Source organism: Panthera pardus, unplaced genomic scaffold (assembly GCF_024362965.1).
Source record: "Panthera pardus isolate Hobbes unplaced genomic scaffold, ASM2436296v1 HiC_scaffold_10, whole genome shotgun sequence".
In the NCBI taxonomy this organism is placed as follows: domain Eukaryota; kingdom Metazoa; phylum Chordata; class Mammalia; order Carnivora; family Felidae; genus Panthera; species Panthera pardus.
This window is the reverse complement of record NW_026526655.1, coordinates 29,942,952-30,087,130: the sequence shown is the minus strand read 5'-3', so window position 1 is coordinate 30,087,130 and position 144,179 is coordinate 29,942,952. Positions and strand designations below refer to the sequence as shown.

Here is a 144,179-nt window from a genome sequence, read left to right as displayed (position 1 = left end):
GGGTTAATACAATAACAAAATTCAGTCTTAGCATGAAAAAGGGAGAAACAGAGATTAACACAGTCCACACTATGGAAACTGACAAATTCAGATGCCAAACGTTTTCCTTTTGATTCATAGAACAAATCCTTATTAGCCAAACAGCTCCTAAGAGCAAAGGTGATGTTCTCGCCGTTTAAAAATACAGCCTGAAATTCAGCATTTTATTCATGAACATTAATTTGTTCGCTCACCAGGACTGGAGGAAAGAGAGGGTTTCAGCCATCTCTTGGAGAACACGAGATCATTCAGTGCGTTCTTGAGTGCATCTGCTCAGCACGGCAATAAAGGCGGCTTCCATTTAGCCAAGAGTGGAAGATGTCAGTGGTAACCCTGCCACAATATTCCTTCACCGACTGACTCTCAGGAAAGAAGAGAAAGGAAAAGAGGGATGGAAAAGCAACAGGAGCCAGAAGAAGAAAAGACCCAAAGTCTCCAGGAAGCTGTTGACATAAACACATGGCTTTTGTCAGAGACTTCTTCTCATCCTAAGTTTTTGCACATTCCTACAAAGAACACACCCTTTTGGGGCGCCTGGGTGGCTCAGTCGGTTAAGCATCCGACTTCAGCTCAGGTCATGATCTCGCTTTTGTGAGTTCAAGCCCCGTGTTGGGCTCTGTGCTACAGCTCAGAGCCTGGAGCCTGCTTTGGAATCTGTGTCTCCCTCTGTCTCTGTCCCTCCCCTGCCCACGCTCTGTCTCTCTCTCTGTCTCTCTCTCTCTCTCAAAAGTAAATAAACATTAAAACATTTTTTTCCAAAAAGAGAGAACACACTCTTCTGGTCTGGGACATAGACCTGGTCTTCTAGAAACCACTTAATGATATCGAGGGAATGCAGAAAAGGAAGGTCTGCCCCTCAAAGAAAACAAAACAGAGCAAGAAACCCTCCCCCATGATGTACCGATTCACCAGTGTGTGTGGAGAATGGCCTTCTCCCACACACTCCTCCGAGGAAAGGTCATGGGGCACATCCCTCGCTCATTAGCATGCGTGAGACTTGCAAATTCGTCAGCAAAGGAGAAATCAAGAAGATCTCAGGCCACAGGGTAGACTAAGGGCAACAGAAATGGAGGTCAGGAGCAGGACCCCCGCTGGCCTGTATGAAGAGTCTACCCCAATTTGGACAGGTGCTCAGGATGCAAGGCAGTGAGCTACATCGGGAGACTGGAAGGTCCTCTGGTGGAAGCGGGAGAGGCACTCCTTCCTCCGGGTGGACGCGGTGCCGAAGCAAGGCATGCAGCTCGGCAATCAGCTCGCATTCCTCCCGGCAGCCCTTGCGGGTACCCGGGCTGCACAGCCACGTGTAGGGGCTCTGGCAAGACGACACCTCAGCCTCACAACTTCATGTAGGGACTGACTCTGAGGAAGCACTTCCATCAAGAAACAAAAGGGGAAAAGACTCTTGGGCCGTTGTTACTATTAGCTGAATTCACGCTCCCAGATATTACTCTAAATGCCCCACATGTCTTCTATCCTCTAATGGCTGAGACATTGGCACATACCATCACCATAACTGTCCCAGAATGTTCTCTACACATTTTCTGTCTCTGTACCCAGAATCTACCAGTTTCCTCTTCCCTATCTCCCCCATTGTTTCCCTATTCTCCTGACATGAATAAGAAACGTGACGGTGGATGGGTTTGTGCCATTTGGGTTGCTGAATTACGGTTCAAGAAATAACTCATAAGGGGCACCTGGGTGGCTCAGTGAGTTAAGCATCCGACTTCGGCTCAGGTCATGATCTCACGGCTCGTGAGTTCGAGCCCCATGTCGGGCTCTGTGCTGAGAGCTCAGAGCCTGGAGCCTGCTTCAGATTCTGTGTCTCCCTCTCTCTCTCTGCCCTGACCCCACTCACACTCTGTCTCTCTCTCTCAAAAATAAATAAATATTAAAATAAATTTTTTTAATAAAAAAATAAATAAATAAAAAGACAGTACTTTTGGGGCACCTGGGTGGTTGAGCATCCAGCTTCAGCTCAGGTCATGATCTCACGGTCATGAGTTCGAGCCCCGTGTTGGGCTCTGTGCTGACAGCTCAGAGCCAGGAGCCTGCATCGGATTCTGAGTCTCCCTCTCTCTCTGCTCCTCCCCCACTCACGCTCTGTCTGTCTCTCTCTCTCAAAAATAAATAAACCTTAAAAAAAAAAAACAAAACTCATGATCCTAGACCATTCTAGAACTACAGAAGTCTTTCTGCCTACATCTTCAAAATGCTGGAAATTCCAGGAAGTCTAGCCTCATGTATAAATCTTTACACTTACTTCCATTCAAGGAAGGCAGAATCAAATACAGGTACCTCTCTTGTCCAGGGATACATAGGTAGAAAATAGGAGCTGGAGCTCGGATTGGAACATGGGAACCCCAGGATTCATGACCGCCATGCCTGCACAGGCTCCCAGCGAGGTTCAGCGAAGCTGGCAGGGCGGGGAGGGAGGAGGAGGCTGGGATGCTCCTCTAGGTTTAGATTCTGCCTTTTAGATTCGATATCTGATTTCTTGCTCTGCCCCTTAGTAACCTGCCTACCAAATGGAGAATGCCCATGAGCAACCAAGCAGGGTCGGGGTAACAAGCCCCTAGGCACACTGCCATTCAACCAGGACCAAATATTACTGAACAAACAGGCTTAACTATAGGTTGGCCAGAGGCTCCCTCAGACCTGGCTTCACATTTCATGGCCAAAAGGATAAGCCCTCAGGCTAAGGACAAACATAAGCAGCTTACTGGGTTGCCTTGCTAAGCACGAGAACTACACACTGGGAGGAGGAAGGAGCATCTCATACTGCCTCCATCAGCAGTAGGGGCTACGTGGTATTTTCTGACAGAATTTAAACCTCAAGTCATTGTTGCTGTGCTTGGAAATGTTGTTCACATGTAAGAAATATTTACAAAATTGTCATAGACTTAAAGAAGTTTCTCTCAACTCTTAGCTAAATTACTACATGAAGAGGCGGATCGTTGGAATGAGCAATATATTTCCCCTCCGAGCCATGGTCTATATTTGATTTCTCCTCTTACATGTCATTAAATTAATACCTCGCATTTTTATTATAGCAAGTAAATAGTTGTAAAGGATATATTTTCCACTACGCTAGATGCATATTTAAATGTATTTTTATCATAATCTTGGAGCTGAGAATTTGATGTCTCTCACATAACCTGCTTAGAAAAACTAAATCTTATTGGTTTTTTGGGGTTTTTTTTGTTTTTTTTTTTCTAAATCTTATTGTCAAACCAATTATTAAGTCAAACTTACTTTAGGTCAGAAAAAGTCTAATTTTACTTTGTTAACTCAAAAAAAAAAAAAAAAAAAGGGTTCATACAAGCTCCCATGACAGTTTCCTTGTTCTGGATTCTAATTCCAAAATGGATGGATGGATGGATGGATGAATCAATCAGAGCCTTGCCATGAGTTTATCACCTGGATGAAATAAGGTGTCCTCTCCTTATTTTTTTTTTTTAATTGTGGCAAAAAGAATATGACATAAAATTTACCAACTTAACCATTTTTAAGTGTACAGTTGGATTGTGTTAATCAAATTCACATAGTTATACAACAGATCTCTAGAAATTTTTCATCTTGCTAAACAAAAACGCTTTACTCATTAAATAGTAATAACTCCCTATTGTCCCTCCCCCTGGCCTCTGGCAACCATAATTCTATTCTGTTTCTATAAGTTTGACTACTTTAGGTACCTCATATAAGTGGAATCATACAGTATTTGTCATTTTGTGGCTGACTTATTTCACTTAGTATAATGTTCTCAGGTTTCATCCATGTTGCAGCATGTGACGGGATTTCCTTCTTTTTTAAGATTGAATAATATTCCATTGTACGTATATACCACATTTTCTTTATCCATGCATCCACTGACGAATATTCAAGTTTCTTCTACCTCTTGGCAATTGTAAATAATGCTGCAATGAACATGGGTGTGCAAATATTCCTTCAACATTTAACAAAGCTTTTTTTGCATTGGTCTCATGAGACCCTACCCTCAACAGCAATACATGATTAGAATTTCCCTTTTAACGGTTTTTCTGGGGGTATTCTATTTCCTGAGAAAATATACCAGAATAAAATCCAAGGTTGGTAAGAGGGATTTTTTTCTTTCTTAATGTGGGAAAAGGGTGATTAGAAAGAGAAAGTCAAGAGCCTGGCAGAGCACAGACAGACATGGCAGAGTTGGGTTAGCATATGGAGGACGTATAGAACTTGTATTCCAGGAAATCTATGGCCTTAGAGCTATCCATGTGCCTATAAAGTTTCCAAAGACTCCCAGAGGCATACATATCCCAACTGGAAGACAGCTAATGACTTCACACAGTCCCTGGCACCTAATGCAAACCCCACAAATGTTAGATTTCAGCACTGTCTAGCCCAAGAGAATGCATTGCTACATACACACCCATACCTTCTTTCTACACAGCGTCTCCCCCCCCCCAAAAAAAAACTAGAACATGATCAGGTAACAGGTGCAATGAAAAATTAAACTATACTGAGCCGAAGGAAAGAAATGTATCTTAACCCCCCAGCAGGAAAGGTGCTTATTCCCTGCTCCTTGCATGCCTTATTAATGATGATGACTGTTTAATCACATCCCCCGGTGGTGGGGGAAACATCTTGTTCCCATTCATTAGGTCACAATAACTTTTTTGTGCATCCAAAGTGCTTAGGATAAGGTTCAGTGCCTAATGTCACTGACAACACTTCTAATTGAAATCCCATCTGAAACACTGCACCTACATAATGGAGACCAGCCCAATAATTCCATGCCTTTCATAACGTCTTCTTCCTGCTCCTGTTCTAAGCTCTTGTACTTTATTCAACAGCAAGCCCCTTTTCTGAAGTGTTTAGACTGCTCAGCAATTGAGTGCCACCGTGACCCAAGATTTGCAGTGCGAAAGTAAATGTTTGTTGAATGAATGCATAGAGGCATGCATGAATGAATGGATGAGGGACCAAATGAATCCAGAGTGTAAGGCCACAAAGGATTTGGTTCCCTGGCACCAAAGGAAATCAGACTGAGAACACTCCCCAAGTGTTTTAATCCTTCTTGCTAAGCATAGCCTTGACTTGGTTGACACTAATTAAGTCCTCAGCAATAGCTAATGAACTGTTCAATAAAACTAAGCAACCTTACATCCTGACCCAAGAAAAGGTCAAATGAGTCAATGACCCAACTCCACAGCCAGGTAGCAAAGTCCTGAGAACCCCCTTTCAGATGTCCCTCCACAGGATGGCTCTGCCACACAGCGCCCCCTATGCTTCAGGCTCGCCGATCATCCGGATCCACTGCTTTCCCACCCTGGGGATGGACGCACACATCCATTTCCCAAACCACAAGCTTCATGCGATCATCCCTAGTGAGTCTGATCTACTGAGCCTTCACTGAGGGTCCTTCCACTCTTCCAGGTCCTTTTCTTTGCTCAAAGGAACACTCCCGAACCCCACACTTTGACCTCCCAGCAACACTGTGATTCATTGATTTTGACAATTAATCCCATCCTTAAAAATAAAGACACGGTAGGCAGACGCCCATGAGAAATACACATGGCAAAACTCTCTGTAAGCTGAGGGAACCATAGTTCTCTCAGAGAGGTTTTGTCCCTGCCACCTCTGCCCCTGGGTGTGAGAGTGCATCATTTACTACCCTCACCTTAAGACACAAGCCAGGCAAGCTAGTCGCCCTGCCATCCGCCAACTTCCAGCAGACTCGGAAATGTGGACTGTGTCTGAAGATGGGACTAGTTTGGTTATTTTTTAGCACTTTGGCTTTTCATAAAAACATTCTCTCAAATCCCAGTATTTTTCCTACACTCACATAATAACTTCGAATTGTACTATTGCTGAGAAACCACATTCTCTCTGCCAACAAGTCCCCGGAGGGAAGCTCGAGCGGAAGAAAAGAAGTTTTTACAATCACTTCGTGAGACAAAGTCACTTGGCCACTGGACCTAATCAAGTTTTCCAAGACATGGGCCACGGCTGACACCCAGAGCTACACTCTTCATATTTGTGCTTCTTCTTTTCCTTTCCTTTAAAAAAGAAATGGCAAAAACCTATGCTTTTTCTCCCACCGCAAAACCTAATGGGCGAAACAAGCAACTGCCATTGTGGGAATGCTAATAGACGTTCTAGCCTGTGAGTAAAAAGACTTACCAGGACCAGAGGACTAATTAACAGGTCAGCCAGTAATGCACTAACGCAGGAGGAAATGTGTATTTAAAAAACAGGGCTGAACGTGTACTGCAGGCTGCTGCTGACTTTACAGCTGCTCCTACGACCCCTTGGAAGAACATTAGCATGGGGTGTGGAAGGGGGGCGACCTCAGTCCCAGCCCCGATTAATGCGTCCCTGTCTCCTCCATAAATCAGGGGATGTGTATTAAAGCGAAGCCCTTTCCGAGGCCTGAGTTTGGAAATGGTGATCTCCTTCTTTAGTCTGAGGAATAGAATACTTCAATAAGCATATCTGCCACTCGGTGGCTCAGTCTCAGACTCACGGGAGATGATGGTCTTGCCTTCTCAGAACGTGGGCTCAGAGGAAAGGGACCCAGTGCCTACTTTCTCTCTGTGCTTACACCTCTTGCATGGAAGGTGAATCTGTGGCTTACATGTCAGTTCGTCTGGCATCCCTTCAAACAAAAACTTCTGTGAGCTGCAGGCTTGCCTACTGGCGATCAGTGTTCTTAATGGGGATCCAGGGACATCTAGGACCCACCAATGCCTTCTAAATTAGCGAAGAAACATTACCAGTGGGCTTGTTTTAGTGTTATGTGTTCCATTCAAGTTTAAAACATCTGAGTAGCCACCCCTTTCTTCGATGAAAGCAATGAAGACTTTACAGTCAGCGCACATGTAAATAACTGATGTCAACATTATCCGTGATGGTCCTCAGCAAAATGGTGAGCTCACGAACGCGTGTGTGTTAGTTTCCTTTTACCGCTGTAACAAATCACCACCAGTGTGGTGCTTCAAAATGTGTGGATTTATTATCTTACAGTTGTGGAGGTCAGAAGACTGACATAGGTATCCCCGGGTTCAAAGGTGTTAGCAGGGTTTCATTACTTTCTGGAGGCTCTAGAGGACAATCCATTTCCCCGCCTTCTAGCTTCTAGAGGCTGCCTGCATTCCTTGGCTCGTGGCCTCTTCCCCATCTTCAAAGCCAACAGCATGGCATCTTCCAATCTCTCTCTTATACTGACCTTCAGCCTCTCTTTTCCACACTTAAAGGACCTTTGTGATTACTTTGGGCCCATCTGGAAAATCGAGGATAAACTCCCTATTGTAAGGTCAGCTGATGAGCATCCTTAATTCCTCTTTGCACAGATTGTGGGGATGAAGACATGGACATCTTTGAGGGGCCATTATTTTGCCAACTACGGTATGTCTGCAACGGCCCCTTTCTTCACTATGTTCCCTCCTCAACAGCATTTCCTCCCGCCATCAAGGATGCTGGTTATGAGAATTTGGAGAGCGCAATAGTGCATCCTACTTGATGGTTATGTCACAGCGCTCCTGACTTCTCCTCTTTCGTTTCCTCTTTGTATTTAAGGGAAAATTAATGTACTGTATCTGTTTGGTTTTTATTCTACCATCCATTTCCATCCATTTTATCAGCTGAACCATTTCTTAGTTCCTTCTCTACCCCTCCCTAACTCTATGACTTCTTTCATGGAACCCACGGAGTACTAAACTCAACTGTACTTAGAAAAGACCCTCAAAAAAGAGGTCCTCCAGCTGCCCTCAGGGGCAGTCACAGGTGGGACCAACGTAGGACTAGGCACGACCCATCTGAAAGCAACCTTGGATCTGACAGTTCAGAGGGAAAAAAGAAAAAAAGAGGTCCCCTCGCCCCCAGAGGAGCCGTGTTCCTCAGCCCAGCAGAGAAGGGCACACTTGTCTGATATGGTGGCTTGGGACGGCCACTGATTTTTCTCCACCTGCAGAGCGAATCTCTCTTTGATTGATTATCTCCCCAAAGCCTGTCCTGGGTTCACAAAGTACCAAAATTCATTGTTGCCAAGCATCTTGTTGAAGCTTTAATGATAAAATGCATTTATGTCTACATGGCCAGCCTTTAGAATTGCTGGTGTGATTTTAGAGTTTTGTTGGCTAAAAATAATACTTCCTTCACTGGACAGGGCCTAAAATTCACTTGTAAGATTCACTTAGTAGGGAGACATTCCTGTAACTTGAGGCTTCCTTCGGATGTTAAAATAAAAGATCCTGCAGAAGGGTTTATGCATTAAATACCACAGATTGTTTGCATCTCTGTATGAATGAGTGTTGGTCTGGCCTCAGCCAGGGTTTGACAGGAAGCAGAGGTAAAGAATATGAACAGAGACATAGATTCCCTTACCTCACTTCTAACCGAGTCCATTTCCTCAGTGAGTTAAAGTCACATGGCTCACGTTTCACCAGGACTCTGGTCTGCTACAGGAACCACTTAGTCAAACACCTCCCATGGAAAAGGGTGGTACCTTCTAAAGCATCTTCTTTTTTTTTTTTTTATTTTTTTTTTAATGTTTATTTATTTTTGAGACAGAGAGAGACAGAGCATGAACGGGGGAGGGTCAGAGAGAGAGGGAGACCCAGAATCCAAAACAGGCTCCAGGCTCTGAGCCATCAGCACAGAGCCCGACGCGGGGCTCGAACTCACAGACCGCAAGATCGTGACCTGAGCCGAAGTCGGACGCTCAACCGACTGAGCCACCCAGGCGCCCCTAAAGCATCTTCTTAAGACCTTCTTCCCCCACATGCCTTCAGACCGCTTAAAACTCTCAAGGCTCTTCTGCCAAAATCTACTAATCGGGGCATCTCAGGAGCATGATACATGGTGGAGATGTCCTGTGGGACATTATTATTTTTTTCGTGGTACTTTTTTAAGCTTATTTAATTATTTTGAGAGAGAGAGAAAGATCAAGTACACGAGCAAGCGTGGGGGAGGGGCAAAGAGAGAGGAAGAGAGAGAGAGAGAATCCCAAGCACTGACAGTACAGAGCCAGATGACGGCCTTGAACCCACAAACCGTGAGACAATGACCTGAGCCCAAGTCACGGGTCAGTCGCTTAACTGACTGAGCCACCCAGGCGCCCCAGGCCTGTGAGACATTATTGCATTCAGGACAAGGGTGTTGTCCTTATCAGTAAACCGGAAATAGCAACCACCTCTAAGGCTGGTGGTGAGGACTAAGTGAAATCAGCGTATAAAAGGGTGCTGCTATTGGACCTTGCCTGCAGGAAAAGGGGGACGTGAATGGAGGTGACAGAAGAAACAAGCAGTAAGTAAGTTTCACAGCTTCCCCTCAGTCTTTGAAATGGAGTGCCACTAAGTGCCACTAAGTGCCGAGCTCAGAAACACCTGCTACCACGACATCGCCTCATTTAGTCCTTACAGCTGCCATTTTGCAGGTAAGAGAGGAGGCTAAGGGAGGTGATGGAACTTGCCAAGCTGGCCGGGAAGTGAGCGGCAGAGCTGGGACTCCTGACTCTTACTTCTGAGTCTCTCTCTCTCCTTGGATAACATGGGCCCAATCCTGGAATAATAAGTAAACACCTCCTTGGGTCTGCCTATGATTACCAATATTAAGAATTGTCCTTGCAATGTGCCAAGCCCTCCGTTAAGCACATATCACATGGAATACGCACAGCCACCCCCATGAAATAGTATCAATCCCACATGGCAGATGAAGAACCTGATTCTCAGGGAAGTTAAGCGACTGTCTCAAGGTCACACAGCCAGTAAAAAGGAAGAGTTCTCAGATTTCACCCAAGTCAGTGCAATTTCAATAACCATACATTTAGATTGACAGGGATAAAGATAAAGGGAACAACCCCCCTCGGTTTGTTTCTGCTAAATTCACCATAATGCAGCATGCAAAAAATTAAGGAAAGCACTTTTAGAAAGGGACTTAAAATTGCAAAAACACCCCAAGGTTACAGGAAAATCCAGACATGAGACTTGAAAGGGCCGTGATTTTTAGAAAAGATATTTAGGAGTGAGGCAGCACTTTTTTTAGGGCAACTCAATTGATTTAATTTTTAAAAAGAAAGAAAAAAAATTAAAAGAGAGAGAAAGGAAGTTAAGGTTTTTTGGTGGGGTGTTTTGTTGTTGTTGTTTTGTTTTTTGTTTTGTTTTGTTTTGTTTTTTGTTTTGTTTTGGTTTGGTTTTTTTTCAACGTTTTTTATTTATTTTTGGGACAGAGAGAGACAGAGCATGAACGGGGGAGGGGCAGAGAGAGAGGGAGACACAGAATCGGAAACAGGCTCCAGGCTCCGAGACATCAGCCCAGAGCCTGACGCGGGGCTCGAACTCACAGACCGGGAGATCGTGACCTGGCTGAAGTCGGACGCTTAACCGACTGCGCCACCCAGGCGCCCCTTGTTTTGTTTTTTTGAAAAGCCAAGTGCCCAACCAGGGAATGCTCTCTGCCCTACACAGCATCCATCATAGAATGCTGCAGATTTTCTGAAACCAACTGTGTATGTGTGTGGAATTATTCCCTCAAGGAAAGTGGCCGAAACTCTGTTACACAGACTCATATAATAACTGCACTGGACAGAAATGAAGAAAGACACTCTGGAGAATACTCTGCCTGGTGGGAGGGGAGACCAGATGACCCAAGAGTGCCACGCCTTTCAAGTCACATGTCCCACATTCAAATTCACAAGTAAGCACACAGGACAAGGTGCACAGCCAGCAGGTACACACAGAAGGAGTCCCAGCTCCCACGAGCCCCAGGGACTGGACATCACTCTGAGGCATCCCTGGCTCATCACCTGCCTGGCGGACCCTGCTGACTGAGCCTGGTGAGGCCACACAGGCTTCTGTCTGGCACAGCCAGGCAAACCACCACCCCCCCCACCGACCTGGCCACCATCACGCTCAGAGCCCTCCCCTCGGCAGGCTGCCCAAGCTGATGGATTGCATCCTGTCAGGATATTGATCCTGGTGAACAAGGGGACCCTTGTCTGTGATTAAAAGAATCTGAGCATAAAGAAAAGTCTTGAACTATAGATGATACCATGCCACTTGGGAGACACTGCCAGAAAAGCAACTCCAATGGAATGCGATTGAGACCATACGCATCTAGGGAACAGGACAAGAGGAGGTCCTACGCAACCAGAAGGTCCCGGTCAGTGGTTCTACAAACACTGCAGCCGTGTGCCTCTGTGTGGAGACCAGACCACCCACCAACTTTCTTGCGTGATGACCTTGCATCACATCCCTTTAGCAAGAACAAATCAGCCCCCACAGAGCCAAGGATCCAAGAGTAGAAGGGGCCTGTGGCCACCATGTAGCTCCTATCCCGCAGACCCCTCAGCACCTCTTCCCTCCTGAGTCCACTGCTGAATAGAAAGGGCACTTGCGGGTCTGAGTCTTTCCACATCGCCCACCTGTCTCCAGTTCAAAGTCTCCAAGAAGTTGACAATCTTCCTTCCCACTCTTTGTGCAGTCTTCTGCTGAATTCCTCCGCTAACCACATTGGGTGCCCCTGAGCAAGGCAATCCGAGCCATTTAAAGTCAATGAAGGGGCTCAGGCCCCTTGAGAGCCAAGGTTGACCCATGAGAAACAGAAGGGACCCTTAGTGACTCCCTGGCATGGAATAGACTTGAGCAGAGGCAAACACGGAAGCAGGTCCCACGATAGCAGCTCTTCAGCAGGATCTGAAAATCCGAATATGAGCCACGTCAACCGTTCATTGCACTGTGTGTTGCTTTTCGAGATGTGTTTTCCACGGAGGGCAGTTCTGTATCTAATTCATCTTTCTGTCTCTCACTTCAAGTACCCCACCCGACAACAATAGGCTTTCGTTTGCACTGTGTTTCACGGCTGGCAGCGTCCTTCCCCGTCAGTCGTCCTTTGTATCTTCAGCCAGCAGCCTCTGAACACCTAGTGTGTGCCCGGCACTGTGCTGGGCCACAGGGATGAAAGGTGGCACACCCCCTACCCCACCTATGTTGGGAGAAGGAAAGACTGGAATACAGAGTGACAGACACAGTGACAGAAGAGAACCCTCTCCACGCCCAGATGGGGAGACAGGTTAGCTGAGGAAGCTTCCTGGTGGTGGTGACCCTAAGCCCTGTCAAGAGGGCCAGGTGTGACTGGCCAGTGGGGAGCGCTGAGCCCACAGGAGTCAGGGAGCTGGAACATCACTGCACCACCGGCTAGGATGGAATGGCGGGACAAGGTCAGCTGAGGTTTGAGTTCACAGGACTTGTGCTCCAGGCAAGGAGCTCAGCTTGTATCACAAAGACCAGCAGGATGGCATCCACCCTGGAGACGGGTCTTCCTCACTGCAGCTGGGAAGGGGTGGAAGGGCGGCAGGGAGCGAAGAGGCTGGAAACAGGGAACCCAGGCAGAGAGAGGGGAAACCACACCCTGGGTGGCCACAGGGAGCGGGTGAAGGGATACGGGTGGGAAACGGGTTAGGAAAATCAACAGCTCTTGCTGATGTGTGGCCATGGGGGGGCAGAGGGGGGCGAAGGAGGAGTCAAGGATGATTCCCAGGGTCTGACTTAGAAGCCAGGGAGAAATGATGTTATCTGTGAAGGTGGCAATTCAGGAGCAGGGCAGGGGGTCTGAGAAGGAAGTGATCATCAAGTCAGGTTGGGACATGCGGAAGAACCTCGGGAGGTCAGTGTGGACACACGCAGTGGTTCTGACCTCTGGTTCTAGAGCCTGGACATGGGTTGGAAGTGGAGCTAGGGATCCGGGAACCCCCAGGGCCAGCTCCATCCCGGTGAACCATGTTACCCAGGGAAAGCACACAGGATTGTTTAAAACAACCACAACAGAAGAAAACACGGGTATGGACAGAACCCAGGGGCCACCGATATTTAAGAAACTATAGAAGGGGCAGGGGAGGCAGGGAATCCACAAAGAAGACTAATTTTAAAAGCTCGAGAGAAGAAAAATCAAGAGAGTTATATGTCAGTGATATGTCAATTTTTAAAAGAAATTAAAAGAAAGGTAAAAAGAAAGAAAAATCAGGAAAGGGTGGTGTCATGAAAACAAAGGAAGGAGAGAAGAAGGCCTGGAGGACACAGAGTCCGATTTGTCCTTCACAGCATCATGACTGTTCCCATTTTACAGAGAAGAAAACTGAGGCTCAGAGACTTGGGGAGATTAAGCAACCTGTTCAAGGCTTTTGGTTTAGACCCCAGGCTCAAATCCAAGTCTTCAGGAACAGCACGGCTCATGGCTTACTCCCACCCCCCCCACCCCCCCAGCTGCTGCCCACAGAGCAGGCTCTTGGATTCATTCACTCATTCATTCATTCACAAAACTGTAACTACTTCTTACTGTCAAACTCAGTCATTGGAAGTGCAGGAAGTGTTCCACACCAATACGTTCATACGCTAACTGAACAGGTGCATGCGTAACTAGCTCTTCAGGTGCAGAGCAAGACCAACGTTTGCTAAAATGCTTCGTGCCAGCTCCAGCCCACCGCTCCTCGATCCTGCAGGGTTCCTGGCATGTCCGCATGGGTGGCAGTATGAGAAAAGGGGGTGGGAAGAAGCTAGCGCCTGAGATACCCAGACACAGCGTGCGGCGCCTTCTGCCATGGTGGATGATGGGTCACGGCTGGGCACGGCAGCTGCTTTGCAAAGCTGCCCGCGGGCTGGGCGTCCTCCCGCCGGTGCGCGAGCCTGGAGCGCCCCCTAGTGCACATGACGGACATAAACATTCCAGGGAGTGTGGTTGGAGACCAGAGCTGGGGGCTAGTGCTCGGTCGGTGGTGTTCTGCGGGAGAGACGGGGGAACATTCTCCAACCCTAGTCTCTCTCAAATCTTTGGTCCAATATGGCCAGTTCAGATGGTCTGAAGAGGCTTTCCAAAGACGTCTTCGGTGGCCTGAGCACGTTCACCAGGACTGCCACTGACGACCAGCAAAAGAACTACCTCAAGAGTTATCAAAGCCCATGGAAGTCTGAAACAGTTGGACAGCCCCCAAGGAGAAACCGATGTTTCAGGAAGAGGTAGGCAAAGTAGATACAGAGAGAGAAATGTAAACCTTGAAACCCACCTTCCCTGAGCACACCATTAATTCCAGCCACACTAAAGGATACGTCCGATGAACAAAATTATTTTCCCATGGAAAGAAAGAAGGGAGAGGAGACAAAAGAAAAAAAGATACATATGTGCCCATGAGGGATTTTTTTTTAAGGGCATAAACAATATGGGAAAGAGAAAAATGCAGGTTCCTTTGTAGAAAGCGGGAGGAGGCCACTTGATTTGGGATTCACTTGATGTGGGAATGATGGAATTTCCCTCTGCACCCAGCTTAAGAGTAAATCAGTCTTGAAATGTACCAGAGAAACCAACAAACAAAACATTCCCTTCTCACGCATCTCTCATGCAAAGTGTCCCAAAGAGGCTCCACAGAATGGAATTGAGCCGAGGTCTGCAATGAGAAAGCATATACGCTATAAAGGAACATTCTATATAGAAGCAATCAATCCAAGGTGATTCATGCAATCAGTCAGTCAGAGGTGTAAATCCCTCGGGGCGCATGAGGTATGCCGCTGGCCTGGATGCCTATTTTCTGGGGGCAGTGAATGAATGGATTTCTCCCTCCTTCCCAGGCTCCAATGCTTTTAGCAATTGGCACTGTGGCGGGATTTATACCACGGTTCTTGTAAATTGTACCTTCTCTCTCTCCTTTTCAAAGGTTTCTTTCAATAAAATGCAGATGGAATTGTTGGAGAGCTGCTTTTCATGTGTTTATAGGTTACTTCTGCTCGGCTGCTTATGCAGGTGCGTGTCTCTAGGCCTCTTTGTTTTTTATTTTCTCTGCCTATTAGGGAAATGGAAACATATGGATTCCTTGTTTGGGCCCAGCGGACTTTATAGAATGGTATCCCTGTTGCTTTCCTCACACATCTTCCTGTAATCACATGGCTCTGAATTAGCCTCCTAATCCCCAGTGGAAAAGCCATAATACGGGGGAAATTCAATAAAATGTATATGTGGTGTGAATGCCAAAGCATTTACAAAAATAGATGGGAACGTGGTCATTTATACACCCGTGTTAGGAGACTCTTAGCTGGCGTTGGTGATGAGTCACAATGTGCGTAAAGAAGCAGACATCCAAAATGGCAGCCGTGAGCCTCGTGTTCAAGCAAGCTGAGATTTTAAAATCTAGTTAGTTCTCAAGTGCAAAGAAATTGGAGGCCTGATTTTGGATCTGAACCTCCAACATAAATATTTCCAGGTCACATGAGCAGTTTAGTGCAGAGATTCTTGACCGGGAAGACGGAGTCTAGAAACATGCAGAGTGTTCCCCGAAATGAATGGCGAAGCCCCACTATAGGTAATATTCCCATATTATAATTTTCATCGTAAATAAATAACTCATTTATTGAAGTCTGCGTGTGTTTTATTAAAGGGCCCCACTACAGTCCTTTAGGAAGAAGAAATACGTAAATGTTCACCATCCCCAGCAGAGTGCTTATTAAGACCAATGGGAATACGGTGTCTACACTGCTCAAAATTTCAGAAAAGCATCCCTCAGGTGAAGATTATCACCTGGCAGTCATTCTTGCATGCCAGTCAAAGGGCAGCCTGGGAAGGAGGTGAAGCACACAGACATCGTCCCCACCCACATCTGGACCAAAAGACAAATGCAGCCTCTGAGGTCTCAAGTTTGCCACATTTTGCAATCGGGGGGCCCCAAAATGATTTGCAGAGGTCCAGACCAAATGTGGCTGGATTTCATGTACTTTCCTGAGCCTTTCAGGAACACTGCCAAAGTTGCCATCCTGAGGGAATCACACGGTAGAGTCCTGACAACCACAGCCCCTGACCACCTTCCCGTCACAACGGGTGGGGAGCATGCTCTTCTGGATGGGTAGATCCCACCTGAGTGGGGCAGAGACATAAAAGCCTTCACCAGCCCTTTCCCGGACCCACCCCAAGTTTGGATATATGGCTGCCTGAGGAAGGACTTGGAGACACTCTCTGCCTGGTGGAGAATCACTGCATGTAACGAACGGTATCCGCGATGGAGCTTTTGGTTTGGTGAACAGAGCGAAAGCAGAAAAAGGAGTCACCGAAAAGGAACTGCTTGGAAAATTCTTACAATGGGCCTCATGACTTGAATTTGATTTTTCTCCTTGAGATTCCTGGATCTAATTCTACAGCAGCTTTTTCTTTAAAGAAAATAGAACAAGGCCTAGCAGTGGGGTCCCTGACCTGGGCTTGAGCCCCCACACCCCCTCACCCCTGCCCTCCCCTGTCCCAGCTCTCCCTAAACATACAACCTCAGGCAGATTGGGGGACGTCTTGAGACTTACTTTCTAAATCTGCAAAATGAGGGGCGCCTGGGTGGCTCAGTGGGTTAAGTGTCCGACTTCAGCTCAGATCAGGATCTCGTGATTCATGGGTTCAAGCCCCACATTGGGCCCTGCACTGACAGCTCAGAACCTGGAGCCTGCTTTGGATTCTGTGTCTCCCTCTCTCTCTGTTCCTCCCCTACTCTCACTCTGTCTGCCTCTCTCTCTTTCTTTCTCTCAAAAATAAAGATTTAAAAAAAAATTTTTTTTAATCTTCAAAATGAAAAGTTTGGACACGATGATTTCTAAACTCATTTCCAACCTGAACATCCTAGGACTCCACATATTAAGTGTTAAAAATTAAACGTTTAAATGTGCTACGCATACCAAGCAAATACAATGATGCTTGTGACTTAGGCAGGCCCAGAAGGGATTTCTCAACCGGGCAAAATTGGTCCCTCCACCCTTGTGTGGACTCCCCTTCTGACCATCAGCCCTCGTTCAAGAGATGGCTGGTCGGGGGCGGGGTGGGCGTGGGGGTCCAGCGGGTGTGGGAAGGATTGCACAGGTTTTGTCACGGAAGCATTTTCTCACTTGGTTTATTGCCAGGAGGAAGACGCAATAAATACTAATTAAAATAACCCGATGCGGCATCTTTCACCCTGACAAGTACCTCAGCCCCCATCTTTACATCAACAAAGCAAAGATGTCACGTATGGATCTAGGGAGAGTAAAAGCACAGGAGTTACACCTCACACTCCCGCCCTCCAGAGCAGCCACAAGTTCTGTGAGTCTGTGATTGCAGCTATCTCAAATGTAATTACCTCAGTCACCCCCCACTGGGCAGGGACTCTTAAGGTCTGCTCAGCTTCTAGTGCATGGCTGGTGCTCAATAAATGACAAATGCAATTATAATAATTAATAATTCATATATTAATAATGCAATCCTTTCCCCCTGCTCCGTAGTTGCCCGCCAACAGGCCATGCATACACACAGGAACGGGGGCTGCCGGGCGCCCCGGAATTTCTCCACACTTCCATAAAGCTGTGTCCAAAGGTCACCTTGAAGAGGCGATCCCGGCTGCCTATTAGTCTAACAAAGGTGGCTGGCCTAAGTCTTTGCTTCATTTTCTTTCTATCTCCTTCCCATTACAACTATTTGGAACTGTCTTCGGAGGCCCAGCCCCGAGCAATAAATGCCACGTTAACACAGTCGATAGCTGCGTGGGACCCTCCTTGTGCTTCCCAGAGGCCCGGCAGTCATGATACCTCACTCCTCCGCAGCGCCTCCGTCCTTATCCAAAAACTACAAAGAACTCAGGCCACTGGGTGTCCATCCAGACCCTCCCCCACCAGGGCCTAGCCTGGCAGCAAAGAGCCTTGAGGAGTGTGGAGCCGCTTATCTGGGGTGAATTGGTGAACTCAGTTTGGCAAATCCTTATCCCACAGCGAACAGATTGTTCATTTCAGAGGCAGTCACAAAAATCAAAAGCTCGAGCAGGTTATTAATATCCTAGCAAGTCTTCCCAGAAGAGGGCTAATGTTGATCTCTTTATCTCATCTGTGTTTTCTTTTTTCCTGGAATTCTTTGATTTCTCACAATGCAGGTAATTCTACTCTGTTTGATCAGAACTCACTCAAGTTGTCTAATGAATTTCAATTGCCAGTTTATTTAGTTTTCCAACTGGCCTCTCCTCCCCCGGACATTCCAAGCGATTTCCAAACTAGGATTAAAACCCGGTGCTTCTTACCCCCACCCCACCCCAAGCACCCTCCCCCCACTCCCCCTGCACTCCCCCTTCCTCACCCCCCCCCCCCCAACGGCTTGCTCTTCCCCCAGACCTTGCCACTTTCTGTGATATTAAGGCCTCGGTCAGCAGGAAGCAGCGAGGCTGACGTCATCAGACAACTCTGTAATCCTTCTGGAGCTCAGAAATGACTGACCTTTTGTTATGCATAAAATCCACTCCTACACCCTAACTCTGAAGGACCGGAAGGCAAAGGAGTCCTTTAAACTGATCACTTCGCTTCTTACAAATTGCTCTCTCACATTGTTTTTTTTAGCTTTACTTTTTTCCAGGCTCCAAGTAAAACCAACTCGAATACAGCTTCTGATTTCACCTTCAGAGGATAAAGTATCTATGAAACGAACTTGCAGATTTAATTTTCTGGGTGTTGATTAGATCACATTCATCAAGATAATGTTTAATTGGAGAGCTCTGTTAAGCATACCACTGGCACCGGCCCACCCCAAATAGCTGCTGCTAATAAGCCGGTGTTCCCAGTTTCCACATCTGCACGACTCTGTCTCACTTCTGTCTCCGGTCCTCCTGGAGAAAGCGCTGTGTGTATGTTTTTGGTGCACTTTATGCCTCATAGGGGACTGACAATGGAACCCTTTGATATCAGGTTTTCTCTCTCCCATACTTCTAGCTCAGTACCAGAGCCAAAAGTATCTGCCTCTGTGTTAACACTCTCCTTCCAGACCATTAAAAATACCTCTGCTTTCAGTTCAGTTCTTTGTTTTACTGAATTTGAGATTTCTCATTAAACAAATACATTGTTCACTTACCGGTAAGCCCATCGGTACGAGAAACCCAACACAGCAAACCCACCACCTTTTCTCTATAAATCTGTTCTTCGTCTCCTGTCATTTATACGAATTCGAGCACAACACCACTCCCCTAATCCAAAGGTTGGCAACCTCTTTCTGTAATGGTCCAGATAATAAATACTTCGGGCCTTAGGCCGTATGGTCTCTGTCATAACTACTCAATTCTGTTGTAGCGTGAAAGCAGCCATCGACAGCACATTAAGGAATAGCGTGGCAGTGTTCCAATTAAGTTTTATTTACAAAAACAGGTGGGGGGGCGCCTGGGTGGCTCAGTCGGTTAAGCGTCCGACTTTGGCTCAGGTCATGATCTCACGGTCCGTGAGTTTGAGCCCCGCATTGGGCTCTGTGCTGACAGCTCGGAGCCTGGAGCCTGCTTCGGATTCTGTGTCTCCCTCTCTCTCTGACCCTCCCCCATTCATGCTCTGTCTCTCTCTGTCTCAAAAATAAACATTAAAAAAAAAATTATGTTAAAAAAAAACAGGTGGTTCCCCAGATTTGGCCCTTGGGTCATAATTTGTCAACCCCTTTGACCAGAAACCGGGGAACCATCATGTCTCCTTCTCTCCTTAACCCCATACATCCAATCAATGATGAGTGCCAATCTTACCTCCTAAGTATTTCTGAATTCTTCTCTTCTTAACCAGCTTTAAGTTCTTACTCCACAATAAAGAAGTTGCAATGGTCAATTACAGAAGATGCAAGAAAGATGGGATGCCTAGCTGGCTCAGTCTGTGGAGCGTGAGACTCTTGATCTCAGGGTTGTAGGTTCAAGCCACACGTTGGGTATAGAGAGGACTTAAAAAAAAAAAAAAACCTTAAAAGATACAAGAAAGACAATGGGGCACACCAAGCTGTGTTCAAAGAAAATTACTCATGCAAGAAAAGATCGGAGAATAAATTTATGCTTATCGTAATTCATCAAATCTAAGATATAATTGATTCTAAGATATGCATTAGTTTATATATACCACTAAGAGAGGAAAAAATCTAGCCAACACTATAATCAAAGCTTTCGTATCACTTAGAATTTTTATTTCATACTTCTTGAAAAAATTATTTTAGACAGAGAAGACATTGATTTTTGTTGTTAATCAGTATTGTGCATATAAAATATACACATATGGGGCGCCTTGGTGGCTCAGTCAGTTAGGCATCCTACTCTTGACTTCAGCTCAAGTCTTGATCTCACCATTCGTGTGATGGAGCCCCACATCGGCCTCTGCACTGATTACTCGGGGCCTGCTTGGGATTCTTTCTCTCTCCTTCTCTCTCTGCCCCTCCCCAACACATTCTCTCTCTCTCTCTCCCTCCCCCCCCAAAATAAATAAATAAACTTTTAGAAAATAATAAAAAATAAAATATACATACATATGAAAATTAACTGGTTAAACTTCTTGACATGCTGAGTCTGATTCATACACACATCATTCTCTTTCTAGAGTCATAGAAGTCTGTATCTTTCAACTCAATGACTCCCCCAAGGCCATCAAGGTGATGACAATGCAGCATCTCTTGAAAGAGTGCTCTGCGATTGTGTCCAGCCCCTGACACATAATCTGCAAGTTTTAATGCTGTCCCTTTCTGGATCTTGCTAGATGGTGTCAAAGGAATGTTTGCCAACAGCAGGCAGGACTCCTATTCCTTTCTCAAAGAGCTCCTAAATGGTTTGTGGCTTAGAACGTTGAGGCCCTGCAGTTGTCCAGTGGTGCCACCAGGCAGAGCAGACTAATATGCTTATGACGGCAATGACAAGTGCATCCTGAGTCTGCCTGGCAGACAGCAATTACAACACAATCCTGATTGCAGAGATGTTAGTGTAAAAAAAATGTGCATCTTAGCATCCATGAAATATGATATATATATTTTATATTTTTTTTAAGTTTACTTATTTATTTTGAGAGAGAGAGTGCATGTCAGGGGAGGAGCAGAGAGAGAGAGAGAGAGAGAGAGAGAGAGGGAGAGAGAATCATAAGCAGGCTCCACGCTGCCAGCATAGAGCCTGAGGTGGGGTGCGATCTCACGAACTGAGCCAACCTAAGCCAAAATCAGGAGATCATAACTGAGATCACATCCTGAGCCAAAATCAGGAGTCGGACACCCAAACAACTGAGCCACCCAGGTGCCCCAATATATTCTATATTTTACGTTATAACAAATGTTTTCTGGCAGGATGTAACATTCTTTTTTTAAACCCCTCCCCTTCAACCAGTTTTTAGATTAACTAACTACCATTGTTACCTATAAAATAGTAAAAGCACTTCTGCTGTGTGTCCCAAACAGTAATTTGGCAAGATCAGTCTCTATCGGAGGTGAGATCTGGAGCTTGAGTAGCTCTCTTTGTATGAGTATGTCACTCGTGGCTAGACTGTGTCACTGGCTCTACCTTTAGCAATGGGGGAGGGGGAGGGTGGAATTCGTTTTTTTCCCCCAAACTCCTCCCAATAGGCTTGAACAATTCTTATTTCCCTACTTATGTGGCTTGAACAAGCTCAGCCATGGTGACAGAATAAGTAATAAGATTCTTAGGCTGCAATCTTCTAGTCCAAAGATTGTGCCATGACCTCAAATTTGTGAAGTCTTGTGGGACTCACAGGATACAAAAGGAAAGAGCTAAGTTTCACAGGGAAATCCCTCTGACCCTGAGAGTTTGTATCGTTCTCCCAGATTCACCCTTGGAAGGCAGGTGCACCCACGGAGGAAAAGCATCTGGGGCATTCGGGTTTATACAGGACAGCTCCCCGTCAGAAACTGGGTATGCCTCCAACATCCCCCTAGAATGAGTAGCTAGTTCAACTTTTGATTACAAAAACAGTGCCACTTCCCTTTTGGGATGAGCACTGGGTGTTGTATGGAAACCAATTTGACAATAAACTTCATATATAGAGAAAAAAAAAACAAAACAGTTTCACTTCTATCGTTGTAGGGCTAGAAGGGATCTCGAAAAGCCAGACGCCTCAGGCTCCATCTGGAAAGACTGGAGAAAAGTGGAAGAGAGTGGATTTGCCTGTGGGACCACCCACGGTCAAGGACAGAGAGCCCAAATCTTACCCCCACACCTTGGGACCCTTGCTAGCAAATTCCTTAAGTTCTCCAGACAGTGGCTACGGATAAGACGATTTTTTTGATTATTAAAATAAAAGCCACCCACCCCAAACCCCACAATCAGAAATCATCTTTTTCGAGGCGTCTGGGTGGCTCTGTCGATTAAGCATCTTGACTCTTGATTTGGGCTCAGGTCATGATCTCATAGTCCTCGGGTGGAGCCCTGTGCTGGGCTCCTCCCTCACTGGGTGTGGAGCCTGCTTGAGATTCTCTCTCTCTCCCTCTGCCCGCCCCCCCCCCCCCCCGCCACATCTCAAAATAAATAAAATAAACATTTCAAGATAATTAATTAATTAATTAAACCAAATAAGAAAGAAACTTTTTCTCCCTTTGCAACGTGAGTGAGGGTAGTCCTGCCCAAAATCCTGTAAGACCTCTTCTTCTAAGGTTTAAATGGAATTCACTAAAGCACTTGGGGAAAAATACCATGGTTTGATTCTCTTGTGCTGTTTGCGAAAGAAAAGGCCGCAGAGTGAGGAGCAGAGCCCAGACGATGGCTGGTGGAGCCACAGGGCTCCCGCTTCTGACATTCAGCATCTGAACGGATCCAGATAAAACAAAACAAGCTGAGTTAGACATGAGCCCACAGCACCCTTCTTCCCGCGTGCCCGGAAAATCCTGAGCGGAACCGCCCGTGCGCCTGGGAGACTTTCCGGCAGCCGTGAAGGGATGGGGGGTGGGTGGGCAGAGGGGAAAAAGGAAGGGGGGCGTCACTTTTCTCTGTCTTATTTCAGCTGTAAATTTTCTGGGCAATACGACCGTGACAATTGATTTATTTTTCATTTAATACAGATTTATTCTGTGAAGCTTTGAACACTCACTGACTCAGAATGGAGAATTTTCAGTTTAGCAAAAGCAAACGCTCAATAAATATTATTGGATATGAAATTTGTTAATCTGCACTTCCCCTGTTTGGAGATAACCATATTTTCTGCTGCCCCGTTTGACAGATCTCCAACCTCTAGCATTTCAATGTTAATCTGAAATGATAACTGATCAAGGCTCATAACCGATTTTCTTTTCAGACAAGACTGACATTTAAAAAAAAAAAAAAATCACCTTCTTAAAATCACCCAAAGAACAAGTCAGGAAATCCCTAGGGAATCTAATCAGATCTATTATGCTAACGATGAAGACACCCCTGCCCCCAAGCCCTCAAGAAAGGATCTTAAGGAAGTAGAAATTAAATTGCCAGGTCTAATGGATTCCCTGCGTGACCAAATCGTTGTATTATTTCTCATGTTTGAGGAGATACACAAATTTCACACAGAGGCCCACTCCCAGCTTGGATATTCCTGCTTTAACAGCTGTTGCCTTGCCCTGTGTCTAAGGTCAGGTTCATCGATGGAGGAGCCCAGGGTTTCCTACTCAAGTGGGCTGAAAGCATGAAAGAGTTTTCTGTTGACATTACTCGGATGCCTCCAGGAGACCCCTCCCTGGTCTGTCCCAGGGAAGATTCCGCCTCTCCTCCTCATGATGGGAGGTGGTGGTGATGAAAGGAATCGGGGTAGCTGAAAGCACTTTCATCTAAGTCTGAATAGTGCAGGATGGTTCGGGTCACCCAGCTGTCCCAAAGAGGCCCTGCCCCTCCTGGCCTCCAACCTTCACCTCTAGCTTCAACAATCTGCTTCTTCTTGGGCCCCATTTCTTCCGCAAACTCCAGAGAGAAAACTAAATCAACCGTCTTAAGTCTCTGGGGGGAAAGGGTGGCATAAATACCTTCAACAAAGAATAACAAACTTTTTTTTCTAATGTTTATTTTTGAGAGAAAGAAAGAGGGAGAGCACATGAGAGGGGAGGAGGAGGGGCAGAGAGAGGGGGACAGAAGACCCCGAAGCAGGCTCAAAGCTGACAGCACAGAGCCCAAGGCGAGGCTCAAACTCACGAACTGTGAGATCACGACCTGAGCCCGAGTCAGAAACTTAACCTACTGAGCCACCCAGGTGCCCCAATTACAAACTTTTGACCTTCTCCTTTTGATCAGCCTATTGTCCAGTAGCAAAATCTGAACTAGCCCTCCAGGCTGTGGGCATAACATACAGTTTTTTACCCTCAATTCCACTTAGTGCATTTACATTTTAATGGGGTTTAGATTTTATATATATTGGAAATCATCATTTAGGATGTATTGAATAATGGAATGAATATAATCGTATAGTCTATAATAGCACATGTGTTTAAATGCATCATCTGTGTAGTATAGTACGGAATTTCTTTTTTTTCAAATAGCTATTAATAAGGCTAAATTTTTTTTTAATTTTTTTTTTAACGTTTATTTATTTTTGAGACAGAGAGAGACAGAGCATGAACGGGGGAGGGTCAGAGAGAGAGGGAGACACAGAATCGGAAGCAGGCTCCAGGTTCCTAGCCATCAGCCCAGAGCCCGACGCGGGGCTCGAACTCACGGACCGCGAGATCGTGACCTGAGTCGAAGTCGGATGCTCAACCGACTGAGCCACCCAGGCGCCCCAATAAGGCTAAATTTTTAACCTGATAAGCAGACCACTTTATCCAAATTCAGACAGGAACCATACCCTTTCTACAAATCCTAAGCTTAGTGAACACTAAAAATAACGTGATGCCTTAAGTTTAAAGTTAGTTCCTCAGGGAGTTCTTTGCTCTGATCATTTCTAGCAGCTTCTACCAAATTATTTCCATTCTCCAACATCAGTTTTAGTTATGCTTTAATAGGACCTTCCCCAGAAAAGTGTATCTACCTATTAGGGAAAGAAATCAGAAAACACTATAACTACATCTCAGACTTCCTCTTTCTGTCGTCATGTGAAACGGGCATAGGGAAGAAAGCAGACGATTCTGAGCCGAAAGCAGGGTGTGCGGCAGGGTAGGGGGTTCATCACACCTGGCAACCAGAGAGCTCATCAGAAGGCAGGAGGCCCGGGCTCCTGAGAGCAGGCCCCCACACATCCACAGGCCAGTGCCAACAAGCCCCGACCTCAGCCCATGAGCAAGGAGAGGGCACCAAATGAAGCACCTGGAAGGTGAAGGGAAGAGAGAACTTCCTAACTTTCATGCATGCGTTCACAAAAAGGGCGAGAGGGTCTGCACACAACATAGAAGGGCTCTGGACTCAAGTAAGATGCCTAGGACCTAGATAGTCTTCCCTACTGCTCCCCGTCTTAGTTTGCTCAGGCACCGTACCACAGGCTGGTGGCTGAAACAACAGACATGTCTTTTCTCACAGTTACTGGTGGAGGCTGGAAGTCCGGAATCAAGGTGCCACTATATTTAATTACTGGTGAGCCCCCTCTTCTTGGCTTGCCTTCTCCCTGTGTCCTCACATGGCCCTTCCTCAGTGTGTGCAAGGGGAGGGAGAGGGACAGAGTGAGAAAGAGAAGGGTTCTCTGGTGTCTCTTCTTAGAAGGTTACCAATCCCATCAGACCCAGGCCCCACCCTGAGCCTCTCATCTAATCCTAATTACCTCCCAAATGTTTCCTCTCCAAATACCATCACCTCGGGGGTTAGGGCTTCAACATATGGGAAGGGGGTCACACAAACATTTAGTCCATTGTAGGACCACAAGCCCTAAAACAACCAGCCACAGAGGCTCAGAGCCACGCAGTACAGCCATTTATTTCTCACACATGTATGAGGTTCATTGATTTCATCCAGAGGCCCAACTTATGTATTTGGGGTCCAACTAGGGGTTGGCTGATCTACACTGGATCACCTCGGGCCATGTTCCTGGAGGCCCATGTCTCTTTCCTCTAGCAGGCTGGCCTGGCCCTGTGCTCCTGGTGGTGGCACAGGAGCCACAGAAGAGAGCAAGCCTTTTCCGCCGTCTGGTTGTGTCACATTTGTTAACCACTCCGTTGGCCAAAGCCAGGGCGAGTATCTGAGCCCAGAGGCGGCATGGAGGGTGCGATATAAATAGTGTTTTAACACTGGTTAAACAGTATTTTAAGCAACGTTTTGACAAAGGAGGGGGGACGGGGTTAAGTCTATAATGTTCAATGAAACCAAGACTTTAAGAAAGAGTTCATCTTTCTTGGGTTTTGTCTCTCTCCTCTGCCTCCCCTTAGAGGGTGTTTTTCTCTGAAGAGAACGGTGGGGGGGTGGCTCAGCAAGTGAAGTATCCAATGGGGCCTATTTGCAGCCAATTCCAGCTTGTGTGAGAAAGATAACACCACATCCTGAAAGTTACTAGGTGTGGGGAGAGGAGGAAAAAGACAAAAGAGCTATTGTACAGACATCCTGATGAATTAAAAAAAAAAAAAAAAAAAAACCTAGGCGATTTAAACAGAAAATCTAGGACTCTGAGCTTCTGAGTTGTCAGGATAATTGAGAACAGGTAATTTCCTAAGTGATAACGAACTAATGTAGAAGCGCTGGAAACAGGTTGTACCAAAATATCAAATTTAGGGAGCTCCCCAAGAGACAGCATGACGCACGCGTTCTGGTAGTGAGAACGGCATCGCGACCCTGCACAGCCGAGCGCGTGAATGGTCCTGTTGCCTGTGGTCCCCTCCCGAAGGAGGCAAAAGCCTGCTGCAGCAGATTCCAGTTGTCATAACCAGCCTTCCCTTTTCTGCAGGGGGCCCTGGGAGTCAGCCCAGAAAGGGACCCAGGTGGCAGAAAGCAGACCAATCCTTGTCCCAGAGCAGCCAAGGGTGCGGGGCTTGGTGGTTGGGGAAGAGGTACCTCATTGCTCCTTCCTGAGTCCCCTGAGGCGTGACTCCACTAAGGCAAGCCACCGGCAGACCCTTTGACCTCAAGGAAAACCCTGCCTCTGTTTCTCCATCTGTGGAACAGAGCCATTCAAAGCCAGACCAGCTGAGAGCAGGCCGTTGGGGCCAGAAATCACTGCCCTGTGTCTCCCACTATGCCAGGTACCATGGTGGCCCCTTCATGCCCATCAACCCACTCACTTTCTCTGAGAAGGATAACACCCCATTCTGTGAGAGCCAGCACCCCAAATGCAGACAACCTAGCCCGGGAGCACTCACAGGGCGGGAACCCAGCCAAAAATAAAGGGAGGTAAAGAGGCCATCGGTGGGCAGGGTGCGGGGGTGCTGTGAAGGCGGGTCTGGTGTGCTGCTGAGTCCTGGCCCACCACCCGCCCCCGCCCTCCTCCGGCAGCTCGATTCACACGGCCCGGGCCTTGGCCTGCGTGGAGGCGGAGCTCCGCAAACGGCCTCCATAGTGACGTAGAGACGTCCATGGGCACAAGCTGTCACACTTGTCACTAACACCAAGTGATCTGGGGAGACACCTCCTGGCGCTTGTGGTATCCGTGGCTGTGCCAGCGGCGGACGAAGGGCTCAGACCAAGGACAACCAGAGACTCAGAAAGCCTGGGGCCTGGAGACCAATCAACTGCTGTAAAATCTCTTTCCATTGAAATAGGACACGAAGTTCAACTTTAAAAAAGTCATCATCTGACACGCGTTCACAATTGGATTCCACACCTGGGTTTCTGAGCAAACGAGGAAATGAAGGTTTTGTCCAAAAGAAACCAAACAGAGCTGCTTTGATGCTCTGCTCATTCTGAGCCATCTTTTTGTCATTTACTTGATTAATAAACAGAGGTGGTTCAAAAAAAACAAAACAAAACAAAACAAAAAAAACAAAGATGAAACAGAAGACACCCTTCAGCCCTGTCAGAAAATCACCACAACCTCCAGAAAACCACAGACACACAAAGGGAACATAATAGGACATGAGAGGTGCAGGCGTGGCCCCAACTCAGAATCTAATCATCTCTCCCCTCCACCAGCCCTGCCTCTTCTCTCCCTTATCTGCCTCTGCCTCTCAGCTCCCACTCAGCGTATTCTCTCTGTAGATGGACACTGTGCCCAGCGCTACAAAATAGGCTACTTTTATACTAAAAGGAATTCAATAAAAGTGAAATACATAAAAGCCAGTGCTTATAGATTTTTGTTATGATTCTTTTCAGCCAGGCTTTAAAAAAGTCTCTGATGTGGGGAGAAGTATAACCAATGCATCTTGCAGGAGGAGACAAGATGTCCAGAAACAAAGCTGGTGTGCCTGCCCGAAGACAATCCCGGCCCCAGAACAACCCCCCCTCCCCCACCGCCTTCCACAAGAACCGTTTTCCAGCTTAACCCCCCTCGTGTCCACATGCTTTGGGACAACTTGCGTTTCGTCTGTCCTCTTGATGGTTTTGGGCACCGAGGAGGTGGTCCCCCCTAAACTGCATCTTTTTATGAATCTTTCATGAAAGCACTCTTTTTTTCATAAGCAGTGGTAATCTGATGGTCATAGAGATTGATGAGGGGCCCGGGTGTCAGCAGACAATCAGACAGATGGCAATTTTGACAAGAAATAATCGTAATGCTTTTCACTCTCTTGACCTCAACAATTCAAGGCTCTCAAAACACAGCAGCAACTCAGAATTACAGGGAAGGAGAGACCTTGGGAAGGGCATCCTGATTCTCCTTCCAGCTTCTCACCCAGAGCTCAGACTAAAGGAGATATTGTCATCGGCACGTGGCCTCAGGCCACTGTGGGGACTGCTGTGCTCCTGGTGAGGACACAGGTGCAGCCCATGAGCTACGGGACGTGCCTCCTCATTGTCAGAGTCAAGGGCAGAGGACACAGTGAGCTCAAGAGCCCTCCCTGTGAGATGGAGAAGCTAAAGAGGAGCTGGAGGCCGAGGGCCATGGGAGCGGTGCAGGAGGCAGCAGTGGGCCCTCAGAGCACTGTCCTGGCAGGAGATGGTCACTGTGGCCACCAGGAAAGATCAGATGCTGCGGAACCTGCAGGGACACGACCATCATCACACTGTGGAGGGCCCGGCGGCCCTGTTTTTTCTTAGCATACACGTTCTTCGTGACATGGCTCCTTCCTGGGCTGTTAATCAGATGCTAAGAGGGGACGTGCCCTGAGACAGTGACTAGCGACTCACTTCGCCTTCCACTTGCCGCCTGCCATGACAGAGCACTTAATGAACCGCAGTGCACTAGCGTTTCCAGATGTGGGTACAGAGACGGCGGACTGCGGCTACCAAATCTTGGTGCTGCCCAGAAACGACGGGGGAGAAGTGAGGAGAGGACGTTTTGCCTTCAGTCACCCACATCCACACACACCAATACCAGGGCCATGCGCACAAGGACCAGTCTAAGGTGAACATCTGGCAAATTGCTTGTCAATACAGTGATAGTTAATTTTCCTCATTTCATGAAGTTCAAGGCCTCCTTAGAACTCCCTCCCTCTTCATCATCCCCATAATCATAAGCATTCCAGCCAAGCGGCTCAGGGTTGTCTGTGCGGGCATCTCTCCCTTCCCTCGAGGGCCCTATCTCTCCTGAATCTTATGCGAATCTTAATCCTCATCTCCTTTGAAAAAGTTAATCTTGTCTTTGACTAGAAAAGCAGGAACTATCCTGCGCCCATAAAAATCTATAATAATATCTTTGTTCTTGAAAGCCAAATACAAAAAGTAGGAGGTGATTCCATATCCTTCTCGCCTTCTTTATCATGTCCAAACTCTGAACTGGAGGAGTTTTAAAATGTGACAAATTTATTAATTTACTTTTCCAATTTAAAAAATGCACTTGTTGTAGCCTTCTGAAAACTGGCCTTGAAACAACAAATACCCGCAAGTAAATAGTGGGAGCTGAACAGTCACTAAGAAATAATGAAGTACTTTTTATAAAAGTCCTGTTTATGGCTCAATTTTTCTGCTTTAAGTACTGGCTTAGGCAGGAATAGATCCAGGCATGATTAAAACAAGATAGAACTTGGGGAGCCTGGGTGGCTCAGTCGTCGGTTAGGCATCCGACTTTGGCTCAGGTCGCGATCTCACAGTTTGTGAGTTCGAGCCCCACATTGGGCTCTGAGCCGACAGCTCGGAGCCTGTTTCAGATTCTGTGTCTCCCTCTCTCTCTGCCCCTCCCCCATTCACACTCTTTCTATTTCTCTCAAAATTAAATAAATAAATAAATAAATAAAAACATAAAATGGGGCTCCTGGGTGGCTCAGTTGGTTAAGCTTCCAGCTTCAGCTCAGGTCATGATCTTGTGGGTCGTGAGTTCAAGCCCCGCATCGGGCTCTGTGCTGACAACTCAGAGCCTGGACCCCGCTTTGGATTCTGTGTCTCCCTCTCTCTCTCTCTGTTCCTTCCCGCTGGAACTCTGTCACGCTGTCTCTTAAAAATAAATAAAGAATGAAGAAACTTTTTAAAAAAATAAATAAAAACAAAAACAAACAAACAAAAAGAAAAATAAATAAATAAAAACAAAAACATAAAAAAAAAAAAAAAACAAGCTAGAACTTAATGTCCAAAGTGTTCCCAAAATACAACTGTTCCTCAAAGGCACACCTCCACAACTACTCTGCACAGACCTTCGGCAGAGAAAAGTCCAAGCATCATAGCACGACAGTGCTCTGCCATCTGGTGGCCATAAGTGAAATGACCCTGAACTTTCAGTCAAAAGAACAGCTGAATCGCACAAACCACAGCAATCATTAACACCGTGGTTTTCTGAAGCCCACTACCAATGAGCAGCGAAAGCTGGGATCCTGAAAAAACAAAACACAAAAACAAATTAGATGTGGAAGAATCTCCCTGAAGCGTCACAGCTATGCATGAAACGCTCTTAAACTGCTTGATTGGCTGAGCCTGTCTCGTTACCCAGCACAGGTACAGAAAAGCAGCGATTATTAAGTCTGCAAACCCCTTCGATCATATGTATACGCTGACCATCTATCTGTGCCATGCACATCTCTGGTGATGGTTAAATGGAAAAACACGTAGCTCATTTGGGTAATGCAGTTACAAGATGGGAAAGGAGATCTGGGACGTTCTGAGAGCCACCTGTGAATGTATTTAAATAAGTATGGTCTGCATGAGCTAGTCTATGATACACCAGTCCCAGAGACAACTTAACAAAACTGGTCACAGAAATTTGGAAAATCGGCCCCCTTGCTCCCTTTCTCCAGCACATCTGTCATTTCTCCCTCCTTGGTGATTCCTAATATACTTTAAAATATGAATCCCTCAGAGAAGTCTGACAGGAAAGTTGTTTTACTTGTTTAACTCAGACTCGCTTAAATTTCTTGGACCTCTAAATATGTTTTATTTGTTGTTCTTTGGGGTTTTCATGTTTTTTATTTTCGAGAGAGAGACAGAGTGTGAGCAGGGGAGGGGCAGAGAGGGAGACATAGAACTCGAAGCAGGCTCCAGGATCTGTGCTGTTAGCACAGAGATGTGGGGCTGGAACCCACAAGCCACGAGATCATGACCTGAGCTGAGGTCAGATGCTTAACCGACTGAGCCACCCAGGTGCCCCTACTTGGGTTTTTTTTTAAAAGCAATTTTATCCATGAGGTTTTTTTATGTTTATTTATTTTGAAAGAGAGAAAAAGAAAGAGTGTGGGGGAGGGGCAGAGAGAGAGAGAGAGAGAGGGAGAGAGAGAATCCCAAGCAGGCTCTACACTGTCAGCACAGAGCCTGATGTGGGGCTTGATCCTATGAACTGCCAGATCATGACCTGAGCCAAAATCAAGAGTCTGACAATCAACTGAGCCATGCAGGTGCCCCTGTTATTTGTTTTTTTAGTTAGATCTTTGTTTTCAGATCCTTTTTAAAAATTGTTGTTGTCTTTAATATGAGCCAGAGAATTTGAGAAACTCAGATCTAAATGTAGTCTCAGCTCTGCTGTTAGCTGAGCAACGTTTTGGAAAGTCCCCTAACCTCCATGTGCCTTATTTTCTTCAGATGGAAACCAAGAGCAGAGAAGGAAAAGAAAACCTTTTACCTCAGCCATCTCTAAGTTCTACCATTGTTTCCCCATCTGCAATCAACTCTCAACAATCCACACTGTGGATTATCTGAAGCCTTTCGTCTGTGAAATAGCCAACTGACAACACACACTTGCTCCCTTCCTCTCCCCATATCCAACTAGGCTGTGAAGGAATAATAAAGAAGAAATTATAAGGGGAAAAGAACAGGAGAGGGAAGAACCAAAGGTACACGATTTCAAAAAACGCTAGGTGAAAAATAGTAACTAGCTCAAGTCATAACACGCAGCAGATTGTGTTTCCAAAGATGGCCATACTTCCTATCTCATGTGCTCTCCGGTGTGACCTTGCCACTCACCCATCAAGAGGGATAGTCTAATTTCCCTCACTCTTGAATCTGGGCTTGCCTTAATGACTTTCTTGTAACCAACAGAAGTCTTGCCTCTCTGCCTTGTCTCCAGGAAAGCTTTCTCTGAAAACATTCCCTCTTGGACCCCAGTAGCCATGCTGTAAGGAAGCCCAAGCCACGTTAAGTAACACCAAGTAGGCACCCTGGTCCACAAGCCCAGCTGAGCCGAGGTTTTGAGACATCCCAACCCAAGTGGCAGACAGGAGAGTAAAGAAGCCCCAGACAGAAAAGCTTTCCCGGGCTACTCTATTTGCTTTATTTTTATTCACAGCCTTAATGTAATTCATTTGTTTATTATTCTCCCTTGCTAGAATATAATCTTCATAAGGTCAGGGGACTTTATCCTATTAACCACTATATCCCCAACACGGAGTACATAAAAGGCACTCAATAAATATTTGATGAGTAAGTAAATGAATAAAACAATCAGAAAAAAAAAAAACACAGGAAAATGCAATCCATGCAAAGAATAGAATGAAACTTCAACAGGTATTAATTAATATCCTCGGAGAGATGTATAGCATCCACATAACAAGAATTGGAAGCTGTCAGGGTAGCAGGGCAAAGAAGAATAAACAGAATAAGGAAGAGCTTATACAAAGTAAAAATGGAGTCGCTGAAATAAAAAATTCAATAGAAGGCTTATTAGATAAAGCTGACTAAATCTTTCAGAAAGCTGAATCAAAAGAAAATGAGGGGGAGGGAGAGAAAATTAGGGGATCAATCGAGGAGGGCTCACATCTAATATAAAATCCAGAAAATAGGAGCAGAGAAAATGGAACATAGCTGAGTAGTACAGGGAACTCACAGGAAGCTGTGCGTGCACCAAGCCAGAGAATACCCCACCAAGCGGAGCAGACCACAGAGGGCGGGGGGAGCCCAAGGGAAACACAGGACTGATGGATTGTGTGATTTGTCTGAGCATTTGGAGAAGCCATTATAAAGTATTTTGTTGGAAAGTTCTGTTAAGTATTGAGAAAAAAAAACCAAACTGTGTGTGTGTGTGTGTGTGGTGACAGAGCCATAGCAAACTCCAAAACTAAAAACTTAAGGTGATTATTAACTCCAGGAAAAGCAAAACATTATACAATTTAACCTAGCACTAAAAAGACAAGATTATTACTCTAACCCTCAATTGTGAGGTCAGCATGTTGGGGGGATGGGGGAGGGAAAGGCACTGAAGGAGGAGAAGTGTAAGTGAGCTAAGTCCTCCACCACCAGAAGCCAGGAGATCATGTCCAAAATGCATAACTAATATATCTTAAGATAAGCATAGTATTTAGGTGTATGCAGTAAATACAGGAGAAGAACCATAGAGTCCTAAGTGGGGACCTATGGCGAGTACAGACAGATGAGCAGGAAATTAATATTTTTCTTTATAAGCTCTTTGATACTCACTGGTTTTTCAGCTATGTGCCTGTGTGTCTTTGATATATGTACACACACACACACACACACACACACACACACAAATATAAAAGACAAGGAAATCGACTCGAATATAGAAAAGGCCTGAGGAGGGTTTCTGGCAGTCCTGGATGGCAAGCTCCTGGGCATTGTTTTGTCTTCCTTCTTCTTGTTCGCATTTTCCAGATTTTCAATAATGAGAGTGTAATATGTTTGCAATGGAAACGTTCCAATGAACATTGTAAAGAACATACTGCAAATATTTATGCCAAAGTGATACTCCCCAAATCATGATACGCGCAGAAATTCCTTAAAATGTAGAAGCCCAGGCCTCACCCCCTGCGAGTCTGGACTTTCACAGATACCCTAAATATGCCAGAAGTGCCACAGTGCTCCAGACCAGAACATTTTGCTTTAATTTCCTAAATTACGCAATACGTGAGGCACCTACAATGGACAGGAAGCTTAGTGTCTCTCCAGGTTGAACCATTCTCTCATGTGCCCGCGTGTGTTTCCGCACACGCCTCTGAGTTGCTAGCGCCCCCAGCAGGTGCAGGCTGGGAGCAGAGATGGGCATTTGCGGCACACTCCCCAGGAAAGGTGCCCAGGAGATGCGGGAACCACCGGTTCGGGACCCCACTCTGCAAAGGGTGCTCCCCCACCCAGTCCCTGTAGCTCTCAGTTTCAGTGCCAGCAGTTGCTCGCTCCACAACATCTGGGGCCACTGTGTGACCACAGCCACAACAGAGACACTTGGAATTTTCCTGGAAAGTACGATTTGGTTGAGAGCAGTAACAGCTAGTAAATTCAACTGAAGAAGAGTTAACACAGTGAAGCAACTCCCCTCAGACGGTGGGAGTCCCAGCTCCACTGGAAGGGGTCAAGCATCGGTCGCCCCCCACCCCCAGGGGATGACACCACAGGCTTCCCACGGCCAGGAGGCTGGATTTCAAAGCCCCTCAGAACCCTAGTGCGGGGGGTTGCCTAAAGCAATTTTGCCCACCCACCTCCCCCCATGAGACATTTAACAACATTTAGAGACATTTTTCTTTGCTACAGCTGGGCACTGGCAGTGGGATGCCCCTGGCATCTAGTAGATAGAAGCCAGGAACGTGGCTAAACAGCCTACGACACACAGGACAGCTCTGCCCACCAGCTCCTGTAAAGCATCATCCGGCCCAAAACGTTAATAGTGCCCAGACTGACGAGCCATGTGCTAGAAACTGTGATAGAATTATTCAAATGAACTAAAAACATTAGCTGTTTTCTTCTTTTGCCTCTATTATCTATAAATACTCCGCTTGATAGAATGTGTTCCAGGCCAAGTGCAGAAGTTGGGGTCATTTATCGACAGGTGCAAGCCCACCAGTCGATCCTTCCCAAATAAGATCAAGACACACACTGTTACCGCCTCTCCTTAGCAGGCACAGACATAATCTCATAAAAGATAACTTTCCATGGTATGCTGCTTTTTTTTTTAAGTCTTACTTCCCAGTGGAAGCTGGAGATGGTAAAAAATAAAATCTGTGTACAAAACTAGTGAGAAAAACAATTTGACAAGCGATGTCCAATGCTAAAAATAAAGTAAGAGGTGTTAGTTTCCTAGTGTTGAGGAGAATGGCAGATGCCGTGAGGCAAGTTCAAGACACCAGCATGACGTATGTTGGAATGGATGGATGTTAGATATAATCGTGACATCACCCCAGAAATAAAAGATCGGTCAATACGCTAGAGTAAGGTGTTTCGTTAGATACAGATATAATAAGGCTAACAGATCAGAAGATAACTATCATTAAGAAGATTGTTGGGGCACCTGGGTGGTGTCCAACGGTCGACTCAGGTCATGATCTCACGGTCTGTGAGTTCGAACCCGGCATGAGGCTCTGTGCTGACAGCTCAGAGCCTGGAGCCTACTTTGGATTCCGGGTCTCCCTCTCTACCTCTCCCCCACTCACACTCCGTCTCTCTCTCTCTCTCTCTCAAAAATAAACATTAAAAAAAATGTTTTAAGGTTGTTTATTACTTATAGTTCTCCAGAGGAGGTACATGCCATGCCACACACAGCCATATGGGGAATCACTAGAAGCAGGTAGAGGGCAGAAGGGAGAGTATGAGCAAGAGTCTTTATTGTGGCTTCCATGGGGAAGACTGGGTGAAACAGAGTGGGCAGGCTCATCTAAACAGGTTTAGGATTGGCTAGTTTGGGTCATTTCAGCAGGCTCTGGGCATAGGGTCTGTCCCTAGTTGTCTGGTCCCCGGCCCCAGAGTGATTACAGTAGGTGGATAAGGGCCCAGAGCCTGAGAACCCGATAAAGGAGGTGATTGTGGTCATGGGCTCTAGAGTGATAAGGGTGTGTTTGCAAAGCACCCTAGAGGCCAAACTCTTTATTATTTCTAGAAATTGGCTAACCCTGGAAGGGGCAGTCCCTCCAGGGTCTCCAAAGCTCCAAATAACAAAGCATCAGAATACAGAAAATAAAAGACATGATTAATACACGAAAGGAACGCCTGAATGAAAAACTATGCAACATAGTAAACTTATTCTTGCTGAGTGTGCATGGGTCCACGAAAAGGAGATATACACCCAAGAAACGTGAATGGTGCCTGACAGAGTGGGGTTTTCCCCTCCACAGATTGGGCTTCACTCAAATGGCTGAGTCATCTAATGAGTGAACAAAACCAAACATATACACAAATACGCATCAACTGATGACTGAATAAATAAAATGTGGTTCATCCATACAATGGAATATTATTTTTCAATAAAAAGGAATGGAGTACCGGTACATGTTACACCATGGATGAACCCTGAAACCATCATACTACATGGAAGAAGCCAGATAAAAAAGGTCACATACCAGGGGCATCTGGGCGGCTCAGTCAGTTGAGCGTCTGACTTCGGGTCTGGTCATGATCTCATGGTTCGTGCATTCGAGCCCCATGTCAGGCTCTGCGCTGACAGCTCGGAGCCTGGAGCCTACTTCAGATTCTGTGTCTCCCTCTCTCTCTCCGCCCCTCCTCCACTCGCACTCTGTCCCTCAAAAATAAATAAACATTGAAAAAAAATTAAAAAAAAAAAAGTCACATACCATATGATACCATTTCTATGAAATGTCCTGAGTAGACAAATCTGTAGAGACAGAAAGTAGATTGGTGTTGCCAGGAGCCCAGGGCAAGGGGGAACGGGGAGCGATTGCTAATGGGAGTAAAGTTTTTGGGGGAAGTGATGAAAATGTTCTAAAATCAGGAAGTAGTAGTAATGGTCGTATCAATCTATGAACATACCAAAAAAAAAAAAAAACCTACATGGAACTGTACATTGTAAAACAGTAAACTTTGGGCTGACCTGGCTGCCTCAGTTGGAAAAGCGTGCGATTCTTAATCTACAGATGGTGCACTCAAGCCCCACATTGGCTGCAGAGATTTGCTAAAACAAAACAAATAACCTTAAAAAAAAAAAAAAAAAGAGTACATTTTGTGGTTTACGAATTATGTCTCAATAAAGCTGATTGAAAAAAAAATTTATTTTATTTTATATATTTATTTTTTATTTTTTTCACAAGAAAACAAATCTACACCTTTATTTACTTAATTTGCAGTTAGCTTAAATCCTTAAAGGGTACAGCATCAAACGGATGCTGTGGCCAATGGCTTTAGCAGGAAGGTTGCTTCGGAATTTGGCACGAACCATGCCACTGTTTCCATGAGCACGAGTTACTTTTCCCCAGATCTCCCCCAATTTTATTCGGTTTGCCACCAGGAGTCACTGTGTTGTTCTTTGCTTTGTACACATAAGCGTATCTCTTGCCTAGATAGAATTCAGTTTCATCTCAAGCATAAACACCTTCAATTTAAGAAGAGCTGTGTGCTCCCTCTGGTTCCAGAGACCCCGCTTATAGCCAGCAAAAATGGCTTTGGACCACAGCCTTCCAGACATATTTGTCGTTTCAGGAGACCTGTTCGCAGCAGGTCTCTACAGGTTCCAAGATGGCAGAAGAGCTGTTACAAAAAAATGTTGAAAAATCAACAGGCTGTGCTAGGCTCCGCCTGAGACACAGTGATGAATTGAGAGTGAGCAGGCAGGAAGGCAGGGCTCAGGGCTGGTGGTCCTCCCAGAGGAGGGGCCTTGGGTAGGCAGGTAGCTTTGGTAGGCCTGCCCCCAAACTACCGTGCCCACTGGCTGGCCTAGTGAATTGTATTCCACCCTAAACTATTTATTACTTTGACATGTGACGGCTTTTGGTAATTGAGAGCCTCCTATTAACATGCAAATCCTCCCAGGAGAGTCAGAGCAGCGGTGTCTCTGGAGGAGGGAGGGCAATCTTGTAGGAGAAGCTGCAGGCCACCAGCATGCAAATGCATCAGTGCAGGTATTGCAAACGTGGTGAGACTCAGCGGAGCCCTCAGTCGTGGGGGCAAGGGGAGGGGTTGTGACAGGGGCGTGAGTCTGACTCCGGAGAGATTGAAGGGAGAGGGGAGCAGGTGAGGGATGGATATGGGACAGAGGAAGGAGGACATGGAGTATGGGAATGGCTTGCTTTTCAGGGAACCGTAGGAGGTGAAGGCAGACCACGGCAGAGACGAGCCTACACACCCCACACTGTGGTCCCAAGCCTCCCTCCACCACACAGCACTCCCTGAGGTGACAGTGTGGCCATCCACGTCAGGACGGAACTAGGGTACAGACAGGGGAAAAGACCTCGAGTAGGTTAACAACAGACCAGGGAAGGATGTGACAGAAATCAGGAGGCACAGTGTCACAAGCCAAGGTGCCATGGCAAAGCCCAGGTGGCCTCACACCAGGACGGGGAGGTCGCTGAGGACTAGGGACAGTCCATGAGCCACAGTGGCAGGGCCAGCCCGGTAAGCCCGAGTCTCCTCCTGCCTCAGGCTGCCCAGTGTGGTTTGGTTCCACACGAACTGGACACAAATGATGTGTCACGCCAGCCCTCGCTCCCCTCAATAGAAGGAGCTGCACTAAGAAATCTGTCAGTAACCCGTGCATTTTGCCACTCCCTCCTCCTGTGGTAAACATTACTGAAGGTCCGCCTGGCACGGGACCTATAGCAGACAGTGAGCACGTGGACAGACTGAGACGTGGCCCCTGAATGCAGTGGGGACAGAGTCACATCCAGAGTCAAAAAGAAAGCTCCTCCCATGGTCCTTGCCAGAGAAAGCCATTCTCCTTTTAGACTCAGGGGGAGAGCATTCACTCAGAGAAGAGGTCAAGGCTAGGGGCATAGTGTCACCACTTCCTATTTTATGAGCAGGTGTTACCATGACCTGGGGAAAGGGCATGCATGAGGGGGAGAAGGAAGGCACATCTCGAGGGGCTTCTGTGGGGACAACAGGAAAGTCATCCTACATCAGGGGCTCTGAAGCTCAAACGTATCAGAATCACCTAGAACAGATTCCTGGGTCCCGCCCCTAACGTTTCCCCTTTGGTAAGTCTGGGGTGGAGCCTAAGCATCTGCATTTCTAATCAGTCCTCAGCCATACTGATGCAGGTACTGCCTAGATAAACTGTCTCACCCGTTTTCCCAGGTCACCCGCTCAGATGGGTCATGTGAAGATACACAAACAGGGCTAAAAGGAAGGGCCCAGCATCAAACAGTCTGGCTGGAGAGAAACACGAGGAGAGATTCCATCGAAAAGACACAAGTAGGGGCGCCTGGCTGGCTCAGTCGGTTAAGCGTCTGGCTTTTGAGTTCAGCTCAGGTCATGAAATCACGGTTCATGAGCTTGAGCCTCGCGTCAGGCTCTGCTCAGACAGCACGGAGCCTGCTTGGAATTCTCTCTCTCCCTCTCTCTGTGCCCCTCCCCCATTCGCGCTCTCCCAAAATGAACATTAAAGAGTACACCCTATAAGATTTGTAACTGATCTCATTTAAACCACACAACACCCCCACAGAGGTGGTGTATTCCTGTCGTCTATTTATCCATATCAGGAAATCAAAGCACAAGGAAGGTTAAGTATTAGATTCAAGTCCCAGAATCAAGTCCAGCTCAAGTGCCCTCACCCTTAACCACTGTGCCCTGCTGCTGGGAAAGGAAGTAGAACCGACACCAGAAACAGAGAAGCTAGAACTTTCTTTCCCTCAGAATCCTCCCACCAGACCTTCAGGTAAGCACCTCAACTTTGCAAGCCGCTCTTTTTGCAAGCGAAGTGAAAAGGGAAGTGTGAGTTTGCCCGGGCTGCCAAAGCAAAGCACCACGCACCGGGTGGTTTAAATAACAGAAACATAGCGTGTCACAGCCCTGGAGGCTGGAGGTCCAAGGTCAAGGTGTCAGCAGGGTTCATTCCTTCTGTCGCTGTGAGGGAGAATCTGTCCCACGTCTCTGGCCTAGCTTCGGGAGGTTTGCCTGCCATATTCGGTGTTCTTCGTGTTTACATGGTGTTCTCGCTGTGTGCGTGTGTCTCTCCAAACTTCCCCTTTTTTATAAGGACACGATCAGATCCTACTGGATTGGAGGCCTATCTTGTTCCAACATGACCTCATCTTAAGTAATTACATCTGCAATGACCCTAATTCCAAATAAGGTCATGTTCTGAGGTAAAGGGGACCAGGACATCGCTATATGAATTGCAGGGGTAGGGGTGGGCGGTATAATTCAACTCATAACAGGAAGCAAACACCTTCTTGGCACTAACTCCAAATGCCTACATCCTAACGATATCAAAAATTCTTCCCCGGACAGGGCCACCTTGCCACACTGTACACACTAAATAAAAAGTCCCAGGTTCCTCCAGGACTTGAGAAGCCATCACCTATGATGTAGAATCAACTCGGAAAAAGGAGGAGTATGTTAAGGGAATTTTTACAACGAAAATTCTCTTTTTTCCCTAACACTTGACTTCAACTTTAATGTTACTCCTCCAGATGTACGTACCATCCAATTATAAGGTAGAAATGCAGCGAGTCAGGGCAAGATGGTCTTTTGGTACCTGCCACTAACCAGTGTGTGAACCTCTCCTCTTTGAATAGCATTTGAATAAAAGCTGTGCTCATTTTTGGAGAGCAAGGTTGAATTAGAGAAGATGGATGTGAAGATTTCTCTGAACACAGGTCTAAGAAGAAAAGCAAGGAGAGCTGGTGTTATGTATCAAACTACCTGGGAAAGACATAATTATCTCTCTCTTTCATTCTTAGAGATTTCCCACATGCTTACCCCACTCAGCGTGGGATGGGCCAAATGTAGAAACCCACAGTATCCGAATCCTACAAGAAGTTCCTATGGTGAGGGATGAGAACAACCTTTTTCTGGGTATTTCTTCTTTTTCTTAGGCAGCGCCCTAATTAAGTGGAGGGAGAGCAACACGGACCTCCTTGAGAATGCCAACTGACGTCCAATGCAGAATTCAATTTGGTTTAATGTATATTACACTGGGAAGATAAAGAGACTTGGGTTCCAGTCTTTGCTACAAAGACCTCTCATTCTTTCCTTTAGTTGCTGTTTATTGGACTCCTGTGATGCGTCAGGCATTGTGAAAGCAATGAGGGAGAAAGTCAGATTTAACCAGAAACTTCTTTCATAGAGCTCTGCAGCCTTGAACAAATACTTGTCTTCGTGTGTAAGTTTCAAGTAATATAAAAATAGAAAATTGAATTTGCCTGAGGACTTCAGTTCAACAAACATCCACTGGCCCTTAGCTTGGGTCTAGACAGTGCATTCAGAGCTAGAAGGCTAGAGAGCAAGGCAGGGGGATGGGATCGACAGTGAGTTGCATGGGGCCCCTGCCTTGGAGACGCAGAAGCAGGGTGCGGAAGGCAGACATGTCAATAACTGAGATCGGTGCTCAACAGAGGCATGAGCACAAGCAAAGAAGGGGCTTATTCCGAGTGCTGAGAGCAGGAAAAGGCTTAAGGATGCGAGGTGCACCCTATACGCTGGGCACTGAAGAAAGAAATGCTTTCTTTGGTTAAGAACTGATGAAGGACAGTCCAGGTTCAATGTAGAGTGCGAGCAAAGGTCCTGGGCAGGAAAATACCACACTGACAATAAAGGCATGTAGCAAATGTAGTCCCCCTCAATAATGTGGCTCCTGTCTCCAGCCCTTTCATCCTGTACTAGGGACCCAAACATGCAGTGCAGAAGGGGGTCAGGAAACAGCTGGGCTCCAAGAGCCATCAGAGCAATTCAGGGGAGTCAATTATCGCAGATTACAAAATTGGCATGGGGCAGAGGTGGTGACAAAGCACGTCATCTAAAGGAGAGAACCACTGCTCAGCTTGGCATGCTATATGATTAGAGCAGCCCAATTCGGGGATTCTTCAGAGAAGCTAGCAAAACATAGACAGAGTGTATGTATATATACTTTCACACGTAGGTACATGTATATATACACATATGCACATACATACATTTTATTTATTTCTATATTTTTAATTGTTTTAATGTTTATTTTTGAGAGAGAGAGAGAGAGAGAGAGAGAGAGACAGAGTGTGAGCTGGGGAGGGGCAGAGAGAGAGGCAGACACAGAATCCGAAGCAGGCTCCAGGCTCTGAGCTGTCAGCACAGAGCACGACGCGGGGCTCGAACCCACGAAACAGGAGATCATGATCTGAGCCGAAGTCAGACACCCAACCGACTGAGCCACCCAGGTGCCCCATATATCTCTATATTTTTAAAATATTTTTTTTAATTTGAAATATCCTTTTTTTTTTTTTTAATTTTTTTTAACGTTTATTTATTTTTGAGACAGAGAGAGACAGAGTATGAACAGGGGAGGGGCAGAGAGAGAGGGAGACACAGAATGTGAAGCAGGCTCCAGGCTCTGAGCTGTCAGCACAGAGCCCAACGCGGGGCTTGAACTCACAGATCGTGAGATCATGACCTGAGCCGAAGTCGGACGCTCAACCGACTGAGCCACCCAGGCGCCCCTAATTTGAAATATCCTTAATAGGTTGTGCAGGACAAATAAAGGGCATCAGTAGCTGTGGGCCAAATTCAGACCCACAGGCCACATCGCTACAAGTGGAAAGGACACCGAAGTTCCAAGACAATGGCCCGCATGAGGCCACGTGGTAGATGCAGAGGCAGGGGTTCAAATCCCGGGCTATTGGAGCCCAACACAGGGCTTGTGAAAGGACAGGGCTGGCAAGGGGAAATCACCCAGTGATAGCGCTGGAAGTGGTGGACAGAGAGGATGGAAGCCATGAGGGCACAAAGGAGAAAAAGAGCTGGTAACCTGGGGACAAGGCGTTGCAGCGGTCAAAGAAAGACAAAAATCGTATGACTTCACTCCTATGCGGACTTTAAGAGACAAAACAGATGAACATAAGGGAAGGGAAACAAAAATAATATCAAAACAGGGAGGGGGACAAAACAGAAGAGACTCAGAAATATGGAGAACACACTGAGGGTTACAGGAGGGGTCGTGGGAGGGGGGATGGGCTAAATGGGTAAGGGGGTAAAATCATTGTTGCACTGTATACTAACTAATTTGGATGTAAACTTTAAAAAATAAAAAAAATAAAAGATAAATAAAAATTAAAATTATAAAGAAGAGAAAAGAAAAAAGGAAGGAAGGAAGGAAGGAAGGAAGGAGAAAGAAAGAGGGAGGGGAGAGAAGAGAAGGGAAGGGAAGGGGAGGGGAGGGGAGGGGAGGGGAGGGGAGGGAAGAGAAGGCCAAGACCAGACCAGTATTCTCCAGGGATATTAAAGAACCTAGCATTGAGCTCTGCCCTGCCAGGCGCCACAGGTGAACATTTGCATATGTCAGAGTAAAGCTCACTTCTACTAGCCATCCCTGCTCTCCTGGGAGAACCCCAGAACCCTGCAAGTCTGGCAGAATTTCGGCAGAAGGGAAGACGGCAAACAAGTGCACGTTTCCACCGCGTACGCGCATGTTACATAGGTGCACACAGCTGTCTGGGATCTGCTGCGTTTGTAATGCCAGCAGCGAAACGATGGTGGGGGAAGGTGAGGAGGAGAGAAACAAAAACGTTGAGAAAAAGGAAGATGGAGAGATATTTAGACCTAAATGCAATATTGCACTTACTCTTCTTGCTGAGGCCATTCCCATCCAGCCACAGTGTCGCAACTCTTCCTGGGTTACACCTTAAGAGAATTTTTTGATGGAAAACGTGTATTCTTTTAAAAAATCAGGGAAACCACCTACTTAGATGCATGGTAAAGCCATCAAGGCTGATGGCACAGCAGGACATACCTTATTGGGCATGAGCGTGCCAAGGAGAGCTTTGTTCCTGTCAAGCCTTTACTGTAACGACACACACCCTTAGTGACTTCAGTGGAAATGAAGCTTGGAGGGGTTCTTGGGGAAGACTGACAACAGCCACAAAGCAAATCTCTCGGACTCACACCGGTCAACATCGGGTAGCAAGGGGCTTGATTCATGGGAAATAAAAGGGCAAATAAATTCATCTTTGATATTTGTGAAAAAAATCTACAGTCTCCACAGGCAGCAGTCAAATTTCCCTCTACAGGTTTCTTCCTCTTTTACAAGTGATCCTGCCCCAAAGGCTGGGCTGTATGAAGCAGGAAAGCGACCCTCCCTTCGGAGCAGCTCTGGAAGGAAGAGGTCAGAGGGGTGGAAGGAACGAAGCCTCTGACCCAGATGACAAAAGCAAGGACGGTGGCAGCTCAGTGTGCCTGAGCTTCCTCCCTGAGGCCGGGCACATGGTGTCAAACTGTCCCCTGTGGTTTCAAGGGGGGCGGGGGCTCTCCTTCCTCCCATTTCCCTGAAGATTTTTTTTCTACTAGACACCTATTTTTAAAGCTTCTCTCTTTACCCGCTACACACTCCCTGCTCTGACCAAAAAGTTCATTCAGCCAACTTGGGGCGTCTGGGTGGCTCAGTCGTTTAAGCGACCAACTCTGGATTTCGGCTCAGGTCATGATGTCGCCGTTCGTGAGTTCAAGCCCCACGTCAGGCTGTGTGCTGGCAGCATGGAGCCTGCTTGGGATTCTCTCTCTCCCTCTCTCTCTCTCTCTCTCTCTCTGCCCCTCCCCCGCTTTCTCTCTCTCCCTCTCCCTCTCTCTCTCAACATAAATAAATAAACTTAAGAAAAACACTTCATTCAGGCAACTTGCAAAATACCTTCGTGGTGTATCTGTTTGAGCGGCTGCCACCGGCACTGGGTGCCAGCTGAGAACCTGCCCAAACTTTGCAACACTAAGGAGTAAGAAAGGAGTGAGCGTTGGATGGGGCAAAGGGGGGCAAAGAACAGACTCCCCAACAGAGAGGGACGGGAACATCCACAGCCAGGGACCTGGTTCCTCCCAGCACTTCTGGAATCAACAGACTTGATCCACCTAGTGTCATAGGAGGCTCGGTCTCACTAACCTTGTATTTTTCTTTCCTTTCTGCCTGATGGCTTGTGTGTGTGTGACAGAGAGAGAAAGAGATCTCATGAAAAGCCCTGTTAAGAAACAATGGAGTCCCATACATTTTGTAACCGAGAAGCAATATAGCTCAGAGCTCAAGCTCCGGGCTCAAATTTGAGTTCTCGCCATAGTTACATCACTTCCTACCCACATGAACTTGGATGAGTTAATGAACCTCTCCAAGCCTGTTTTCTCACCTATACAATGGGACTACCTAATAAAGTTTGTGTCTAGAAAGAGAAAATAGGGAGGCAGTGAGTTCTGCTATTTTTCGTAACAAGCCTTCTTGAAATACCTGAAATTTTTAAACCATGTCTATTTATAATTTTGTTTAAAAGGTAAAAATTATTCTAAAAGATTAAAATACTTCAGAAAATAGGAGCGTCTGGGTGGCTTAGTCAATTAAGCATCTGAGTCAATTTCAGCTCAGGTCATGATCTCACAGTTGTGGGATTGAGCCCCACATCAGGCTCCACACAGGGCACAGAGGGTGCTTGGGATTCTCTCTCTCCCCACTCTCTCTCTGCCCCACCCCCTGCTCACTCACTCACTCTCTCTCAAAAAAAAAAAAAAAAACCAAAAGCCAAACAAAAACAAAAAACACCTAAATAAATAAATAAAAGTAGCTTTAAGAAATAAAAAGAGAAAAAAAACCAACCCTGAAGGCTAGGATAAGGCTTTTTTTTCTAACCAAGAAAAGAACATACACAGGTTTATATTAATGAAATGGGTATTTGTATCCCTCAAACATGTATTTCTCAATTATGTTATGAAGAAAGTGAGGGTAGAAGATAAAATAGAGTGTTAATATTCACATTTCATTTTCAGCCTGAGGAGTTCATTGGGCATAAGCCAGCCTGGGTCTGCTACTTACTTTGTGCTGGTTAGTCATTTCTCCATTACGTCTCTTTTTATTGCATGTATATTTATTTTCTTTATGAAAATCATAATTCCTACATACAGCAAAATATCCATTTTAGTTCTCCCTCAGGTCTCTTAATTCTTTTTTCTGAATATTAAAAAAAAATCTTTTATCAGAAAAAGTTGATTAGATCTGTTTATTGGATGAAAAAATCCATTTTCCAAGTGCAGAATGAATTATAGTATGAAAAGAGTTATTTGTAAAAAAAAAAAAAATAGAAATATCAAATCTAGATTTGCGTGAAATAGCTTCTACTGCAATTTACTGTAAAGAGAGATTTAAAATATGGCATAACATCACCCTAACTGAAAATTTCTCTGGCAAAATGTTCTCTTATTCTGAAAGAATTTTGACAAACAGCATTTCAGAGGTAAGGCTGAATCACGTTGTAGGTCAAAAACAGTTAAACATCCACAATTTTGTGTGATCGAATCTAAAGGAGGAGGACTCAGGAGAGGGTCATTACTTTTCTTCGTAGTTACAATAAAAACTCTACTCGGATTGTGCACTTACAATGGGTGAATTTTACGGCATGTAAATTATGTCTCCGTGCTATGGACTGAATGTTTGTGTTCACCCAAAATTCACACGTTGAAACCCTACCCCTCACTGTGGGCTTTGGGTGGTAATCAGGGTTAGATGAGGCCATGGGGGCAGCGTGCTCTCGAACGGGACGAGTGCCCTAAGGAGAGAACTTGCTCCCCTCTGCTCTTGGCCAGAGGAGGGTTCAAGAAGGTGGGCGTCCGCAAGAGAGCCTTCTCCAGGACTCTGACCGAGCTAGCACCCTGGTCTCAGGTTTCCGGTCCCCAATAAATTAATTCTGTTGTATTATGAGCCACCCAATCTGTGGCACTTTGTGAGAGAAGCCCAAACCAACGGAGACATTCAATGAAGCTGTTTAAAAAAATCTACTGGAGTCATTCATCCGTTACTATTTTCAAAACCCTAATCTATAATTTATCGGTGGGAGAGCTCACTGAGGTTCTACGAAGCTAAACAGCTTGTCTGACTCATCCAGAGGCGGGGAGAAACCCAGGCCACGATGAAAAGCACAGACCTTGCTCTTCGTGGCTCCACCCCCTCATTCATGAGACTTGGATATAAAAGGACCCAGCCTATTTCCAGTGTTTGCAGTACTCCAACATGGGAGGATAATTAAACCAAGGCCACGGAAGTTTGTAGAAAAAGAACCAGAAACTAAAGTCCACGGTCTCAATTGCTTCCTTCTCCCTGGGAAGTTAACCATTACCTTGAGGCCAAACGAGGCTCGCTGATGGCTCCCTCACTCTGACACACCTGCTTCTCCCCAGCCCACCTCTCAGCCAGCCCCTCGTGGTGTTAGCAGAGGACAGCCTCCCAGTCCACGCTGGGGGACTGAAAACAAAATGAAAGAAAGAAAAAGAAAAAAAGGTTTGGGTAGCAACATTCAGAAAGCCTCTTTACGTGTTGGTTAGCAGCCGCAGTGGCCTGCTCGAACGCGCTCCTGGGAGCAGAGAGATGCACTAAACTTCCAGGAGGCCCTGGAAGAGGACTGCCTCAAACTTGAATGCACACCCGAACCCCCCCTGGATCTGATGAAAAGGCAAAGTCTTCTGCTTTAGATCCGGAGTGAGCTCTGAGACTCTGCATTTCTCTTTTTTCTTTTAGAGAGCACGAGTCAGGGAGGGACAGAGGGGGAGAGAGAAAGTCTTAAGCAGGCTCCACACTCAGTGCAGAGCCTGATGTGGGGCTCAATCCCACTACCCTGGGATCATGACCTGAGCTGAAAGAATCAGACGCTCAACCGCTCAACCAACTGAGGCAGCCAGACACCCCCAAGACTCTGCATCTGGGACAAACTCTTGGGATATGCTGATGCTGCTATAGGGACTGCATTTCAAGCAGCAAAGTTCGAGAGCACCTCTGCTCCACAGAAACGCAGGCTGATGCAAAAAGACAGGAGAACCACATACATAAATTTAAATTTTCTGGTACCCACACTAAAAAAGGAGAAAGAGAGGCGCCTGGGTGGCTCAGTGGGTTAAGTGACTGACTTCGGCTCAGGTCATGATCTCACTGGTTTGTGAGTTCAAGCCCCTCATCAGGATCTTTGCTGCTAACTCAGAGCCTAGAGCCTGCTTCAGATTCTGTCTCCTTCTCTCTCTGCCCCTCCCCTACTCATACTCTCTCAAAAATAAACAAACATTAAAAAAAATTTTTTTAAAGGAAAAAGAAATGGATATAATTAATCTTAATAATACATTTGTATCTCAAATAACTCAAAATATCATTTCAATATGGAACTAATACAAGAATTTCTTTTTTTTTTTTTTTAATGTTTATTTATTTTTGAGAGAGACAAAGACAGAGCATGAGCGGGGGAAGGGCAGAGAGAGAAGGAGACACAGAATCCAAAGCAGGCTCCAGACTCCAGGCTCCCAGCACAGAGCCTGATGCCAGGCTCGAACCCACGCGCCGAGAGATCATGACCTGAGCTGAAGTCGGACGCTTAACCGACTGAGCCACCCAGTTGCCCCATACAAGAATTTCTTTATGAGGCATTCTACATTCTTTTGTTCATACTAGGCATTCGAAATCTGGTATGTATTTTATACGTACAACCCATCTCAGTTCCCACTAGCCATGTTTCAAGGGCTGAGTAGCCCTGCGTGACCAGTGGCTGTTATGCAGGTGACACAGCTCTGGGGCCCTCCTTAATCGGCAAGCAACCAGCAGCCAACGCTAAGGGGAACTATTCTTATTCTACTCTCTTCTTTGCTAGCGAGAGGTCTGCGAAGAAGTCTTGCAGACTCAGAAACGAAGACAAGGAATGTTGAGTCTTTTGAGGTCTACTTATCAAAAACAGGGAGAGGCATGATTGCAAGAGGAGAAGGAGGGCATTTGCAAAAGGGGAGCCTTCTAACAGGGAAAGTAGCAAGCACACAATGGGAAGTTGGGAATGGCCAGTTCGGGTGGGTGAGACACAGGGCAAGGGGGAGGCCCCAAGGTTCCTCAGCTGCTTGCTCAGCCCTGACCCCTCACCCTCCATCCCTGACCTCGAGCTGCTCGGGTCATGCCCCACACCCTTCGGCCACAGCCGAACTCACCAACCCTGGAGCTTCCATTTAGTATCAAAAATGAAGTCAAAGAGGGAAAGAAAAAGAAAATGTTTAAAGGATAAAGTAAAGATAAAAATGGAAGGTGAGGTAAGCAGGAGATAAAGGAATTTCCAGAAGAAGAAAAACTCTTCTAAACACTTAACCCCTATTTGCTTTCTCACTCTTAGTTCCCAGGCTACACAGACGAAGATACATTTTGGAAACTTGGTTTTCCTGCCTTGACTAGAGGCAGGAGGAGGCCTGAAGCCACAGCGTTTTGGCCACATAACACCCACATGAGAAGATCGCTCTCAAGTCTTCTACAGAATTTGCTTATGGAAGTCACAGAACAAACTGTAGGACCGTTGACTTCAAACCCCTCTTCAAGGCAGGAATTATTTCAGAAATAAGGACAGCCAGCCTTTCCTTGAAAACTCCCACAAAGGGTTTATGTCAAGAAGACATCCTTTTCCCTATTTAAGGAGTATTACAAAGTCATTCCTATCGATTTATTTAACGTTCACCCACTAATCCAAGTCCTGTTTCCGGAACTACACAAGATACTCGCCATCCTTATTCTTGAAATAATTGGAGACAGCTGTTCTGGGATGCTTGCCCTCGGTCTCTTGCTGTTCAAATCTGCCAACACCTTTATATCAATGTGAGACCAATATGTACAGTATAATTGTCCAGAAAGAGAATTAGTTAAATAAATTGTGGTTCAGCCACACAGTGAATTGTTATGCGGCCATTTAAAAATGATAATGGAGATGCAGATTTATTGATAGTGGAAGACCTTCACCATATGTTAAATAATTAAAAGGCAGGCTAGAAAACCACATGTATAGTAGAATCCTATTTCTTTTAATATGTAAGTATATTGTTACAGAGAGAAAAGTCTAGAGGACACATTAATTTGTCACAAAGGTTATTTATGAATGAAGGCATTACAGATATTTTTGTCTTTCTGCTTAACCACATTTTCTAATTCTTCTGTAAGAACATGTGGTACTTGTATAATACTGTTAAAGAATGTTTTATATAAATAAATATAAATCATAACGATTCTTCATAGCAGATAAGGAACAATGACAAATCATCCATGCATTCATCCAATGAATGAATATTTACTACATGCCAACTGTTCGAGGTGCAGTTGTAGGTACAGTAGTGAACAATACAGACAAAAATCCCTGCTCTCTGGAACTTATATTCCAACGAAGGAGACAGACATTAAAATATAAATTAGTAAAATACATAGTATATTAGTGACAAGTGGTAAGGAGAGAAAAAAATTAAGCAGGGAAAAAGTAGTCAGCGTTGGGGAGATCGAAATTTTAGATAAGATTGCCAGGGAAAGCCTCACAAAAATGTACTGTTTTGAGTAAAGACCTGAAGTAGGTACACAGACAAGCTCTATCTGTGTGTCTGTGGAAAAAGCATTCCAAGTCCAGAGAAATTAATTACAAAGACCCTAAAGTAGAAGCATGCCCTACATTCAAGAAGGACCAAAGAACCTAGCAGAGCTGGGGTGGAGGGGGTTGGGGGGACAAGATCAAGGTATTAGCCAGACCAGTAGGGCCTTGCATCAGCCTAAGACAGGCAGCCATGGAGGTTTCTGAGCAGAGGACTCAGTGATCCCATTATGTTTGAACAGAGTCATTCCGGCTTCCATGTTGAGACTAGACTGAAGTGGGACAAGGACAAAAGCAGGGTGACCAGGCGGTCACTGAAATAATCCAAGCAAGAGATGACAGCAGCTTGGACCAGTGTGGTAACCAGTGGAGGTGGCTAATCAGATGAACCGTTGTTAGTAGCCAGAGTATACTGTGAGAACAGAGCCCTCAGGATTTGCCGGTGAACTAGATGTAGGGTGTAAGAGAGAGAGAGGAGTAAGGATGACACCAAGATTTTAGGAGGAAGCAATTGGACGATGAGGAAGAAGGTGAAAGGGTCCAATGAAGTAGACATGAGGAACTCAGTTTTGAACACTGAACTTGAAAACCTCTTGGACAATCAAATGGAGATGTCAAAAACACAGATACACATGTCTGGAGATAAGAAGAAAGATACTGGATTGAGATGTTAAAACACAAAACCCAACTGAGTAAATCTTAAAGATCATACTGGCTTTATTCAATGATTCATGAATTGGGCAGCATCCAATCAGGCAGGTAGAAAGGAGCTCTAAGGAGCTATACAAAATGAAAAACTTTTATAGGTAGAGGGAGGCAGGAACAAGGAAATTATACTAGGCAGAAGAGCGGATTGGTTATTGGAAGGTTACTTTCCTTATGAGAGATGGAAGGGACCTAGCAGGCAGATGATTTAACTAGTGCTGATCAGGCAACTCCTAACTGGCTTAGGATCCCATTTCTGGGAGAACCAAAACTGTAATTGAGTTAAATCTCACTGGCAATACAGCCTTGGCATAAGTGACTCCATTTAGGGCCTGTTGTTGTTGTTGTGGTTTTACCAGATATAAATCAGGAGCTATCAAATAGATGGAAATTAACGCCAAGAGATTGGAGGAGGTTGCCAGATTGTGAGTGTGGGGAGAATAAATGTTAATAAAGATAAATGTAAAAAGAGTTTTGTTTTTTTTTTAATTTTTTTTTAACGTTTATTTATTTTTGAGACAGAGAGAGACAAAGCATGAACCGGGGAGGGGCAGAGAGAGAGGGAGACACGGAATCGGAAGCAGGCTCCAGGCTCTGAGCCATCAGCCCAGAGCCCAACGCAGGGCTCGAACTCACGGACCGCGAGATCGTGACCTGAGCCAAAGTCGGACGCTCAACCGACTGAGCCACCCAGGCGCCCCAAAAGAGTTTTAAGATGGAGGGAGTGGTCAGCTGTGTCTAGTGCTATTTCTAGGCTAAGTGAATGAAGGAACAAGGGCTGAGTTAGCAACTCAGAGGTGCACATGACCATGAAAGGGCAGTTCTGTGGACCACAGGGGCAGGAAGCAGTGGTGAAAGTCTCATCGAAGTAGGTTTGAGAGAGAATGGAAGGAGAGAAACTGGAGACTGCCGGTACACACGACTCTTTCAAGATTTGCTCTAAGGGATAGAAGAAAAATGGAATAATAACTAGAGATGAGGAAGCAAGAGAGTCTCTTTTGGCTTTTCCCTTTTAAGATGTGAAACATACAGCATGTCTGTATACAGGTGGAAAGGATCCAGAAGATAAGGAAACAGTAGGGAAGAGAAGGGAAAGTTACTGGAGTAGTGTCTTTGGGTAAATGAAAGGGAATAGGATCCAAGCCCAAGTGGAAGGGGAAGCCCTTGCTGGGGGCATGGATACTTCACCTATCGTACCAAGAAAGAAGGGGGCGGGGGGGGGGGGCGGTAAATGAGAACAGATACATCTACCAGTGAGTATGAGTGTCATAGGAGCATGTAGGACTTGTCTTTAGTTGCCTCACTTTTCTTAGTGAAACAGGAAGCAAGGATATCTGCTCAAACTGAGGCTGAGGTATGAGGTGAGAGTCAAGGAAAGAGGAGAAAGTATGAACTTGCCCCCTAGGAAAGAGAAGAGTAAAGGGACCACTTGTTTGCTAGGCAGCATTACGGGTACACTTGAACTTAGTGACCATAAATCATGTTTGAGACCTACTATTTGTAATTCCATTTTTAAAAATAACTAGGCATCAATAAATGGAAATACTGACTTCACTACTAAAATCACAGTACCCTAGACTTTCCGAATTGAAAGTTACTTTAAATACTCTCATTTGACTTCTTTCTTTCATAGAGAAGCAAATAGAAGACCAAGGAAGTTAGGACGTTTGCTAAACTAGGTCCCTAAACAAATTAGTGGCAGAACCCAGATCTTTACTGTGGGGGAGAGAATGAACACTTGCTAGGCGTGCGCCCCAAGAGCAGAATACGCACCAATGGCTGGAATGTATAGATTTCAGTAACGTATGGAATGGTCTCACTAGAGGCACACAATAATAGGATGACTTACCTGAGAGGGAGTGAAGGTAGGAGACATCTTGTGAGTGTAGTGAAGGATGGTTCTTACCTTACGGAGTGAGGCTAGATTAGCCTTCCACTTCTGATATTCTACACTTCAAATGGAATGTTGAAGAATATTGTGCATGGGCCTTGAAAAAAAAGAATACCAGGAGCAGCGTTAGGCTTACCGGAAGAAGTAGGGCCCACTGCCCACTTAGAAAAGCCTCCTCCCCAAGGGGCACCTGGGTGGCTCAGTCGGTGAAGCAGCCAACTTCGGCCCAGCTCAGAATCGCACACTTCATGAGTTCAGGCCCCACACTGGGCTTTCTATTCTCAGCGCAGAGCCCGCTTCGGATCCTCTGCCCCCCTTTACCCCTCCCCTGCTTGAGTGCTCTCTCTCTCAAAAATAAATAAACATTAAAAAACAAACAAACCTCCTCCCCTAAATTCTGCAATTATAACTCCTGAAATATGAGAACTAACTGAAGCACCCAACTTCCCCTTCCCGCACTGTGGCCATGTGCTTAGACAGCATGAAATGTCCATAAAACAAGTAGTCAGAGGAAGAGTAGGGAGACCTCAGGAGCTTGGATAATAAACAGAACAGATAATTAGTCCTTGAATAATTGATGAACTTAGGCTTTAAGGCTATTACTCCGACAAACATTCTTAATGGCACTAAAACTAATCCAAACATTTTCCCAGTGCCAACCAGCGAATGGATTACGAGTTTGCTCCAAAGGAAACACAGTTTAGAAATGATGAAGAAATTGCTATTCCAACAAATAGCAATTGCTGCAGCAGAGAAGGTGCCTTTAAAATACAATCTGGAAGGGGCACCTGGGTGGCTCAGTCAGTTGAGGGTCCAACGTCAGCTCAGGTCATGATGTCACGGCAGGTGGGTTCGAGGCCCGGTTCGGGCTCTGTGCTGACAGCTTGGAGCCTGGATCCTGCTTGGGATTCTGTCTCCATCTCTCTCTGCCCCTCCCCCCGCTTGCCCCCTCTCTCCCTCTCCCTCTCTCTCTCTCTCTCTCTCAAAAATAAACATTTAGGGGCGCCTGGGTGGCTTGGTCGGTTAAGCGTCCGACTTCGGCTCAGGTCATGATCTCACGGTCCGTGAGTTCGAGCCCCGCGTTGGGCTCTGTGCTGACGGCTCAGAGCCTGGAGCCTGTTTCAGATTCTGTGTCTCCCTCTCTCTCTGACCCTCCCCTGTTCATACCCTGTCTCTCTCTGTCTCAAAAATAAATAAACGTTAAGAAAATAAAAATTTAAAAAAAAACATTTAAAAAATTTTTTTAAAATTCAATCTGGAAAAGCTTTCTCCAATCTAGTTGGTGCTGTAGCATGTTTGCACATTTAAAATTTTTCTACAGCAGATTTGGGACAGAACTGAGCGAATAAGCAAGGACAGGGATAACGTCCACAGATGGCTGCCATGTGTCAAGCAAGGCTGACGGATTCGGCCAGTAGGGAAACAAGCAGCCTTGTTAGATTCAGACAGTTTGTTACTTTAGGCAGACAGCACAAGAAAAATGGGCAAAGGTGCCAGCACGTCATGTCCTGCGTCCCACAGGGCAATACTAAAACAAAAGGGGCCAGGTTACCTACAAGGTGGATGCAGGATGTTCTGTTGCTGAGGGGCCAGTGCCACAGCCTGTAGGTCAAAAGGTGGGGACAAGGTCTCATACTTCATCAGAAGCCAGGAAGCAATGAGAAGCTCACATGACGACTTCCTGGGGAGACAAGGAGGCAAGTGGAAATGACCCTAGAGCATCTCCGCACTCGGCTCTCGTGTGGGCAATCGTGGGGCCTATGTGGAAGCATGCACAGATCACTGGGGTATCAGGTGGAGCCAATCCCCCGCACCTTGGTGGATTTAAAGAGTCTCTTGAGAAAGATTATGAATGAAAGGGGTGCAAAAGTCAGTAAAAATAGCCAAAAGGTGGAACACCTGGGTGGCTCAGTCAGTTGAGTGTCCAACTTTTGATTTTGGCTCAGGTTATGATCCCATGGTCATGGGATTGAGCCCAGCATCACATTGGACCCTAAGCTGAGCGTGGGGCCTGCTTGGGATTCTCTCTCTCCCTCTGCCCCTCCTCTCTGCTAGCACGTGTGCACGCACTCTCTCTGTCTCTCAAAAATCTCTAAATAAAATATTTTTTAAATAAATTTTAATAAATAAAAAATAAAGGGATCCGATGAGGAAGATGAGGCACTGATCACTGAGCAAGGGAAAGAGTTCACAACAGCCATAATGGTTCACTGTGGTAGGATCTACCAGGGCCCAGGAACTAAGGAAAAGCCCATTGGATGCACCATAACAGGAGAGTTTGGAGCATCCCCAGCCCAGGGACCCGGAAACACTACGTTAGATCAACAAAACCAACAGCAGAAGGGTGTTGCTGGAATTTTTAAAGGCTAACAGACAAAATAACAAAATACCTTGAGAATAGTATGTTACATTACATGAATATCTGAAGAGTTTCTGTGATGGCATGATGTTCCCTAAATACTGTACTCAACAGACTTTGTTAGAGTTTGGATCTTCCCAGTCTTCAAGGCCCTACAAAGCTAGAATCTCTGGTGGCATAAGGAGGGGAAAATATGACTTTAAAAAAAGAATCCAAAACAGCTTAGCATAGCTATACTTCATAGTGAAGACATTATTTTCAAAACAAAAAATAAAAGTTAGAATTTCAGATTTGGAAGGAATCTTGGAAATTGTATACTCCAAAGATTGTCAAACATTTAAAATTTCTAGTTCCAGAACTCACTGTTCAAAGAAAAGCCCATGAAAAAGGGTGGGGGGGGGGGGGGGAATCACAGAGCCTGACTGTTCACCCCACTCCATTTTCTAGTCCCACCCATCACTCTGAGGGACCCTGAGGCCTTCACAGAGCAAAGTTTAGAAATCACAAATCTAGCCTAATTCCCTGTTTATGGATGGGAAAACTAATATCCTGGAGGGTGAGTTTAATTTCCTAAGGTTAACTGTCTAGTTTATTTTATTTCATTTTTGGAGAGGTGGGAGGAGGGGCAGAAGGAGAAAGAAAAATCTCAAGCAGGCTCCACCCCCAGCACAGAGAGGATGTGGGGCTCACTCTCATGACCTCGAGATCATGACCTTGAGATCACCACTTGTGCTGAAACCAAGAGTAGGATGCTTAACTGACTGAGCCACCCAGGTGCCCCTTAAACTTCTAGTTTAGAGAGGCAGCTTGGACTCCTGAGCACTTTCTTACAGTACAGTGTTGTTGTCTGATGAGCAAAGAAAGTGGTTTCTTGAGATGGAATCTACTCCTGGTGAAGATGCTGTGAAGATTGTTGAAATGACAACAAAGGATTTAGAATATTTTTTAAATTTTTTAAAAAATGCTTATTCATTTTTGAGAGAGAGAGAGTGCAAGGAGGGGAGGGGCAGAGAGAGAGAGGGAGACCCAGAATCGGAAGCAGGCTCCAGGCTCTGAGCTGTCAGCACAGAGCCGGACTCAGGGCTCGAACCCACAAACTGTGAGATCATGACCTGAGCTGAAGTCGGACGCTTAACCGACTGAGCCACCCAGACGCCCCAGGATTTTGAAAATTATAGAAACTTAGTTCATTAAGCAGCAGCAGGGTTTGAGAGGTCTGACTTCAATTTTCAAGGAAGTTCTGCTGTGGGTAAAATGCTGTCAAACAGCATCACAGGTTACAGAGAAATCGTTTGTGAAAGGAAGAGTCAATCGATGTCGCAAACTTCACTGTTGCCTTATTTTAAGAAATTGCCACAGCCATCCCAGCAACCACCACCCTGAGCAGTCAGCAGCCAGCAACATTGAGCAACACCCTCCACTAACAAAAAGATTAAGACTCACTGAAAGCTCAGAAGACAATTAGCATTTTTTAGCAATAAAGTATATATATATATTTTTTTTTTAATTTATTTTTGGGACAGAGAGAGACAGAGCATGAACGGGAGAGGGGCAGAGAGAGGGAGGCACAGAATCAGAAACAGGCTCCAGGCTCCGAGCCATCAGCCCAGAGCCTGACGCGGGGCTCGAACTCACGGACCGCGAGATCGTCACCTGGCTGAAGTCGGACGCTTAACCGACTGCGCCACCCAGGCGCCCCAAAAGTATATTTTAATTAAGCTATGTACATTGTGTTTTTAGGCATAATGCTATCATATATTTAATAGGTTACACTACAGTATAAACATAACTTTTATATTTACTGGGAAACCAAAAAATACATTTGACTCATTTTACCGCAATATTCACTTTATTGCAGTGGTCTGGAACCAAACCTGTAATATCTCCAAGGTATGCCTGTATGTGATTTTAATGTTTCACTGCATTTTCTAATAAGGTTTTTATTTAGTCTTAGACCTAAAACACTTCCCAAAGGAGAGCATCTCCAATTTGGTAATTTATGTCAACAAGAAAATATGATTAATTAAAACAGATCAGATTTACTGCCAACTTTTTAGGAATAAATTTATTCTGTCAAGTAGCCTATTAATTAAACAGAAGTATGATAAGAGAAACAAATGATAATAATAGAAATAAACTACAGCCCCAAGTTTCTTACTATTTTCAGAGAGAAATGTTGTAGGTAATAGCCATGAACAGAAAAAGATGTTATACTTTATTTATTTTTTCTAAGTAGGCTCCACACCCAACGTGGGGCTCAAACTCACAACCCCAAGATCAAGAGTTTCATGCTCCACTGACTGAGCCAGCCAGGGTCCCCAAAGATGTTATAGTTTAAATATCAAAATCCAGATACAGTTTTGGCACTGCTAGTCCATCAGTATATAAAAACCAAACAAAAAGGACATGATATGCTTCTTTAATGATTAATATTCTGCACATCTTTTGAGGGAGATAGGACATGGGTGAACGAAATGCTGATAATCTAGCATATACTGTGACAAATGACGGTTACAGACAAGATCACCAATTTTATTTATTTTTTTTTAGGTTTATTTATTTATTTGGCAGGGGCACTGGGGTGCGGAGAGAGAGGGAAAGAGAAAATCTTAAGCAGAGCCCCTCGTCCCACAACTGTGAGATCATGACCTGAGCCAAGATCAAGAGTCGGAGGCTTAGCAGCCTGAGTCATCCAGGTACCCCAAGATCACCAATTTTTTTTTTAACATTTATTTATTTTTGAGGGGGGTGGGGAGGGGCAGAGGGAGAAGGAGACATGGAATCTGAAGCAGGCTCCAGGTTCTGAGCTGTCAGCACAGAGCCCAATGCAGGGCTCAACCCCATGAACTGTGAGATCATGACCTGAGCCGAAGTCGGACGCTTAACTGACTGAGCCACCCAGGTGCCTGCCATGATCACCAATTTTAAATATGAAGATTTACTTAAATATCAAGATATACCCAAGAAGGTAGATGTATGATTTAGCTTCTCCTGGCCTCATCATGAGCAGCAATTTATTGAGGTTCTACTATGTATGCATTGGACCCCATCCGAAGCAATAAAGATTTTAAAAAGAGAAACTCTTATCTGAACGTGGCTTGGTCTGCTTAAGGAGGCACAGGACACAGAAAGATAAATGTAAGTCAGAGAAGCATGTTCTGCAGCAAATTAGTGCTATAGGCGATGAGTGCTACCAAGGAAAAGTGACTGAAGATTCCCCTGGAGAGGGAATCTTCTTGAGGGTGGAATGCCTTGCAAGTAGGCTCTAAAGTAGGTAGTTCTTAAAAAAGCAAAGGGAGGGTCTTAATAGAATGCATCATCGCAGGTCTACACTGGGCGGTGGGTGTGCACTGACGTGTGTGCAGAGAAGTTTGGCCGGAAGAGGGGCTCGAAGGGAAGAACATTTGCTGTAGATGATCACACAATGAAATTTGGCTCAAACAGGTTATAAAGGAGCCTTGAAAAATCAATCTATGTTGGGACCCTCCAATGGGGGATGGAAGGAGATTGAATGAAGGACATTCAGATCTGAAATCATAAATTACTCTTGGCCAATTCTGGAGTGACCTGGGAAGATTAGTCGGGTAGGAGTGTATGTAAAGGCTGATCTGAGGGAGGAGAGTTTGGAAGCAAGGATACCAGTTAGGAAACTGCCGTGCTAGGTTAGTCACCAAGGGATGAAAAGCTGGGAGAAACTGGGAGAAATCAAGATGACTGGAGATTCTAGTGTGGGTGACCTGGAGTCTCTATGTTTGCTGAATGAATGAGTGGACAAATGAATAAGGGCAAAGACTCAGGTGAGAACTGGCTTAAAATGGGAAGATGAGCCACTCTGGAAAACAGCATGGAAATTCCTCAAAAGGTTAAAAATAGAACTATCCTATGATCCAGCAATCTCACTACTAGGTATTTACCGAGAGAATACAAAAATACTAACTCAAAGGGTTACATGCACCCTGATATGTATAGCAGCATTATCTACAATAGCCAAATTATAGAAACAGCTCAATCTCCCTCAACTGATGAACAGATAAAGAAGATGTTGTATAGGGGCACCTGGGTGGCTCAGGCAGTTGAGTGTCTGACTTCAGCTCAGGTCATGATCTCATGGTTTGTGGGTTCAGGCCCCACGTCAGGCTTTGCACTGACAGCATAGAACCTGCTTCAGATTCTCTATCTCCCTCTCTCTCTGCCCCTCCCCTGCTTGCGTTGATGTTCTCTCTCTCTCTCTCTCTCTCTCAAAAAGTAAATAAACATAAAAAAAAAAAAAGATGTGGTATATATATATACAACGGAATATTACCCAGCCATAAAATAGAACGAAATCTTGCCATTTGCAATGACACGGGTGGAGCTAGAGAATGTTTTGCGAAGCAAAATAAGTCAGTCAAAGACAAATACCATATGATTTCACGCATATGTGGAATTTAAGAAACAAAACAAATGAGCATCGGGGAAAAAGAGAGACAGACCAAACCAAGAAACAGACTCTTAAGAAACAGACTCGTAACTATACAGAACTAACAGATGGTTACCAGAGGGAAGGTGGTGGGGGATGGGTGAAATAGGTGACCGAGATTAAAGAGTGCACTTGTGATGAGCACTAGGCATTGTATGGGAGTACTGAATCGCTATATTGTACATCTGAAACAAATACTGTATGTTAACTAACTGGAATTTAAATTAAAACTTCTGTAAAAAAAAAAAAAAAGGGAAAGATAAGTTGGGATTTAGATAAACCAAATTCATAGCGGCGGCCCAATATGGAGGTGGAGGTCCTCAGGAAGCAGATGTGAGGCTGAAGTCTGAGAGCCGTCAGAACTAAGACACAGGTTTGACGCTAATCTCCAGGGAGGTCAACGTTTAAGCCATGAGAGCAGAAGGATCCTGCCGTGGGATTTCGTGTGCGGAGGAAGAACAACAGGGAAGGCTGAAGAATGAGTCTGAGACGTGTTCACACTGAAGGAGAAGGGAGTTGGGACGAACAAAGAACCCAGAAAAGGCATGTGAGAATTGAATGGAGAAACAGGACAGTGGAATGTCATCAGTGCTGACTGGTTCAGAGAAGTTAAAGAGAGTGACAGCAAAGGTCGCTGGTGGCCTTGGAAAGAATGGCTCCAGGAAAATGACAAGGGGAGAGCTGAACTGCAGTGGGTCAAGGAGTCATCGTGGAAAGAGCAAGTATAATGTTTAGCAGTAAAAAGAAATGACAGCAGTTGAAAGGAAAAGAAAGTAGAGGGAAGATTTTAGTCTTAAAGAAATATCCATGGTTAAGAGGGTAACTACTGTGGGCACCCTATTTGGGCTCTAAGAATGTGAAGGTGATATCTGCTCTAGCTCTTAAAATTTGCTTTCGACTCTTTTAGTTTAGCAGGTAACATGCACAGTGTTTTTATAAAGGACCTTCTACTCTATTCTTTATACTTATATTTTATTTTCTTGGACACTTTTTAACCCAACACCTATTCTCTAAATCAGGATACAATGACACAATTCGTTCCATTAAATGCGTTACTATGCAAGATGAAACATCGAAGAATTTTTTAAAGTTTCAAAGCAAAAGGCAAAGTTATACTCAGTTAACTGGATTTCCGATTACATCCTAGGATATTTGGGAATGTGACTGGGTAAAAGTAACCCTATCTGTGGGTTATTTATGTCCTCTTGTATTATCAAAATCGGCACTCCCTTATCAGAAACTTCTTTCCTCAACTCCTGTCCATCCCCATCTTCCTTCTCCACACCTAATCTTTGTTTATTTGTTCATTTTCCCCTAGACACTTATTTTAGGAATTAGCCTATGTTGTTTGTATCTTCAACCGTTTCCTCTAGTTACAAAATGAGCGTAACTAAAATTTACAAAGTGCTTGAAAAGTGCCACGGGCTAATCCAAGTGCTTTCCATGGGTGGTGTCCTGCAATCTTTGCAATGCATTTTACGGACAAGGCAAGTGAAGCAGGGAGAGGTTAAGTGACTTACCTGAGATCACATAGTTCTTAAATAGTGGAGTCTATATTAGAACTAAGGAAGTCTTTTCCGGAGTCCACAGCCTTAACCAAGCGCTGCGCTGCCTCTCACCAGATGCTCTAAGTTTCCTGAAATCTGCATTCCTTCTGTCCACAAACACGTTGAGGTTACTAACTTCATTCAGTAATACGTATTGTAGGGAGATTGTAGGTAGGCACCCTGTGCTCAGGGCCAGAGTTTCAGCAGCTAACAATGCAGACGCTGGAGATTCCTGTCCGGAAGGGGAGGCAAACAAGAAGTCAGTCATTCAGGTGGAGTGTGGGAGTGAGAAGGCTAGAGTCGGGGGGAGAGCTGACATTCCTCAATACCGTCACTCCAAGGGGCACCTGAGTGGCTAAGTGGGTTGATTTCAGCTCAGGGCATGACTTCATGGTTCATGAGTTTGAGCCGTGCATGGGGCTCTGTGTTGACAGCCAGAGCCTGCTTGGGGTTCTCTCCCTATCTCTCTGCCCCTCCCCGCTGTTCTGTCTCAAAAATAAATAAATAAACATTTCAAAAAATTACCATCACTCCTAGTGGAATGTGAAGGAGGCAAGTCAGCCCCCTAGCCTTTGAATACCAGCTCCGGGTTCCCTAGCGGGGAGACTCTTGGGAAAGTGAGCTCTTCCTGGGCCCGTAAATAAACTATAGTAGTAGATTGCATACAGCTGCTCTCCAGAATCTGTCCTTGGCTTTCTTCCTTGATCATTTACAGCTGGCTTCAACAATGAACTCCATGCCCAAGACTTGTGTATCTCTATCTCCAGCTTGAGCCTCTCTTCGGAGCCCTAACTACACTCCTGGTGGGCCACGCCCGCCAGATGTCCCTGCTTCCAACTCTAACTTCATAAATCTAAAACTCGTTGGCTCTCTCCAAACCCTTGGTCCTGAGTAGTGCCATCTACTTCTGCCACTGGCACCGGCACTCTTCCAGAAGCCTGGGTGGAGCCTCTTTTGATTCCACCTCCTCCCTTGCCCCACCATCTAATCAGTCAGGCGTCAAGTCTTTGAACTCCTCCCTCCTTTACATTTTTACTGCCACGACCGGTTTCTACTTCATTAAGTAGCCTAACCATTGCAGAGCCTCTGCTTCACTCTCCTCTCTGCCAGGAGACTTCCCGAATCACATCTGACCGCCCCTCCTGTGCCCCTGCCTGTTCCACCTTCCATGCTCACGATGCAATCACCGTTGGCTTCTCCACTCTATTCCTCACCCCTCTCCTTTCTGCCTTCCACACCTGTCAAGTTCAACTGCTTATGCTGCTCCCTCCATCTGGGACACTTTCTCTATTTCTCAATGTCCAAATACTGCCCACCGCCAGTTCACACGCACGGTCCTCTACCAACTTTTCTCTCCTTTGGTTGGAAACCATCTCTTTCTGACATGAACTTACAAAGAGCTTTACTGCTCTTCTCAGCACTTGGCAATCTCTACCTTGCTTGTGTAGTTCTTACGCATCTCTCCTCCACTACGTGGCACAGTCTTTGGGTGTAGAATCCAGGCGCGGTTCATTTTGTAGGTGTCGCAACTGTCTCTAACACAAAGTGCTCAAAAATATAAATCGGTGACTAAGAAAATGAGTGGAAGGCCTGAAAGAAGATTGGAAAGATGAGGGAAAAGAAACGGCAATAACATACCACCACGGGCTTGACGGAAAGCTGAACACTAAGCAGCAGACATCCCTCCATCACAGGGACTTCAAGTAGGAAAAATAATGCACTATAGTCACATGTCACTTAAACAGTTTTCCAGAAAGCCAGTTATGTGAAAGGAACAAAATTATACCACCTTAACGTTCAGATCCACACACTGCAGAAAGGTACAAACAAATGCAAGTAAGCAGGCTTTTAAATAATATAGGCTTTTTTTTCCTCCAAGAATTATTGGTGGGGCACCTGGGTGGCTCAATGAGCTATGCGTCCGACTCTCAATGTTCACTCAGGTCTGGATCTCATGGTCCCTGAGTTGGAGCTCCCCACCCCCCTCCCCTCCCCTCCCGGTCAGGCCCTGAGCTGACAGCTTGGAGCCTGCTTGGGATTCACTGTCTCCATCTCTCTGCCCCTCCCCTGCTTGCACTCTCCCTCCCCCTCTCTCTCTCAAAAATAAACAAACAAACATTTAAAAAAGTGGGGAGGGGTGCTTGGATGGCTCACATGGTTAAGGCTCTGACTCTTGATTTAGGCTCAGGTCATGATCTCATAGTTCATGAGATTGAGCCCCACATCGAGCCCCGAGCTGGCGGCGTGGGGCCTGCTTGAGATTCTCTCTCTCCCCCTCTGTCTACCCTCCCCCCGTGCTCTCTCTCCTTCCCTCTCTCTCAAAATAAATAAATAAATAAACATTAAAAAAAATTATTGTTAATGAGGCACCTGGTTGGCTCAGTCAGTAGAGCATGCAACTCTTGATCTCGGGGTCATAAGTTCAACTCCCACGTTGGGTGTGGTGCTTAAAAAAAATATTATTAATAGAACAGAGGAAAGAGCAAGGAAGTGAAGATACGTCAATGAAGAGTTAAAAAAATAGATTCTCTTCTAAACTTTAATTTTTGCTTTTACTTGGCGATCCACAGGCTCCTAGCATCACGCTTTTAAAGATGTGGCCTCATCTGAAAACATTTCACTAATAATCTTGTCTCCTTAAGGCAGCTAGTTTTTAAAAATCAAATCAAGAACTGAGCCAGGACAATCTCAAAAGCTTGTGATTTGTGCAGATATTCTGAAAAGGAGCATCCTTAATAGAAATAAACAAAAGAATTTAATAATTGCTTTACACATTTATTTTGAGAGAGAGAGAGTAAGCATAAGCGGGAGAGGGGCAGAGAGAGGGAGAGAGAATCCTGAGCAGGCTCCACTCTGTCAGCGCAGAGCTGATGAAGGGGGTCAAACCACAAACCAGGAGATCATGACCTGGGCCGAAATCAAGAGTCGGACGCTTAACTGACTGAACCACCCAGGCGCCCCATGAACAAGAGTTTAAAATCAACTATCATATAACAGAAGAAATGGACAGATCAATTTCAAGCATTATTCTTCATACCTTGTCAATTTCAAAAGTGGAGCCCGGGATGGATGACGTTGTTACCGCGGGCCAATTTACTCGTACTGTGGGCATCTGCACTTCTGGTCTCAAAATGTCACCTTCTTTAGGAGAAGCAAAGTACAATTTTAGATGTATCTTAAGCATGCCTGGGTTAAGGAAGAAGGAAAACCAGTCTAAATGTCCCACAGAAGTGAAAAATCGTAAATCTCTAAGAAAAGGAATTTTCCTAATTTCTCTTTATGATTTTTATCCTAGCCTCTATGTGTACCACAAAATCCTTTGGCAACAAGACAGCACAGGAAATGAAAAGTTCCAATCCGCATATTAAAAAAAATAAAAGAATGTTTCTTCAAGTTTTTTTTTTAAACTTTTGGTTATACAGCATGAAGTTCTTCTTATACTTGTGAAGCTATGAAAATGAAGAGAGAAGGGGCTTCTGATTAAATGAAATAGAAATGCAACTTCTGGTTGCATTTCAAGGTCAGATACCACGTTAAACTCACTTAGGCTTTAACGGATCTATAGCTACTACAAATATTAATCGTTGTTGGTCTAACCATAAAGAACCATGAGTACATCTCCCTGGAGTTCTTGATAAAATACATTAAAGTAATTACTCTACTTAAATAACAATGGGGGGAATATGTGTGCCCTGGATTTGCAGCTTCTATGTATATCCAGGCAAAGGAAATTATACCCAAAACAAGGCTACTTCACAGCAAGATTTATTAATACATCCAAAAGAAAGAAAGAAAAATCATTTTGTCACACTATATACAGATAATACATACAGTGTTTTATACACATATTACATCAGTTTTTACACAAGAAAAATATACATAAAAATGTAAACTTTTGTATACAAAAACCCTTAAACAAATTAAACAAGGACCAGATAACAAAAGGAGACCAATCCATTATTATTTCATCAAATTTTTAAAACAGTAATACAGTACATTCATTGAGATATATATGGAAAATGTGAGCCATCTCTTCATGTTTAAAGGGAAATTACAAACCAAAAGCCCATCGCCTCCCAAAATGTGGTTCCCACCCCACCCCCCCCCAGCAATACCATACTCAATGCCATAGATACGCTTTTCCGTTAGAACTGGGCAGCAGGGGGATGGGGGTGGGGGGGTGGGGCTCTTACCCAAACCTGCCAACCTCCTCATCTTGCTCCTATAGTCTGTGCAGAAACGAGTGGCCCCTTAGCTTTTGTGCATATAACTAAGCTTCTAGCCACTATTCATGCAAATAGAGAGAAGATTCTCAGTTTGTAAGTTCCCTTTAAGCAGCTTTTTTTTTTTTTTTTTGTGAATAGTTTTAATGTATGGCCTGTTAAACATACTTGTGTGCCAAGGTGAATGAGAACACTGAAAAAGAAGGGCTTTGAGAACCGCTAGTCCTTGCTACCGTGCAGTTACTTGGTAAGAAGAGATTTTACAACTGTGCAACCTGTCACTTACTGGATTCAAAGATGTTACCACCTCACCTCTGATTTCCCACTGCAACTTGGTTTCAATTCACACCTCAGGACTCCAGTTAGTACCCTACAATTGCCAAGAGGCTTTCTGTTAAAGGCTGCTTCTGATATCAAGTTCCAGCTAAACTATTCCATGAAATCCCTCAAACCCCAACCTCTCTGTCTTAGTGTTCAGGGGAACTCTCAATCCACTGGTTTTTGTTTTTGCGTTTTTTGTAACGTCTTACAATGGAGGATTGTCCATCTATGTTTATGTTCCTCTCTCTGTGAGGTCTTGAAATGTAATCTGCTGCCAACTCATCACAAAATAAAATATTCAACGCTTTTTTCCTTAATAGTCTGTCATTCGGCGTGTCAAATTGATATACTAATGAAAACACCTGAAGTTGTGGGGAATAAGAAATCTATGGCAAGTGCATGCAGACTTGGAGCTCTTTTAAAAAGAAAAAAAAAATGTCTGGGAAGACCTTTTAAGTAAATAAATGCAAAACATGCTCAAGACAGCTTCAGGAGCGCTGCCTTCCCTCGAAGTTGAATTTTGAACAAGGCAGAATAACAATTAGGTGATATAATTCCCTGCAGCTAGAGAGTAGTTAACTTCCCCCCCAGGCAAAATGATCTCAGTGATCATTACTTATTAATGAAAGGAAGAGGCAGACTGGTGAATTAAGTTGGTCCAGAAGATGGTGGATGACATACACTAATGGAAATGTTAGGATTGCTTTATAACTGAAATAAACAGGCTGGTTTGTGGTACATCTCCATTTCAGAGAGAGGAAAAATGCACAAGGTTCCTCAAGTGAATCTCCAGCGCTCTCTCTCTTTCTCCTATGGGACAGATGGCATTTTAAAAAATGACAGTCTCCCTTTCAGTTAAAAAAAAAAAAAAAAAGTAACAATAAAAAGGAAAAGGAAGATAAATAAATAATGTGTGGATGTCTTTAGATGAGACTTTTAAATGTTCTTTTAAATAATTTTCGATAATGTATTTTAAATCATTACATACAACTGCCACTGCAGTGACAATATTCCAGTAGGGGCAGCATTTTGCTAAATGTAAAAGATTGCCATTTAAAACTCATACATATACATGTGTATATACAGTATATCAACACTATTTATATACATATATATCTGGAAAGCAACATTTCATTGCCTTTGAATATCTATATATCCACTCCCACAATATGAGACATACTGTGTGAGTATATACGAAAGTATATGTACACATGCTCCAACATGTATATATACACTTTTGTCTGTGTGTGCATAAGAGCTTTAAAGGCACAATATATAGGGATGCAAGTGTTGTAGAGAGCTGCAGCAAAGTTAAAACAGAATGTCACCAACGTGAAAAAAAGTCAAGAGGAAATACAGCAAAACTCATTACGTAAGAATTCATTAAAGCAGTTTCGTCATGAGTAAAAGGAGTTAGAGAATTCAAGAGGCATATGCGTGACTTTGTACGCTTTCCATGAAAAATGAAAATGGCAAATTTGTGGCTAAAACACAAAGTAAACCAAATTTTTAAGTGACAAATTGATGACGGTAAATGAGAAAATAAACCTAACACTGTTATCAATTAATAAAATCATAATTATGTTCTTTGCCAATGTGAGTAAAATGTCCCAAAATTATCTAGGTAAAACTTTCAAATGCGTTTTGTTTGACTGTTGGTTTGCTCGTTTTTGAGACAAAGACGAATGCCCAATCCTCAAAACTACTCTAGAAACTATTACCAAAACTTACATCTTCTGGAAAATTTAAGAGCTTAAGATTTTTAAAAGAAACAACTGAGGAGTTAATGAAATATGCTTAAGCCAAATGCTTCTGGCTAGAAAGGCCATAATAAAGGGGGCGGGGGGGGGGGGGGGGGAAGTACCGAATGAAGTGTGATGAGAGACTGATTTAGAAGGCAGTGAAAGTCTACGGCCATACCACCCTGAATGCGCCCGATCTCGTCTGATCTCGGAAGCTAAGCAGGGTCGGGCCTGGTTAGTACTTGGATAGGAGAAGGCATGAAGGTGAAGAATAGTGGAACTGGAAAGTAAGAATAGTTCTAGCAGGAATTCACTTATAATAACCATGAACAAGACTATCATCCAAAGGACTTTCGTCTTAGGATGCACTGATAATGTACTCTAGACTGTCACCTCCTCTTGCTTACAGAATAACCCAGAGTTTTCCAGGGACGGATAATCTTGCTTCACAAAGGCTGTTTATCTATTACACACACACATTTAGGGAAATATATGTATATAGCTTTATCTATACACACACATATACATACGTGTATATATAGATTTATACAAATGTATAAATAAACATAATACTTTTCAATCTTTCCATTAACAAGGCAAGTTCACATTCAGCAAAGTGCCACCACATCCCATATACACATCTCTGTACAGATATACACAAAAGGGTCTATTTTCACCCTTCAATCGGGGAATTTATTCTAGCAAATCCCATTAACCAGTAACTGAAGGGAGGAGTGGCACCGAAACCAACCCCCTTCTTTCATTTGCATGCATATGTACAAGAAATATGCAGATTTTTTTTTTTTTAATCCATAAAGCAAGAGTGAATGAAACTGGGAGATGCAGAAATACAACTATAAAAGGAACGACATGTAAAGCTCTCCTAGGCCTTGACTATACCTAAGATGAATGAGGCTTCAAAGAGAACTACAAATTCAGGTGTAGTATCAGGGGTTGTTTTGACATATTTCAAAGTACATGATTTTTTTTTAATATTAAATATAAATGTGATTGGAGCACTTAATAACAACTCTAGTTTGGGCTATCTGAGACCATCAGATACTCCAGTAATTAATGTATAGCAAAATGACAAAACTCAAACTATAGGAATGTATCTTTTTTAAGTTCCCTATGAATCAGGTAAAAGTCAAGGGTAGCATAATTTTTCCTGTAACCAAAATACGGGGGCCGGGGGCACACTCACTTCATAAGAGCACAAATGAGTAAAAAAAAAAAAAAAAAAAAAATTTGATTTTTGGAGATAACTAAAATCATCCCAGCTTTGAAATATGCATGGTGAAATGATCCCACCAACTCTTTCAACAAAGCAGTCCCTTCAAAAAATGGCATTCTTTAAAAAGAGCCTATACTTTCCTTAACTTTACCAAGAAAAGATGTTCAAGATTTTCTAACTCAGAATATGAAGAGATCTATTATTAACATAAAAAAAGGTTCAACGGATCTGGTCCCATCACCCCAGTAGATAAACACAGCTCACGTCTGGGTTTGCATCTCTCTCTCTCTCTCTCTCTCTCTCTCTCTCTCTAATTTTTATGCTCAAAGGTGAGAGGCTGGTCTTAGAACCTGCTGTTTCTCACGTCATTTTAAAAACATAGCGTAATATATAAGTTAATCAAAAGTTAAAAGAAAATGCACATGATATCAGAGATAGCCTTTTAACGTAAGATAGCATAATGAAGAACTTGGTGTATTTATACTACAGAGACAATGAGAAAATAACTCTGATAGCCCCCTCTAAATAGTCATATTTCTACAATACATTCTGTTACCTTCCTCTATTTTCACCTAAGCACACATTCACCTCTCCCACACACGTGCCCCCCCAATGTATATTTTTGCATGTGTGTAAAAACACAGACAGAGACATGCACACGAGTAATTTAATTCTATTTTTAAGTCACAGTGGGAATTCCTTAGTGAGGAGGGATAAAAAGTTCCTGAATAAGACACTGAGAACATCTAGATTTATTATTTTCTCTATTTTACTTCCCAACTTACAGAATAAACTGTAAATTAAAGAATAAATCCATAGGAAATAAAGGAGGTCTTAAAAACTTCAGTTTACAAATTCCAGCTACAGTAGTTGGGAGCTTTGCTTGATCTATGTATTTCTATTTACCCTGTAACTAAGCTTCTAGCCATCTGAAGTGTAAACCACAGATCAGTTACTAAAGAAACACGACGCCCAACAGTTCTATGAGCAGTAATAAATGGTCTAAAGGTGTTCTACGTTTTGAGGCCCCAGGATATCCTTTTATTTTATATATCTGCAAGGTAGCAAAGGATAGCTATACACCTTGACACGGCAGAGATCCAGTGTAAAAAGGTGCTTCACTAGTTTGTTTTGTAAAAAAAAAAAAAAAAAAAAAAAAAAAGCTCATATATAATTTTTTAAGCTATTAAAACACATAGGCAACATAATTCATTACACTCAATACAGCTTTAGTATAAAACTTATAATTTATGAGGTGATGTTAATAGTATAAATTAATATACCTTTTCTCTTAAAATCTACAATAAGTATTCTGAAAGCTCATCGGGGAAGGAAACTTTTTAAATAAAACTTTTAAAGCTGTGCGTGGTGGGAAAGGACTGTTTGCTGAAGCGGAGGAGAGCCTGAAGGAGAAAAGGAAGAGTCCTACGCAAGACACGGCGGGCTATGAAACCAAATGTTTTCTCTTTCTTGCGCTCTCTTCAATGGTGAGTCACCTTTAGTTTCTTTTAAAACTATTTTCTTATTTTAAAAACTGCCCTAATTTCCACAAGGAATCCCTGAGACATACTCAACACTGTACAGCGAAAAGAACGATCACCGTGCCGAGGAACTGATTCCAACCCTTCTGAGCAGATGAAGACAATGTTCCAAGCACCAGATTTCCTGTCACTTGCAGGCTAATCTGCTGGAGCCCCCTGGGCCCGAACCAGGCAGGGTGGAGTCCTTTCAGGGCAAATCAGTCTAGTCCCCGAGCAAAAGCAATGGTGTGGCGTTTAGCTGCACTGGAACCTTCCGCACTGCATCCTGACATTTTTTTCCAAGGGGAACTTTGGGTGCATCTAGAGCTTACTTCAGTGGTCCCCAGCTTAAACACACAAGTAAGAACAAACGAACAAGTGCAAGAGGCGGCTTCTAGTTCTCTCAGGCCACGATCAGGACAGATCAGGCCGTACGTGTGCATACTTGAGAACTGGGGGCAGGCGGAGGCAGGCAGGCAGGAGGGAAGAGGGGAGGAAAGCTGGGCTGCCCTACAGAGCTTACCAAGAGTTAGAAAGCTTTTCTCTTGCAACATTCTTTTTCAGACTCAACTTTAGATCACCAAAAAACTCCGCCACTCAAAGTAGTCAGACATTCCCAAGACTTGGGAACCTAGTTTATGGTCAAGAAAGTCACACCAAATTTGCTCTCTCTCCGAAATGCCACGTGTCCTTTATTGGCTCTGTTGATCACAGTGCAGAGAGGGGAAAGCTGACAGAAATCAGAGGTGAAAGGAACGAGAATTTTTGCTATTGAGAAATGAGGCTAAGTCGGCCCCGCAATTTTTGCATTAATGACACTGGCTACTAGGAGACAGAATTATGCACTTGTGTTTTAGGTTTTCTTTCCTAACTCACTAGTCAGGGGGAAATGCTTAACAGATACCCAAATATGTTCTTCACTGGTATTTTATGTCAAATTTTTTGAAAGATAGCATTTAAAATGTCACTTTAATCTACTAAACATGGATTCTTGTTCCCTCCAGAGTATGATATCGGAACGCTTATAAGGCTCAAGATATTAAGAAGTCATTAAACTGTTTTACCTTTCTATAGAATGCCAGTGAAGATTCCATATTTTCAATGTTTTGCGAGAGGGGAAAAAAAAAAATCTATGTTCTATCACATGTATACTTCTACCTCCCACCTCACCCCCAAGAAATGTATTTCTCATCGGGAAAAAAAAATCCTTGGAGTGATGTAGGTGTTAGTGATGGTTTAAAAGATACAGATGAAGACTGTTCAGTATGACTACATTTTCTTTTAAGGAATCCTTTAAACTGCCTCATTCAACTGCCGAGTTCTGTTGACCATTTAGAAGACCCCTGGATCAGATTACTCCACATAAAACAGATTAAAAACACAACTTAGTAGAATGCTAAAAGGCTAAAAAAAGAAAGGTTGAAGAACCTGAAAACTAGCTACCTAAAAAAAATTTTTCAAATGCAGTCGAAACTGATTATATAATTAGTGTTATCAATATCTTCATCTTTTTGCAATACCAGTCCACAACAACCTACTGAACTAACTCGGAGAAAGGGCGACCGCCTCATACAAACACTGCTGATCCAGCCCGAGAACCCCTCGCAAGGGGGCAGGAAGGACGACAAACGTAAGGGCGCAAGTTACAACGAACTGATTGGAAGGGGGTGTGCTTGGTTGGCTCAGTCGGTAGAATATGCGACTTGTGTTCTCAGGGTTGTGAGTTCACGCCCCATGTTGGGTGTGGAGCCTACTTAAAACACAAAAAACTGAATGGTATATTGGTCAATAGAAACAGAAATTCTTTCACCTAAGAAGAAAGCTTACAGATCGGGCACGTATCACAGACACCATTTCCTTCCAAATCAAAGCACTGTCTTTGCCTCTGGGTTGCGATGGTGGCCTGAGAACGAGCTCTGATAAGGAATAGCTTTTAGTGTTAGTCACAGAAAGTGAGGAGGCTTAGCTCGCAGTTGAGACATTGGGCTTATCGAAGAAATAAATGGGCTTATTGAAGAAATAAATCTTATAAATAATTATTTGGCAAAGATAAAGTATTAGCTTTCTTTAGCCTGACACCACTCAAGACAGTAACTACAATCTTAAGGAAAAGAAACAAAGAAACACATCTTCCAACTTTATCTCCATACCTACTATTTGCTTCTTATGAAATTATAATCTTTTCATGGAGGGACACTAGACACACCGCACTGCCTGCCAGCATGAAATTGCTCAGGAAGTCACTTATAAAGCAGTTCTATCTCACGTGGTAGGTTACTAGAGGGGGAAAAAAAAATCCTTCACCATATAAGCTTTGTGACGATAATTACAAAATTTTTCCATTGCATAGTCTGTCATTTGGTGGGTTAAGTGTAATTGCTATTTACTATTGTGAATTGTTACTAGCTACATAACCTACGCAGATGTGCAAATTACTAAGCCATTTTTACAGAGAAAAAAACAATGTCTTAAGTACTTTAATTAAAATAATATTAACAATTATGTAGAGAGAGTAAAGGAGAGAAAACACATCTTTTCTTCGGATGCTATAGATCACAGCCAGTGAGTATCATTCGTTAGAATGGACTTCAGATTCTCAGAGCACAGAATGTATCCATTAACTGCAGCAACTCTGTAAATTAAATCACATTAACACAATCTAACTGGCCTTTATAAATGGTCCCAAAGAACTGCAGAAATAGAGTGACCCTTCTCTGCCACTATTTCTGATGAGTTTCACCCTAGAATAAAAAGCTAGCTTCCACCTAATTAGGACCTTACATACAATCTGTTTTTGATTCCAGTATTGCCTTATTATAGTATAGTGTAAGTGCTATTTAAAAGACACTAATTTTCCTGTTTCTGGAGGAAAAGACAATTCATTCCTTCCTCTACACATCAACAGCAAACCTACTACTGATAGACGAGAATTGCTCTGTATCAGCTAAAAGAAAAACGTAACAGGTGTCTCTGGGTTCACAGATGTTCTTCTGTCTTCCAAAAAGGGACTCGCAAGAAACTGCAAGGGCAAAGCAAATTGCAAGCTTGGATATTTGTTTTGCAGTAGATGAAATGAGAGGACAAATTTGTTTTTTGCTAATTCCTCAAACCTACACTGGTACTTTCTACGGGTGCCCTTTCTTCAGCTATCACTGTGGGCGTCTAAACAAAAATGAATTTACTCAAAAGTTTTTGGTGTGAAGCTGTAACTGGCAACATTCCTGATCATTTCGTGCCTCCTTATTAGAAAGCAGGAAAGGGCTTTTAAATGCACACAAAACAGAAAATTGCGAACAATAAAATGTGCAACTTACTGCAAACTCAGTTTTGATAACTGAAGAATTTTAAGCAGCTACCACGAGGGACAAATAGCCAGAAAAGTTCAAACCGACTCCCCATGACTTTCCCTTTGCTGTCAAAGAAGGGGGCCGATAAGATAGTGTCCTGCTCTGGTACAACCTTGGATTAGTACACGATGGAGACTAGACCAAATTGCTGGGAATGGACAGTTATCCGGCGAGGATTAGAATGGGAGGCGAAACGACTGGAGCAAACTAAATGACACTTCTGAGCAGAGGTAACTACTCATCATCATTTCATTACAGTACATTAAAATAAAAAAGCTTACTAACATAGGTCCACAGGTGAGAAATATTCAAATTATCTGCTCTCACCGTTCAGAATAGAAATTTATGGTGATACCAAATATAATTTTGCTTTGTGACATAATTTATAATTTAGAAATTTCTCAATCTGCAAAAAAGGCAAAGCTATTAAAAAATAAATCTTCCAATTATCATGATTAAAAAAAAACTAAATATATTACAAACATATTTTTGGCCCACAAAAAGAAACTTCAATAAATACAAAATAGGGCGTATAATGATTTCATACAGTCATGGGACATTTCCCCTCCATAACCTCAGGCGCATGGCATCTGCATAATGCCTGCTGATCACCATCATTCCTTTAAAAAGCAGAGAAAGAAAAGCTTTCAAAAGAAGGGAACTGGTTAGAATTAGCATGGCATAAAGAGAATACATATAGGAAGTAGGAAAATACATCCAAATCTTTACCTATTGAAAAGGAATTCAGATCAAATATTCCCTGACCAATGAATTATTATATCACATCATTAATAGATATGTTCTCTCTACTCATCTTTTAAAATATATATATGTAAATTAGACTAGACTCAGGTATAAATAGCCAATGGTATCTCAGGGGATGGTGAAACTTCTCAGCAAAAGCAGAAGAGTACAGATGACTTTAAAATCTAGTTCCATCCTTGGGAAGGGGGCAGGGGAGAAGGCAGGTAAAAAGAAACCTCACTTATTCATTTCCATAGTCACCAACTTACTAAACTACCCAATATAATTTTCAACCCTAAAATCTCGGTACTTTAAAACAATTTCTGCAACTTAAATCTATGTACTTAAATTGTTTTAAAAGTACCAACAGGGTAGGTAAAATTTAGGTCTAATTTCCATATTCTGCTTTGAAAGAAACTTTAAAATGTGTATCCTTCAGATATTACACGTCACTTCACAACTGGTACATTGATTCTACAAGTGTCTTCAACATTTTACAACTCTTACCAAAGAATCACTACTGTAAACATGAAAAATTCAAAAGTAAAAGATGGACCAAGGAGTTCGGAGACTCCATCTTTCCAAACGTATCTGACCTAGCCTGCTTTTCACATCAAAATATGGTCTTTAATTACATCTCGTGAATGTATTCCATGAGAGAGGATGGAGAAACAAACACCTGTCTAAAAAGGCAAAATAACCACCAGACCTCAGAATCTCAGCAACCCTGCAGTCACTCCATGCTTTTTGTGACATCCCCACGGCCCCGACATGAATTCAGCTTCTCGTGTTCTTGGATAACTTAGCGGAAGAGGGTTGTACAATTCACATCACCAGACCACCACCCTCTCTATTTGGGAAACTTCGTTAATTTGGTGGGAAAGGATGACCAACCTTATTAGGGTTGTGAGACGTGGGAAAGGAGAAGTAAGAGCCTTATTCTACTTGTTAGGAAAGAAAAAAAAAAACAGAAAGAAAGAAAGAAAAAGAACAACAATGGGACAGCTGCTTCCTGCCCTGCACAAAAACACACACATGGGCACACACACACACACACACACACACACACACAGGCGGTCAAAAGACTAATAATGTTTTTCTTTTTAATTGAACATGATCACAATTAGGAATGGAATCCTGGCCTCGTGTGGTGTTTAGCAGTTGGTGCTAAGTCAGAGCCTTGATCTGTCCCTACACACCATTTGCTGTCTCTTACACAGGAACTCGATGAACAGGACCATTCTATCTAGAACCACCTCTGTAAAGACCTGGTAATAGAATGGAAAGCATTGATCTGAATACTAGGAAATAGTAAAGGGCACTGGTAATCTGAGGTATCTTCCACTTCTAGGACTTGCTGCTAAAAATCAATTCTATCCAGTCACTGTGCTGAGCCACTAAGGAAACCACTGGGGTAAGAGTGAACCCGCCGGGAGGGAATGAGCACCAGTGCAAAGGAGCACATGTGAACACTGAAGCGAGGTCCACTGCAGGGTTACTTGTTTAACTGGAAAAAGGAGTTCCCCTCTAGTCCCCATCTGTTATTTTTAAAATCTTCTTTAGGAAAAGGGGAAAGGGATGATCAACAGGAAACAAAGATAGAAAACACCAGGTTCCCCACCTGCCTGCAAACACACAGACACGCTCAGTTAGGGGAGGTAAAGGGAGAAGATGCATTATTGGTACTTGTAGCTGTGGCACCTGTTACCGTGAAGCCTGTAGGAGGGGCTATAGAGCTGTGGCTGGGCTGCAGGTCCTTAGGAATGCCACTGTGAGAACTCAGCTGGTGGCCGAAGGCTGCGCTGAACTGAGGGAGTTGCTGCTTGGGAGAGGTGGAGGCCATGAGTTCAGCAGAAGGCCCCATGCCACTGAAGCTGGTCTGCGGTAACCCCGGAAGCACGCTGGAGCTGCTGGGGGTCACGGTGGCGAAGGCAGGCTGTGTGGTCTCTGAGTTCGAAGTGGTGGGTGGCGTGGATAGGGAAGTGGAAAGAAGATGTCCATCTGCGCCAAGAAGGTTGCTAAATGGAGAGGGATCTCCAAGGTTGACAGGGAGATTGCCCCAGTGAGTTCTGGGGTTCACGACTCCTCCAAGTGGCACCTCGAGTTGGGTTGGGAGCAAGTGCTGCGCCATGATGGGCATCTCTGCTGAAAAGGTAGCTGCCATATTATCACCAGAGTAAGATGTTGTGTGGGGAGAGGTGATATGGTCACTGTAGGGAGACGGCACGTGCTCACTATCATAATGGCTTCCATGGGGCGAGGAGTGTGAATGATCACTGCTGTATTGCTGTCGTGAGGTGATTAGGTCATCTGCCTTGCTCAGCAGCTGGGCAGGATGTGGCCTCTGGGAGGCATGGCTGCCATCATGTAGTCCATGAAACTGTCCTGGGAAGGCTCTCTCCCCAAGTGCACTCTGGCTGATCAGAGTGGCAGAAGTAAGGCCGACGTTGGCTGGGGCAGAGAACTGCCCTTGGATCTGCCCTGCCAGGGGTGTAGGTGGGTTAGACAAGGTAGCAGAACGGAGCAGGTTCTCATCCAGCTCTAGACTAGAAAAATTATCATGTACTATGCGCCCATTCAGTAGCTCCCCTAGGTCTGTGTTTACTTCTCGGCTCAAGGACTGAATTCCTGAAGCTCCAGTACCTGTGGAGAACACCCCTATTCCTCTCTCTGACAGCTCCTGGACTGGCACACCATCTGACTGGGTAAGTACCCCAATGGTACTCAGGCACTCAAGAGAAGTGACAGCCTGCAAGGCCCGCTCAAGTTCCTCGGCCTCTTCGGTAGTTGGAAGAAGGTCTCCGTTCTTTCCTGAGCAAAACAAAAGCCGTCAAGAGAATCAGCAGAGTCGTTACGTATGCCACACCACAAAAATCCTCCATTGGAATTATCTGTAACAGTATTCTATTAAAGAGAGGCCCCACGGAAAAGGGAAGCTTCCAGGGACTAGACTGGAAAGAAAGAGTGAAAGAGTAATCTGCAGGGCAGGCCTGAGAGGTCAAGCTGTCCTGCAGCCTGTATCTTCAGTTTACTTACAGCAGTGTCTAAACCCAGCTGGCCAAAGCGTTAAATTCGTAAGGATTCTTCTAAGCATTACCGACTTAAAATGCATGGTGGCCGTCTGATTACACATGTTTTTACCTGAAGTTATGTCAAAATCATTACAACAGAAAATATATCATATTGGTTCGGACTGGAGACAAAAAGCCATGCAAGAGTCCCCTCGGTGCTTCTGCTCCTGAACTCTCTCCTCCAGCAGGAGGGCGGCCGTAGAAGACGGGAAAAGAGAGAGGCGGCGCAACCGGGAGCTGAGCACTCACTCGCACTCAGTCCTCTCCAAAACGCTTCTGTGTGTTTCCCGCTAGTCCTGCTCCCCTCATGCCAGTTTTCGAGAGGAAAGCCTGGGGGCTGCCACTGACTTCGTCTCCAACATTAAACATCTCTAGAGTTAGGAACTTGACTAGTCACCAGAAAAATATCCAGTTTTTAATGGTGAAAGAAACTTTCTAAGGGCATAAAAGGTTTTCCCTGAAAGCACCACAGAACTGGTGGGATTAAAGCAAACTTCGTTTTAGAAAAGTGCACTTCAACTCAAGTACAGGGTGGGGTACTGGAATAGGACGAGTTCTAAAAGGCTTCAGTAAACTCAAGCTTAAGATGTTTTTGTTGAAAAATAGAGTAAAATGACTCATTTGAAAGGGACAAAGTTAACAACCTAACAGTTGAATGATCAACCTACTAAGCCTATTAATTTGGCTAGTTGGACAAACCGCACTCCTCACCTTCTGAAAGCAGGGTAAAATCGGTTTAGCAGGGTTGCATTTTCTAATTACGGTGGAAGACACTGTGTGAGGAGGAATACTTCACAAACACTATTTCCCTTTTTAAAAACTCATTCAGCCTTCTTGAATCAAAAAATTGAGCCATACCTTCAAAAAAATCAAAATCTTGTAAGTCATCAGGCAGCCGTGGCAGGACGTCTGAAAAGTCCTCCTGGTTCAATTCCAAGTCATGTGGAATGTCAGTGATCTCATTGGCAATGTCGTCCGGCAACTCATCAGCACTCAGCTCCGGCGTGGATGGGCTCCTGGGGAAGAGGACACAGTTGGCCCCATCACACCCCTTATCCCTTCACACCAGTGTCCCCAAGACACGTTCGTCAAATGTGAAAATGGGAAATCCTAGCTTAAAATGTCTCCTTTTCCTACTTCCAGAAAAGGAAATTTACAAGCAAAAGGAAGACCTGACCATACTCAGTCACATAGCCCCCAAAACCTTCACCCATGTAGGAAGAGAAGGCAACCATTTCGAGATAGCTTTACCTCACATTAGAACAAATCACAATTTTGTGCATTGAGTGTGTCTTCATACTTTTTAGAATTTCAAGTCTAGTCAAATAGTAATTTTTAAAAAGTGAAATGGACAAATAAAACTGAAATGTCTAGCTGAAACAGAAGCCTCATTCGACTGGTCAAAATGCTTAACTCCTGCCAAAATCAGTAAGGTATCAGATTTCTGACGGAACATTTCTGTCGAAACATATATGGAATTTCTGCTAAAGCAGAAAAATCTGAGGGCAGACAATTAAATTCTCAATTTCAGCATCTGCTTTCTGTGTTACAGTCAAAAACTTTATTTCAGATCTCACCCAGTCAGGTATTTGGTAAAAATTACATTGAAGACTACAAGGTCTAGGCTCGTCTATCGAATGGCTTCGGGGGCCGAGCTGCAACGCTACAGAGATGATGCTAGGTGTTGTGAGAACCATCACTGACCGGATCTGAGCGGTCTCCACTGGCAGTGAGACGCTGGTGGGCATGCTGAGGTTCCCTTGGGGGACTGCAGGGGGAATGGGTTTTTGGGGTCGACGAGGTCCACGCCGTCTCTTCTTCTTGTGTTTTTTGGTAAGTGCAGGAGGCTTGGTTTTTTTCCTGGGTTTCCTCTGCTGCTGGTGCTGAACTTTACGGGAGCTATCTCCTCTCAAGAAATTATCCTTTGAAATGAACAAATGGGTAGTTTTAAACTGAGAATGTTTGGGAAAAGCCTGAGAGCTATCTGAAAAAATTACTCCCATCTCTTAACATTCTATAGAATGCCTAAAACATACTGTATACCTACAGCAAATATAACCATAAGTAAATGAGTAAAGAATTCATTTTTTTAACTTAATTCAAATTAATCCAAATCAATACATACAGTTCACCCCACATTTAAGGACACTGTGAGATTTTGGCAGGCCGAGAGGGAGGTGTGGGTGGGTAGAAGGAATAGGGGGAAAAAAAAAAAGACACTGTGATAGGTGTTGTAGTGTTTAAAAAAAAAAAAAAAAAACCAGAATGAATGCAATGTAATTGCATTCTCAAAAGAACTTACTTTTTCATGGAAAGAACAAGAATATAAGTATACATAAATACAGTACAGAGAAAATAGGGCAATAATGGCATAAATACCTTCCATGCATGTACAAAAGGAAAATCAATTACTTTTAGTTTTGTGGGATTAAAAGATAAGTAGGATTTTAAGTCACTGGGGTAAGGGGAAGATCATTCTATAGTAATGACACTCCCAAGACAAAAAGAACAGCAAATAATTGGGTATGACTGGTGCTTGGGCTATGGTGTAATGGAGGATGGAATATAAAAAGTAAGCTGTAAAGAAGTTGAGGACCAGATCACGTACGACTTTGATTACCATGTTCAGGATTTTCAGCTTCATTTTATAGGCAATGGGAAATGATTTTTGATGAAAGGAGTAACATAACTTGACAAATGCTTTAAAGGGATTCACTACGCTGGCAGCAATGAAACAGACAAGGCAAGAGAATGGAGGCATTATTTCCAATCAGAGGGCCATTTCAACAGTCAATACAAGATAAATGGCTACGGGCAATGTGAGTGGGAATGGAAAAGCAAGGTTCTGTAGGGACAGAATTCTCAAGATGTGACAGCTCCTTGGATGAAGGGAAGAACACTCTAACACGTCTCTCTAGGGTTTCTAGGTTGGGAGACTGTTAGATGATACCATTAGTTGGAACAGAGCACACAGCAGAATATGGACTCAGAAGAGAAGTTAAGGAATTCAGCTTGGCTCCCATATAATTTGAGGTACGAAGATGTCCCAGGAGATAGAGGAGGAAATGGTATGAGGGATAAAGAAAGGGATGGAGATGTAGCTTCAGAAATCATGACACCGTAAAAGCCCTTCAAGTAATTTACATGGACCAGGGAGACAAGGTAAAGAGAGAAGACAAAGGGACCGCAGCTTTATATAACTGCTGCTACTCACTTGAGTGAACAAGGTAAGAACCAGCAAGGAGGAACAAGAGATTAACAATATAACCAGCTTTCTTCATCGGCCACCCTTCAATCTGAATACTGCATTTCATCAGTTCCAAGGTACATTTTAGTATTTCTGCAACTGGGCTGCAACTGCTGTTGGCCCGGTGATGGTCATTATAGTTGGCATGGTCTATGTACGTGCGGGGGTGACAACAGTTCTTTGTACCGTCACTGTTTGACCCAAGGCATGTGCATTGTTGGTTTCACATGAAGAGGGAAAACTGTTGTGTGTACAAAAGCACGAAGAGTAGCTGAGGGCATAAAACTGTCATTAGTGAAGCAGACACTCATTGAAGAGCTGACCGCAATTCCTTTTTTTTTTTTTTTTTGCAAAGCAACAACCAAATGAGAAAGGAAAATAACCACAAAGTAGACAAAGCTGTATCAAAGATGATGATGTAGAAACTACCTCCTTTTCTATCTCAAGTAATTCAGTTGAAACCAGGAGTATTAGAGAAAATAAAAATCTATGTCTAACTAAGTCTAAAGAAGCTATTTTGATACATATAAAACAAAAATTGTAAAAGGGGCGCCTGTGGCTCAGTCAGTTAAGCATCCAACTCTTGATTTCCGCTCAGGTGACAATCTCAGTCAAGCCCCACATCGGACTCTGTGCTGAGCATGCAGCCTGCTTGGAATTCTCCCTCCATCCCTCCTCTGCTCACGTACTCTCTCACTCTCTCTCTCTCTCTCTAAAATAAATAAATAAACTTAAAAACAAAAAAAAAACAAAAATTTTAAGTGGTAAGAAGTGCACTGTGCAGCATTTTTAAATTTCTTGGTGGTATACAAAATGGTGATTTTTACAACTGAAAGTATAAATCCAGGAAATCTAAAAGAAGTTTAAAACTAGCCACATACTTAAATCTAAACACAATTACAGGGGTTCCTGGGTGGCTCAGTCGGTTAAGCATCCAACTTCAGCTCAGGTCATGATCTCACGGTTCATGAGTTTAAGCCCCGCGTCTGGCTCTGTGCCGACAGCTCAGAGCCTGGAGCCTGCTTCAGATTCTGTGTCTCCCTCTTTTCTCTGGCTCTCTCTCTCTCAAAAATAAACATTTTAAAAAAATCTTTAAAAACAATTACAGACTAAAGTCACAAATGTACAAATTTATAAAACAAAAAAACAAAGAAAGGCTGTTTCCTATCCTCTAATAGTCCTTTTTAGCTCAATACTTTAGTTCTACTTTTATCGTATCCATCATTTAATTCAACAAATAGTAACTAAGCAACCACCAGTACCCACCAGGATGCTAGGCATCCATCCAGGCTTTCCCTCTAGGACCAGCAGAGACGTTAAGCAGGAGAGTCTGTCCAGCTCAAGATACACTAGTCCTACTCATAAGACACTCCAGTACCACCTGGTTCTAGTTCTAGGTGTGTGTCTTATTCTCCTAAGCTTGTGCAGCCCGGCAATATTCTTGGTAATGTGCCAGGCAGTCCCCACAGAACTGCTCCAGAATGAGGCCCTGCCATGCTCTTGGTAGTCCCCCACGAAGCTCCCCCACAGAGGTGGCGCCCCTATGCCTTAGCGACTTTCCTAATGCCAATTGTTCACTGCCTCCACTATTTGCAAACACTCTTCACTCTCAACTTTCTCACTGCCTCATTCTACTTCCATGCCAGGATGCTGCATTTACTAACTTACCATCTGCTGTCTGGTCTCATAGCCATTGAATAACATGTTCTGTGTGACAGCCTGGATGTCCTGTAGCTTCAGCTCCTACCAATGACTGTCCTGTCCAGCGCTTGAGTCTAATTCTGAATCTCAACCTCTCCCGGCCATGCGTCTAACTATCCAACAATCACTTACTGAGCACCTTTGTTCTAAGCACTGGGGATACGGCAATGGACAAAAAATGTTCCTGCCTTTGTAAATGTTATGTTCTAGTAAAAGGATACTGACAATAAATAAAATAGTAAGTAATACAATGAGACAGACATAAATGTTAGGAAGAAAAATAAGGTAGAGTCTGAGGAAAAAAAGTGACTGGGCAGAGAGGAAGTGAAAGGCTTCTTTGATGACGTGACATTTGATCAGAAACCCGAATGAAATGAAGGAGAGAGGCATGTAGAAACCAAGGAAAAGAACATCCTAGGAAAAGAGAAAAAAAACAAGTGCAAGGCCCACGAGGTGAGAGCATACTTCAAGGGCTGAAGAAACAGCAAGAAGGCCAATGTTGCTGAAACTCTGGAAGTAAGGAGAGGGTACAAGATGAAGCTGGAAAAATTACAAGGGCCAGATCAGGAAGTCTCACAGGCCGTGATAAGAATGTTAGATTTGGAAAAAAAAAAAAAAAATGTTAGATTTGATTGTGGATGTGCTGGAAAGCCATTGGAAGGTTTTGACCAGGGAACTAAAGTGTTCACAAGTGCATTCTCTAAAAGGCCTCTAGGGGCGTCTGGGTGGCTCAATGGGTCAGTTAAGTGACTCTGGCTCAGGTCATGATCTCATGGCTCTTGAGTTCGAACCCCGTGTCGGGCTCTGCGCTGACAGCTCGGAGTCGTGAGCCTGCTTCGGATTCTATGTCTCATTCTCTCTCTGCCCTTCCCCTGCTTGTGCTCTGTCTCTCAAAAATAAATAAATGCAAAAAATAAAAAAAAATTTTTTTTAAATAATAAAAGGCTTTTATAAGACATCCTGGAAAATGTGAATTTACAGGGACAGGAAAACATCAGTGGAGATACTTAGGGGTAGACTACAGAGGGGTAGCACAAGAGAATTTGGGGGGAATGACAGCAGATCTTGATTATGGTGGCGGTTCTATAACCGGATGGATACACTGTCAATCTCACAGCATTGTGCACCAAAGAGTGGATTTTACTGCACATAAATTCAAAGGAAGTGGGACACACACAGCCTACTCGGACTGCTGTGTGAACAGGACATCTGGGTGCAGATAAGAAGGGGGCAATAAGAAGGAGACCAATTAGGAGACTATTACAATAATCCAGACCAATTCGAGAGCAGAATGGTAGCAGTGGAGTTGGCAAAACGTGTCCGGATTCAAGACAGTTTGAAAGCAGAGCCAAGAGATCTGCATAGGTTTTATCACCCAGTATTAAGTCTCTCGCTGGGGGACTGATGGGGTACAAACGCTGCTATACTCAGACGTAATCTTTAACTTACAACAGTCCCTGTGACACATTTAGCTGGTGGCAACACCAGGATCATAGCCTTAGACTATGAGGTCCTGGTCCAATGGCCATTCAGTTACCCTGCTGCTCCCCTGAAACTGTAAAATGCTTGCAGAGGGAAAGAATTGTCTTACTCAGCTTTTTCACACATATACCTTGCATACTACCTTGCAAATAGCAGAACTCAGCAAGTATCTAGGTAAAAGTAATAAAAATGCACTTTTTAAAAATAATGATGTAATTCAGATAGTCCACTAATTCAGACTTACCTCTCCTTCCAAATTACTCTGAATTAATTAGGGCTTATGATGCTAGCATTAACAGAAGCAATAGTTAAGTTCAACAGTGGCTTCTGGCCGAAATCTTATCAAATATCCAAGACATTCACAGAATTGAATATAAAAAAGCAAAAATCTAAAGAAATGGGGCGAAGAAAGCTTGAAAAATCTGTTAAGTGTAAGAAAATGTACCTTAAGGCAAAGAGAGGTATAGAATAAGGATAGATAATAAACAAAATAACTATATGTTAGTAACTACTAAATACCTTCTAGAATAGTTTTTTTTTTTTAACTTATTTTTAATTTATTTTTTGAGAGAGAGACTGGGTGCATGTGACTGGCCCACCCAGGCACCCCTAGGACAGGTTTTTTTAAATTTTTTTTTTTTAATGAGGCTATGAAGGGACACCTGGGTGGCTCCGTCAGTTAAGGATCCAACTTTTGATTTTGGCTCAGGTCATGATCTCACAGTTCATGAGATTAAGTCCCACAGTGGACTCTGTGCTGACAACAGGGAGCCTGCTTCAGATTGTCTTTCTGCCCCTCCCCTGCTGAAGCTCATTTTCTCTCTCTCTCAAAATAAATAAGCATTATTAAAAAAAAAAAAAAAACAAACACCCACTCTTTAAAAACAGTAATAAAAATTTAAAAATGAAGCTATGAAATTTACTCAATGGGTCATGACAAGTATGTTTACATATTATATATTACATTATATTACATTACATTATATGATATGATATATGATATTTTATATATTTACATACAGTTTGTACCAAGTCACAAAATATTTTCTACTGTGGACTGCTATCCAAAGTTTGAAAGTCTCTGCTGCTGAAAATAAAATCTGAACTCACCATTTTTTTGGCATGTTCTTCACACAGAGGGGTCTGGTGTGTAATGTCAAACACGGGCACAGAGCACTGCTGTCCGTCTGCAAACTTGGCCGTGCAACTTGAGAAAAGCTGCTGAGAGCGGTTCAAGAGGATATCTGTGTTTTTCAAAGTTAAGAATGTAATACACTGAAACTCAAATTACTTTTTAAAATTTGTATATAAAATCTGCTTCTTCCCTTATGTTTAGCAAGTAATACATTTTCTTATCTATAAAAGCTAAAGAAGGAACCCAACTACTGATGTGGGAAAATGGTAACTGTTGAATCTATCAGAAGATAAAAGAGTCTGTTTTGCTAAAGGGCTCCTAATAGGTGTCTCTTTAATAGCCTTTCTGATTTTTGTTATTTGGAAAAAGGAGGGTCGTTTAAGTCTTCACACACTATTAAAAGTTGCACTATAATGGTAAAAAAAAAAAAAAAAAACTTTAAGGAAAACTTTTTGTATACAATCCTCAGTAAGAATGGGGCACCTGGGTAACTCAGTCGGTTAAGTGTCCCAACTTCAGCTCAGGTCATGATTTCCTGGTTCATGAGTTCCAGCCCTGCGGCCGGCTCTGTGTTGACAGCTCAGAGTGTTGACAGCTCAGAGTGTGGAACGTGCTTCAGATTCTGTCTCAGTCTACCACTGCCCCTCCCCCGCTCACCCTCTGTCTCTCTCTCTCTCTCTCAAATACAAATATTCTTTAAAAAGAATAAAAATTTTAATTATATTTTAATTCTAAAAAACTCATCGATCCAAATTTGGATTTTTCATTTAGCATTTCCAACACAAAACTCAAACTTACAACTTATGAAAACTTACTTTTAGATCAAAACCATACCATTAAAATTGGAACATCAGTTTTATTTATTTATTTTTTTAATAATGCTTTTACTTTTATTCTGGAGAGAGACAGCGTGAATTGGGGAGAGGCAGAGAGAGAGGGAGACACAGAATCCAAAACAGGCTCCAGGCTCTGAGCTGTCAGCACAGAGCCCGACGTGGGGCTTGAATTCGGGAATGGTGGGATCATGACATGAGCTGAAGTTGGATGCTTAACTGACTGAGCCACCCAGGTGCCCCAGAACATCAGTTTTATATCATAAACATTTTTAAGCATCCAAACTTTTAGCCCCTGGCTACATATTCTAAGACTTATTTTATACCTATCAAGAAAGTACCCTTCTGTTTTTCCTTTTTGCTTTTATAGTTAAGGCGATTTATAAAACTACATAGAAAGTGATGCTGAAAAAGTGAAAATTTAATCCCAAGAACAGAAAGGAAGGCAAAAAGTCAAAGACAATAAAGAACAAGTAACTGCTACTGTATAATTTTTTAAATGCTACTCAATTTTAGATGTTTAATAAAACTGAAAATAGTAAGACTTCATAACCAGCCTGAATGAAACACTTTTACCACAGGTTTCCTTCTAGTATATTCTGTCTTAATGTATCTTTTTTCCCAGTCAGTGAAGTTCATCCTTCCTTCATTTCAAATCAGCACTGTACCCAACACAAAAAGCAAACTATTCCCAGAGCAAAAGGCACACTGTAAAACTGTATAACTTTCTTGGAAGATTAAAAACAGTTTTTGAATAATATGATTTGATTTTTCCATCAATTGAGTGTTATATATAGTTGCTTCTTACAAGCTACTTAAGAGGCACCACAAGAACCAGAATTCTGTTAACAAAATTTAATCAAGTGCCAGCCACTGGAAGAATCTGTTACTTGCCATCAATTTTGCCAATTTTGATGTAATTCTTGAAAAAGAATCACAATGATGTAAGCAGAAAAAAAGTATCCAGAAGACATCATGAAAATTAGAAGTTATATAAAAATTATTTTGAACATCAAATAGTTATGATTTCAAAAGTCATTCACGTGGCTTAAGAATGAAATATGAACCTGAATGAGTTAATACTTTTCAATGCCCACTCAATTAAGAGGATACGTTGGAAACAATGTCTGGTGAATGGAAGGGCTTTGTTAGGGCACTGTTCACCCTTCACGGTTCCACTGCATGCTGCTGGTTCCACCTCCCTCAACTTGGTCCGGCTTATGCTAAGGAAGGAAAAACACATTAATTTTTAAAAAAATGCGTTAGGAATCCAGGGCAACTTTTCAACACTATGTTAGCAGAGTGTAACACCAACATTTTACTTTTCCACATTCATTAAATGAAAGGTAAATATGAGTTGCAATGACCAGTTCCAATATTTCCCTAATTTACCGAGAAAAGAAATAATTATAAATGATTTCCGCTATGTCTGGGTTTTTTTCTTTCTTAAGTGACATTTTGGTTCCTTTTACTTCACAAAGAGGCAACAAGTAGACAAAAGTGATCAAGAACATGAGACTAGATTAATCGGGTCTAATTCTGAATCTCAGCCCTAACTCTCACTAGCTGTGTGACCTTGGGCAAGTTACTTAGCCTCGCTTAAGTCTCAACTTCCTCACCTATAAAGTGGAGACAGAGTACCTTTCTTTAGTGGACAGGTAAGCACCAAGATACAACACATCCAAAATACTTATCATAAGTAGCAGATGGTAGGATACCTAGTAAACAGTCCATGGCTGTTAGTTGCTGGTATTATTATCATCATCAGATTTGGGTCATGTCAAGCTGCTGAACAGTAAATGTGCAAAAAACTTGATCTATGATGTGAGGAAAGGGTTAATGATATGCAGAAATGATTGATTTGCCCTCATCTTCCAAAATGAACTCACTTTGGATATATTCTTTTAACTTTTTATAGTATGTGCAACTCCATCTTTCATTAAATGTTATCTCCGCTTGGCACATTCAATGTTTCAATGTTTAAATCTTGTTTTTAAATTTACGAATAGGCAATGTGTTCACATGGTTCCAGAAAAACCAAAGAATAAAAACCAAGCAGTGGAGAGTCTCCTTTCTCCCCTTGTCCCAATTTGCAAGTTCCTACTCCCTCTATAGTTAGTATTCATTTTATTAGTTTCTGGATCTTTCCATAGTTTTACACAAACATAAAAAAAATAAAAATATCCAAATTCTCAGAAGTACAAAACAACCCTGTTTGATTCTATAAAGCATCACAAACTAGTAGGCTTTTACACACGTCTGAGCGTAGAAAAACAATCTACGTAATACACTGAATCACAAGTCAGGCGTCAAAAACAAAATATCTTTTGAATTGTTTGTTCCTATTATCTAAGGATTTTGATGGAATGGCTTACGCTAATTAGAAGGTCATACAGAACCAAAATTACATATGAATTTATAGCAAATCTAAACAACATTTCTATTATAACTTTCATATAAATAGTAACTGCAAACAGATAACCGTGGGCTGCCAGAGAAGTTGCTTTAATTGAGAGTTCTGTAAGATTTGTCAGAATCACAAGAGTGGGGAAGTGGGCCATTAACTTCAGCTCTGTAAAAAGGATACACAATTTCAAATAAAGGAAGCTTTACTATTTTGGCAGCTTAGCCCAAATTCTCTTGGTCTAGATTTAAATAGCAGGTAGTTCTCTATGCTGAATGGATAATTTTTGTAGAACACTTTTTAATAATTCACTCAGCCATCTACCAAACCTAGGGTAGAGCACATTCCCTCGTTTTCTTTATCCTACACTTCAAAAGGAACCACCGGGTTTCATTTTTTAAAATTGCTGATCTATGTCTTAAACAGCAAAATAAAGTCAGTATAAATAAACTCAAAGTCAGAATTTCAATATGCCCCTGGATAATTAAGGTAAAAATGCCTGACATTAGATCTATTTTATTATCCAGATAATCCCAACAAAACAAAGGGAGAATTACCAAAACATTTTGATGTTTTTATTTATTTTTTATTTTACTTTTTATTTTTTAAAATTTATATCCACGTTAGTTAGCATACAGTGCAACAATGATTTCAGGATTAGTGCCCCTTACCCATTTAGCCCATCCTCCCCCCAACAACCCCTCCAGTAACCCTCAGTTTGTTCTCCATATTTATGAGTCTCTTCTGTTGTGTCCCCCTCCCTGTTGTTTTTTTTTATCTTTTTAAATGTTTTTATTTATTGTTGAGACAGAGAGAGAGAGCATGAGCAAGGGAGGAGCACAGAGAGAGGAAGACACAGAATCCAAAGCAGGCTCCAGGCTCTGAGCTGTCAGCGCAGAGCCCGACGTGGGGCTCAAACTCACGGACTGTGAGATCATGACCTGAGCTGAAGTTGGATGCCCAACTGACTGAGCCACCCAAGCGCCCCTACTGCCTGTTTTTATATTATTTTTGTTTCCCTTCCCTTACGTTCATCTGTTTTGTCTCTTAAAGTCCTCATATGAGTGAAGTCATATGATTTTTGCCTTTCTCTGACTAATTTCACTTAGCATAATACCCTCCAGTTCCATCCACGTAGCTGCAAATGGCAAGATTTCATTCTTTTTGATTGCCGAGTAATACTCCATTGTATATATATATCCCACATCTTCTTTATCCATTCATCCATCGATGGACATTTGGGCTCTTTCCATACTTTGGCTATTGTTGATAATGCTGCTATAAACATGGAGGTGCATGTGTCCCTTCGAAACAGCACATCTGTATCCGTGAATAAATAAATGCCTTAGTAGTGCAACTGCTGGGTCATAGGGTAGTTCCATTTTTAGTTTTTTGAGGAACCCCCATACTGTTTTCCAGAGTGGTTGCACCAGCTTGCATTCCCATTGATGTTTTTAATATGAAAACACTCACTACAAGCTTCTCTTTTGTGTGATTAGATGCCCCTTTAACAATAGTTTCTACACAAACAGCACTAGTCTCTCTATTGTGGCTACGAGGTAGTTCAATTAGAGTTTACATACTTTAAAAGCTATTTCAGTGGCTTATTCCACATATTCACCAACATATATGACAAAGGTATTAGATGAGAAAGAATAATGTTATTCAGGGGCACCTGGGTGGCTTAGTTGGTTGGGCGGCTGACTTCAGCTCAGGTCATGATCTCATGGTTCATGAGTTCAAGCCCCACGTCGGGTTCTGTGCTGACAGCGCAGAGCCGGGAGCCTGCTTCAGTTTCTATGTCTCCCACTTTCTGCCCTCACCCTCACTCATGTTCCCTCCCTCCCTCCCTCTCTCTCTCTCAAAAATAAACATTTAAAAAAAATGTTTTTTTAAAGAATAATGTTATTCAGCTTATATCCAAGCTATATTTTAAAAGGCTACCTATTAAAAGGCAGCCACTAAAGTTTTAATTTCTAAAATATTTTAAAAGCAGCTTTTTAAATCTCTTTTGTGGAACCGGTCTTTGAAAGCAAAAATATCAAATAGAGGGCATTATCCACCTGACACTGATTTTTGTGAACCTAAAATATAATGTAAACTAACAAGTTACCAATCACCAACAAATGATTATGGCTCATTGCTAAATGAGTACCAGTGATGCACTGGGCAACAGACTTTTTACTAATCTTTAGTGACATAACCAAAAGGCGTCTTGGTATTTGGTTAGTAATATTTAGTTATCATGACGTTTTTAAAACATCACTAACAGTGGTTTGGGAACTTTTCTGAAAAAAAGCAGTCAGGGGGACCTTGATTCTACCAGCTAAAAATCATAGATAAATAGTTTTCTACACAAATACTAAATTGTCCCAAACTCCGAGTACAGTCCCTTACATCTTTGACAAGGTCATAATAACATACTAGATTCAAAGTATACAGTGCTCTACATACAAACTGCTTCATGCTGGACAAAACTAAAGTTTCTACTGAAATGATACGCTTGCCAAGCATTATGTAAATGTTAGATAGCGTTATTTTAAACCTATGTCAAACCAAGTGAATTCTTTCAACAAATAGAGAACAGGCATGTTTAATTCTATTCATCTGTTCAACACTAGAGATTTAAGAACAAAACGTACATTGTTCCTGCCCTCACAAAAATTACTGTCTGACAGAAATATTAGTATACGATTCTACAATGAAGCAGAGCTCAATAAGCACATGTAACAGGGGGACCAAACACAGTCAGTGGAACATGGGAATTTCTCTCCGAGAAGGCTAAGTCAGTAAGTGAGGACCTGACGAATGTTACAGAACGGACACTACCTACCCCTGCCCCTACAGAGGAGCAGGAACTGTGAGTGAGGGAGAATACTAGAGGCAGCGATCATTATGTAGGTTTATTAACTAGACATACAAGCTTTCAAACAACTCTAAATATGCCAAGAAGCAGAAAACTCTGAAGGGTATAGTTATCTTTTGGATAGATGCCATTAAAAAGTAGTTTTTTTTTTTAATAGCAAATATAATGAAAACCAAAATACACAAAACTAAAAAATAGATATGTAAGAAATATGATCAGTATCTGAAAATCAAAGGTTATTTTTCTTAGTTTTGTCTGTTTTAAACCCCTATTTCCTCAGTGACTTATGAGCACTAGAGAAAAATTGGAATATATAGACTATAAATTTTTTCAAACTTTATCAATAATCCTACCCTCTGAGATAGCCACTGCTAATATTTTGGCATAAAACTCCTAGAAGAGTGTGTGTGTGTGTGTGTGTCTCAAGGTTGTTATCTGAAAAAAATAAGTAAAAAGTGTGAAATAATAAACTCAATCAAGAACTGTGCCTTCTAAATTTGAAAATTATTTCCTTAATTAAATATGAAGATATTTTGGAAACTTTTAATTCAATTAAGCTAGTAGTTTCAAAAGGTACATAACCTAAATAAGTAATTACAATTAAGTTTTCACCACCTAAACTAATTTCCAAAATGGTAATAATACTACAATTTCTTCACTGAAATATCAGATAGCTCTACATTTCCAATATATGGATTTTCATTTAAAAATAGTATCACACATTATAAATCATGTTTTCAAAATAATTTTTAAGAGCACAAGGGAATGGCTAGGATATATTCTTAAGGGAAAAAACTGGACACATAACTCTTAAACAGTATGGATCCAATTTTGCTTAAATACATACTTAAAATTTAAGGAGTCCAAAGACTAATTATGAAGTCATTAAAAATCGTGTTTTAAAGAACATCAGGAGAAAATGGCAATAACTCAATGTTAAGTGGGGAAAAAAGCAGGAAATAAAATATGCATATAGCATGATCTCATTTTTCCTTTTTAATACAAATGCATGGCTCCCTGGAGACTTCATACACACGCAAACACACACGTGTGTACACACAAGCAGAAGAAAAGACTAGAAGGAAACAACCAAAATATTTACAGTGCTCATTCTTTGTTTTCTGCATGGTGATATTATGGAAAAGTTCCCCTTCTTTTTTCTACATTTTTCAAATTTACAAAGCAATTACCTGGACTAGAAACAGAAAAGAGATTTTTCCTAAAAGAAATGCAATGGAATAAAGTATTTTGAAGACATAATATGTGAGAAAGAAAATTTTTAAATAAGAAGTAAAATATGTAAAATGCTACTTTCGTGGTTAAAAAAAAAACCCTATAAACACTACTTCTAAATAATACATGAAATTTGAAAGCATCGTTATTTTTGTAAAGACAGGTGGCACTCTCCAATACTTCACTAAATAAATTCATCTGGCGGAGCCACAGCAATGCTTCTGTCAGCTCGTGGTGCTGTTATTTTGCCACCTGTACAACTCTCTGAGCAACAAAACCAAGGTGCAATGCTTCGACATTTCAGGTTTAAATGCCCACTGCCCACTGTGTCTCCGCTATCCACTCAACAAAACACAGAAGCCAGACAGAGACGAGTTCCTTACAAACAGGTGGCTGCCTAGGGCTCTAACCTGGTTCGGCTGCACGCAGCTCTCTGCAGTTCCTGGATTAACTGACCGGTACACTCGGGTTCTCTGCTGGCCGCCTGCAGCAAGGCTTTCCTAAACGTGTGCCGGCATTTCTTTTGACGAGATTCTGCCCGCTCCAGGCGGCAGAGGTGCTTATATTTCTGCTGAAAGTAAGTGCAAAGTTGGGTCACCCTGGAGCTCCTACTCTCCGTATCATCGTCATCTGACCTGGAAAGCGCAGGGAGAGAAGTGAAAACCTGATTAAGTGTGAGGCTCATTGGAGAGGGGAAAAGCAGGTCAAGAAGCTGGCTGACATGGGGTAAAATCCGTGGCAGGTGAGCATATGCTTAACAAAATTAGAGGATGAGAATTCCAGGAGAGCTGGAAAGTACCGTATTTCGACAACAAGTAAGGCAGCAGAGAAAACCCAACGCTTTCAGAACCTTCTTAGCATCTCCTCGTTAGACACTTCATGCATCAGTGTCTTCTAAATTTCAGGTGACTTGGGGTTCTTGGGATTCTTGGGAAGAAAATCATGTTACCTTGCTTACTAAAAGTCTGAGTAAATGACACGGCAGTTATGAGGAAACACTCAGCAAATTTCATAAAAGATAGGTCATACCAGAAATAGAGCAGTGAATTCCTACAGCACCTTCTCAAAGAGCTGCCCTTTTATGTGTGCTGGTTTTAACTACTCTTTTCTCGCTAAGCACTTAAAGAATTTTGATTGCAGGGATCACAACCATTCCACAGTATTTTTCATTTTACCTTTTTAACCACAGAAGATATCCTAAACAACATTTCATGTGTCATGGATTACACAGAGGTTTTTCTGTCATGATGGTAATTTCGAGCGGCCAGTGGACCCCCACTAGCCTGCTACCTTGAAAAGGATGCTGAGGCCACATCGAGACTCAACAAGAGTGCTGTGGTAGGCGGGTAGTGTCTACCCTGGTGAGGTTAAAAAGGTCACTTTTCTATGGAACAAATGTAATCTCACCTTTTACTCTGAGGAATAATGCACACCAGACTCGAAAACTGACCCAGGTTACTTTACCTTCTTCAAACAGCACGTATGTGATACTACAGACTATTTATTATTTTACTGATCTTCTGTAAATCATTGCTTGGCTTCTCTTAACTTCCTAAGTGATATCATTCCCTTTCGTTTCAAAATAGTCTATAGGTGGCTACTTTGCAAATTTCCAGTCTAAGAAGTAAGTCCTGAGAAACAAGTTCTCTTCGGTATAGTCTCTACTACAAATATACAAATTGAAGGATCTTATTCAATCTTTTCATTTATTCAACACTCAACTTTGCTGTGTGTCTATTATGTTGAGTACCATAGAGGAGAAAAAAAATGTAAGCAATTCTCAATGCGGTTTAGATAGGATGAGCACATACCCAAAGTTAAACAATTCAAAAGACGATCGAAGCAGTAACTAGAACAGTGGGGCAGGCTGACCAATGATTCAAATACCTGACCTTAAGTTAGAAAAATCTAGGAGCTTCTCACAATTTGAGATCCCAAGACCTACACTAGATCTACTGAACCAGAATTTCCATGGAATGGGGCCTAGGAATCTTTATTCTGAATTGTTCCCCCAAAGTCCCACAGCAGGATTTCATGCGGGAGCTGTAGTTGAGCCAGTAGGTGCTATTAGTATCCTTAACACGAGGCAGAGAACAATAAGTGACAGAGAGAGTTACAGATATGGCTCAAGTGCCACTGAAGTTCACTAGCAAGTATGCTGGATGAGAGGCTTCGTTTTTTTGTTTATAAATGTTTATTTATTTATTTATGTATTTTGAGAGAGGTGGGGAGACAGCGAGAATCCCAAGCAGACTCTGTGCTGTCAGCAAGGAGCCCAATGTGGGGGCTCGATCTCATGAACCCTGAGATCATGACCTGAGCCAAAATCAAGAGTCAGACGCTTGACTAACTGAGCCACCCAAGCACCCCTGGATAAGAGGCTTCGTAGAGGAGATGACAACAGAGCTGAACCATAAAGAAAGGGCAGAATTTAAAGAGAAGAAAAAGGGCACCTCACAAAGTAAAGGAATACAGGCCAGGCTTTGAAGATGGACAGGATGGGGAACAGTAAGTACTAACTAGCTAGCTTTTGCTAAGGTGTGGGGTACATAGGGGAGTGATGGCGGGAACGGTAAACTTTCTGAACCTAAACTAAACACCAGATGAAAGACTTTCACTTTTATTCTACAGGCAGTGAAGACCCTCATAGAGTTTGAAGAAAATCGGTAACAGTAACAGCTGGGTGCGAGAAAGATGACACCATCGGCAGACGGAAATGAGGAAGAGACTGGGGAAAAGGGCAGGGAGCAAATGTTTCTGAAACTCCAGGTAACAGGTAACAAGAACCCACGCCGGGGTGACACAGCAGGAATGCAGAAGAGGAGAGGTTACCCGCATATATAAAAGGCAGACCTTGTCAACTGGGACAGGTAGATGGAAGGGACAAGAATCCCATGGCAGTTTCCATCACCGAAGACCAGGGCACAGGAACAAGAGCAGATCCAGGGCAGGACATAAATTCCATTTCAGACGTAAAGAATTTAAAGTACAGATGAGGTATCAAAGGCAGCAGTGGGAAAACCGCTGGACATGATCAACAGGAACACAGTTAGGGAAGGAGTACAGATTTCATAGCCCAAAACCAGCAACTGAAGGACAAGGGAGTGACTGTAAGTAAAAGGGCACAGAGATAATAGAAAGAACAAGGCATATAAGGGCCATTATCGTAAAAGAATTAACTCAATTTGGTGACTGGATATAAAGGATAAGAAAACCAATAATGACTCAATGACTTTGAACTTGCATAACTAGGAGAACGGAAGGGCTATTAATAGAAAAAAGAGAGGAGAAACAACAAGTCTTAAAGGGAAAGTAAAGCTCAGGTAGATAATCATTTGCCAAAGCTGTTATTTGAAAAGACTCCATTATATTATAGCAGGGAGGAGAGACTAGCCCAGCAGTTCTCAAGTGTACAGTGAATGGAGAGAAGCACCTGGATGTTGAGGCGGGTTCCAGCATCACAAAACTATTGAAAGCTTATACGGAATTTCCAGGCTTATCTTGTTGCGGACCAGGAAGCAGCAGTTTGCAGACCTGCACAGGTCCACAGACCACCCCTGGCATGGTCCTTAACCAGAAAATCTCCCAACATGCCTCCCAATTCTAAGATGTTGTGACATTAGTATTTCACACCTGGTTGCGGAGAAAGAGTAGCAAACTGGGCAGAGAAAGGCCAGTGTCCGTCATTGACCAGCAGTGACAAGGCCTGGCACCTACTGCATTCTTGGTATGTTACCTTCCTTCCTTATCTGTGAAATAAAAGAGACCTGGGGCTTGGGGCGCCTGGGTGGCTCAGTCGGTTAAGCGTCCGACTTCGGCTCAGGTCACGATCTCACGGTTCAGGAGTTCGAGCCCTGCGTCAGGCTCTACAGCTTGCTTTGGATTCTCTGTCTCCCCCTCTCTCTCTGCCCCATCCCTGCTTGTGTTGTCTCAAAAATAAATAAATAAACATTTAAAAAAGAGAGAGAGCTGGGATGTCTAGCTCCCAAGGTTGTTAGGAGAATGAAAAGCAAAGACTTATCTGAAATTAGAATACAAGTATAGCTACTATTATTAAATATAGAAACCTAGGAATACTGGGTGGCTCAGTCAGTTAAGCATCTGACTCTTGATTTCGGCTCAGGTCATGAACTCATGGTTTATAAATTCAAGACCTATGTCCGGCTCTGCTGACAGTGTGGAGCCTCCTTGAGATTCTCTGTTTCCCTCTCTCTCTGCCCCTTCCCTGCACACATGCGCTCTCTCTTACTAAAAATAAGTAGTAAACATACACACACACACACACACACGCATATGAGATACACCTATATCCATTAACTAGCCTAAACAGTTTTACCATGAGTTCTATCAATACCCAAAGAAAAACTAATTCTAATTACACACAAAATACTCCAGATGTCAGAAAAGAGGGGAATAGTCTCCTTTAATACAAGTACCCTAAGCTTGATACCAAAAATAAGGGGAAATATGACAAAAGGAAAATTATAGGAAAAGCTTATTAATGATCCCAGAGGCAAAAAATATTAGCAAATTGACTCTAGCAGTATATAATAAAGGACATATCCAATCTGGGTTAATTATTTAATTATTTCTCAATCCTACCTTACTATACATCTCTTCTGCAAAACAACACAATTTATTCCTCTTTTCCTTTCATGTTAAAAGTTCCTACTTCCTTGCTTCCTCCTGTTATTTTCCCCATTTTCTTCTATTCTCTTTCCAGTCATCACTCCCATTTTTAGAAATTCTCATTTGTTTTTATAACTTCAACATCAACTTATATGCTGCGGGCATGAATTTGTTCTCTAGCCCGTACCTCACAATGATATTTCAGACACAGGATACTACTTGGTGTGCTCACCCACATCTACTACCCAAGAAATGCGAGAATTAGCAGGACAGAGTACTGGGAGGAGACCGGTGCACAGAGAGAAGCACTCTGCAGATCTACAGAGGATTCCCCTCAGTTCCTCACTTGAGTCCTGCGATCAGTACAGGAGTGTGGGAAATACTGGAGGCCAGGAAAGAACCACCTGAAAAGAGGAGGCCCAACAAATCCCAGCAGCACACGCAGGGCCAGGGTTAGTTTGTGTTCCCACTATCCCAAGCAGAAAAACCCGCAATATGCAGGGCACGGGGTAGACTACTCAGGAGCGTATGCCTCAGTTAGTGGGGTGAAATCAGCCCTAAACTAAAGGCTGTTGTGGTCCCATTTCACAAAGTTTAAAAAGCAAGGCTCAAAAGCTGCTTCTAAGAAACAACCATCTCCCAAAACAAAGCTCTTTAAAGATGACAAAATACCAGAATCAAATAAGTAAAATTAACAATGTCTGACATCTAATTAAAAACTACCAGGGGGCGCCTAAATGGCTCAGTGGATTGGGCATTCGACTCTTGGTTTTGGCTCAGGTCGTGGTATCACAGTTTTTGAGTTCAAGCTCCGCGTGGGGCTCCGTACTGACAGTGCGGAGCCTGCTTGAGATTCTCTCTCCCTCCGTTCCTCCCTCTCTCTCTCTCTCTCTCAAAATAAATAAATAAAACTTTTAGTAAATCAGGAATCAACGGACAATTATAACTATATTTCACATGTTTGAGAAGGTAGAGTCATCATGACCGTGTCAAGGAGAGACATGGACAATATAAAGAAGACCCAAAACAAACTTCTAGAGATGAAAAATACAGTATCTAATATGAAAACTACACTGAATGGGATTGATGGTTGATGAGGTGCCAGAGAGAAAAGATTAACAAACCTGAAGATTGCAATGGAAACTTTCCAAAATGGAACAGAGAGAGGAAAAAAACAAGTGAACAGAACATCAATAAGCTGTGGGATAATTTCAAGCAGTCTAAAATATGTGTATCAAGTCTCTTACATAGAAGGGGGAAGAAAAATAATTGAAGAAATCTTGGCCAAAATTTTTCTAAATTTCATAATTATAAACATACAGATCCAAAAGGTCAATGAACCCCAAACACTAGAAACAGAAAAAAAATTAACTACACAAACGGTTTAAAACTACTGATAAAGAGGGGCGCCTGGGTGGCTCAGTCGGTTAAGTGTCCAATGTTGGCTCAGGTCATGATCTTGCTGTCAGTGAGTTCGAGCCCCGTGTTGGGCTCTGTGCTGACAGTGCAGAGCCTAGCGCCTGCTTCAGATTGTGTCTCCCTTTCTCTCTGCCTCTCTCTCTCTCTCTCTCTCTCTCAAAAATAAACATTAAAAAATTTTTTTAAAAAAACTACTGATAAAGAAAAAAACGTCAAAACTCAGAGAAAAAAAGATACATAATGCTCCTTGGACCCAAGATGTGAATGACAGCTGACTTCTTAATCAGAAATAATGCAATCCACGTGAGCAACACCCTTAAGTACTGAAAGAAAAATGGTTAACTTAGGATTAATATCTTTCAAAAATGAAGGCACACATTTGCAAAACCATGGTGGACCTACAGGGTATTATGCTAAGTGAAGTAAGTCAGAGAAAGACAAATACCGTATCATTTCACTTATATGTGGAATCTAAAAAACAAAACAAAGCAGAAATGAACCCATAAATATGACCAACTAGTGGTTGCCAGAGGGGAAGTAAACCATTCATACAGAAAGAAAATGACATCAGATGGAAATATGGAACTATTCAAAAAATAAAGAGCCCTAGAAATTATAAATATGTGGATAAACACAAAAGAGTTATTTTTCTTTGAAATCTCCTTAAAAGAGAACTAACTGCTTAAGACAACAGCAATGTATTATGGGGGTTATAACATATGTAGAGGGAAACATATAGCAACAAGCGTCTATGTTAGATGCAAGGAAGATTGGGGTGCCTGGGTGACTCAGTCAGTTAAGTGGCAGACTCTTGATTTCGGCTCAGGTCATGATCTCACGTTTCATGAGTTCAAGCCCCGCATCGGGCTCTGCACAGAAGACTCCAGAGCCTACTTGGGATTCCTTCTCTCTTCCTCTTTCTCTGTTCCTCCCCTACTTGTGTGCGCGCACCCTCTCCGCTCTCCCTCTCTCTCTCAAAATAAATAAATAAACTTAAAAGAAAAAAAAAGGAAAAGAAAACAAGGAAGATCTCAGATTTAACTAATTTATCACCTTAAAAACTTGAAAAAGATCTGCCCCTCCTTCACTTGTGCACGCACACGCATGCTCTCTCTCTCAAAATAGATAAGCATTAAAAAACTTGAAAAAGACAAACTAAAACAAAGAAGGAAGGAATAAAAGAATAGAAGAGAAGGAAAAAGTAAAGAACAGAAAGCAATGACATAAAGCTAACAGAGAATCAATGAAACCCAAAACTGGTTCTTTAAGCAGATAAATGAAAAAGAATAGAAAATGCACACATAGGGGTGCCAGGGTGGCACAGTCAGTTAAGTGTCCAACTCTTGATTCCGGCTCAGGTCACGATCTCATGGTTCATGAGTTTGAGCCTCGCGTCGGGCTCTGCGGTGACAGGGTGGAGACTACTTGGGGTTCTGTCTCTCCCTCTCCCTCTCTCTCTCAAAATAAACATTAAAAATAAAAGAAAATGCAGGGGCACCTGGGTGGCTCAGTCATCGGGTAAAGTGTCTGACTTCGGCTCAGGTCATGATCTCGTGGTCTGTGGGTTCAAGCCCTACGTCAGGCTCTGTGCTGGAAGCTCGGAGCCTGGAGCCTGCTTCGGATTCTGTGTCTCCCTCTCTCTCTGCCCCTCCCCCATTCGTGCTCTGTCTCTCTCTCACTCTCTCAAAAATAAACATTAAAAAAAATTTTTTTAAATAAAGTTAAATAAAATTAAATAAATAAAAAATGAAATAAAATACACAAATAGACATACATATACATGTCAAGGGCTCCAACCCAATTACAGTGTTTTCAATATAGTGTTGATTAAATAGAAAATCCACATGGAAAAAAAAACGGTCCTTATTACTACCTCACATCATGTACAAAACATACAAAAAAAAATTTCACAAAGATTGATTGCCAGTAAAATAATAAAGCTTCCAGAAGATATGTAGCTTTATGACAGGGGGGTAAGCAATGATTGTTTAAAAGAGTCACAAATACACTAACCATCAAGAAAAGACTAATAACTTGTCCTCATTAAAATTAAGAACGGTTTTCTATCAAACATACCATTAGAAATATGAAAAGGTAAGCAGTTACTAGGTAATTACTGTTCCTTAAAAATATATTTAACATACCGACTTATTTCTGCTACTGAGACCTCAGGAAGAGCCTGAGAGAACTCTTTTAGCACATGTGTCTACAGTCAGACTAAGTAACCAAGAAATCTTTTACAAAACAAAACCAGGGCACCTTGACCAACACAGCGGGTACAGCATGTGACTCTTGATCTCCGGTTGTGAATTCAAGGCCCACATTGGGCGTAGAGCTTACTTAAGAAAATGAAACAGGGGCTCCTGGGTGGCTCAGTCAGTTAAGTGTCCAACTCTTGATTTCCGCTCAGGTCATGATCTCATGGTTCGTGGGGTCAAACTTCGCATCAGGCTCTGCACTGAACAGTGTGGAGCCTGTTTGAGATTCTCTCCTTCTCCCTCTGTCTCTGTTCCTCCCTGATTCTGTTCTCTCTCTCTCTCAAAATAAATAAAACTTCAAAAATAAAGTCTTTAAAAAGAACAAAACAAAACAAGGCCAAACTTTTCCCTAAAATTTCTTCAAGTATAATCCTAGTTTAGCAAGAAAACTCATGAAAAGGTTCTGGGGAGGGGAGGGGTTTGTGGAGAACGGTGATCAGAACACTATCGGTTTTTCTTCCAAAATTCCAAAAACTCAATGAACTCACTGAACAATCTTAAGAGGTAAAAACTTTTGAGTAATTTTAAATGGCAAAACTTCTTGAAGATACAATGCACAGGCTAGGCAGGGCCAATTTTCTACAGCTGTCCATTTTCTACTAGACTTAACCACAAGGTACAATAAATGACAAGTAGCTGCAAGACGAAACTGAAATAAAGTTGTTCCCTGGGTAGTTTAAATACAGGACAAAGGTCCCCACGAGAGGGCACAGTGGCAGATACAGACGGTGGAGATGCAGACAACGAAAGCATGCCAAACCAGGCCAATCCAAGTTTCACCCAAGGGAGACCATATGGTGTGTCCATTCCCAGATCACAAGACTTTGACGAGAATATGCTGAGTGAGTGAATGAATGAATGGATGGATGGATGAATGAAGGGAAAAGATTAAAGTGCCTGCTGGACAAGAAGTGAGGATGGCTACTTATAAAAAGAAGGCAAATATCCTGAAGGAAAAGGAGAACCAGGAAAAGAGTATTGTGGTAAATCAGAGAGCAAGCCAGCTAGCAAAAGTGACCAAGAGAGTAAAATGCTACAGAGATGAAGAAAAACTCGATGGTCTCAAGTCTAAAACAACAGAAATATTCCAAAAACTCTGTAAGAAATTGAGGGCAGAAACAGGGGCACCTGGGTGGTTCAGTTGGTTAAGCGACTGACTCTTGGTTTCAGCTCAGGTTACGATCTCACGGTTTGAGTTCCAGCCCTGCATCAGGCTCCACACTGACAGTGAGAGCCTGCTTGGGATTCTCTCTCTCCCTCTCTCTTTGCCCCTGCCCTGTTCGCACATGCTCTCAGTCTCTCAAAAAAAAAAAAGAAAGAAAGAAAGAAAGAATAGAAGGCAGCAACAATATACATTGCTCCTAATCAAGAGCAAATGTGCCTAATATTGATGTTCAGGTCATCCTGAGAATTCCAACAGGAATCTTAACTACCATTAATCAATCATTTCCCACGTATAGGGCATTGTGCTAAGCACTGACTTATGTTCCCTCATTTACAGCAATTTGGAAAATTAATTCAAAATATCCCAAATCAAGTTAAGCTCATAGGAACATCAACCTTAGGAAGCATGACGGATCGGAGCTGTAATTACAAAGGTGTGAGTTCAACTGTACTCTCTCTGAAAAAAAAAAAGAATTCACTAATGGTAAGCAAGCAGTCTTGAATGACACATAAAATGGGACCTTTGAGACAGAAAAAAAAGTACAGCATTCTCTGATACTGTCTGGGAGTTGTGGAGGCGAGGACGACTGGCCGTCAAGAAATCCAACTAGTTCTCCTTGCTCTAGTTAGTTCCAGGCCCAAATAAGCTCCCCATGTAGGCTGGCTTCGTCAACATTTGTACTACTTTATGATTATTTCTCAATTTGAACTGGCATTTTGGTTTGTACATTAGTCTCTAACGAATCAGTTCCCTAAGCCTAATTATTTCTGGCTGTACTAACAGATCACATATTAAGCCTATAAACTAAAAAAAACCAGACCCTAGAGAATATATGTCCGTACAACAACACTGTGAAATTCTAGGAGTCAGCCGCGGGCAGATAGCTGGCCTCCCCTCTATCTTGCCAAACATCTATTCAAACCACAATACTTAAAAAATAATAACAATTAGCTGAGTCTGAGAGTCATCTTTGGCTCCACAGACAGGGATCTATTTCAGTATGGTTAACTGTACCAAGTGAATCCCTAAGGCAGTCCCCTGAAACAGAACAAGCTTTCTCACTATCAAGGAAGAGGCTGTGTGTTAATCAACCTACAGCTTTCTCATAAGGCAGATACCAAGAACCTCTAAAGAGATTATCTTGAAAAACATTTTAGCACATTAGAAATACTCAGCGCTTGGGGTGCCTGGGTGGCTCAGTCGGTTAAGCGTCTGACTTCGGCTCAGGTCATGATCTCACGGTTCATGGGTTCGAGCCCCACATCAGCTCTAAGTAGACAGCTTGGAGCCTAGAGCCTGCTTTGGATTCTCTGTCTCCCTCTCTCTCTGCCCCGCCCCCCCCACTTGCGTGCTCACGCTCTCTCTCTCTCTCTCTCAAAAATAAAACAAAAAAAAGTTTAAAAATATTCAGCACTCGGGCCGCCTGGGTGGCTCGGTCGGTTAAGCATCCGACTTCGGCTCAGGTCATGATCTCATGGTCCGTGAGTTCGAGCCCCGCGTCGGGCTCTATGCTGACAGCTCAGAGCCTGGAGCCTGTTTCATATTCTGTGTCTCCCTCTCTCTCTGCCCCTTCCCTGTTCATGCTCTGTCTCTGTCTCAAAAATAAATAAACGTTAAAAAATTAAAAAAAAAAAAAATATTCAGCACTTAAGAAATATCAAAGAATGGATCAATCTTGTGGAAGACAGATGAAGTAAAAACCACTGATTTTCCAGCTAACTATCAGAGCAGAGCCAAAGAAGATCCAGATACGTCAGAAAGTGGGACTCCAAGTAGCCCTGGGACCACAGCCAAGTTCCTCAACCTGTCTGGGCCTTGGTTTCCTCTTCTGTAAAATGAGGAAATGAGACTAGGTAATCTCTAAAGTCCCTTTTCCACTCTAAATTCTATTATAATTGGTTCCTTCAGTGATAAATGGGAAAGGTACAGAAACGAATTTCCCAATTCAACTGAAGCGTAGCTCTCCTCCAACAATATAGTACGTTTCTTCCCAAGTAGAATCTATTTCACCTCCATTACAACAAAACTAGATCCAACGAAATAAACAAACATTAGCATATAGAACGAAAAATCGGGCCACAGCAGGGGTAATTAAAGAATGAAAACAAAAGGAAGACTTACGTGTGTCTTTCATATCTGAGGGTTTCTCGGATGGACCATGCCACCTGGTATGGCGAGGCCTGCTCAGAGTCCTCCGGTTCCTCTCCACTCTCTTCCGACCAGTCCAACCCTGGGACAGAGGAGAGGATATGGCAGGTGAGAATAAATGTATTCTTACTTAAAATTTAGGGAAAAAAAAAAAAAAAGCTACCCAAAATGCATAACACAAAAACCTACAGCACCTGCTATCACAGTGTACATAAAATGCCTCCTGATGAGTTTCATCCCTGTTCTGGCAAAAATAAATAATGAATACATGACATACACTCAGGTTAAAATAATGACGTTATAACAAAAAGCTATATTCCGAAGATGAAATTCTTCTGTCAGACATTTTACAGACTACACACAACATAAGCAGGGAGTCAAGTACCCCCCTGCCAAAAAGGTAGAATTTCTGAAGTATCAAAACGTTATACGTTAAACATCATACATTCTGACATATATAATGTCAGGGAAACCCAAAACATCTTGACAATGGTAGGTAAGGAAGGCTAATGTATGTTCAGGTAAGAAAGAAATCAAAAGGTACTGGTGAAAGCACTCTATACTTCAACAAAGAAGGGCCTTAGAATAAACTGTCAAAGGCAGACACTTCATCCCCTTTCCCAACACCTCCAAAAAAAAGGACTCCACTCCCCCCAGGCAGGGCCATTGACTGGCTCGTGCCCTCTGCAGGAAGAGGGAAGGGTAAGATGGCAATAACCTGATGTGGCTTGGAGTTCCTTTTAGTTCTTTTACACAAGAGCTGGCACATTTTGTGACATTTTGAAAAACAAGCTTAAAGGGGAAAAATAGAGAAATACGGTATGAACAATCACTTATTTTATTAAATGCTACTGTTTTTAATGATTGGATAATTACTAGCTTCCAACATAGATGTTTTACCTTTATAGAAGTTTTGTATCTTGAAAAGGTCTTAATATTGATGTTACACAGCCTAACATCCATAACTTCAATATACTGATAACACAATGAGACTTTAATTAGATACCTTGATAAATACTGATGTTGTACAGCCTAACACACATAACTTTAATATACTCATACCTCTGAGACTTTAGATACCTTCATAACTAGTATGGTCTTCCCTCTTAAACCTCCTAAAATCAAAAGACCATCTTCATTAGACACTTATGTTAAAAAGGACCTCACAAGTTGCTTCTATAATTTAAATGAGTTTATATGTGCTAAATAGGGAAATTAAGAAAAGGCTAATCAAAATGCAAATTATAAATGGTTAAAATTAAATAACACACTGCCACTGGCATAAAGAAACCTCAAATCTAGTTCCAAGATGACCATCCAAACTGTCAAGTCACCTTAAAAAGTAAATTACTGTCTCTCTACTAAAATAGTAATTACAAAAAACAAAGTCAGAAACAAGTAATCACAATAGAATTAGCTTCAGGACAGAATATTAAAAGGCAAGGCCTTTCAAACACAAAGTTACATTTAAGCACTTTCAAAAATTAGGACATGAATTATCTTTTACTGTTTTTATATAATTAACAGCAATTTCTACTAAGTCACCTGTACCTTCTCTGAAAAAGTCAAGATCTCAGTCATAAGTACTAAGATGGAAGTGTTTCTCTTGTGAAATTAACTGTCCAATAAAGCAAACCTTTGATCTTGGCTTCATTATCACTAGTTTTAATGTAACTAACTGAGATAACCAGCCCAGGCAAAACTGTAAAAGCTGATTACAAAACTGTATTTTTCTTTAAGTATTCTTTGCTGACATGAATGCAGACTGCACTTGGTCACAACAGTGCATTACAAGTTCTCTTCTCCAAAGTAACCTTTGTTTTGAAAACCTAGGCCTGTAGTATGCTTGAATAAAAAAGACAATACATTTTCTATAAGTTTTCATTCTGTTCAAAATGATAGAGCCTGGGTGGCTCAGTCAGTTAAGCTTAAGCGTCCGACTTTGGTTCAGGTCATGATCTCAGGGTTCGTGGGTTCGACCCCCACGTGGGGTCTGTGCTGACAGCTTAGAGCTGGGAGCCTGCTTCACATTCTGTGTCTTCCCCTCCCTCTCTGCCCCTCCCCTGCTCACACCCTGTCTCTCTCTCAAAAATAAATAAACCTTAAAAAAATTTTTTAATTCAAAATGATAGAAAACCTGCCCTCAACACAACATAGTTTGTTTCAAAAGCTAAAAGAAAAAAATCAGCATCCACAGATAATCCAAAGTATAAATATTTAGAAGAGGACGTAGGTAAATTGTGGAATAAGAGGCAAACATCTGGGAAAAAATAAAGTTAGATCTTTGCCTCAAAACTCATACCTAATGAATTCCAAATAGAGGACTGCAATGTAAATAATAAGACAAGAAAAGGACTAAAAGAAAATATAGGTGAACATATTACACAGTCTTGGAATGAAGAGAGCCCAAGGAAGTAAAAAACAAAATAAAGCAAAACAAAACAATAAACCTGATTCAAAAGGAAGAAATTCTAAAAAAATAGAACATACAAACAATTTCAACTCCTAAATTCCAAAATCATTATCATAGGTATTTAAAAGCAAATAACAAATGGGCAGGAGGAGAGGTTTTTGCAACAAATATGATGTATAAAAAGCTGTTACCTAATCAATAAAAAAAGAGAAACACTTCCATAAAAATGAGTGAAAAAAACCTGAAAAGGTGAAAAAAGAACAAGACATATAAATGTTCAAAAAGCATATGAACAAATACTCAAAGCTACATTATTAATTCAAAATAGCAGTTCTCACTCCAAGTATGGTCCATAGATCCCCAGGGGTCCCTGAGACCCTCTTAGAGAGTTCCTTAGGTCAACACTACCTTCAAAATAATACTAAGACATTATTTGCTCATTTCACCATGTTGACATTTGCACTGATTGGGGCGGGGGGAGGAGGGAACCATGGTGAGCAAACCTGCTGGCACTTCAGCAGGAATCAGAACAATGGCACCAAACTGTACTAGCAGTCATTATAGGTTTCACACCATGAATTGCAGTGAAATAAAAGCCAAAAACAAGTTTTAAGAGTATCTTTGACAAAGCAATTGTATATTAAAGATTATTGATTTTATTAAATCTCAGTTCTTTTTTTTTTTAATGTTTATTTATTTTTGAGAGAGACAGAGACAGAGTGTGAGCGGGGGAGGGACAGAGAGAAAGGGAGACAATCTGGAACAGGCTCCAGACTCTGAGCAAGCTGTCAGCACAGAGCCCAACGCAGGGCTTGAACTCACAGACCGCGAGATCATGACCCAAGCCAAAGTCGGATGCTCAACCAACTGAGCCACTTAGGCGCCCCTAAATCTCAATTCTTGACCACACGTCTTTCCAACATCTTTGTGACTCAATGGCAAGTCATCAAGCGCCTCTGCATACCTCCCAAGAAAGTATGGTGGTTGCCTTGAGGAAAACACTTGCTCCACTGTTTTAGCTGTGACCTCAACTAGCTGCTTTTTTGCCATCCAACACCATTTTTATTCGAAAGAGTGACTGACAAACTACAGTTATTAAGACTTGGGTATCTGGCAGTCATTTTTTTCTAAAATGAATGCAGTGAAACTGTCACTTCAAAGAAAGCAATGAACAGTATTTGCTCCCAACTATGAAATTCACATTTTCACTTGAAAGCTTGTTGTTGTTGTTTTTGGTTTTGTTTTTTGTTTTTTTTTTTTTTGGAAAACCTGAAGTCTTCACTAAGTCTATGACAACTTTCTAAAAGATTTTTCTGATGAGGTTGGTGAGAGTATCAATGAATGTGATTTTTAAATCTTGCGTAACGAAATACATCAACATTTGGAACATATGTTTAACTTGGTAAACCGCTAATTTCCAAATGACCAACACATGACGTTACAAAATCATGCATGAGTAAAAAGATCCATGCAAAGTACAAAGTAGATCAATGGATTTTAATGTAACAGTTTGCAAAAATTCCTTGATAATGGCTTCAGATTCCACATTGCAACTAATCTTTAAAAACCCACCACCTGGGGCGCCTGGGTGGCTCAGTCGGTTGAGCATCCGACTTCGGCTCAGGTCATGATCTCGAGGTCCGTGAGTTCGAGCCACACATAGGGCTCTGTGCTGACTGCTCAGAGCCTGGAGCCTGTTTCAGATTCTGTGTCTCCCTCTCTCTCTGACCCTCCCCCGTTCATGCTCTGTCTCTCTCTGTCTCAAAAATAAATAAACGTTTAAAAATTTTAAAAAATAATAATAAAAAAAAAAAATAATAAAAACCCACCACTTGTTGGGGGCGCCTGGGTGGCTCAGTCGGTTAAGCATCTAACCCTTGACTTTGACTCAGGTCATGAGAGCCCTGAGTCGGGCTCTGAGTTGATAGCATGGAGCCTGCTTGGGATTCCCTCTCCCTCTCTGCCCCTCCCCTCCACTTGCTCTCTCACTCAAAATAAACAGACATTAAAAAAAAAAAAAAAAAGAGGACGCCTCTTCTCAGTGGCTCAGTTGGTTGAGCGTCCAACTTCAGCTCAGGTCAAGATCTCACAGACTGTGAGTTTGAGCCCCACATTAGGTTCACTGTCGTCAGTGCAAAGCCCACTTCAGATCCGCCATCCCCCTCTTCTCACACTCTCTCTCAAAAATAAACATTAAAAGAAAAAAAACTGCAAAACTTAAAAACCAACAGAAAAAAGAAAAAGAAGAAGAAAAGAAACTACCACTTGTGAAATTTTGGTGTAGAATCAAGAATATCCATAATTATTTTTTAAAAACCAGTAAAATATTCCTCCCTTTTCCAGCTACGAATGTGTAAGGCCGTATTTTTATCTACTAATCAAAACCACGTATTACGACAGATTGAACGCAGAAGTGGACGGGAGAATCTAGCTGTCTCCCAGCAAACCACACATTAAGATTTGCCCAACAATGTAAAATAATGCTGCTCTTATTATATTTCTGTTCTTGGGAAAACATATAGCTATTTTTCACAAAAAGAACATGTTAACATGTAGTGACTTTGCTGTCATCTTTAAATGCATTAGGATTTTTTAAATTTCTGAGTTTTAATTTCTAATTCAGTAAATATCAATAAATTTAACTCATATACACAAAGGCTTTAGAGTGTCCTCAATAATTTTTAAGAGTGAAAAGGGATTGATTCTAAAGCCAAAAAGCTTGAGAAACACTGATCTAAAGTACACAAATTAAAGCAAATTTTGGGGGCGCCTGGGTGGCTCAGTCGGTTAAGTGTCCAACTTCGGCTCAGGCCATGATCTCGCTGTTCCTGAGTTTGAGCCCCGCATTGGGCTCTGAATTGAGAGCTCAGAGCCTGAAGCCTGCTTTGGATTCTGTGTCTCTCACTCTCTGCCCCTCCCCTGCTTGTGCTCTGTCTCTCAAAAATAAATATTAAAAAAAATTTAGTAAAAAAATCAATTTGTATCAAATTTGGAAAGGCAAAATAACAACTAATACCTCATACTATAAAGATGTAGAAAAACTATCATTGTCATATACTGCTGAAAGAGGTAATGTGACAAAATAATTCTGAAGAAAATATTTGACAACATGTATCAAAAAGCTTTCTATTTTAAGTTTTATTTATTTACTTTGAGAGAGAAAACAACATGAACAGGGGAGGGACAGAGACAGAAGGAGAGAAAGAATCCCAAGCAGGCTCTGTGGGGTCAGTGCAGAGGGTGATGCAGGGCTTGACCTCACGACCATGAGATCGTGACCTGAGCTGAAATCAAGAGTCAGATGCTTAACTGACTGAGCTACCCAGGTGCCCCTCACAAAACTTTTTAAAAACTGCAAAAGCTTAGAATCCCCAATTCTGCTTCTAGGAATCTATTTGAAGGAAAAATTAAAGATGTGACAGTAATAATTTTACTGTGAAACTATACAGCTACAACACTTTATAATGATACAAACTGCAAACAACCTAAATTAGAAAAAGGATTCAGCTGTGACAAATGACGTTTTATATGAAAAATTACTCCCTTGGTAGTCCAATATGAAAAAATTTTAAAACAGTTTACAAAACTGTATGTAGAGCAGGAACCTAATTTTACATAACTTAACTATACCAAGGCATTAACAAATCAGTATTAAAGTTTGGGTGTTCTAATTTATTATTTTTATCTACACCTTTTCTTTAAGTTTTATTAGTTGCTTTAATTACCAAAAGTCATACATGGTTTACTAACAGGTGAAACAATATAAAACTATACTGTAAGAAGAGTTACCTTTCCCGTCTCCGTAAAAACACATCCTGACCAGTTTTATCCCCCCTTGAGAGCCAGTGTCAGCAGCCTGGTAGTGTATATTCAGTTACACTTTGCCTATAATCACACCTAAGAGGCAAACATCTATCTATACATATGCTTGATCAATAGATACACTGGTGCCCCCTGTTGATTTTTTTTTAATGGGATAATACCCATACTTCTTGGTTCTTTTCTACTTAATATAACACAGGCACATCAAGTTAAAAGATACAGATTTCATTCTTTTTAATAGCTATATAATACTTCATAAAGCATATATATATACACCATAATTACTCAAGGCCTACTATTGGTTATAAAGGTTGTTTCTGGATTTTTAATACTGCAAGAAACGTTGCAATAAACATCCTTGAACACATATCCTTACATTTTGATATATGTATTTTTTAATCCAAAGATAGAGTCCCAAAAGTGAGTTTGCTGGCTATATATACACACTCTTAATTAGTAAATACTACCACATTACTTATCAGCAATGTATAAGCCTCATCAACAACACTGGATATAGTTTTTGCCAATCTGATAGTACTTACTGTTAACTTTAATTTGCATTTCCTCACCTGCTATGGGGATTGGGGTTTTCACTGGTTTACTGACCATTTAATTTACCTTTCTTCTTCCTCTATTCCCATCCTTTTCCTATTTTTCTATTCTATTGCTATCATATGCCATGCAAATAATTTTTCCTAAAGTTAGAGTCACAGCTAACACCATATTTAAGAATAAATTCCAAATGAATTAAAAGTTTAAATAATCAGGGCTGCCTGGGTGGCTCAGTTAAGCTTTGGACTCTTGATTTCAGCTCAGGTCACGATCGAGGTTCACCTGCTTAGGATTCTCTCTCTCCCTCTCTCTAACCCTCCCCTGCTCGTGCACATGGGCTTTCTCTCTCAAAAGTAAATAAATAAACTTAAAAAAAAGTTTAATCAAAAACAAGCTATCGATAACAAAATATAAAGTATCTGTATGAACTTGGGATCAGAGAGATTTTCTTGAGCAAGAAAATTCAGAAGCAATAAAGACAGACATTGGACTACATTAAAGTTTTAGCTGTATTTTTTTTTCCACTTTTAAATTATCAACAGATATTGCTTTGGGAATTTTTTTTAACAAGTTTTTCTTTTTTTTAACTGTCGGCAGATATTAACAATGCTATCGTTATTCCAAAGTCCTATGATAAGACATGTCGAAAACCTCATCAGACACAGGTGCTGAGCTGGCAGAGGCACAGAACTGCCAAACACAACCAACCGCCTTTTAATACCGCCGCTACGACCACTAACCAGAAGCTGTGATGGGATTCTACACTTCCCAACTGCGGCTTCCGCATCCTGTGCACCAGGGAGGTTTCCTTTACCAAGGCCTGCCTAAACACGGCGCCCCGCAGCGGACCCCCGCCCCGGTGCCCTCCACCCCCATCGCACGCGGGGCGGCCGTGGGCACGCGGCCTCGCGGGAAAGGGCACATTTTGCTCCCGTCACGCGGGCACGATCTGGCACAAGAGAGAACTCACCTAGATGGGGGAACAGATCGGTGTCCAGCTGATGTTTCTGGGTGCACAGTCTCACCAGTCTCTGCAGTCGGCTGATGCAGGAGAAGTGTGGAGAGAAGGCTGTGGCTTTCATAAGGACCCGATCAGTGCTGGGCGGGTCCGCGGCGGGCGCCCTGCCGGAGGGCAGGAGGGGCAGCGGCCTCTTGTGAGACGACTGCCTTGCTTGTGCTATAGTGTGTGTGGTGGGGGCCACTCCCTGCAGTGGTAGGCTGGTGTTCGGAGGTGGAGGGGACTTGCAGACGAAACCCTGCGGTGGCGGCGGCGCCGGAGGTTTTAAAGAAGTGGGGGAGGGTGACGGGTGGGGGTGCTGCTGCGGGGGCTGCTGCTGTGAAGGTGCAGGAGGGGGACTAAAGTGCTCTTGTCGAACTTTTAAAATCTCGGTCTCTCTCTGGCGCTGCCGATTCTGGGCCAACTTGCTCTGCAACTTCTTTCTCACAGTTGCCCCTTTCTTTAGGTCATCATCTTCCTCGTTGAAAGCAAACGGGTCTTCCAACTCGGTTTCCAGGTAGTGGAGAGGGACCCTAGCCCCGGGCGGAGAGAGGGACATTCCATCCAGTCCATTGGGCATCTTCAAGGCCAGCGTGGGCACCGTCAGGCTGAAAGCCATGGTATCCATCTGGTGCCTGACCTTTACCTCATCTATAGGATCATTCTTTTTCTTCCTCTCTTTTTTCGGGATAAAGCCAAGTACCTGCAAGTGGCTGTTGCAGTACCTTTAAAAACACACACACAGAAGGGGGAAAGGTTTATGATATACAGAGTAAGAAAAGGAGAATATAGAACGACATGGTATAAATTGTGACTCCTGCCTAATATGTTATAAATTCATGACTGTCTTAACTCTCGGCATTGGTGGATTTAATGTAAACAACTGCCGCTACTCTCAAGCAATCCTCCAAGTCTGCCATTTTCCTGAAGCAAATATGTGAACGGTGTATGTGCAGGGGCTGCAGGACAGAAGCAAGTCATTCAAATAGTGAGTGGCCCCGGATAACCATCTGGCTATTGCTTCTGGCTCTGCTTTGTTATTTTATTTTGTATTCATAGCATACAAAGTAACGAGTCTAAAGGATCACTTAAAACTCTCCTATGCAGAAATATGTATGTATGTATATTTTCAAATATTTGTAGTCACAAAGATCTTATGACATAGCCCCTAATAATGGAGTGTCTACAGTGTATTCTACATACACACACACACACACACACACACACACACACACACACAAAGAGAGAAAGAAGAGAATACAAAAGAGAAGGAAAAAGTAAATTAAAACTAATTAGTGGGACTACAGATGAAAGGAGTTCCTCAACAGCGAGAGAGAGGAGTACATGTTTCTACCTGCAGTAAATACTAAAATAATGCCCTGTATACAGATGAGGAAGCTAAACCTGATGGAAATCAAATAACTTGCCCCAAACCCCACATCTGGAAAGTGTCAGAGTGGAGACCTGAACAGATTATCAAAGCTCAGAAAGACTCTTAGTAGGTCTTCAACACGAGCTACTTTTGTAATGTAAATGGTATTTTAAAAATACTAAAAAAGGACAGAATCCTTCTACGTAATAAGAAAGTAGAATGCATGTTGCTCCAATAAACCACACTGAAAACCTATGGAGGCTTTTCGCCACTAGAAAAGCAGTGTTTTCCAAACTGGTATTGCTTAAGCAATTCAGAGTAGGTTAACAAGTATGCTTTAAAGAGTATTCCATGCTTAAATAAATTTGGAAAATACTGGCTTAAACAGAATTAGACAACGATTTTGTTGTTTGTTTCTGATGAACAACTTCTCACAGCATTTTGTATGATAATGTGCATTATGCTTCGAGGTGGAGATGTACCCATCTGACAGTGTTTCCCTAACTTATTCGAAAATGGCATCTGTTTTGACTGTAGCCCACCTGTGTTATCTCCATCGGACACAGTTTTGGGGGAAAAGGCACTAAAGTAAATAATTAACGTCAGTCCTCAAACTCATTGGGCTGCATCGAACAAATTTTAATTGTTTTTAACGTTTATTTATTTTTGAGAGAAAGAGTGCACGAGCGAAGGAGGGGCAGAGAGAGAGGTAGACAGGATCCGAAGCAGGATACGCTATAGTGCAGGGTGTGATTTGGGGCTCGAACCCACGAACAGTGAGATCATGACCTGAGCCGAAGTCAGATGCTTAACTGACTGAGCCACCCAGGTGCCCATGAAACAAATTTTTAAGTAGTTATTAAAAATACAGATTCACCAAATAATCAGGAGACATGGTTTCGTTGGCTTTATACATAAATCTATCAGAGGCACTTCTCAATTTTAATAGGACTATTAAGAAAGCTTTCTGGGGGGGCGCCTGGGTGGCTCAGTCAGTTAAGCGGCTGACTTCGGCTCAGGTCATGATCTCACGGTCCATGAGTTCGAGCCCCGCGTCGGGCTCTGTGCTGACAGCTCAGAGCCTGAAGCCTGTTTCAGATTCTGTGTCTCCCTCTCTCTGACCCTCCCCCGTTCATGCTCTGTCTCTCTCTGTCTCAAAAATAAATAAACGTGAAAAGAAAATTTAAAAAAAAAAGAAAGCTTTCTGGACAGTAAAGAGAATCTACACACCTAACAAGTTTGGGCTAGGTCTCACATATACCTTAACCAGAATAGATTCATAAAGCTGTGGCCAACAAGGAAAAAAGTTTCAAGGATAACCGCATTAACCAAGCTTCCCAATAAAGAATAAATGATTTCTGTTGTCGTTGTCAAGTCATTTTCAAATTAACAAAAGGGTTAGTGAGGAGAATAATATTTTTTTAATTTGGAAATCTAATTTTTCTGCTCATTACACACAGGCAGCCTGAACTGGTAACTGAGCCCGCTATGCGCCACCTCACGTAACATGGCAGAGGCTGATCTGCCTGTACAGTCCTTCCTCGACCTCACCCTCAACTCCTGCTCCAGCCACTCTGTCAGCATCACCACAACAGAGTCTGAATTTGTAAAAATAGTTCCTCTTCTAAAAGGGAAAAATTTTCATAGCTAGAATTACAACAGCTTCCTTAGTTATGATCGGTGCTTAAAAGTGTACAAATATGAACAGGGAAGACACTGCTAAGGGGTTCTTTTGACGGGAGGAAAATGTAAAATTGGACTATGATGATAGTGGTACAACCCTGTAAATATCCTAAAAAATACTGAATTGAATACTTCAAGTGCATGAATTGTATGGGATGTGAATTATATCTTAACTAAGCTGTTTTAGAAAAGAGTAAACATCAGGGCGCCTGGGTGGCTCAAGTCAGTTAAGCGTCCGACTTCGGCTCAGGTCATGATCTCGCGTTTCATGAGTTCAAGCCCCGCATCGGGCTCTGTGCTGACAGCGCAGAGCCTGGAGCCTGCTTCAGATTCTATGTCTCCCCCTCTCTCGGCCCCTCCCCTGCTTATGCTCTCTCAAAAAATGAATAAACGTTAAAAAAAATTAAAAAAAAAAGAAAGAAAAGAGTAAACATACAAGAAACAAAAAAATTTCTTGGCAAATATACACTACTAATATGTATAAAATTATAGCAAACAAATTTAAAATATTATATAAAATAACCAACTTAATATAACCACTTACCTCTGAGACACCAAGGTAACAGTGATAAGCCTTAGCTTCCCAACTTTAAGTATATTAGGAAATTAACTTTACTTTTTAATTATACCAGTACTTCTACTGAACATAACATTATTCTACTTCAAAAAGGTAGAATCCCGTAAGTTAGCATTTATAATACATACCAGATAAGTTAGACACCAGATATTGAAAACCCTCCTTTAGCTGACTACCAGTCAGATAATTTTATCAACCAAGAGTCCTTGGGGGGGGGGGGGGGGGGAAGGCCTCAGGAATTTGTTTTCTAAAATAATACATTAAACCACCTCAAATTCCTAAGTGTCCAAAGAAAAACTGCATTAACAATAATGAAAGCTTTGCTGGGGTGAGCACTGGGTGTCCTATGGAAGTGATGAATCACTGGGTTCTACTCCAGAAACCAATACCACACTGTATGTTAACTAACTTGAATTTAAAAAAATAAAAAACTAATGAAAGCTTATTTTCAAAAGAATCTCAATCTTTTCTACACTAATATCATAGAGTATAGTTGTAACTATCAATATTTATATACATGTTTAGACCTTATATGAATTCAACCTGGATTTTTTTTTTAAGTTTATTTATTTATTTTGAAAGAGTGAGTGAGTGTGCATGAGCTGGAGAGAGGCAGAGAGGGAGACAGAGGATCAGAAGTGGGCTCTGGGCTGACAGGAGAGAGCCCAAGGCGGGGCTCAAACTCCTGAATGAGATCATGACCTCAGCCAAAGTCTGACACTTAACCGACTGAGCCACCCAGGCGCCCCTCAACCTGGATTTGAGGTAATAAGAAAAATATTACCTCCTGCTAGCTAATGTCTACTTTAATCTATTCCAAATGCTACAAATAATAAAAATATTGATCCCATTTGCATTGGTTTGAACCAATTTTGAAAAAATATATGCAGTTTAGTAAGTACTTAAGTTTTGCTTCTTTTGACATAGCAACACACAGAGTCCTTCCCCTTCTTGTTCTAAAAAGAGGAAATTACTTCAAATATCAAGGTGAAGACCTAGGATTGAGAGAATTAATATCTTGGAGAAATTCAGAGCTACTCTTGCTTTACTTCTTACTGCTAGCTAGTAGAAATTTCTTTACCTACTTGCTTCTGCTGAAATGAAGGGGAGGAAAAAAGCCACAGTGGACAACTGCAACTGTGATAAGCTGACAAAATTACAGGGGTGCCTATCTGGCTCAGTCAGAAGAGCATGTGACTCTTGATCTCGGGGTTGTGAGTTCAAGCCCCACATTAGATATGGAGATTACTTAAATAAATAAATAAACTAAAAAAAAAAAAAAAAGACAAAAATTATAGATGTGTTTATAGTGGAGCTTGAAGTAAATTAATCCAAGTTCATCAATTCTTCAAGTTAAAAAAGGGCAGGGGTAAGAAGAAATGGGCATGTTAAGTCTGCTAAAACCAACTGGACCCATATGGTTAGCCAGGAACAGTGGTCCCTTTCTCATCTGAGATTAAAATTTTATTCCTTGTCTCCCTGAGCAGCTGCTTCAAATTTTCAGGTATTGTAATGTGAAGCTTTAAGTGCTCATTAGAAATTCTCAGAGAGTATTCCCAAATCACCACATGGTGCTATACTCATTCTGGTGAGGGCTCTATCAACACAAATTATCTATTTCATCCTGAAAGTGTAAAAATTGTTCACCATGACATATAAAATACATGGTTTCTTTTCAACCAATGTATGCAGGTGACAATTGCTTATGTATAGGAACAAGGATATATATATATATATATAAATGTGTATATATATATATGTGTGTGTGTGTGTATATATATGTATATACATGTGTGTATATATATGTACGTGTATATATATACGTGTGTGTGTGTGTATATATATATATATACACACACACACACACACACACACATACATATTTTAAAGATAGAAGTAAAAAGTTCACATTTTCTACCTAAAGATAACAAGTATTTGAAACTTTTGGGAAAATAATCGTGTTATCTCCCTGTGACATCCTGCAATGATCCACATGCTTTCTGGAGAAGTGAAGAAAAAGAAACATGAAAAAGAGGCTATAAGAGGAAAAAAAAGAGATTATATGGGAAATAGTGTGCATTTTCCTAAGAATATGAATGATGAATAACCATCATAAGACTCCTCTAAAAATACCTCCATGTTTAATGCAGCCAGGTAAAAATTCACAATCCTAGTGATACAGCCTACTCATACTAATGAAAATATCATTTCTCAATTATAGTAAACATACTTTATATGGAACTCTTTTAACCAAAAGAGGCAACATTATAAAACAATGCCAAACACTGCTTAGAAGTCTGATAGAAAATAAATCTAATTCAAGTAATCATTCTTTTCAATAATTTTCAAGAAGTACATACCCTTTGCTACCTTTCAAGCACAGATTTTAAAATTCCAAAATTATTATTGTTAATTACAACACCTAAGTAGTTCCTATAATTTCTGTTGTTTAAGCAGATTTCTATCAAAATCAGGACTTACTTTGTAGGACTGCAAACCAAACACAAGCAACAACTGAGGGAAAAATTCTTTTAAAGTCTATTGCATCAATAAAAACACTCAAACATACTTTTCAAATAATTCCCCAAGTTTACTACCCCATTTTTTAAAAACTGCCATCTCTCATCTTTAGAAGCATTCCAAGGTTTACTCAGATTACCCCTGGAACTCAATGTTTAAATTCACCACATTAAGAAAAAAACAGACAAGAAAAATTCCAAGCCTATGAATTAAATCAAAGATGGATTCCCACTATTAGCTCTTACCTACGATCCTCTGATTTGGGGATTGGGTTGGTGCAGCGTTGGCTGTTATATTTGGCCACATATTCACATTGCTTGAAGGGGGCAGTCTTGTCCTCCAGAACGTGTCTGATACAGAAAGCGTAGCCGTTGAGTCGCCGCTGCTTGCACAGTTTGGGGCTATATGAGCACAAGGGCTTATTGTCAACCTCAGAGAAGTGTATATGTTTCCCTTCATACATCACGTGACTCTATTCCTTGTGAACATCAGCTAAAAGACCACCACAAAAAAAGAAACCCAAATGATAAATCAGAGAGTATAAGGCAGATTTAAGTTGAGAATTTCACTGAGGGACTTCTGGCCCCACAGCCATACCTGATTTTAAATCTTCTGCACCATAGCAATGTTAAGAGAACCCCAAGGATACCACAGTTTGGAATGCTGCAGAATCAAGATGAAGCAGATTGTCTACAAAAATATCAAAAGGCCTAGTTAACAAATAGGAACATGAAAAGCTTGCTCACCTGGGAAGTGCAATTCTAGGATATCACCCTTCCTAATGGGATGGATTCTTCATTGTAATCCATCATCCCGACATTAAATTCAAATAATAAGAGACATGATAAAATATCAAGTTACCTTATCCCTCCAAATTGAACTAAATAACTTTTACTCTGGTTAAGTGTTGTAAGTACCTCAAAGTTACAAATGTCATAAACAGATGTCATAAAGTGGCAGGTCTTTTTTATTTCATTACTGGTGGCTGATTGCTACATCTGTCTTCAGAGCCCAGATCTTTTCACAATACCAGTAAGAATGAACCTACAGACCTAAAACTTCCCTCAGAAATTCAACATTTTTTGATATGTTGGCAAAATATTTGGCAATTTGCAACAAATGTTCCTATGAAATACAAAAAAAAAGGAGGTAATTCCTATTTTAAAAGTCATTTTCCCTGTAATATTTCCCACATTTATCCCATCCAAACTATAAACTTCTTGAGCCCAAAGGCTCTTCACCCAATACACTGCTACCATTCAGTGCACTGCTATCCATAAATGCTGCTCCCAACTACACTAAATAGTCTAAGAATCATGACTTCTAAGATTCTGGAGTTTTAGTAACAAAATGCAAGTTAGAAATCACATAATGCCCACTACCTCTCTACACACAAAATGTCCAACAGGAACATTTACATATTGTAACTCCATATAGTCTACAATGAAACTGAATCAACTGATTTGTCAAGTCAGGACTGTATGTGGGCTGATGTGGTCTAACACTTTCTCCAGAATCCAAAAGTCACCCAGATGGCTGATGAAATAGCTTGGATCCTAGCTACAGAAAAACTCAAGAAATACTCTCTTCTTTACAAAACTGAATAGGAAATTCCTTACACCAATAAATGACAAGATACATAAATAGTTAAAGGACTCAGAAGACAGGTTTGCCAAAATCTGCTACTTTCGGTGTTACCTTGAACAAATAATAAAAGCTCAGTTTTCTCATATGCAAAATAGGGGTTAATAGTAGTAGCTATGTTACCATCACGTTGCTCTAAGGATCAAGTAGATAACAGAGCACACAACCCACTAAGTCTCAAGCACTGAACAAATAGGAGTTATTAAAAAATGTCAATGCTGGGGCGCCTGTGTGGCTCAGTTGGTTAAGCTTCCAGCTCCGGCTCAGGTCATGATCTCATAGGTTGTGAGTTCAAGCCTGCTTGGAATTCTCTCCCTCTCTCCCTGCCCCTCCCCCACTGGCTCTTTCTCTCAAAATAAACAAACTTAAAACAAAAAAAAAATGTCAGTGCTCTCCCAAGAAGACATCCAGATGGCCAACTGACACATGAAAAAAATGCTCAGCATCACTCATCATCAGGGAACTACAAATCAAACCCACAATGAGATATTACCTAACACCTGTCAAAATGGCAACATTAACAACTCAGGCAACGACAGATGTTGGCAAGGATGCAGAGAAAGATCTTTTGCATTGTTGGTGGGAATGCCAGCTGGTGCAGCCACTCTGGAAAACAGTATGGGGGTTCCTCAAAAAACTAAAAATAGAACTACCTATGACCCAGCAGTTGCACTACTAGGCATTTATCCAAGGGATACAGGTGTGCTGTTTCGAAGGGACACATGCACCCCCATGTTTATAACAGCACTATCAACAATAGCCAAAGTATGGAAAGAGCCCAAATGGCCAACGATGGATAAATGAATAAAGAAGATGTGGTATATATATACAATGGAGTATTACTCAGCAATCAAAAAGAATGAAATCTTGCCATTTGCAACTACATGGATGGAACTGGAGGGTATTATGCTAAGTGAAATTAGTCAAAGACAAATATGACTTCACTCATATGATGACTTTAAGAGACAAAACAGATGAACCTAAGGGAAGGGAAACAAAAATAAAAACGGAGGGGGACAAAACAGAAGAGACTCATAAATACGGAGAACAAACTGAGGGTTACTGGAGGGGTCATGGGAGGGGGATGGGCTAAATGGGGAAGGGGCACTAAGGAATCTACTCCTGAAATCATTGTTGCACTATATGCTAATCTGGATGCAAATTTTAAAAATAAAAAATAAAATAAAATTTGGGGAGCCTGGGTGGCTCAGTCAGTTGAGGGACCAACCCTTGCTTTCAGCTCAGGTCATGTGTCTCCTGGATTGTTTGCTGGAGCCCCCACGAAGGCCTCTGCACCAACAGTGGGGAGCCTGCTTAGGATTCTCTCTCACCCCCTCTCTCTACCCCTCCCCCACTCATGCTGGCTCTCTCTCAAAATAAATAAATAAACCTTAAAAAAATGTCAAGAGGTTCCTGGGTGGCTCAATCAGTTAAATGTCTGGCTCTTGGTTTCGGTTCAAGTCCTGATCTCACTCTTCGGGAGTTCGAGCCCCACGTGAAGCACTGCACTGACAGTGCAGAGCCTGCTTGAAATTCACTGTCCTTCCCCTGCTCTCTCTCAAAAATAAATAAAATAAAAACTTTAAAAAAAAAATTTTTAAACAAGAACTTTCCCTTTTCACTTTATTAGGATACAAGGAAAAGTTGTATTAAAAAATTTAATTTAACTGTCCTAAAGGTCTAGATGTTCAGGGCAGGAAATATTTCAAAGCAAACTCATGCTGTTTCATTTTTATACTCTCTCTTTGGCTTGCTCATCCACCTGGTCAACATAAATATTTCATAAATTAGTTCAAGTAAACCTCTGTGAACTTCAGGGGGAAAATACACTGGATATAAGTGAAAAAAGTAATTTATAGAACTAATTTGATTGTCATTGTGAAAAAGCAGCCAATGTATCTAGCTGCATGAGAATATTTTATAAATAATAGAAAGAAAGGGCACCTGGGTGGCTCAGTCGGTTGAGCGGCCAACTTCAGCTCAGGTCATGATCTCACAGCTTGTGAGTTCGAGCCCTGTGTTGGGCTCTGTGCTGACAGCTCAGAGCCTGGAGCCTGCTTCAGATTCTGTGTCTCCCTCTCTCTCTGCCCCTAACCCACTCGCATTCTGTCTCTGTCTCTCTCTCAAAAATAAATAAACATTTTAAAAAATTTAATAAATAATAGAATAAGACTGAGGGCAGGGATGGAGGGATATGAGGGACCACCTTCACTTTTAAGACATATTCTAGGTTAACAATCACATCTGTGTAGATTGATGATTTCCCCTTTCTTTCCAATTTTTATACATCTTTTTTTCTCTATTTGAATTGGCAAGAACTGCTGGAATGATGCTAATAATAATGGCAACAACTGTTACTCCCGTTAAATGAGAATTGCTTACCGTCAAGTAGGAATAATGCAAACTTTTTATAAGACATATTTCCTATCATGTTAAGAAGTATCAAGTAATTCCTATTAAGAGTTGTTTAGGGGCACCTGGGTGGCTCAGTCGGTTGAGTGTCCGACTTGTGCTAAGGTCATGATGAGCCCTGCGTTGGGCTCTGTGCTGACAGCTCAGAGCCTGGAGCCTGCTTCGGATTCTGTGTCTCCTCCTTCCTCTGCCCCTCCCCTGCTCATGCTCTGTCTGTCTCTCAAAAATAAACATTAAAAAACAAATAAAGAGTTGTTTCTTTTTTAAAATAAACTCAGAACTGATAGATAATTTTACCAAATTCTTTTTCAGCTTCTCAAGAGAAAATCATTTTTCTCTTTTATACTTTTAAAAACACGACACTTAGTATTTCCCATTAGTGATGTATTTAGTATTTCCTGATTTCCTGATACTTCATCCTGGGATGAAGGCAACTTGGTCATCATGTATTATTCTTTTAATGCGTCACTAAATCACACTTGCTAATTTTTAGGATTTTTGTAATTTGAGACTGGTCTAGTGTTTAGTTTTTGTGTGCTTTTTCAGAATTTGGTATCAAAATAATATTTCAAAAAATAACTTAGAAAATCTCTTTTCCTATGTACTAGAACAAGTTAAAAAGCACTGCAGTTATGTTTCTTAGAAGGATGCCTGGGCCTCGTGCTTTTTTGTGTAGATCAGGTTTTAATACTTACCTGCACGCAATTTAGCAATAGGACCACTTACATTTAATTTCCTAAATATCCGTGATGCATTCTCTTACTCTGCGTCTGTTCATACACAGATGACTCGTGCTTTCTCCCTTTGCTCATGATTAGGCTCAATGGGGGTTTATCTGTTTAAAACTGTTACTGACATCTTAAAAGAAAGGTTCAAATCTCTTAGATTTATTAATACCTCTAAGTATGTTTTCTAAATACATCAATTTCTGCTTTTATATTTGCTAATACCTCCTTTCTGCTTTCTTTCCATTTTATTATTATTATTGTGTAACTTCTTGGGATGAATTCTTCTCCTCTATCATTCTTTTCTTTAGTAATTTACTTATATCTATGAATTTTCCGCTGAGTATGACTTTAGCATATTCCGTAAGAACACACAGAATTCTGATGATTGGTATTACTAGTTGATTCGGATTTGATTTTTCAATTTTTCCTTTAGCTCAAGAGTTGTTTAATTGTCTCAGCTGGCAGAGTTTTATGCTTTCCTTTGCTTTAGTTCTAGAAGAATAAGGAGAATATGGATATATCTCTGCTTTTTGGATTTGACTGATATTTTCTCTGGGCTGTAATAGGTATGCTTGAAAAAGTATTCATTGTTTCCATGGTGTGCTGTTTGCTATTCCGTATATCATGCTATTACCTTTTACTTTTAAATTTTCTAAAGCACAGTTTTAGATCATGGGTCAGCAAACTGGCTTAAAGGACAAATTTGGCCCACTACCTGTTTTTGTAAATAGTTTTACTGGAACACTGTCCTGATCATTCATTTTACATGCTGTCTATGGCTGCCTTCACATCGTAATAGAGCTGAGTAGTTACAAAAGAGATCGTATGGTCATGACACTTAAAAAACTCACTAAATCAATCTCTAAAATATTACTTGCTGGTCCCTTTTCAGATGCATCTCTTAATGGATATAACTTTTTTGTCCCAATCTGTCATTTTCTTCTAATAAATGAGTATCTAATTTATAATTTTATATTTATTTACATGACAAATAGTTTGTCCTAATTTTATTTTTTTGTATTGCTTTTAGCTTTTAATTTTAATTTTTTTTAACGTTTATTTATTTTTGAGACAGAGAGAGACAGAGCATGAACGGGGGAGGGTCAGAGAGAGGGAGACACAGAATCTGAAACAGGCTCCAGGCTCTGAGCTGTCAGCACAGAGCCTGACATGGGGCTCGAACTCACGGACTGCGAGATCACGACCTGAGCCGAAGTCGGCCGCTCAACCGACTGAGCCACTGAGGCGCCCTAATTTTTTATTAAAAATTTCACTATATAGTCTGTTTTCCTGGAAGATTTATAGTCTGTGTCCTTTAGATAACATCTCTTCACTCCACACTAAGAAAAGAAATTGGTATATGATTGACCCTCTGAATAATGTAAGAGTTAGGTGCACCAACACCCTACATAGTCAAAAATCTATATATAACTTTTGACTTCCCAAAAACTTACCTACTAATAGCCTACTGTTGACTGGAAGTCTTACTAATAACATTAAACAGTTGATTAACACATATTTTGCATGTTATATGTATTATATACCGTAGTCTTCTCTATTTTCATTTTGTAACTACCCAATCTCCAATTTTTCCCTTATATTTCTGTACTGCCATAGTTTATAACATTATAATATTTACACTTACATTTATCTAATGGTAATCACTAATCCTTTTAACTTAGTGTTCAATTCATCTATTAATTCAGTAGTTTATAATACAGTCACCTCCCTTCTCCAGCCTTGCCCTGCACCCTGCAGGGCTGACTTAGGAGAACTACGCTGTGCTTTTTCTGTTTGGAAATATGTGTCAATTGATATTATGCTTACACGATAGCTTACCTGGACATAAAATTCCTGGGTCATATTTTTTTGGTCTAGTGACCTTGTGTATTTTTTTTTTTCCATTTTGACTTAATAATAAGTCTTTACATTTAAAGATTAGAAACCATTCTAGAATTTCAAGTCTTTTATTAGGGGAAACTCTTCCTTAATGTCTTGATAAGTTCTTTCTGCTTCAATGATTCTATTCTTCAGGGGTTATCAATTATTGGTATGTTAGATTTACCGTGCTCCGTATCTATCACTCCCTTTTACTTCTTCCATTTTGGATTGCTCAAATCTCTCAAGCTTACCTCCATTATTCCCAACAAGAATGTATCTGCTGCTTTGAAAGTGACCTTCATTTCTATAATAACTACGTATATATTTTTTCTTTTGTAACCTGTTCTATCAGCTCACTCTTACCTCTTCCCGTTGTCTTATTGATTTCTTGAGCTTTGTCTCCTCTTTAAACTCCTGCTTCAGAGAAGCCATCTCACCCCCAACTCCACACACCACCTGTCACCATAGGGAACTATGTTCCTAATTTTCACTTGCTGGGCTCTTTCTGGAAATGATTATCACCAACACTCTTCCCTTGAAGCTTGACTCAATGCTGAACTTGTCTCCCCAACTCAGAGGCCCAAAGGCCATAGATTTTCAGGGGATGATAATGCAGGCTTCATTTCTCTTCAGTGGACCAAGATCAGCAGCTGTAAGGATACGTGCTTCGAGTTTCTCCTCTACTCTAAACTTCTCGCAAAAACAGTATCACTGCAGTCCGTAATTCAGCCCTCCCTCTGGCCATTCAGGGAGCCCAATGTACATACCAACTCTGCCATTCCACATATGCAGGTTATTGGTTTTGCTCCCAAGGTGTGTCAGCTATTTGGGAGAAACCTGCATCCTCACTTGCCCTGAGTTCACGCTCTCCCGGCATGCTCTTACCTTGACTCAATTTTCACTGCACTTACCAGCACTCATTCACTTATTCTGGTTATAAGGTTTTGTTAGTTACCAAAGAATGAGTTGCTTTTGTTTCTCATGCTCCTTGTTACTTCTAGTTGGTTTGAAGAGAACAAAGATGTCAGTACTCTTTATATTTTAAAATTCTGTATGGTAAAATATATCAAAATAAAACCAAAATCATAAAACAAATGTATTACCCAATTTTTTGTAAGAAATCCATTGCTTCTGTAATCAATTATTTTTTTATTTTAAAGAATCAATATGCTATTTAAAAAGTTAATAAACTTGGGGCGCCTGGGTGGCTCAGTCAGTTAAGTATCCAACCTTGGCTCAGGTCATGATCTCATGGTTTGGGAGTTCAAGCCCTGCATTGATTGGGTTCTGCACTCTCAGTGCAGAGCCTGCTTGGGATTTTCTTTCTCTCTCTCTCTTTCTCTCTCTCTGTCTCTCTCTCTCAAAATAAATAAACTGTATTTATTTAAAAATAAATGGTTAATAAAGTTGATTCAATTCATTTCACTATGTGAAATCCACATGACTCTAGCTTTAATGGCAAATATTTACTAATCACTTGTGAAAAGTTCATCATTTTCTCAGAAGCTGTGGAAAATAGTAAAAGACACAATTTTTAACTAATATAACACTGTGTTAACTAAATGGAATTAAGATAAAAACCTAAATTTAGAAAAAAGACATAATTTTTGCCTTTAGATGATATCGCCTATGAGACAAGATGCATTCAAAAGGAAATGTACAATTGGAGGCCCTCATGACAGCTGAGCGGCCCAGGCTCCTCTAGTCTCATCAAATCTAAGAAGCTGCTCCCTCTGTCTAGAGCAGTGGACATCTTCCCTGTTCATGCTCCCATCCGGGGCCAGACCTAGTCCAATCCTTCAGAAGCCAGCTTAGTCATGGCCACCTACAGATTCCCAAAGGCTGGGTTAGGTACATGCTCCTCTGAGGTATTCCATGCATTTCCCTGTTTCAGTGATCATCACATTCCACTGTAACTTCCTATTCTGCTGTCTTCTTTCCTAAAAAATAAGTTCCCAGATGGACAAACCATTTTCTGTTCATCATTATATCCCAGGGCCTGGCACAGTGCCCAGAAGTTAACAGGTGCTCAATAAATAGGTGCCGCTTACATAAATAGCTTCTGTGACAGTAATTCTTAATTCCAGGTGGTCTACCTAAAACAGAGGTTACAATTCACCCAGGGATCATTAAATAATTTAAAATCACTAAACTGGCACTTCGGACAGTCTATACAGTAATTTCTAATAGCCACAGTCATATACCAAGAGAAAGTATAATTTAGAAACTTTAGGGGTGCCTGGGTGGCTCAGTTGGTTAAAAGTCCAACTTTTGCTCAGGTCATGATCTCACAGTCTATGAGTTCGAGCCCCACGTTGGGCTCTGTGCTGACAGCTTAGAGCCTGGAGCCTACTTCAGATTCTGTCTCCCTCTCTCTCTGCCCCTCCCCCACTCGTGCTGGCTGTCTCTCTCTCTCTCTCTCTCTCTCTCTCTCTCTCAAAAATAAACCTTAAAAAAATTCAGAAACTTTAAAGTTTTTATGAAGTAACATCAAATAGATATCATATAAAGTGGCACCCAATGTCTATTCAGCAAATAATGTTTAAAAAATAAGTAAGAAAGGGGGCGCCTGGGTGGCTCAGTCGGTTAAGTGTCCAACTTCAGCTCAGGTCATGATGTCACAGCTCGTGGGTTTGAGCCCCGCATCGGGGTCTGTGCCTACAGCTCAGAGCCTGGAGCCTGCTTCCGAATCTGTGTCTCCCTCTTTCTCTGCCCTTCCCTTGCTTGCGCTCTCTCTCTCTCTCTCAAAAACAGATAAAACATTTAAAAAATAATAATAATAAATAAAGTAAGAAAAAAGTGACCTTGTAATTTTTCTGTAAGTCTAACACTATTCTGGGATACCTGGGTGGCTCAGTTGGTTGAGGGTAGGGCACTTGAGAGCGTCCAACACTAGATTTAGGCTCAGGTCGTGATACCAGGGTCATGGGATCCAGCCCCACTTCTGGCTCCCCTGCAAAGGGCTCTGCGCTGAGCGTGAGGCCTGCTTGAGATTCTCTCTCTCCTTCTGCCCCTCCCCCATGCACTTGCATGCTCTGTCTCTAAAATAAAAAGAAACAAAAACCAAAAAAACCCAAAAAACATTTTAAAATAATAAAAGTAAGAATGCCTTCAATTCTGCCAATTCAACCTTTTTTTTTTCTTTTTTTTTTTTTTTTTTTGAGAGAAAGAGAGCTTGCCCACGAGCAGGGGAGGGGCAGCATGGTGGTGAGCACCCTAAGCAGGCTCCACACTAGGCCCAGAGCCCCACAAAGGCTCCATCTCACTACCAGGAGAGAACTCGAGGCAAAATCAAGAGGCCAACACTTAACCAATGGAGCCACCCATGCACCCCATATTCAGATTCTTTCTAACGCAAAGAATTCACTGTCTACCCACCCGCCCTCTTCAGTATTTGCCACAAGGTGCCAAAGCTCTTGCCAAGGACCTCTAAGACATTACAGAAAGGTGTTTAATTTCAACATCTTAGAAACAACTTCTACTTAACCTTAATTTTTTTCTATCTACCTGTGATCAATTTCTCTTCCCATTTCTTTGATTTGTAATATTTTAAAGTTCCACTAAAAACCAACTCTATATCATTCTATGTTTTGAACAATCAACGCTTCACCAATTTCAAATCCCTCTTTTAAATGCTCAATTTAATCTTCATACTTAATATTTCCAATTCCCTAATGTCTTCAGACTCACTTTATATACCATAAAAGGAAAGAATGTTGGAGGAGAATGGCCCTGTGCTTTGAAATCTAGCTTCCTTCTGAATGAATTACTATTTAATATCAAAATCACTTTGTCTATAAACTGGACACAACTCTTCATCTGGTCTTCTCTACATTAATGGGTTTTTAATTAAAGAAGAAATCATAACAAAAGCACTAAATTAGATCTCAGAAAAAAAAGAAACCTATTTTTTTTTCATTTTTGACATGTAGCCTCCTCCAACTGACGTTATTTACCCCTAACTCCAAAGGTGAAGTCCACATAGCCTTCACTCCTTAACATTTGTTGTAAGACATAAAGAGAGGAAACGTATAAAGTCCACATGGTCTTAACCAAATTATTACTGTCTAATCCATGAAGAAGAAAAACTGTACCTAAACTCTATTTTTTAACACATGATCAGTATCACTTGAAAAAGATAAAAAAATCCCAACCACACTCAATTTATTGACAGCGAGAGTAGATATTATCTTCTGCTGTGAAAATAACTTGTTTGGACTGTAAGTGGATCTGTGCTCCCTTAAAGAACACAATGCAAGTAACTGAACACTAGAGAGCAGAATATATGCCGTTATTTATTACTAAAAGGCAAATGTAATCACTACTGAGAATAGTCTCACAGAATTAGTATTTCCACAGCAAACAGCAAACATATCCACATACTGGAATTCAAGAGTGGGAAATAATGGTTAGGTATAAAATCTTAAAACAAACAAACAAACAAACAACCTTCCTCGATATTATATTATAATGCTGAGTTTAACTGGAAAAGAAAACACTTCCTTTCCATAGTTTCTTCTTTCAAATACAGCGGAAGAAGATATTAAGCAGGGAGAAAAGACAAGCCTTTAACAAAGCAACCTATGGCCCTTTCAGTCTTCCCACAGCAACACATAAACCAATCTGACCAAAATATGAACATTATTCTCTTTGGGACTGCCACTGTACCACATCCATGCGGAAACTCTGCATGTCATTACTGTTCTTTTGAGTCTCATGTTTCAGAAGCATGTTCATTTCACTGCCACAGCAGATTCCCCTAATTGCTCTCTGTAATTGTATAGTTTAGCCCCTTTTAGGAGCCTAGACTTACGACATACCTTACAATTTTTTCAAATCGAGCACTTTAATTCCCACAATGTTAGCTTTCTTAACGTATTTAATACAATGAAAAAAAAAATTTACTTATCCCTGAGTCCTATACTTTCAAGACTCAAAAAACTTTTCTCCCCATGCTATGCTTTTTAAAATTATTTTTGTTATGATGGGGTTTTTTTGAGAGAGAGAGAGAGAGAGAGAGAGAGAGCGCAAGCACATGTGCATGAGTGGGTGAGAGGGGCAGAGGGAGAGAGAAAATCTTAAGCAGGCTCCACACCCAGCAAGGAGCCTGAGGAGGGGCCTGAACTGATCCCATGACCCTGGGGTCAGGACCTGGGCCAAAATCAAGAGTCAGACACTCAACCAACCGAATCACCTAAATGCCCCTTAAGCTTTCTTTGAAGTTTGTTTTTTTTTTTAATCTTTTAATGTTTATTCACTTTTGAGAGAGAGAGTGAGTGGGGGAGGGGAAGAGAGAGAGGGAAACACAGGATCCGAAGCAGGCTCCAGGCTCTGAGCTGTCAGCACAGAGCCTGAAGTGGGGCTCGAACTCACAAGCTATGAGATCATGACTCACAAGCTATGAGAACTCACAAGCTATGAGATCGGACGCCCAACCGACTGAGCCACCCAGGCACCCCTGAAGTAAGTTTTCATTCAACTTCATGGAGCACAAAAAGGTAGTGAGATACTAAACAGATAAGTATACTGATTAAAAAAAAAAAGAAGAAAAAACTAACATCGCACACAGCAATGTGAAACGCGGTAAAATTAAGACTCGGAAATGAAAATCTCCCCGCTGATGTGATCTGAAGAGAAAGATCAGTGAGAAAAATTGCCTATCACCCCAAAACACAAACGATATTCAGCATAAAGTTCAAACTAAAATACTCGAAAATAAACCAAATAAATGCTTATTGAACATCTATTATGTGCCAAATACTTTGCTGTACAAATGAGTCTGCATTATGAATTTAAATTAACATGGCCCTTAAGCTAGTTGAATTCCTTGGCTGATTTATTAGAAAGGGAAGGACAGTTCTGTGGCAGGTGTCAGTACCCTCGGCTCTAGCGCATGTCAGAGATGGTGCTCCAATCTGGTTCTGCTAAGTACTAGGTGTGTGACCTTGGGCAAGTTATTAGGTTCCAGTTTTCTCCTATGTAAAAGAGAGGACTATAATAGTATGCACCTCACTGAGTCCTTCAGGAGAATTAAATTAGGTATTTCATGAACCGTACTTAGCATGGTACCCAGCACATAGTAATCACTTAATCTTAACTACTATTAGAAGCAGTAAGAAGTAGTTTATTGGTATTATCATTTTAATCTAGAATCTGCAGGGCTAAAATGCACTCTCCAGCTGCTAGTGGTTTTCTGAATGGTACAGTGTAATTCTCCATTAAGTCAGGGCCTCCCACCTTCTTGGAGCTAGAGTAACAGAATCCACTAAGAATAAACCATATAATCTACATTAAAAATCCAGCGTTAAAAATATTTTCTATGTTCTATAGAGTCACTATATCCTGATATTCTCGTGACGCGAAACATCAACTCAATGAGCAGTGCTTGATTTGGCTGCAGCATTGATGAGTTCCACTTAATAAACCTTTACAACAAAGGCTTCTGAGTCCCTATGCAAGCCACGGTCACACTCCATTGTGACAGAAACCCTATACTGCAGGACCAGAAGAAAAACTAAGTTATAGCTATAGTCCTCAAAGTTCTTTTGTTCTAAGAACCTGAAACTAATGGCCTCTTTGTTGCTAAATTCCACATACACTTTTCCATCCCTATCTTACTTAACCTCTGCAGTGTTTCACACTGTTGACCACTTTCTCTTTCTTGAAAAGCTCTCCTTTCTGGCAGCTCCGTGGATTCCTTTCTCTTGCTCCCACACTTAACTGTCAATGTTCCCCAAGACTTTCTTATTCTTATTTTGTAGGGATGGATGCAAGGTGAAACGCCTAAATGGGCCACAAGGGTGGGACGGGGACAGACTTTGCTCCTCTAAAGGTGGCTGACTCAAACCAGTTCTAGCAAGTTGTTGTGATATTAAAAAAAAGAAGAAGAAAAGAGATAAATGCAGACCCAAGGTTTCTAAATCTTAGCATTTTCAAAAGGCAAGAATCCAGATTTCCCATTAAGTTGTTAAAATAGAGATGCGTGACCTCAAGCAAGTCACTTTATAAATCGGTTTCCTCATCTATGAAATGGCAGTGATAAAGTCACAAATTTTACATAAAGTGAATAAAACAAAACATTTCTACAGCCCCTCGTTTTATCTTCCACTCTACATCTACCCCAAGACTACAGGTTATGATCCCAAGTTTAGTTTCAAAACACATGTACGAATCGTAAACACCTAAATGCATTCTTCTGGAGAAGAATCCAGAGTCCATCAGATTCCCCCCAAAAGACTTCAGAACCAGACTAAGCCAAATGTTTCTGCTTCTACAGCTTTAGCTGTCATCTCCATGACACGATCCCCAAATCGACATCTGGCCAACCTATGCAGACCACTTTACCTCTGTGACCAGCCTGTCCACTGACTTGTCTCCATCTCCACTGTCATTCCCAACGCCTCAGTTCAAACCTTCCATCTCTTCTTAGCAGCTTCCTCTCTGGTCTATTCCAGTCTTGCTCTCCTTCACTCCAATCTTTGTACAACTCAGATCCTCTGAAACGCAATAATTTCTTTGGCCAAAGCCCTTCAGGGTCTGCTCACGAATGTAAAAGCAATCTAAACTCTGGAGCCCATCACTTAAACTCCCAAGGACCGGACCAGGCTGACCTCTCCCCCTCCCACTATTTATTCCTATTCCTACAACTCCTACAATTTGCAACACAGAATACTCTTTTGTCCTCAGGCATTTATTCCTACAAGCAGGTCCCACCTCTCCGAATGCCTTTCTAACTCCTCCCATTCGCTTAGGGCAGAAACCCTAAAAGTCTAGAAACCCTGGAAAGTCCTTCTTTTCTTTGAGGCTTACCCCTAGGCCAGAATAAATAGGTTCTCTTCCTCCAGGCTAATCTATCCCTTATCATTTAATGTTGTAAATGTCAGCCTTTCCCCTCACCCCCCCACCCCTAGACTAAAAACTCCTCAAGGGCAGAGAATGTGTGGCAGTATTACAAGGCCACAGTGACCAAGAGGAAACTAGGTAAATGAATGAAACAGCACTGGTTCTGGCAACTTCCACCATCACCCCAGGTAAACATCCCACCCTCCTAAGGTGAGCCCACCAAAGTCACAGACTTCCTCAAAGTTCTGCAGCCCACACACACACACACACACAAGCAGGCAGATAACTACAAGGCTTTCAAGGGAGCAGCTGGAAGTAAAGTAAACCCGCTTTCGATGCCCACTGGAGTACTTACCAGTCCTTTACATCTGCCAACTCACAGAATCTAACGGCTAGACCACCATCAAGCTGCTGAAACTTCTATGAAAATCCTGCTAACTTTTCAGTGGCACAAAAAGGTATTTGCCCCATGAAGGCAATTATAATATTCTATCTGTACTCAAATACAGTATCAGTATTAAATTCTTAGTATTAGTAATACATACGGAGCCAAGAGCTTCTTGACATTGAAAACATCCATAATACGAAGAATCTTTAGAGGAAAACATTATATAAAAGTCACACACCATTTTAAAAACTATGCGCAACTCCTCATTTAACTGTCACGGCAACCCTATGATAAAGGTATTATTATCACCCCTTTTCACAGATGAAGAAACCGAGACTTAATGAAATTAAGTCAATTGGTCCAAGTCACGTGAGACTCCAGGCCGGTCTGAGGTCAGAACCCAAACACTTAACCAACACGAAACTACACAACACTTAAATGCAAGATCCTAAGATTGAGCTGCGTGCACATCCAATCACACAAGGAGAGAAAACACAACCAAAAATGTTAACAGTGGTTATACATCTGAGTGTGATAGACAGGGCCGAGTGGGGTGAATATGAGCTAGAATAACTTGTAGTCAGAAAAAAGCAAACAAATAGAAGAAATGGTATTTAGATGGTTTAAAAAAAAAAAAAAAAAGGTTAAGGTGGGTTAGGAGAATAGTTAATGAGCACCTACCAAGAGCCAAGCACATAGGCCATCTCATCTAATCCTTACGCCAAAAAATGTTCTATTTCCGTTTTACAGATAAAGAAACTAAACATTAAGTAACGCTCCCAGTGGAAGAGCTGGGATCAGAACCCAAAGCCCAGTCGAAATGTGCCTGACTGCAGGATACCACACTACAACTAAAATTTAACCGAAAAGCTGTTCAAAAACAAATCACATTCTGGGAAAGAATCAGAACCAAGTAGCCTGGCGTAATAAGTGCAAGGTGAAAAAGAACAGAGGCCTAAGGTTTTAACTTGAAGCTTTAGTCACTAGTTATCTCTGAAAGTGTCTCAAAGAGCCAGAAGCATTGTCTAAAACTAGCCATCACAGGGAGGACTCTGGGACAGACCTGTACCTGATGGAGTGGGAAGGAGATTCCATTGCTGTTTGTTTTGCAAAGCAGAGTCGTATTAGCATAAGTTAAATGGACTTAAATGTGACTCCATTGTCAAAGCAGCAGAGTATCTGCTTTGGGGACAATTTGCTGCTTCCAGCCCAGACTCACCCATTCATCTATTGTTTACAAGTTCCCAGGTGTGTGGGGGGAGAAATGAGGTGTTACAAGTCTGAGACTATTGCTAACTGTATTCAGATATAAATGACCTCTCATTACCCAGAACTACTGTTCCAAACCTGGACAGTGAGAGCGGCTAACCCTTAGGGAACATCTCTGGTAAGAATGAATGGATCAGCACTTTTTTTGACAGGACATGTTTGAATGCTCTGACTTTGAAATTTTAAAATCCATATAAACTACAATCTCATTTCTCTAAAATAGCAGTAATATGATTTACTGAGGAAAATATCTGGGGTGGGGCCTACACAAATTTCCTTATATAATCTTTCAGAAGAAATAAGATGTGATTATTTCACTTACAAGTTACAATAAACACCTACTTTTGAAACTAAATATTTAATAGTGAAACATATATTAATTACCTTAGCAATCTAAAATTAACTCAATATTTGCCCTGAAACTCTTATTAGTTTCAAATAAAATACAACTTTTAAAAGTGTCAAATCTTCCACTCCTTCAAGAATAAAGTAGCCCATGACACAATTAGATTAAGAAATTTCTGTAGGTTTGGGACAGGGTGGGAAAAAGCAGAAAACTCTGGGATTTGTACATACAGTTTTTGAAAGCTTGGGAAAGTGAAGTCTATAATATACCTTAAAGCTAGCAAATTATGGGGCAAAGATTTTTTTTTTTAATCCTAAAATGTTCTAGGAAAAGAGACTCACTGAACGATTTCTTCCATCCAACATGCTCTAAAAATAAGGGCAAGCTATAATAGAAGTAACAATTCTGAGTACACAAGTACATGAAAACGTCCAAGTCAATAAGCAATTTCAATTAATCGATAAAGTTGAACCACCATTAAACGTAATTTGCATTTTTGTATGAAATCCATGCCTCAAATATCAAGCTTTCCTTAAGTAAAATGCTAAATGGCTGGATATCTATCATTGTGGAGAAACAGGAGTTTTATTTTAGGCAGACAAAAGGAAAAGAAAGACACAGAAGAATCATAGGAGGAGTCTCACTTCCACGCCCGACAGGAGTCAGACCAAGTCATGGGTGATCCATAGCTCTGCTCAAGTGCCAGCTTCTCACTAGGTAACAGTGCTGGGGGGGGGGGGGGGGGGGAGGGGGGGGGTCTGTGTGGTCAGAATGTGGAACACCTCTGCCCATGAACGACAGCCTGATACCGGGCAGGACACACACAGAGACACACAACATAATGGCCTGGGTCCGCTAAAAAAAGAAGGGGGAAAAAAAAAAAACAAAAAACGAAAGAGGAAAAATAACTTGCAAACTTTTGCCCACACCAGGGGCTGGTAGTGGGGGCAGGGAACATTTAACATTTCCACTTCCATACTAGACGACAACCAGAAGGTGGTTAAGTGTAGCCACAGGAAACATCCCATCCCTGAAAACCAGGAAATCGAGATCTGGAAATTTAAGTTTTTTACTTTTTGTTTGTTTGTTTGTTTTTGCAACTTGCAAAGCTCGTGGCACCAAAATAAAACTAAAATTGAACCCGTTTAAACATAGGGGGGAAAAAAAATACCAAAACCACACTGTGTCAGCTACGTTCAGTTCCCTGAGGGCTCTTCCACAGACCCTTCTGAGTTGTGGCAATAACAAGTTTCCTTAAAAATCCCCATTTTTCGATGTCTAGGGTCGGACATAATATCACATCAATCCAAGTAGTTATTGTCACAATAAATAAGCCACTCATCCTTAAACTGTAGACCTGGTTTCAGAAGCTGCCCTGCCCACCTCCTCTCCCTCCTCCTAATTTTTAATGCTTCCAAGCGTTCTGACAACCAGGGTCTCCCCCCTCGGGTTCCGTTCGTGTGTCTGATATACCAGACGCTGACCAAATAGGACAGGAAACTCCCACGTCTGGGGGCTGCTCCAGAAATCCAACCCCCGCTAATGACAATCTCCTCACCGCTCCCTTCGTCTTTCCCTGTGCGGGGACCGTCCAGGAAAGGGGGGCTTGAGACCCGGAGGAGTCCGAGAGGAAAGGAGGGGGCGTGCTTAATCTGAAATGAACACCCCCGGTTTCTGGAGCAAAGGCTAAAAAGGCGATTAGGAGAGCCAGCCCAGGAGAAATCCCACCTGAATTTACCTCCTCCTTTCCCACACCAAAAGCCCAGTCACTAACTAATAAGCTGAGAAAATTCCCTGGAAAACTTTTCCAAACGGGCAGAGAGGGCCCTCTCCCCAGCCTGGGGGCTCCTGGGGAACCGGCAGGAGTTTGCAGCCCGGGAAGGGCTCGCGGGGGAGTGGGGTGGGGCGCGGGCGAGGGGTGCAGGGGCGGAGTACCTTCAATGGACAGGAACTGGCAAAGAGTTGCAAAATAGCCGAGTGCTCTCCTCCACGCCCTCGGGGGTCGCGGGCGCTAGGACCAGGGCTCCCCGAAAGGAGGGCAACCCCCAATTCGGGCCTAAAAGGAAACTTTCCGGGCCGCGGCTGCACCTGACTCCTCGCCGCCCCTCCACCCCACCCCACGCCCGCCAGGCCGCCCGCCCCGCCCCGGCCTGGCCGCCCAGAGCGCAGAGGGGAATAAATAAATTCAACTATTACCGGAATCGAGGGTGGGGGGGCGTCGGCGAGAGACCAGGGGGAAGGGCCGGGCGGGTGCCCATTCCCCACTCCTAGGCCCTGACGCCCCTGTCCCGGCAACCCGGGCCTGCCGCCCCGCGGGGGAGCCTCCCGGCCGGCGCACGATCGGGCCCCGCAGCGCCGCCGTCCCGCCCGGAGGCCCCGGGGGAGCCGGAGGGGCGCGCGGAGGCCCGGGGTGCCGGGGCAGGGCGCGGCCGCCGCGGGGCCCGCCGGCCCGAGGCCTAGCCGGCTCCCCCCCAACCCCCCGCCCCGGCCCACACCCCCACCCGGGCCCGCGCAGGCCGCGCCGCTCGGCCGGCTCGGGCCCCGGCTGGACCCCCCGCCCGCCTGCCGCCGCCGCCGCCGCCGCCCGTGGGCGCCCCCAGGCCCTGCGGCCCCCAGCCCCCGCCACCCCGGCGCCGGCCCCTCTCACCCTTTCATTCTCTGCCCGGGGCCTGACGCGGGCCGGCGGATCCCCGGCCTCACGTAAGCGCGCTCGCCGCCCGCCCTGCCTGCGCGGCCCTGCCCGCCGCCCTACGGGAGCCCGGGGATGTGGGCCGGGCCTGGGGCCGCCTCTGCTTACCTTTCAGCTGCTTTTTTTTTTTCTCCTTCCCCCCTTTTCCCTCGGCCGGGCTGACAGATCAGAGTGAGAGGCGCTGGCAATGGACTAGGAAGCTCGGCTGCCGCTGCTACTGCTCCCCCCTGGGCTCCGGCGAGAGCCTTTCCCTGTCAAGCAAGAGGGGTGAGGATCATATTTTTATTTTGGAAACTAAAAAGTGCTCCCAGGGTCGGTGATTATTAAGGGGAAATCCCTGAATATACTCTCCAGCCAAGAAGGCAGGGCTGCCGGGGCTGCACAAGAAGAGGCAGCAGCCTCCTACAGCACCACTACAGGCACTGCGAGGACATAACACCAGAGAGCCGCTCCTCTGCCCTCCGAAACGACAACTTTCCTACCATCTTGGAGGCAGAGGAAAGGGGGGCCGGGGGGAAAAGTGCACCCGCTCCCGATAAAGTGCAAATTTCGACTTCTCATCTCTGGAAAAAAGTCCATACCGGCCGTCTACACTGGCGCCTGGGGGAGAAAGCAGGGAAGAAACTGGGGGTGCTTGAGAAACGTTTTCATTCGCACCTCGGGGAAAAATGTTTCTGCATCTTCTGATGGAAAGAAATCTTTACAAGACACAGGTTTTCCGGTGATTATTGTTTTCTGTTTCCTATGTGATTTTTTTCCAGGTTGGTGGCAGTGGCATTTTAATTTTTTTTTCAGGCTAATAATGCTTCTTCTCCGTTGCGGATCCAAGTTCTGTGTCTGGTGGTCAGTTTATAAATTTGTACTTCAAGAGACTTCATAGCCACTGTATCTTATATTGGTCTATGGATGTGTTTTTACATGCATATTTGCAAGTCGCTTTCTATAAAAAATTTGTATTCTATATTCCACTCAAAACTGAGATTGCCAAAAGACAATTGTTAAGGGATGTCTTTTGTCTCCTTGTCTCAAAGCTATGTAAATAAAACCTGACTGTCCAGAAAGGCATGATACAGCTGTTTATTTTTCACGGTGCCAATAAAGGCAGAGATCACTGAGAGGTTAAATACAATTTAAGTATAACTGAGCACGTTTCTGAGAATAATCCTCATTCTGTTATGGTCTACCCATGAAGAAAGGTTACTGTAAAACTGGAAATAGACTTGAAAAGACAGCTTTAGATTTTCTTTAAAATTGCTTATTGAGGAAATGTGCTTATTCTACCCAGATATTTGATTTTCTAATTAGATTCTTTAGGGGTTAGATCTTTGGTGCATCGCACATGTTGCTGTCCACTTTCTGTGTCACAGAGTGGAAAAATGTGTGTTTTTGTTAGAGTTGATATGTTGTTAGTTCTTAACTTCCAGTGTGCTGCCAGCTGTATAAATCACTTTTAATATATTGCAGTGGTTGTCACAGACCTACTTTTTTTAAATGAGCACAGCTTAGTAGATAAATGGGATCAAAGTTACCCAAAGCTGAGGTAGCACCGAGATCCGAGAAGGGTACCGCCCACTTGCAACAATTCCCATGGACTCTTACTGGAGGAGAATAAGTTACAGAGATATTTTCCTATTTTTGCGAAGAAAGAGAAGAATACCAGAAAAATTATCAGAGGAACTTCTTATATGTTCTACAGGGAATGATGAACTGAATCTTGTACTAAAAGTTATTTTTCTGACATACGTTGGCCAACCGAGTGGGAATGGATTTGTGATGTTAGTGCCTTGAATCAACAGAATATTTAATTTCTCTCATTTAAAATGTATTGCAAAGCATTTAGAAATGACTGATGACTCCACTTAAAAATGTTTATTTTTTGAGATGCCAAATTTAGAAGAAATTCCCATAAGGTAAAAGTGAGTTCAGATAATGCATGTATCAGATAATTATTATTTTCATGTTGACCCCATCTTTGTCCTCTAAATTTGAATACAGTACCTGAATACTTTGGGTTTTCTTTTTGTGGCCTTTTATTTTTCTCTGTAGTAGAAAAATCTGAAATAATTAAGGTGTAAAGTTAACAGATTCTTATCATCTTGGAAACCTCAATTGTGAAGTTGTGTTCTATGTACAACTTTTTATTTTTTTTTTTTAATTTTTTTTTTTTTAACGTTTATTTATTTTTGAGACAGAGAGAGACAGAGCATGAACAGGGGAGGGGCAGAGAGAGAGGGAGACACAGAATCTGAAACAGGCTCCAGGCTCTGAGCGGTCAGCCCAGAGCCCGACGCGGGGCTCGAACTCACGGACCGCGAGATCGTGACCTGAGCCGAAGTCAGCCGCTCAACCGACTGAGCCACCCAGGGGCCCCTTCTTTTTTTTTTAAAAAAAAAATTTTTTTTTTTATGTACAACTTTTTAAAAAACATTTGGAGAGCAAACACATTGGTCATAACAAGGAAATTACTTCTCTTAATGTGGAACTCTAGTGGACTCAAAAAACGGGTTTTTGAACTTGTTCCTATATATGATGTGACCTTATAGGTATGCTTTACATTTTCAAGAAATTAAGATGTGTTCGCTTTAAGCTGACTGCACCCTTTTATGCAATCCCTCTTGTGACACCCAAACTTATTTGTGTGATAGGGATATGGGATATGGTGCATAATCTTAGCATCTCAGTGTCTTTCTCTTTATAAAGCTTGACTTGTACATGGCTATAATCCATGATGTTTATCCACCAGCTGAGCTAAATAACCCAGACCTGGGGAATTACAGCTTAACCAAGAAAGAAATCTCACTACATTTTGCAATATTGGTGAATTTAATTGGCCAGTATTTCAGGTGATAATTGAATTCCTTTTAGGTGCTATGTCTCCCCAGTTCCTAGATGCTAAAGGTGCTAACAAAACTACTGACATAATTAATCTTAAATAACCCTATTTTTGCTCAATAAAATTCCCAATATTCAAATCTGTCTAACATTATTGAGCACCTAGTGCATTTTGGTAACCTTGTTGGACACTTTATGTATGTGCTCTCATTTAATACCCCCAAGAGCTCCAAACAGAGTTATTTTTCCTTCTTTTCTCTTTTCCTTCTCCTCCTCCTCCTCCTCCTCCTCCTCCTCCTCCTCCTCCTCTTCTTTTTCCTTTCTTTACTTAAATACTGTTGGGATCACTTCTTGGCCCTAAAACTTACTAAAAAGATTTCAAATTCTCCTCTAGAATTTCCAAGGTGCCTGCCACAGCTCTATGTTCTGGATCTGGAAATGCTAAATTCCTGCCATGTGCTCTGTGCCAAAACCAAATGTTGAGTAGCCAGCAGTTGGAGCCCTCTTCATCAGTGACAAGTGGCCTAGCTCACCTTCGTGAGCTGGTAACTAAGTCTCTCCATTGTGTTAAAGAACGCAAAAAGATATAGTTGCCAATTGAAATAGCACTGTGATTGAGAGACTTCCTCTTGATCCTGAAAACTAACAGTATATGTTGTAAAGTACTAGCATAATTGGAAATGCCACCTGTGGTTGTCAAGTTATGCTATTTCATAAAGATCTAGTTAACGGATGACAGTGCATCCATGAATGCCAGGTTTACCTTATGTGATACGTGGAGCAATAGTGTCTTTTATTTATTCTGTTAATTTCGGAAGCCTTAATTTCACAGTTTGGCCTGTAGGTGAAGTAGGGAATGTTTGCCTTAATATTTTTACTATTGGAATCTTTAATTGATCTGTATTTTGGTATTAATGATTGTAATTTTGTAAAAATTAACCACCTTATTGTGAACATTATAGTGAAGTGAAGAAAATACCACCTGTATATCCTTTAAAGGTCTCATTCATAGATTGTGTGGATTTCAAGTGGAAGAGTTTTGCATACTTAACATATTAGACATCTTTAAGCAATAAAGCCATGACTTTATTGGCAAATGTTTGCTGACAGAATCATTAAATGTTTAAAAAGACAGTGACAGCAGACATGGTTATATAAATTACACATGGGATTTTTTTGGAGGGATAGGGCTATGGATATAAACCTTCCCTAATCATACAAATGTTTTTCCTAACATTTCTAAAAGCGGACTCTAAAGGGGCGCGTAGGTGGCTCAGTAGGTTAAGCGTCCGACTTCAGCTCAGGTCACAATCTCGCGGTCCGTGAGTTCCAGCCCCGAGTGGGCTCTGGGCTGATGGCTCGTAGCCTGGAGCCTGTTTCCGATTCTGTGTCTCCCTCTCTCTCTGCCCCTCCCCCGTTCGTGCTCTGTCTCTCCCTATCTCAAAAATAAATAAACGTTAAAAAAAAAAAAATTAAAAAAAAAAAAAAGCAGACTCTAAATTCGTATCAAGAGTCCGTAGCCAGTGTAAAAACTCCCAAGGAGGTGAAAAGACAGGAGTGGGGTGTGCGGTGTGTGTACAGAGCCTGAGTTTTCAGAGCCACGCTATTAGGATGGCCATAAACACAGTTTTTTTTCACTTGAAGCATTGCTGTTTTGGAAACATTTGTTGGTAATGTTTCTATCTAAAACAAAGATTTGGTTTTATTGTGGTTACCGTGTCCTACAAGACAATGTTTCTGAGACCGGCATATTTGGCAGACATCGACACCATAGTTGTAGATTATCGGAGTATGAAATTTCTGTAATACAGATTCACCTGTAGTCAAAACACACATGATCAGGTAATCTCCAAGTTCTAAACACCTAATCCAGGGGCACGGAGCCCTGGAAATTACGACCTGATGCCAAACCAGAAACCAAGAAAAGTTGTTTTATTTAATCCCCGCAAGGGCCAAAAGATATCCTCCGGGAACCTGATGGTCACTGGCAGCAGCAGGGGCAAGACGTGTCCCTGGTGCCGTTTCACTGCCTTATCGTGCTGTAGGCAGAAGAATGTAACAGAGCCTAGGCTGTCTGCCTTCTAGGGCCGTTCCATGGACTACTAACCTTACACTAAGGAAAACAACTCTCTAACTGAAGTTACGGTTTAGGTAATGATTAGTAAAAAGAAATACCCAAAAGCAGTATTAATGATTGGATTTGAGTAGAATTATAAGTGATGGTCAACCTTTGCTATAATTTCAAATGAAAAACTGTCCCTAAAGTGGTGGTTAGCTAAAACATTGTAGTAAGAAGAGAAGTCCATAGAGCCCTCAGAATAACAAGCAAAGGTCAACACGAAGATTACAGTGTTCGTTTCTGCTACATTCCTGGGTAAGGGAACTTTTGTAGACCCAGTGGGAACTTAACCACTATTTCCATGGGAAAATAAATTCCAGGTTCCAAATAGCTCATCTACAATGATGTTCTGGAACATGTCCATTAATTAGTTTGGACCTGCTACACTGTGACATCTTTGTCATATATTTGTTATAGAATGCCAGAATTCAATAGTAAGGTTGGAGAAAGGGGGGAAATTCTCTCATTCAGTTAAAGTAAGGAGTAACTAGGGGCCCTTGGATGGCTCAGTTGGTTAAGCGACCGACTCTTGAGTTCAGCTCAGGTCACGATCTCATGGTTTGTGGGACTGAGCCCCGGGTCTGTGTTGGCGGTGCAGGGCCTGCTTGGGATTCTCTCTTGTTCTCTCTCTGCCCCTCTCCTGCTCACACGCCCGTGTGCTCTCTTTCTCTGTCAAAATAAATAAGCGTTACAAAACAAAAAACTTCCTATCTTCTCAGTTTGTTTAAAAATATAAATAAGGGGTAACTGTTAACACAATTCAAACAGCTGATTCAAATTCAGGTGAGGAGGATGATCAAATTATAAAACGGTAAGGCCAATTGTACACCAGGAGGAAGACCTCAGTAACCAAAAGTTGTATTTTCACCTTAGCTGCATACATTGGTGTTTCTGTTTTACGCATATCTGGGTGCTATATGAGCTTACAAGTAGGTGTTTGCTTTTTTTTTTTTTTTTTTTAAGTTTATTTTGAGAGAGAGAGCGAGGACGAGCCGGGGAGGGGCAGAGAGAGAGAGAGGGAGAGAGAGCGAGAATCCCAAGCACGGTCTGTGCTGGCAGTGCAGAGCCCAACACAGGGCTAGATCACACAAACCCATGAGATCATGCCCTGAGCCAAAATCAAGAGTGGGTCACTCAACCGACTGAGCCATCCAGGGGCCCTGCATTTTGTTTTATTAAGGAAAACCAGAAAGAGAAAGAAATGGACAGAAGTAGATACGATTCTACTAAAAATTACCCAACCTCATTCTTCTATTAGGTCATTGCTGTTTTTTTCCCCACGCCGCAAGCCATGGCCATTCTTGTCTTCATGCCTCCGTTCTGAGCTCTGCCAGTTAAATCCTTGAGTTTTCTAGGTTTTGTTTGTTTCGTTTGTTTGTTTGTTTCCACGTGTGTTCCTCTTGTGCAAAAGGGCCTGATGTGGTTGGGAGTTCAGCCATCAATCAAGGCTATCTGGTTCAGGAACTTGGCTTTACCACTTTCCTTGGTAGTGTGATCCTGGGCAAGCTACTTAACCTCTCCGTGTCCTCCTTTGTCAAAATGAGGATTACAGAGTTGTGAGGATTCAGTGGCATAGTGCATGTAAGGCCCGAGGCAGGGTCTCCTGCACCTAGTAAGTGCTATGTAAAGGTCAGCTGCTCTTTTTGATTGCTTGCCAATAAACACTTTACAGGCAGTACGGCTCAAGGTCAGGGAGAACTGTTTTGTTTTTGTTTTGTTTTGAAACACTACCAAGACAGTGGGCTTAGCAGCACTAGACACAAGTTGACCTCAACACAGAAAAAGATCAAAGACTATGATTATGGTATACCAAATATCTGCATTAAAATATAAACAGTCCATTGACTTTTTTTCCAGATAGTGTTGAATACCCAGGTAAGTGACAGTCTGCAATAAAGAATTTTAAGTTTAGCTGAGATTTTTGGTGTCCTTCAGACTCCATCAAAGTGTTAAGAAATATAAAATGGGGTACAGGAAGAGTACACACAGAATGCACAACAGGAGAATATGGTCACCATTATTAACCCCTCCATTAGCCATCCTAAAGAATGAGAAATGCATTTCAGCTTCAAT

General features: G+C 42.5%; 2 protein-coding genes across 8 annotated transcripts; one reads left to right on the top strand and one right to left on the bottom strand.

Annotated features, from left to right (window-relative positions):
• Positions 1-65,047: 65,047 nt before the first annotated feature.
• Positions 65,048-137,371, bottom strand: INO80D (INO80 complex subunit D). 7 transcript variants are annotated; one of them, XM_019446269.2, is made up of 11 exons: positions 137,264-137,366; positions 118,554-118,646; positions 118,202-118,448; positions 111,778-112,529; positions 103,994-104,102; positions 92,812-93,036; positions 87,012-87,121; positions 85,041-85,174; positions 79,205-79,422; positions 78,359-78,516; positions 65,048-77,240 (listed from the first exon to the last, which is right to left on the bottom strand). In XM_019446269.2, exons 3-11 carry the CDS (start codon positions 118,417-118,419, stop codon positions 76,075-76,077), a joined length of 3,090 nt encoding a protein of 1,029 aa, XP_019301814.1. In that variant the 5' UTR covers positions 118,420-118,448; positions 118,554-118,646; positions 137,264-137,366; the 3' UTR covers positions 65,048-76,074. The 7 variants fall into 7 exon arrangements, with proteins under 7 accessions (XP_019301814.1, XP_019301815.1, XP_053761675.1 ...); XM_019446270.2 differs by having other exon boundaries at positions 137,114-137,325; XM_053905700.1 differs by having other exon boundaries at positions 118,202-118,357; positions 137,114-137,325.
• Positions 132,606-137,694, top strand: LOC128776686 (basic proline-rich protein-like). The gene is made up of 3 exons (XM_053901762.1): positions 132,606-132,651; positions 136,738-137,232; positions 137,510-137,694. The coding sequence occupies exons 1-3, from the start codon at positions 132,606-132,608 to the stop codon at positions 137,692-137,694; spliced, it is 726 nt and encodes a 241-aa protein (XP_053757737.1).
• Positions 137,695-144,179: the final 6,485 nt, after the last annotated feature.

Coding starts and splice junctions, on each gene's coding strand:
- INO80D (XM_019446272.2), bottom strand. CDS start 118,419: ATGTATGAAGGGAAACATATACACTTCTCTGAGGTTGACAATAAGCCC. Junction 112,530..118,201: donor CCCAAATCAGAGGATCGTAG/GTAAGAGCTAAT, acceptor GTGTTTTTAAAG/GTACTGCAACAGCCACTTGC. Junction 104,103..111,777: donor CGATCTGTTCCCCCATCTAG/GTGAGTTCTCTC, acceptor CCTCTGTCCCAG/GGTTGGACTGGTCGGAAGAG.
- LOC128776686 (XM_053901762.1), top strand. CDS start 132,606: ATGAATGAAACAGCACTGGTTCTGGCAACTTCCACCATCACCCCAG. Junction 132,652..136,737: donor AACTTCCACCATCACCCCAG/GTAAACATCCCA, acceptor CCCCACTCCTAG/GCCCTGACGCCCCTGTCCCG. Junction 137,233..137,509: donor CCCTACGGGAGCCCGGGGAT/GTGGGCCGGGCC, acceptor TATACTCTCCAG/CCAAGAAGGCAGGGCTGCCG.